This window comes from Dromiciops gliroides, chromosome 3 (assembly GCF_019393635.1).
Source record: "Dromiciops gliroides isolate mDroGli1 chromosome 3, mDroGli1.pri, whole genome shotgun sequence".
NCBI lineage: Eukaryota > Metazoa > Chordata > Mammalia > Microbiotheria > Microbiotheriidae > Dromiciops > Dromiciops gliroides.
Genome location: NC_057863.1, coordinates 512,214,570 through 512,336,958, shown reverse-complemented (window position 1 = coordinate 512,336,958; position 122,389 = coordinate 512,214,570). Strand labels below are relative to the sequence as shown.

Sequence of the window (122,389 nt, the reverse complement as noted above, 5' to 3'; positions counted from 1 at the left end):
AAAGTTACTGGCTTCCATTTGTTCAATCCTAATTCTTAGGCAATTATTTTCATCAGAGAGCTTTTACATTTGACTTTTCAAGCTGTTGACTTTTTTTCTCATGTCTTTCCTGCATCACCCTCATTTCTCTTTCCATTTTTTCCTCTACCTCTCTAACTTTATCTTCAAAGTCCTTTTTGAGCACCTCTGTGGCCTGAGACCAATTCATATTTTTCTTGGAAGCTTTAGATATAGGGGCCCTGACATTGACATCTTCCTCTGAGGGTGCACCTCGATCTTCCTTGTCACTAAAGAAACTTTCTATGGTCCTTACCTTTCTCTGTCTGCTCATCTTGCCTTTCTTTTACTTGACTTTTAGCTCCCTAAAGTGAGGCACTGTTTCCAGGCTGCACTATCCCAAGCTTCAAGAGGTCCCAGGTGGTATGATTTAAGGAAGAGCAGGTTCTTCACTCACCTGGCCTGTTTCCTGGTCCATAGATGACCCCAGACCAACTTGCTAATCAATCAGCTTTGTGTGTTGTGGTTGTCAGCTCCAATGAGCCTGCTCCCCTTTCCCCACCTGGGCCACTACTACTCAAGCCTATTTCCTGGTTCCCAGCAGGGGTGAAAAATCCAAGTTCCACCTCAGCACCAGCAGAGACCCCTGTAATCTCTCCCCTGCCAAGAGTTCAGCCCTCTTACCAGATTGTGAACTTAGTTCCAGATGACAGTGGTGCTGCAGCTGATTCAGAGGCTCTGGGAGTCTCTTTCTTTGCTGAGGCCTTCCTGGGACTGGATCTATGTCAGTGTGATTGTGGAGTTGGGTTCCACTCCTGTCTCAGGACAGCAGCTCCCTCCTTCTGACCTTCCAAGCCATTTATTTTTTTTTTTTTTTGTGGGGCAATGGGAGTTAAGTGACTTGCCCAGGGTCGCACAGCTAGTAAGTGTTAAGTTTCTGAGTCAAATTTGAACTCAGGTCCTCCTGAATCCAAGGACTGTGCTTTATCCATTGCGCCACCTAACTGCCCCCCAAGCCATTTTTGTTTGGAAAATGATCTCAGCACATTCTTCTGTGGATAATAATAGCACCCATTTCATGGGGTTGTGCTGAGGACAAAATTATATACATATATTCAAAGGGCTTTGCAGACCTTAGAGCACTGTGTGAATACTAGCTATTGTTTCTATTGGAGCTTTTAAAATGATTGTTGATTTGGATTTTTATTTAGTTTTTTTTTTGTTTGTTTGTTTTGTGTATGTCACAGTGGGCCCATATTGGTCTGGCCATATTGCTAGGTGCTATGTGACCCAGATCAGATCTGGTCACAATCTTTTTTTTTTTTTTTTTTTGCCCAGGGTCACACAGTTAGTAAGTGTCAAGCATCTGAGGCCAGATTTGAACTCAGGTCCTCCTGAATCCAGGGCCAGTACTCTATCCACTGCACCACCTAGCTGCCCCCACAATCTTTCAATACCCCTGGGAAGATTCTCTAATACTCTGAATTGGCATAAGGAATTTCCTCACTGGGAGCGTTCTATGCTAATGAAGTCACAGCTTCATCAAAACCAAAAAATAATTTTCTTGGTTATGTTAAAATAAATCCTTTTATTGAATTGTAAAGTTATACATTTTATAACCATGTAACTGTGGTGATCTTTCAAACCCCAAACTGGTTTATTGAAGGCACTTTTTAAAAAAAAACTAAAAGAAACGAATATCTTCTTGTTATAAAACATTTGCCCACCAGAGGGGGACAAAACCTGGCTCATTTTGTTGCAAAAAGTTCAGTTTTCAGTAGTTCATGACTCTTGGTGACCCCATTTGGGGTTTTCTGGGTAGAGATATCTGAGTGGTTTGCCATTTCCTTCTCAGCTCATTTTACAGACGAGGAACAGACACAGAGTTAAGTGATTTGTCCAGGGTCACACAGCTAGTGTCTGGGGCTACATTTGAACTCAAGTCTTCCTGGAGTCTTACTGACTCCAGGCCCAGCCTTCTATGGACTAAACCACCTAAAACTGAAAAATCCTCAAATGCAAAAATTTGAAAGGTGGAAAGATAAACTTGTTTAGTCACAGCTGTGTGTCGCTAACTAGATGTATGTACAAATCACACTGACCATAAGCAAGGTATCAACTTTAGGGGTGAGTAATTGTATCAGTGTGGCATAATCACTGGCAGGTGCTTACTAAAGACTTCTGGATGGATTTATTATACTTGTTCCTAAAGTTGATTGGCTTTGCTTAAGGCCAGAGTGATTTTAAATACAGATCATTAGGTGTTGCGGCAGCTGGGGTGTTTCTGTTCCTACAGTGGATCTGCAGCCAGAGCATATGGGTTTGAATCCTGACCACCACTTTATATCTCATTCAGTTTATCTAATCTCTGAATGGCTGAGTTTTCTCCCAAATGGGAGGCTGGACTGAATGAATTCTAAGATCTCTTCCAGCCCTAAGTTTTATAACCCAATTCTATTAATAGTCTATCATAGGGGCGGAGCCAAGATGGCAGAGGAAAGACATTAAACCCACAAGGCTCCTGATATAATCACCCCCAAAATAGCAATAAAAGAACCCTTGGGGGGCAGCTAGGTGGCGCAGTGGATAAAGCACCGGCCCTGGATTCAGGAGTACCTGAGTTCAAATCTGGCCTCAGACACTTGACACTTACTAGCTGAGTGACCCTGGGCAAGTCACTTAACCCCTACTGCCCTGCAAAAAAGAAAAAAAAAAGGAACCCTTGGGGCAGAAAAACACACAAAAATACAGGCTGAGAGTTTTCTCCAGCTATAGATAGATTTCAGGGGGCCATGCTGGGCCACGAATAAAGTCTAACCCTGCAGTCGGGCTGACACACCAGACACCCACCAGAGGGAATTTGCCCCAGTGCCTCTGAATAGGCTGCAGCACTGGCATCTTCTGGAACCGAGCACACGGTCAGACTGAATGGCTGGGTGGGTGGGGGGGGGTAAGTGCAGGGGTACCAGTGGACTGGGGGGAAGGATTCAACTGTCCCACCCCAGAGGGCAACCAGGAAGAAATCCTGAGCAACTGAAGGCCCAGGTTGGGGAGGGGAGCAGGGGAGCAGTCTCATCAGAAGCTGAGAACCACACCACAGAAAGCTTTGCTGGTTGGTTGCTTAGTAAAGTAGACCTGAGGTTATCTCCGGACCTGAAAACAGGCCAGGTGAGATTAAAGCCTGCCCCCTCTCAACCCAAAACACCTGGGACCCTCTGAAGCTGAGAACAGGAGTGGAGCTGAGAAGTAGCACTCCCCCCCCCCCCCCATGGAGAGCTTAAAATCAAATGAAAGTGAGGCCAGGCAGGCTGAGAAGAAGCCCAACCATAGCCCGGGGCCACACTGTAGCTTGAACAGTGTGTCCTGGAAGCAGCGCCACACTTTAAGAAGGAGTTAAAAGCCAAGAAATAGTAAGCCAGGATGAGTAGGCAGAGAAAACAGAAGACCATCGAAAACTTCTTTGGGGGTAAGGTAGACCACAATACAACCTCAGAAAAAGAAGAAAATAACAGGGTCAAAGCTCCAACATCCAAAGCTTCCAAGAAAAATATGAACTGGTCTCAGGCCATGGAAGCTCTCAAAAGGGACTTTGAAGAGAAAGTAGGAGAAATAGAAAGAAGATGTAGAGAAAAGGAGGAAAGAATGGAAAGGGAAATGAGAGCAATGCAGGAGAGTCATGAGAAAAAAGTCAATAGTTTGAAAAGCCAAATGGAAAAGGAGATTAAAAAACTGTCTGATGAAAATAACTGCCTAAGAATTAGGATTGAACAAATGGAAGCTAGTGACCTTATGAGAAACCAAGACACAGTAAAGCAAATCCAATTGAATGAAAGAGTAGAGGGCAATGTGAAATATCTCAGTGGAAAAACAGCTGACCTAGAAAATAAATCTAGGAGAGATAATTCGAAAATCACTGGACTACCTGAAAACCATGACCAAAACAAAAGCTTAGACACCATCCTCCAAGAGATTATGAGGGAAAATTGCCCTGATATTCTAAAAGCAGAAGCTAAAATAGAAATTGAAAGAATCTACCGATCACTTCCTGAAAGAGATCCCAAAAGGAAAACCTCCAGGAATATTATAGCCAAATTCCAGAACTCCCAGGTCAAGGAGAAAATACTGCAAGCAGCTAGAAAAAAGGAATTCAAATACTGTGGAGCTCCAATAAGGATAAAGCAAGATCTAGCAGCTTCTACATTTTTTTTTTTTTTGCGGGGCAATGGGGGTTAAGTGATTTGCCCAGGATTACACAGCTAGTAAGTGTCAAGTGTCTGAGGTTGGATTTGAACTCAGGTCCTCCTGAATCCAGGGCTGATGCTTTATCCACTGTACCACCTAGCTGCCCCAAGAAGCTTTTACATTAAAGGACAGAAGGGCATGGAATATGATATTCCAGAGGGCAAAGGAACTGGGACTTCAGCCAAAAATCACGTACCCAGCAAAACTGAGTATAATTTTTCAGAGGCAAAAATGGGATTTCAATGAGAAAGAGGTCTTTCAAGCATTTGTGATGAAAAGACCTGAACTGAATAGAAAATTTGACATTCAAATACAAGATCTTGGAGAAGCATAAAAAGGTAAACAGGAAAAAGACTTCATGAGGGATATTAAAAGATCAAACTGCTTACATTCCTACATGGGAAGATAATACTTTGAAATCATAAGAACTATCTCAATAAGAAATTCACAGAAGACAGGGCTGAACTGAATATGAAGGGATGATATCTGTAAAGCATTTATGTTTTGTTCCTTGTAGGGCAGACAGGGTGAGGTGTCTTATGTCTGGGGCTGGATTTGGGCTTGGGGCCTCCTGGGTCCAGGGCTGGTGCTTTGTCCACTGTGCCACCTAACAAATCCATGATGACATCATTAAAATAGGGTTGAGGTCGGGGGCAGCTAGATGGCGCAGTGGATAGAGCACCAGCCCTGGAGTCAGGAGTACCTGAGTTCAAATCTGGCCTCAGACACTTAACACTTACTAGCTGTGTGACCCTGGGCAAGTCACTTAACCCCAATTGCCTCACTAAAAAAAAATAGGGTTGAGGTGTAGGAGGAATAAACTGGGGGAGGGAGAAGGGTCTGGGGAGAGGTAGTTCACATGAAGGAAACAAGAAGAAAGCTTATGGAGGAGAGTAGAAGAGGGGGAAGGAGTTGAGGAATGAGTGAACCTTAATATCATCAGAATTGGCTCAAAGAAGGACTAACATACATACTCAAGTAGATATAATAATATATTTTTGCCCTGAGGGGGGGAGGGAGAAAAGGGGGTAGGGAGAAGGTAAGGAGGAAAGGGCAGATTGGGGGAGAGAGCAGTAAAAAGCAAAACACTTTCAAGGAAGATGAAGATATTCTGCATTACTGCACCAGTATGACATATTGAATTGCTTGATCTCATAGGGAGAGTTGAGGAGGGAGGGAGGAAGAAAAATTTAGAACACAGAATTAGCTCAGGGACCCTGATGTCATTGGAGTGGGCTCATGGAGGGAATAGCTTTCATACCCAATTGGGAGGAGCAATCTATTTAACCCTGCAGGAAAATAGGAGGGGAAAAGGATAAGGAAGGAAGGGTGAAAAAAGGGAGTGCAGAGCGAGGGAGAGGATAGTCAGAAGTAAAACACTTTTGAGGAGGAATAGGTAAAAAGAAGATAGAGTAAATGTCATGGGAAGGGAGTGGGATGGAGGGACATAGTTAATGATGATTGATTACAATGGCAAAACGCATGGTACCTACTTTTTGTTTTGCTTTGTTTTGTGAGGCGGTTGGGGTTGAGTGGCTTGCCTAGGGTTGTGCAGCTAGTGGGTGTTGAGTTTCTGAGGCCGGATTTGAGCTTGGGTCCTCCTGACTCCAGGGCTGGTGCTCTGTCCACTGTGCCACCTAGCTGCCCATATGGTACCTACTTTGTTGGGCTTTTATGAAGAAAATTCTTTGTCAAGCTTAAGGTACTATATAAAGGTTATGATGAACAGGATACTATCAGAAAAACCTGGAAAGACCCACATGAACTGAAGCAGAGTGAAATGTACAGTATACAAAATAACAGCGATAGTGGGGGATGATCTGCTGGGAAGCATGTGGTTATTTTCCGCAAGGCAATGATCCAGTATAACCCTGAAAGACTTATGAAGATTGCAGCTCATCTGCAGAGAAAGAACTGATAGTATCTGAAAACAGATGGAAACACATAAAAAATTGTTTTTTTCTTTTCCTCTTTGACAATTCCTTAATCTGAAGTTTTGGTGTTTTTTTGATTGTTTTCTCTCCCAACTAGCTAATATGGGAATTTTTCCATGACTACTCATGTATAACTTATTTTGAATTGCTTGAGTTTTTGTGGGTGGGGGGTGGGAATGGAGGGGGGAAGAGAAGTTGGAACACAAAGTTTTTAAAAAATTGATGTTAAAATTTTGTTTTTACATATATTTTGGAAACAAAAAGTAAAAATCTATTCACAAAAAATAGTCTATCATAATTTGGTATCTGTCATTTCATGTGAGTTAGTCTTGTTATATTAATTTATAGTTTAGATACAGAAGCCATTTTATATATTTAGTATATTATCTACTCTAACCCCTTTATTCTACAAATGAGGAAACAGGCCTAGAAAGGTAAAGAGACTTACAGAAGGTCACACAGACAGGTGGTTGTGGAACTGAGTGGATTGTAATGAATTTATAACATACGTGTGTTTGTGTGTGTATTTATGTGTTTATGTATAGTGTCTGAAGTTTTACAAAGAGCCTTCCTCCCAACAAGCCTGTGAGGTAGGGAATGAAGTATTATCTCTATTTTATAAGAGAGGAACCTGAGAGCTTTAGTTAATATGGGAAAGTACAGGGGATAAAACTGAGACCCGAGCTGAGACCCCCAAAACGAAAGTAGAACACACTGCTTTTCCCCTGAAGTCTGTGGTTTAGTACCAACTTCCTGACATATGCCTCTGTTTACTGAAATATGCTTTCCTGTCTGCCAAGTAGCTCACCACAACTGTACCTGTGAAACCTGCATGTATTTCACATCTAAGGGGTATATAACCGCAGCTTGGACACTTACTCAGGGCCCAAGGAACAAGAGGCTACTCTGCTTTGGGCCGGTGCCTCAATAAACTGCTCTTCCTTATTCCTGTGTGCCATTTGGGTTTCTCTGTTGAAATTCTCCACAACATAGTGACTTGTCCAGCCTCAGTCATTCTGTTAGTAAGTGTTTTATAGAACAGGGTATCAAACCCAGGGCTTCAGCACTAGACTATGCTGCCATCCTCTACCAGAGTTCACCAGGGCCTGACACAAGGTGCTCAATAAACACTTTTTGATTGATTAATTACTAAACTGAGAGGCAGGATGATGCAGTGGATAGAGAGCTGGCCTTGCAGTTCATCAGGTCCTACCTCTGACCCATAACAGCTTTGTAACCAAGGGGAAATAATTGAACCCTTCAATACTTTTGTCCACTGGAGAAGGAAATGGCAAACCACTCCAGTACCTCTGCCAAGAAAAATCTGGATGGGGTCATGGAAAGTTGGACGTGACTGAAATGACTGAACAAAACTTTGGTTAACTCTCTAAGACGACGACTACAACAATGATAGCCAGTATTTATATTGCTTTAAATTTTGCTAAGTGCTTCACAAATGAATAGTTGCTGTCTGTAATTCTAGCTAGACTCTAAAAATCTATAAATTAATAATAAATAAATTAGAATAATTAATTAGAAACTTTAGCAAGAGTTTAGACTTTTAAGCATTTATTAAGGAGTGTAAGAATTTGGTGAGGAGAGAGAAAGAGGCCAGGATGCCTTCATCTATCTAAGGGAGCCAGTGTCTCAGTTCCACTCCACATGAGGTCCCGGTGAAAAAGTGCCCCTTGCCCCTTCTTCGTCCCAGAATCTCCCACAAAAACGGAAACAGCCCATCCACAAACACACAGCTCCAAGCTAATTGGCTGGTAGCTTTGACCGACAGTACCCATGAGCAAATGTCACTTCCTTTCTGGGTTTTTTGTTTGTTTGTTTTTGAGAGGCAATGGGGGTTAAGTGACTTGCCCAGGGTCACACAGCTAGTAAGTGTTAAGTGTCTGAGGCCAGCTTGGAACTCTGGTCCTCCTGAATCCAGGGCCAGTGCTTTATCCACTGTACCACCTAGCTGCCCCTGCAAATGTCACTTCCTGATGCCAAGGAACTGACCTTCCAAGCCACATGGCTTGTCCTCAGACGCCTTCTCCTCATGGCGGAGCTTTCCTACAGTATCTCTCCAGCAGGGGGCATCACTCCAATTTTCACACAAATATTATTTCATTTGATTTTCACAACTTTGGGAAGTAGGTATTATTGTTACCTCCCTTTTTACAGATGAGGAAAGGAGAAGTCAAGTGACTTGCTCAGGGTCACATAGCAAATAAGTGCCTGAGGCAGATGTAGCCCTACCTAGATTTTCCCCTCCACTATCATATATGTAGACCTTTTACCTGGTAGACAAAATTTATGTTCTATAAATGTAAAGACCAGATGGATGGAATGCAGAACAAATAACCTTTTTGTTGCTGGTAGACAGGGGACCCCCTGTGTGTCCTTGGGAGGCAAGACAGGCACCAGTCAGTCTGTGCCAGGCTGGGAGACTGCTTGTGCAGCTGGAGTCCTTTGCAGATAAGCAGACCCTCCTATCTTCACAGTCTTGCAGTTCCCAAGGGAAAAGAATGAGGCTTTTGCCATCACCTTGCTCCTCCTCGTGGGGAGTAGTTTTGCCCTTCCCCCCCCTCCCCCGCCCCCGACCTTTGCTGTACCGTTTCCCCCTCCCACGTGCTGCCCCTCATGGTATACCCTCCTCCCTTTGTCCTGCTATTATAAAAAATGTAAACTTCTGTAAATATGGGGAACCCTTTGGGTTTCACATGCATGTTTATTTCTCTTGTAATAAATCTGATTTTCACATAAATCTCATGATGTTGACGCCTGTTGACACCAGTATGACACCTACCTGTTATTGAATTGTTGAATTGTTAAGTTGATGCTCAAGAAATGATTTCCCTAGACTTGGAATATGAAAATATTTTTTAAAAAAGGAATTTTCTGAACTAAAACTTGGGGCAGCTAGGTGGCACAGTGGATAAAGCACTGGCCCTGAATTCAGGAGGACCTGAGTTCAAATCTGACCTCAGACACTTAACACTAGCTGTGTGACCTTGGGCAAGTCACTTAACCCTCATTGCCCCACAAAAACAAACAAACAAACCCATACCTATCTGAACTAAAACTTGGATAGAAGACTGAGTGAGTCCAAAGGAACTGTGGTAGGCCTTTAAACAGACATTAAAAGATACTTAAGCGGGGGCAGCTAGGTGGCACAGTAGATAAAGCACTGACCCTGGATTCAGGAGGACCTAAGTTCAAATCTGGCCTTAGACACTTAACAATTACTAGCTGTATGACCCAGGGCAAGTCACTTAACCCTCGGTGCCCCACCAAAAAAACCCCTTAAGGGCTTCTTTGCTGGTTAGCTGATTCTATATAACCAAAGGCCTAGATAGCCTATCTTGGGAGAAGCCTCCTTCTCCCCCCAACCCACCCCCCCACCCCCCCACCCCCAGCAGCAGGTGTTAGCAAGGCAACAGAAACATTACATTCAGCAGAGAGCAGCTGAGGGTTCCATTAAAGCAATGTAAACAGCTTTATTGATATGTTATAGAGTTATACCTAAAAGGGGCCTTAGTGAAAATCTAGTAAAATCCCTTGTAACACATGGTGCACCTGAAAAACTGATTTAATTACAGATGCTTTTTAAAGGTGAAGGTATACTAATAAAATACATTCATCAATGTAAGCAATGAAACTTTATCGACTATCCAACAATACAAACATCTCCTCTATGAACAAACCACAAACCTGATTCCTAAAAGTCTTGCTCGGCAAGCATGTCTCCTGCCAGTGCCTCACAACAAGTTACCTTCTCTGCCCAGCCAGAGTATGTGTGTTTCCTTCCTAAGTGGCATTCTGGCATATCTTCATCAATCTCTTAAATAGAACATAAAGTTTTAAAATAGATGCCAAATGATTTCTCAATAGATGTGCAGTAATTTGAGGAATTTTTTCTAGGCTCTAATGTAGTTTGTTTAACATTTTTTAAAAAAGCCATTTAAGGGGGCAGTTAAGGTGGTACAGTGGATAAAGCACCAGCTCTGTTTTCAGGAGGACCTGAGTTTAAATTTGACCTTAGAAACTTGACACTTACTAGCTATGTGACCCTGGGCAAGTCACTTAACCCTCATTGCCACACAAAAACAAACAAATAAAAAGCCATTTAAAATGTTGTATTAAGCCTCATCACTGATATATCCAACTTTAAACTTATTCTTACTTCTAATTTTAAAACTTTATGTTCTATTCAAGTATTTAAAAAAAAACATAACAAGTCAATAACCTAGATACTAAGCTAGGATTGTTTCATTTTTATCTTGGTATTGGGGAAGTTGAGGAGCTAAGGACACCAAGTGGTTAATTGTGGGAATTGAGTGAACCACACTGACTCCATTATGTGACTCAGTTTTGGAGGTAGCTTAGTATCTATTCAATTATGGATCTAGTTCAGTATGAAAAATGGTGCTATAAATTTTTTTTTTTGTAATATACATCCTTTTTTTTTCTTTGATCTTTTTGGGATATAGGCCTAGTAGTGGTATACTACAAAATTTCTAGAGAGGGTAATCTATATCTGCTGCCTACATTTTCTCACCACTCACTTTTCAAACTCTTAGAAAATGGTTTCCATATTCACCACTCTTTATTACATGTGCCATCTCCCTCCCAGGGGTGTGTCAGGTAATATGTATAAACTAATTAATCAAGTTCAGTACACACTAACCTTAACCTTTGGCACACACAATGATAAATTGTGGAACAATGATGCATTGTTGGTGGAGTTATGAACTGATCCAACCATTCTGGAGAACAATCTGGAACTATGCCCAAAGGGCTATAAAACTGTGCATACCCTTTGACCCAGCAGTACAGTAGGTCTGTATCCCAAAGAGATCATAAAAAAGGGGAAAGGACCCACATGTACAAAAATATTTATAGCAGCTCTCTTTGTGGTGGCAAAGAATTGGAAATTGAGGGGATGCCCATCAATTGGGGAATAGCTGAACAAGTTGTGGTATATGAATGTGACAGAATACTATTGTGCAATAAGAAATGAACAGGCAGATTTTAGAAAAACCTGGAAAAACTTACATGAACTGATGCTAAGTGAAGTGAGCAGAACTAGGAGAACATTGTACACAGTAACAACAACATTGTGTGATGTTCAACTCTGAAAGACTTAGCTCTTCTCAGCAAAACAATGATCCAAGGCAATTCTAAGAGACTTATGATGGAAAATGCTCTCTCCACATCCAGAAAAAGCACTATGAAGTCTGAATGCAGATCAAAGTATACTATTTTCACTTTATTTTTTGTTGTTATTTTTTTCTTGTGGTTTTTCCCTTTTGTTCTGATTCTTCTTTTATAACATGACTAATATGGAAATATATATAACATGATATAACACACACACACATATCTATCTGACTGCTTTCCATCTTGGGGAGGGAAGGGAGGAAAGGAGAAAAATTTGGAACTCAAAATCTGACTAAATTGAATGTTGAAAACAATCTCTACATGTAACTGGAAAATAAAATAAAACACTACCAAGGAAAAAATAATAAATTTTATTAATTGTCATTTTTTCATTTTTAAAACTTTTAGCTAAGGATACCTCACAATATTTCTCAGTACAGAGAGAATTTGCTTGTACATTTATATGAAGGTGCCAGACAGTTTTATAGACCACAACTCTAAGGAGGGTGGGGGCACACTCAGTTTACAGTTGCTATAGAGTCCAAACATGTATGTGACTTACAAAAAATAATCTTTTATCTAATTTGTCCTAAGCAGAATATGACTTCATTAATATGAGATGATTTAATACTTATAAAAGCTCTCTGAATCAATCAGTGACTTTCTAATCCTAAATCAGTCCCTTGGTCACCAGAAAATATAGGCAAAACCAAACAGATTTAAGTTTCTAGGTATTATCTAGCTGGAGCAACTTTGAGTTATAAAAAGCTTGGTGTATGGGGTAAGGAATATCCTTCTGGAGTATTTAGTATTTGATTTTTCTTCAGCATTACAAAACTGTCCTAAGACTTAAGTGTCTGTATTCTGAACCTCCCTCCTTATCCTGTTCTAGTGATCATGCCAAATGTACTATTAACTAACATTAATTTATCACTTTATTTTGGTTTTTAAGTACAGTTAATGGCTGTATAGTAGGAAAGGAGGCAGAAAATGAAATAATATAAATCATGGTTCAGTTTTAGATTTTTAGAAGCTCTTGCTTTCATTATATTGACTTCTTTCTCTATTGACATCAAAAGATCATGTGGAGGGGGCAGCTAGGTGGCGCAGTAGATAAAGCACTGGCCCTGGATTCAGGAGGACCTGAGTTCAAATACAGCCTCAGACACTTAACACTTACTAGCTGTGTGACCCTGGGCAAGTCACTTAATCCCAATTGCCTCACCCCAAAACCCAACAAAAACAAAAAATCATGTGGAGGATATGGTTATGCTGATAAAGTCAAAGTAAGTATGATTAGATGCAGCAGAGAAATGATCCCAAAACAAACAGTGCAAGCAGTGCTGTTTATTTAGTATGAACTGACAGATCTTCTACTAGGATGAGTAGAATTTAACAGTTGACAAATATTAAGTAATCGAAGTTGTTATGTTGGGTCTATAAAATAAAGAGTTTGTGCACACTCTTTCAAAAAACAATTGTTTCGAATAATTCTCATTTTATTCACGCCTCATTCACTTCAGAGGAAGCTCTTTTCATGGAATGAACTTTACATTCTACAGGTTCTTTGACAATTTAGTGACCTATGGAGGGACACTAGGATGTGTCATTTTATGACAATTAGTTATATCTTGACAACTGAAAATCAGTAGGGAAGGCATAGGCCAGGTGTGGAAGGATATTAAAAACCTACTTTTTAGTTTTTCTAGAAATGTTAAGAAATAATATTTCTCTGCTTTAAAAAGCTTTTTCTGGAATTCTGGGAAAAACCCTTTGGAAAAGTGGATTAAATAGGTTGAGGACAAAAAGACTTTTCTTAGGGAAATGGTTTAAGAGCAGTACTCTACCTTTGAATAAAGTGTTAACTCTAGCCTCATACACCTAGAGCCCATTCTTCCCCACTGCAAAAGAATTAAGATACCCATGGAAAGGAGGAAGTTCCTTTGTTCGTGACGGGCATGAGAGGGCAAGTTGGTTTCTCATCTATTCTTTAATATTAACTCAGTGTATTTCTACATATTTTAACATATCTTTCCATTCCTTGTTCATATGTTACCTAAAATTACCTTACGGTAGAGGGCATGGGGGACCACACCGGTTTGGACATCTCTTTCTCCTAGCTGGAAACACATGGAATAGACTGCTGTTTAATTAAGTAAAATTGTTTCTGGCAGACTTATGCTGAAAAACGGAGTACAGTATCAGTATTAATTTTTCTTTCACAGTTTAATGGTACTGTTCTATTACTCAGATTCCTACACTTAATAGAAGCTAATATGGGCCTTGGACTGCTTCTCTTTAAAGGACTTCTATGGCCAACTAAGTAGAGGTGAGGAACCTTTTAAAACCATATAGGTTATTGGAGTAGAGCTGCCTCAGCCTTGCTCACTTGAGCTTTGCTGATGTAGGCTCATGGAATCTGGTCATTGGAAAGGCCAAGTTTGTGAGACACAGTCAGTATTTATGAATATCTGTTCATGTCTGTGTTGGTGGCCACCTTGTATATCATATATGATGTTTTTTATTATGTCAGAGTAAAATACTTCCTTTAGTAGCTTTAAATCACATATCTGCTTTGGGACTAAGACAATTTTGGCCTTACTAGAAGGCTAGAGTTCCTACAAGAGAAAGGGTCAGAGGATCCATTGTCTTGGATAGCAGAGGAGATTGGGCCTGGAAAAGGAAATGGTAAACCACCACAGTGTCTTTCCTAAGATAACCCCATGTACTGTATGGTCCATGGGATCACAAAGAGTCAGACTTGACTTAATGACCAAACAACAAAGTCAGGTTGGACATTTCTTTCTCCAAGCTAGAAATACTTGGATATGAGAGTACAATGTTAGTATTAATATATTTTTTTCTTTCTCAGAGGGCATACTTCATGCAAGAGCAGCTCTGAAAAACTCTGGAAGCATTGCTGGGAAAAGGGCTGGATCTGGGACTGGAGAGGCTGGATTTAAATCTTGCTGTGTTTTTTCTATCACGCAACTGAATGCAAGTAACTTCACTCATCTGGGCCTCAGTCCCCTATCTTTAAAATAAGGGCCATTAAGGTCTTTTCCAGTTCTAAATCTAGGATTCTATCATCCTTTTTTTTTTTTTAGTGAGTCAATTGTGGTTAAGTGACTTGCCCAGGGTCACACAGCTAGTAAGTGTTAAGTGTCTGAGGTGGATTTGAACTCAGGTACTCCTGACTCCAGGGCCGGTGCTCTATCCACTGCGCCATCTAGCTGCCCCCTTGGATTCTATCATCTTTATGCAAGGGAGGCATGAAGGAAGATTAAGGAGGCATATAGTATAGGAATTGGAACTGTCCTAGGAGGTTCAAATACTTTAAGGGGCAGCTAGGTGGCGCAGTGGATTAGAGCACTGGCCCTGGAGTCAGGAGGACCTGAGTTCAAATCCGGCCTCAGACACTTAACACTTACCAGCTGTGTGACCCTGCGCAAGTCACTTAACCCCAATTGCCTCACTAAAAAAAAAAAAAAAAGAACAAATACTTTAGAATAATTGTATGTTCTCTGGACTTTTAAAAAATAAATTTAACAGACATTTATGAAGTACCTCCTATATGCCAGGCACTATGTTAGGTGTTAAAGATTCAAAAACAGAAATTAAACAGTCACTGCTCTCAAGCAATTAACATTTTAATAGGAAGCAGAGGAATTAATAGGATATGTACAAAGACAAGGATACTACATGGTAGGGAGTGATGAATTAAAGGGGAAAGGGTACTTTCTCCTATTGGTGATAAGGGAAGACTACAAAGAGGAACTAGAACCCGAGTTGAGCCTCAAAGAAGATAGTGTCCTGAAGGTAGATCAAGAGGGCATGCATTTTTCCCCCCAAAGGAGATGGGAGATGGCATTGTCAAGTTTGGGGAGCAGCTAGAATAATTTGGCTGGAAAACATATTGCATTATGTAGGCTAATATGAAGTGAGTCTGGATCGAAGCTGGACTGAAGGCCTTAAATGTCTGGCTCAGGAAACTTTTATCCCAGTAGGGCACCCCTGAAGGTTTTTGACCAGGGAAGTTCAGATTTCACTTCTTCTGGGGAGACTTTTCTCCTTCTCAATTCTCAGTGTTCTCTCCCGGCTGAAATATTTCATATATAAATACATGTGTATATACTGCACATGCCCAGTAGATAAAATCCACTGAGATCAGTAACTGTTATTTTTGTTTTTGTATCTACTGTGCTTCAAACATGAAGAATGTTTGTTTAACTGAAGTCTAGTGCTTTTTCCGTGATACCACACTGCAATGATTTTATAACAACCATAGGATCTCACAAAGAAGAATTATTTCCAGTTTCATCTAGACAGAATTATGCTAACAGACTTTAAACAAAAAACTCAATATACTAAGAAGTAATCAAAGACCCAGTGATATGGGATGTTTAAAAAAGCATTTTATTTGGTTTAGCACTCAAAATGACACATTTTAATGACACTTGAGGTACAGAAAGTACAGGTAAGCTAGTTATGTTTGACCATATCACAAAAATCACCACATAGACATAAATAGTAGAAAAACCCTCAGAGCCCTTTCATAAATACACTTTGACAGTGAATCTGCCTAATCACCTGGAATAAATATTACTGAATGTTTTCAAAATATCTTCTTTGAATTAAAATTTCATATTCTGGAATGTTTCTGTATTTCATCCAAAGGAGTTGCAGCTCCTCAGAAACCGATTAAAGTTATCAGAGTGTTTAAGACTCCAGTTTTGAATTTGTGCAACCGTCTACAATTTCAAAGAGGTAGTGGTAGATACTAGTTCTCCTGGCAATGTCAAATGCTGTTTCTTCCAAGTTATTTTTTAGGCCTGGTTTGATGTAACGGTTCATTAGAAGGAGTTCTAGGGTGTCTTTGCCATCTCTATTTCCTGCAGCAAGATGCAAGGGGGTCAACAGGCCATTTGTTTGGGCATTGATATCTGCATCATGCTGAAGTAAGAAAGATGCCACCTTGGTATTGTTCCATTTACAGGCACTATGTAGGGGAGTCCAGCCATCTACTGTCACTGCATGAACGTCTGCCCCTTGGGCAATCAGCTCTCGGACAATATCTAAGTGTCCACTATATGATGCTCGATGGAGAGGTGTGTATTCATCTTCATCTCTGGTGTTTACTTGAGTGGCCTTTTCAGAAAGTAGCCTCCGTACTGTGGCAAGCTAGAAGGAAGTACAAGAACGCTTTAAAACAACTATTTCCTAATTTGTTAAAGGGTCTTTACTGTATTTTGTATACTGTTTGAAATTCAACCCAGAGCTTAAAAAAACCCCAACCTCTGGAAGATCCTGTCAACAACCATCCTTCAAAATGCAAATTAAGATATTTTACTTACAATGACTTAAGAATGAATATAAAACATATTTTAATTTTTCTAATTATGAGAGTATCCAAATAATAAACTGTGCACTTAATCCTATTCAATAAATGTATTACACCGAAAGCACAATTCCTGTTCTGTAAGCTATGCCAACAATCAGTATTTTATTTAACATGAGTTAAGCAATACATAATTTAATTGATTTTTTTGGGGGAGGTGGGGGGCAGGGCAATGAGGGTTAAGTGACTTGTCCATGTCACACAGCTAGTAAGTGTCAAGTGTCTGAGGCTGGATTTGAACTCAGGTCCTCCTGAATCCAGGGCCAGTGCTTTATCTACTCTGCCACCTAGCTGCTCAATTTAATTGATTTTTGTGCCTTCTACAGTCTTATTGTGTTAGAAGTGTTGTTTGATTCTTTAACATTTGCCAGAAAAGAATGGAAGCTCATTCAGTTTCCTCCTGAGGGAAAGGCTTTCAGTATAGACTCAGAAATGGACTGTATGTCTAGCAACCTAGGATCAGCTTACTTTGATGTGGAAAATCACATGTAGCCCCTGACCTTGTCTGTCTCAAACACACCCTGGTTTTGCTGTATCCCAACTGCAAAGGTAATCTGCTTTCGAACCTTGTCTGTCTCAGACAAGCTCTGGCCTTGAGGTACCCCAGCTGCAACAACAGGCCTCCTTTGTATGATAACTACTGACCTCATCCTTATGTATCTTGCTTTCCTGTAATGATGACTAAACCACTAGGTGCCACTAAGCATCCTTTGTTTGGTGACTACCGACCTCATCCTTATTTGATACTCCTGTTGATTATGCCACTATACCACACCTACTCTTTCTGTATATAACCAGGTGGGCTACAAGACTCAAGACTCGGGGCCCATTGTTGGAGGTTTGACCCCTCCCTTGGGCCGGCGTGTAATAAACTCTCTCTCTCCACCTCGAGTACCTGGCTGAGTATTTTCTGTGTCAATCGTGCCGTAACAACCTAAGTTCAGAGATGCTTGTATCAAACCGTTGGCCACTAGCTGATAGAATTTTTGGCTGTAGCAATTCATGAAATTGTTAACTAAAACAAAATTCTAGAATATACTATTAAAGAGATTGTTAGTGAATTAATGATCATAAAGAACCAACACTTCCTTAGCAAAACAAGAGGTCATTCCGGACTAACATCCTCTCCCTTTTTGAGAGTTGCAAAATGGTAGATCCCAGGAAATGGTATGAATATAGTTTCCCTAGATTTCAGCAAAGCATTTGATAAGGTACTTAGCACGTGCTTTTTGTAGAAAAGATGGAGAGACACAAGCAAGATGATAGAGTAATCAGATGATCTGGAAGTGGTTGGGTTATTATTAAATGACTCTCTGAGGCACTGGTTTGATGTCAACTTTGAATGAGACCTCTGTTGGAATGCCCTCGGGATCTCTGCTTAGTACTGTGCTATTTCATATTTTTATCAATAAACTGGTAAAGGCATTATAAAATCTGTACTTATAAAGAAAGCTAGGAGAGTTAGCAAACAGACCATATGACAGATCCAGGATCCACAATAATCCTGACAGATTTTAACACTTGGGCTGAATATAATAAAATTATATTTGTCCTTATTAAATTTCAAGTCTTTAGCTAAGGTTAAAAAAATAACTTAAGGGGCAGCTAGGTGGTGCAGTGGATAGAACACTGGCCCTGGAGTCAGGAGTACCCAAGTTCAAATCCGACCTCAGACACTTAAAACTTACTAGCTGTGTGACCCTGGGCAAGTCACTTAACCCCAACTGCCTCACTAAAAAACAAACAAACAAACAAACAAAAACTTAAGCACAAATTAGGAAAGGTATAATTAGATAGCAATTTGTCTGAAAATGAGCTGGTGGAGGGGTTTAGTGCATTATAAACTCAATGTGAGTCAAGATTATGATATGATGGAGGGAAAAAAAAACCCAATGTGATTTTGGGCTGCATTAAATTAGGCACAGTGTCCAAGATTAAAGAGATGATACTTTGTATCAGATGACAACTGGAGTATTGTCTTTAGTTCTGGGCACCACAGTTTAAGAAAGATATCGCTATTAGACAAACAAATCAAATCAAAGCTATCCATAGTCATATGAAAAAATGCTCTAAATCACTATTGATCAGAGAAATGCAAATTAAAACAACTCTGAGGTACTACCTCACACCTAAGAGAGTAACTAACATGACAAAAAAGGAAAATATTGGATGTTGGAGGGGATGTGGGAAATCTGGGACGCTAATCCACTGATAGTGGCGTTGTGAACAGATCCAACCATTCTGGAGAGCACTTTAAAAGTATGCCCAGGGGGCAGCTAGGTGGGGCAGTGGATAAAGCACTGGCCCTGGATTCAGGAGTACCTGAGTTCAAATCCGACCTCAGACACTTGACACTTACCAGCTGTGTGACCCTGGGCAAGTCACTTAACCCCCACTGGCCCGCAAAAAAAAAAAAAAAAAAAAAAAGTATGCCCAAAGGACTATCAAACTGTGCATACCCTTTGACCCAGCAATTCCATTGCTAGGTTTATATTCCAAAGACATCCCAAAAAAGAGCTCTTTGTACAAAAATATTTCTAGCAGCTTTTTGTGGTGGCTAAAAATTGGAATTCCCATCAATTGGGGAATGGCTAAACAAGCTGTGGTATATGATGGTGATGGAATATTATTGTGCTATAAGAAATGACAAGCAGGATGATTTCAAAAAGGCCTGGAAAGACTTATGTGAACTGATGTGAAGTGAACAGAACCAGGAGAACATTGTGCATAGTGACAACAGTGTTCTTTGATGAAGAACTGTGAATGACTTAATTATTTTCAACAATACAAGGATCCAAGACAATCTCAAAGGACTATTGATAAAACATACTATCCACCTCCAAAGAAAGAACTGAACACAGACTGAAGCCTTCTATTTTTCATTTTCATTTTTTCTTTTATTCAAGTTTTCTTATACAAAATGTTTTACACAATTGCACATGTATAACCTATTAACTGATTGCTTACCACCTCAGGGTGGGGGAGAGGAGGAGGGATAGAGTTTGGAACTCAAAACATTAAATAAAAATGTTTATTATTAATTTTTTGATATTTTATTTTTATTTAAAATTTTTCTCAATTATATGTAAAGATATTTCTTGAGTTCCATTTTTCTACCACCTTCCCTTCCTCCCCCTTCCAAAGCCAGTAAGCAATTTGATATAGGTTATACATTACAATCATGTTAAACATATTTCCACATTAATCAGAAAATGTTTATTATTATTAAAAAAAGAAAGACAGACATTGCTGAAGGGGCAGCTAGATGGCAGAGTGGCTATAACACCTGCTCTGGAGTCAGGAGGACCTAAGTTCAAATCTGGCCACAGACACTTAGTAGCTGGGTGACCCTTGGGCAAGTCACTTAACTTCGATTGCTCCAAAACAAAAGCAAAAACAAAACCATAAAAAAATAGAAAGACATTCCTGGAGAGTATTCCAAGTAAAGTAATGAGTAGGGTAATCAGGAAATTGAAATGCCTTTGATGTACTGTTCTCTGAAGACCTGCAGAAGGAAGTAGGAATGTTCAGCCTGGAGAAGACTTGGAGATTCATAATAGTTGTCTTCAAGTACTTGAAAGGTTGTCATTTGGAAGAGATATTGTATTTGTTATATCTGGTTCCAGAGAGCAAAACCAAGCTTACTGGGTAGAAGTTACAAAAGAAGCAAATTTGTTTGCTTTAAGGAAAAAAATTCCTTATAGTGAGAACTATCCAAAAGGGGGAATGGCCTATTTTGGGTGGTAGTGGGTTCTCCTTCAGTGGAAGTCTTCAAGCAAAGGGGGAATGACTTTTATCAGGTATATTGCAGTGAAGATTCTTTTTAGGGTATGGTTGGATTAGAATGCCCCCTAGTTCACACCTAACCCTGAAATTCTCTGATAGTAAGACATCGGGTTAGAGAGAGGAGGAAGAGTGGATTAGCACTGGTAGCAGCTTTCATGCCAATAAAATTGCAAATCTTAATTATGGAAATAAAATTTTAGTGTATTGGGGTTAACATATATTTTATTTTACACTGAGTTAAGAAAAAATTAATTTTTCCTGAAACTGTGCCATGCTAACAAGGAAAACAAAGTTTTAAATGTCTTCATTTTATTTTTCTAATCTACTAACAAGCATTCTCAGGAAGGAATAAGAATTTATCTCTGGCAGTAGAAGGATATATACAATTGAGTCATTTTTCTTGTTTAATTCCAAAATGAAATACAGAATAGCTGAACTACTCTACTATACAGTTCCTTCAGAAGTATATGAGTGGGGCAGCTAGGTGGTGCAGTGGATAGAGCACCAGCCCTGGAGTCAGGAGGACCTGAGTTCAAATCCAGCCTCAGACACTTAACACTTACTAGCTGTGTAACCCTGGGAAAGTCACTTAACCCCAACTGCCTAAAAAAAAAAAAAAATAAATATATGAACATGCCCTTCCAACCATGGCTGTTTATTACCATCTTTAAAAAAAATCTTTGCCATATTTTGTATGTATTTATATATACATATACATATATATACACACACACACACACACACACACACACGTACGTATATGTTGCTCCCCAGCCAGACTATGGTTCTTTCGATGACAGGGTGTTTTACTTTTGTCATTGTATTCTCAATACCTATCAGAGTACTTGGCACACAGTAGGTGCTTAATATCTGTTAAATGATTTCATTGTAGGGTGTGAGATGAAACTATGGTTGTTATAATTTATACTTAGTGATTTGGAACACATTTTCATGTGGTGATTCATAGTGTGCAAATTTTTGTGGGGAAACTTTGTATCTTTTGATTATTTATCTACTGAGTAGTTCAATGAGATAGGTTTATTAATCACCACTTCTCTAACCCACCATATAGGTTAGGCTAATTCTTTCCTTAAAAGGCAATCCCACAAGATGGCGGAGGAAAGACATTAGATAGAGGGCTCCTGATACAATCACCCCTTCAAAATCATAAGAACTATCTCAGTAAGAAACTCACAGAGGACACAGGTCTGAACTGAATATGAAGGGATGATATCTGTAAAGCATTTATGTTTTGTTCTTTGTGGGGCAGATAGGGTGGGGTGTCTTATGTCTGGGGCTGGATTTGGGCTTGGGACTTCCTGGGTCCAGGGCTGGTGCTTTGTCCACTGTGCCACCTAGCTAATCCATGATGACAGCATTAAAATAGGGTTGAGGTGTAGGAGGAATAAATTGGGGGAGGGAGAAGGGGAGAGATGGTCTGGGGAGAGGTAGTTCACATTAAGGAAACAAGAGAAAAGCTTATGGAGGAGAGTAGAAGAGGGGGAAGGAGTTGAGGAGTGAGTGAACCTTAATATCATCAGAATTGGCTCAAAGAAGGACTAACATACTTACTCAAGTAGGTATAGTAATATATTTTTGCCCTGAGGGAGGGGAGGGAGAAAAGGGGGGTGGAGAAAGGAAGGAGGAAAGGGCAGATTGGGGGAGAGAGCAGTAAAAAGCAAAACACTTTCAAGGAAGATGAAGATGTTCTGCATTATTGCACCAGTATGACATATTGAATTGCTTGATCTCATAGGAAGGTTGAGGAGGGAGGGAGGAAGAAAAATTTAGAACACAGAATTAGCTCAGGGACCCTGATCTCATTGGAGTGGGCTCATGGAGGGAATATATTTCATACCCAATTGGGAGGAGTAATCTATTTAACCCTGCAGGAAAGTAGGAGGGGAAGAGGATAAGGAAGGAAGGGTGAAAAAAGGGAGTGCAGAGCGAGGGAGAGGATAGTCAGGAGTAAAACACTTTTGAGGGGGAATAGGTAAAAAGAAGATAGAGTAAATGTCATGGGAAGGGAGTGGGATGGAGGGAAATAGTTATGATGATTGATTATAATGACAAAACGTATGGTACCTACTTTGCTGGGCTTTTATGAAGAAAATTCTCTGTCAAGCTTAAGGTACTATATACAGGTTACAATGAACAGGATACTATCAGAAAAACGAAAGACCTACATGAACTGAAGCAGAGTGAAATGTACTGTATACAAAATAACAGCAATAGTGGGGGATGATCTGCTGGGAAGCATGTGGTTATTTTCAGCAAGGCAATGATCCAATATAACCTTGAAGGACTTATGAAGATTGCAGCCCATCTGCAGAGAAAGAACTGATAGTATCTGAAAACAGATGGAAACACATTTTTAAAATTTGTTTTTTCTAGGGGCAGCTAGGTTGCGCAGTGGATAGGGCACCGGCCCTGGAGTCAGGAGTACCTGAGTTCAAATCCGACCTCAGACACTTAACACTTATTAGCTGTGTGACCCTGGGCAAGTCACTTAACCCCAACTGCCTCCCTTATAACAAACCAAACAAACAAACCCAAAAAACAAAATTTGTTTTTTCTTTTCCTCTTTGACAATTCCTTAATCTGAAGTTTTGGTGTTTTTTTGACTGTTTTCTTTCACAACTAGCTAATATGGGAATTTTTCCATGACTACTCATGTATAACTTATTTTGAATTGCTTGAGTTCTTGTGGGTGGGGGGTGGGAATGGAGGGGGGAAGAGAAATTATAACACAAAGTTTTAAAAACATTGATGTTAAAATTTTGTTTTTACATATATTTTGGAAAATAAAATTCTATTAAAAAAAAAAGGCAATCCCCAACACTTGAGAGGCCCTGGGAGCTAAGGCTCAAGCAGTATCTTTGTTGACAGAGCTTGATGGTGGCTCCTTGATGGAGCTGGGCCCCTCAGACTTGGTGGATGTTCCAAGGCTGTGCAAATCACTATACTCTGACTTGCTGACAAGATGTTTGTATTTATGCAAGAGAGGTTATATCTAGTTGCTACAGTGTTATTGATGCTAAGTAAAACTCCTTTTGTTAACTATTGAATGACCTACAAATGTCTCATTTAATGCTACTGTAAAATCTAAATTGACAGAGGGTAAAGCTTGAGGCAGGTATGCCCATTACACTCTTGGTGTTATATGTTTGTATTTGGTTACCAGACTTTATTAGTGATAACTGGTATAGGGATTCCTGCCTCTCTCCCCAGTTTCTTTTCTAATTCTGGCTCTGCTGCTTTTACATGTACAAAACCTTTTAAATTTTATGTAGTTCAGTTTCTCTTATGATTACTTCTGGCCCTTGGTTGTTAAGAATTCTTCCCTTAACCAAATCTGTGAAAGTCACCTGTTCTCGTTACCAGTTTCTTTTATGGGATGATTATTTAATACTCAGATTGAACAGCCATTTTTAGCTCATTGTGATATTGAGTATAAGATGCTTTTCTAATAGTACTTTTTACCTTAATTGCTTTCCAATTTTTCCAGTGGTTGTCAAAAAAAAAAGTTCTTCCATAAATAATTTACATTTTGGGATTTATAAAATACCAGGGTACTGTTTATGTTTGCTTTTGTTTCTTGCTTATTTAATCTTCACTGATTGACTTTTTTTGTTTTTTAACCAGTAACAAATAGTTTTGATGACTACTGTTTTATAATATAGGTTGAGGTCTGGTAATACTATACTCTCTTCAGTCATACTTTATCACAATTTCTCTTGCAATTCTAGGTCTTTTGTTCTTCCAAATGAATTATTTTGTCTAGTTCTAAAAAATATTCCATCAGCAATTTAATTGGTATAGCACTACATCTTTTCCTAGGCGGTGCAATGGACAGAACACTGGGCCAAAAGTCAGGAATTCCCAAGTTCAAATTTGGCCTTATATACCTATTAGCTGTGTGACCTTAGGTAAGTCACTTAAACTTTATATGCCTCAGTTTCCTCACTAAAAAATGGAGATAACAGCTACTTGATAGGGTTGAGGCTCAAATGAGATATTTATAAAGTACTTAACACTGTGTCTGGCATATAGTAGATATTTAATAAATATTTATTCCTTTCCTGCCAAATTAATTTAGTTTATTATGGTGGTATGACCCAACCACGAGCAGTTAATTTCTCTCTAGTTACATTTCCTTTGGTGTTTTGTAATCATATTTAAATAAATTTTGTGTCTCTTGGTAGATAAACTGAGTTATTTTATGCATTTTGTAGTTACTTTAAAGGGATTTTCTCTTGTTTTTTCTTAGAATTGTTGATGAATTTTGTCAATTTGAACCTAGGCCTCAGTGTAATTAGTACTTGTCTCAGTTAACTGGACTGAATTTCCTGGAATTTCTTAAATATACCATCATGTCAACTGAAAAGAGGAATAATTCTCTCTCCTCCTTGTTAATATTTATACCTTTGTGCTCTAGAACTGTGTCAAATAATGGGGACAGGGAGCATTCTTGCTTTCTTCTGGGTTGTACTGGGAAAGTGTCTAACATTTCTTCATTGCTTATAATGCTAGCTTTTGGCTTTAAATGAATGCTATTATTCATATTAAAGAAGGGCCCTTCCATGAATGTTATGTCTTGACAAATTTTTTTTTGCATATATTGAGATAATCATGTGGTTTTTGTTATATTCTTAGATCTCTCTCCCTTCCCCCATGTACTCTGCAAACCAGGGACACGTGGCGTCCTTTCTGTTCTTCCCATGAGACACTCCATTTTTGGAATCCAGACACTTTTACTGGCTATTTTCAATCCCGGAAATCTCTTTCCTCATCTCCACCTCAGAGCTTCCTTGAAGTTTCAGCTAAAGTCACACCTGCAAAAAACTTTCTCTAGCCCATAATCTTACTGCCTTTTTTGGGAGATTATTTCCAATTTATCCTGTACATATATATGTTGTTTGTAGATAGCTATTTGCATTTTGTCTCCCCAATTAGATCGTTTATTGAGTATGGATTTTTTTGGGGGGGTTTTCTTTGTATACTCATTGCTTAGTACAATCCTTGGTTATATATAGGTGGTAATTAATGTTTAACGTGACTTGATACAATTATGACAAATGTATTCCTAACATTGAAGTATCTTTGAATATTTGTTAAGCATTCTACTAGGTCATATAATAAATTATGACCAAGGATTTTATTTAAAAATTTTGTATCAATATTTATTAGTGAATTCATTAGTCTTCTTTCTCTGTATTTGTGTGGGTATCAGGAACTCATGAAGAGGGTTTTTGGTAGAGTGCCTTTTGTCTCCATTTTTGAGAATAATTTTTATAGCAGGTATTAATTATATTCCATTACATTCATATAACACAATTTCTCCAGCCATTCCCTAAATGATGGGCATTTTCCACTTCCTATCCTTCCTCTTAGTTTCAGGTTTTTACCTCTATGAAAAGAGATGTCATAAATATTTTTGTATATGTGGGTGCTTTTCTTCATTCTCTTATCTCTTTGGGGTATGGGTCTAGCAGTGGTATTGCTGGTTCAAAGGGTAAACAGTTCACTGATTTTTTTCTGCATAGTTTCAAATTATTTTCCAAAATAGCTAGACCAGTTTTCAGCTTCATCAGCAATGCATTTGTGTTCTTTTTTTACCAAAGGCTTTCCAACAAAATTATTTTCCTTTTAGTCATCTTTTCTAATCTGAAGGTATGAGGTTGAATCTCAAAGTTGTTTGCAAATTTGCATTTCTCATATTATCAGTGAACTGGAGCATTTGTTCATTTGGTCATTAATAGCTTAGATTTATTCCTTTTACTTGATATCCTTATTACTTGTTAATATTCATTAACTGGGGAATGGCTTTTGTTTATATATGTGAATTAGCTCCATACATATATTTTGGATATGGATTGCTAGTCTGAGACACTTGCAAAGATTTTCCCCAATCAGCAGTTTTTCCTTCTAATTTTAACTACATTAATTTTTTGTGTGTGCAAAAACTTCAATTTTATGCAATTAGGAATGTCAATTTTGTTTCCTGTGATCCTCTCTATTGCTTGCTTGGTCATGAACTCTTCTCTTATCCAAAAGTGTAATAGTATTTCCTTCCTTGTTCCTTTAATTTAGGATGTGACCTGGTTTCTCAAGGTTATTGACACATTTGAAACTTATCTTGGCATATAGTATAAGATATTGCTCTAAATAAAATTTCTTCCAGACAGCATTTTTTTCTTCAATTTTCCTAGTAATGCTTGTCAAATAGTGAGTTTTTGTCCCAGAAGTTAGAGGTCTTTTGAGTTTATCAGAAACTATGCTACCATGTTCATTTGTTTTGAGATCTTATAGACATAATCTGTTCTACTTATTAACATCTGTATTTTTAAATTAATACCAAATATTTTGATGATCACTTTTATATGTGATGTTTAAAATCTAATGTGGGTCCTAATCTGGCCCCCCAGTTTTGGGGGGGAAACTGGCTAAGATTTATTGATAAATTCAGCAAGAGTTTAGGCTTTTACGGATTTATTAAAGAGTAAAGACAACACATGGGATCCTGTAAAGCCAGAAAAGTCTATCTACTTTCCTCTCTTTCTCTGTCCGCCTTTTCTCTGTCTCCCACCAAGCCAAAGTCCTGGAAAAGAGGGACCCTCCTTTTCTCAGTCTCCTGCCACATGCCAGTTCCTGAACTTAACTTCCTAAATACCCTGTGTCTGATTTGAGTCTGTTTAACCAGACAAATGGGGGATAAGATCATGTCAATGCTTTGTTTTTGTGGATTTTCTATTTTTATTTTTGTTAGAAGAGCAAGCAAGGTGCTCACACAAGGGAATATAAATATCCCCCCTCTTCCAACCATGCCTTTTCAGAGAAACCTAGGATTCCTGCACTTTTTTCAAATTCTAACAATAAAGCATTTCCCTTCTTTTGCATGCCTGGAGGCAACAACCCAGCCTCCTCTAGAAGCCTATATCCCCCCAGCAGTGGGGGAAGGGAAATCCAAGCCTGAGTTCAAATCTAAGTCATCTTCACAGGCTAGAACCCCAAATTGCCCGATCCCTCTCCAGCTAAGCTGACATGTTTGAATGTTAGTGCTGCAGCTGTGCAGCACATGGGAGAGATGGTCTTGTCCCCTACTCTCGGGGCCCCACCTCCTCCCCCTCCCCAGATGCCACCTCCTACTTCTCTCATAGCCATGCCCCTTGATCCTCCTGCCAGGGAGGTCGGGAGATACAATCGACACTGGGAGCCACAGCACCTAAGTCCTGTGGTTTAGACTTTTCCTATAGTCCTTCTACATTACTCCCAACCTTAGAGGAAAACCTTTTAAATTCCAGAAATGTTCATTTCATTCTTAATTATTTTGTTAATCTGCTTTTGCCTTTAATTAATAACTTTATAAAGCATTTGTATTATGAAAGGAACAACAGAGAAAATAAAGGGGTTGAAGAAAAACAAGAGAAACTTTATCATCATATTTCAAGAGTCTGCTTCTACTGCCATAGATGGGGATGTATTTTGCAAAATGTAGAAGCAGACAGCAAGATATTAATATGAGAGCTGGGGATTTTAGATATCAGGATCAAAAATGTTCTAAATTCACTCAGAGAAATAATGTCAGTTCAAATGTTACATAAGGATTTTTATGCTATTATATCTACATTTTGAAATCAATAGTATGAATTTTTTTTCATAGAGATTTTCATTCTTTTTGGATTGTTTTAAGACAGTTTGAATTTCACTGTTTTTTATTCTTCCATGTGTATTTTGTTCTATTCATCTATCTATTTTTGAACTGATACAAGATGATCTTGATTTCATAATACAGTATCAAATCTGGAAGTATTATTCTCCCATATTCTAAACTGTTTGTTTTTCCAACTGATTATTTAATCAAATTATGTAAAGTACTTCCTTAGTAAATTGATTACCATGACAAGTATAAATTAATTCTAGAAATACTATTTTTACAAAAAAAAGGAAAAAAATATTATTTGGAATTATTGCACATTGTAACATATTCTGAATCAAAGCAAATTCTTCTTTCTATATGTCTAATGTCATGGACATCTCAACCCTATGCATCTGATTAAGCCTGACTCAGTTATTTCTCTGCTCTTTTATGATAACCCCCATAATTATCTCAGGTGTCATGATAAATACAATGTTGTATTTGGCCTTGATATCTGCCAATTATATTAGATTCTTTAATTTCTCATAATGGCATGAGGATAATTAGGCAGATGATGCAAATTCTCATTTTTTGTGATCATTATTATTCTCAATTTTTAAATCCATATGAGACGTGGATTATGGGAACTTACCACTTAAGACATTAATTGCCTTCACCCATGGGAGGACTATACATAAAAGAGCGGGCATTGGACTGTCATAGAAAGGGAGATACACATGAACTCCAGGTACTAAACTGCCTTGGGAAAGGCTGAGAGAATGGTCATTGGCAAGAGTCGAGGTTGGATTTTCTTGGTTTAATTTTCCCCCACATGGCACCGGGTGGCTGGGCTATGCCACCTCATTGGATACCTGACTGGAAAGGATGAAACAGGTCTGTTTTTTTTAGTTTCTTTTGTGTTTTTTTTTAATTTGTTTTTTTGTTTTTTTAGTGAGGCAATGGGGGTTAAGTGACTTGCCCAGGGTCACACAGCTAGTAAGTGTGAAGTGTCTGAGGCCGGATTTGAACTCAGGTCCTCCTGACTCCAGGGCCGGTGCTCTATCCACTGCGCCATCTAGCTGCCCCTAGGTCTGTTTTTTAAGGGCTTTAAGTGACAGACGTAATTTATTAAGGGGAGAGGGGACTGAGAGGGTGACATCAAGCTGTACATTAAGAAGATAAATTCGATAGCTGAGTTAAGGATGGACTAGAGTGGGTAAAGACTTGAAACAAGAGCACTCAGTAGGCTATTGCAACAGTCCAGGTGTGAAGTGATGAAGGTCTGCATGAGGGTGGTGGAAATTTCAGAGCAGAGAAGGGGGCAGATATGAAAGATGCTGAGAAAGAATTGACAGGACTTAGTGTCAGATTGGATACAGGGAAGTGAAAGACAGGAGTGAGCTGAGGATGGCATCTAGTTGTGAGCGTGGATGACTAGGAGAATGAGGATACTTTTGACACTAATAGGCTAGTTTGGAAGGAGAGGAAATAATGAGTCCACTTGTTTTGAGATATCTAGTTTGAGGTATCTAAGAGGCAGGTAGATATATGAGACTGGAGGTCAGCAGAGGTTAGGCTGGATAAATGGATTTGCAAACCATCAGCAAGGAAATGATAATTGAATCTGTGAGAGTTGATGAGATCACTAAGTGAAATAGTAGAGTGGGAAAATGGGGCCTAGGATAGGGCCCTGTGGAATATCCAAAATTAGGAGGTGTGGCTTGAAGATCCAGCAAAAGAGACTGAGGAGTAGTCAGAGAGACAGGATAAAGAACAAGAATAAAGTATCATGAAAACCTAGAGAGAAGGGAGTATTGAGAATAGGTTGACTGACTGTTCAAGGTTGAAGAGAGGTCAAGAAGTTATGAAGATCGAGAAAAGGCTAGTAGATTTGATCATTGATAATGGTAGAATAATGAATTTTGATGCCAGATTGTAGAGAGTTAGGGAGGAAAGGGCAGGGCAGTGGGGGTTAAGTGACTTGCCCAGGGTCACACAGCTAGTAAGTGTCAAGTATCAGAGGCTGAGTTTGAACTCGGGTCCTCCTGAATCCAGGGCCTGTGCTCTATCCACTGCGCTACTTAGCTGCCCCCTGTAGGTTGTCTTCTGAAGGAGTTTAACCAAAAGGAAAAGATAATAGAACAATAGCAAAGGGGAAAAAATGGATTAAGTCACTATTTTCTGAGTATTGGGAAAACAGGAAAATAAGAGACAAGGTTCTAATCTCAGAGATTTGGGGGAGGAAATGCCAGAGGAGACTTGAGGAAGAATAAAAAGGTTTGCAATAGCTGGTTTGGTGAATGAGACAGTAAATGAATTGAGGAGTTATAGATTAGGGAGGTGTATTGAGGCCCCAGATAAGATTATGTAACAGATTTGTACTGACCCTAGTCAGCAGGGTTTTATGATTTTCTATAGCTTTGTTCAGCAACACTCTCTCCTCATGTCCATTTCCTGTGCCATGTTGCTTCTTTCAAATTTCTAGCTACCTAAAATCATACATTCTGCAAGAAGCCTTTGTCAGTTCTTACTCTCAATGCCTCTGCTCTAAGACTTCTCCCAAGTTATTTTGTATATATCTTGTTTATACATAGTTGTTAGTCAGCTGTCTCTGCTACTGGACTAAGAACTTCCTAGGAGCAAAAGTCAGGTGGTTAAAATTCTAACAGCCACAGGATTTACAGGGCTATTAGTCCTGGAGTAGGGGAGAGAGTACTTGAAGGGATATGGTGGTAAACTGGTAATTTCAGGGTTTTTTTCCTACAAGAATTACATTTTGTTGGATACTTTTTCTTATTTTCTTGTCAATGGAAGGTTTTCTGCCCTTTTTTGGATCTCCAGTGTTTAGCCTGGTGCTTAGTACACATAGGAGGAGGCAGCATTTAATAAGTGCTAAATGTAGTTGCTAATAAATGACTGACTGGTTCACCAAGAGGTCAAGATGGGTAAGGAAGAGCATGTAGCCAGTTGTAGGGGTTATGGCCTGGTAAACTATGGGGTAGAGGGATTAGAGGGCACTAAAGTTAAAGAACAGGGTTAAATTTCAGAATGCAGGGTTTGGTAGAATAACAACAGATTATGATTAAAGGAATTTCAGTGTTCCTGAACCCAGAAGTGGAAGCTGTTTGTTTAAACTTGCTGTTCTGTTCCTTAAGATCTCTTATTTCTGTCCTTAATTCTTTAAATTGGTTTTTTGAACCATTCTAGAAGTTCCTGGAGTTAGTTGCTTTAATGTCTTAATTTCCACTGATTTCAGTCTTTTCTTTGAATCCATTTCTACTCCTTAGTTTTTGTCTGTCTTAATCATTCTGCTGATTTTTCTATAGTATCCTTTGCTAAAAATATCCTTTTTGTCAATCCTTTTCCTTTACTTGGTCCAGTGTTATTGTGCCTCCTTTCACCTCCTCCTTACAATCTATTCCCTCTTCTCTCAGATTTCCAGGGTTGAATGTGGCATATTTCATTCAAAAGGTGAGACTGGCAATTAGAACACTGATTCTGGGATATTCCAGTTTGTAGTAGAGAGGGAGAATAGTACCTGGAGAATAGTAGAGAATGCTGTCCAAATTTACAACATTCTCTGATCTGAGTTCCTCCGTTCTTTCTTCAGTCCCCAGATATGCCTTTGTTGGCTTGTGAAGTGTTTGGGGGAGGGTCCCCCATGTACTTTGAGAAACCTTGCAATTGGGTTTCTTAATCTTTCTTTTGTTCCTTCTATTGGCTGTTTCCTCATGCTAAATTAATTTTAATTAGAGGGATGTTCCTTGTTTGCTTCTTCCACCATTTTCCTGTCTCAGACTCCTTTCTGATTTATAGTCATCTTTCTTCTTGGCCTTGAGGCCGGTCTGTTTCACAGGCCTCAATTCCTAGTCAGAGTTCCTATTGAGACACTGACACAGGTTTACTTCAAAAGTTAGGTGCTTAAAATTCTACCAGCCACAGGGTTTACAGGGCTACTCCAGTCCTGCTGGTGGTTGGAGTAGGGGAGAGAGTACTTGAAGGGATATGGTGGTAAGCTGCTAATTTCAGGTTTTTTTCCCATAAGAATTATATTTTGTTGGGTACTTTTTCTTATCTTCTTGTCATTGGAAAGTTTTCTAAGTTTTTTCCATTGCGTTTTTAATGTGGGGGTGGAGGAGTTGCCTCCAGGAAAGCTCTTACTCTGCCAGCTACTCATTATTCTCCTATTAAATGAAAATGAGAAAGTTATGGTATCTACACCTTCAACCAAATCAGTAATAAAAATGGGGAATAATACAGGCCAATAACTGATTCCTAGTATACTTCTTTAGTGACCTCATTTAAGTTGACAAGAATCCATCAATGACTAAGTCCCTGGAATCTGGACATTTAGCCAGTTTTGAATTCATCTAAGCATATTTTCATCTGGTCCACAATTTTCCAAGTAAAAACAAACACCTTTCTTAGGGGGCAGCTAGGTGGCACAGTGGATAAAGCACTGGCCCTGGATTTAGGAGGATCTGAATTCAAATCTGGCCTCAGACACTTGACACTTACTAGCTGTGTGACCCTGGGCAAGTCACTTAACCCTCACTTCACCGCAACCCCCCCCCCCCAAACACAAAACCTTCCTTGAATCTTATACTATATCTGCACAATTCCCATGGTTTACCAATCTAATAATTGTCAAAAAAGAAAATTAGGTCAGTGTGGCATGACCTGTTTTTGATAAAGTCATGCTAGCTTTTAGTGACCATAATTTCTCTCTCTCTTTTAATTTCAAAAAGCATTTATTAAGCTTCTACTACTATGTGGTAGGCTCCCAAGGAAACATGAAAAAAAAGCACAGTTCTTATCCTCAAGTTGCTTACAATCTTTATTAAGAGAATATGACATGCAGAGAAATAGGTCTGATGCAAGATGACTATCACTTCTCTTTCTTAATGCTCAAAACCCATCCTTTTTGTTTTGTTCTTTTTTTGTGTGTGTGGGGCAATATGGGTTAAGCGACTTGCTAAGGGTCACACAGCTAGTAAGTACCAAGTGTCTGAGGCTGCATTTGAACTTAGGTCCTCCTAAATCCAGGGCTGGTGCTTTATCCACTGTACCACCTAGCTGCTCCCTCAAAAACCATCCTTTAATATGTTCTCTAATATCCTACTTATAAGGGATGCTATGCAGGAATTCTTGCTCAGGTACAGGTAAACTATTTAATTGCTATGATCTTATGAAAAGGTATTTAAAAGAAGTATCTAGTTATGAACAGTTGCCATCCCCTATTCTTGATCCATTTATTCCCTTTTGCTATTGTTCGTATTATCTTTTCCTTTTATGGCTAAACTCCTTCAGAAGGCAACCTACAGGGGGCGGCTAAGTAGCACAGTGGATAAAGCACTAGCCCTGGATTCAGGAGTACCTGAGTTCAAATCCAGCCTCAGACACTTGACACAATGACTAGCTGTGTGACCCTGGGCAAGTCACTTAACCCTCATTGCCCCGCAAAAAACAACAACAACAAAAAATCCCCACAGTGAGCTAAAGATACATGAGAGCAAGAGGCAAATAAAAAAGGAAAAGATGTAAATCTGGAATTTACTGAAAGAGGATAGGTTGAATTCTCACTTGAACAGAAGAGATATTTCTATTCTCTCTTAATTGTCATTGAAAAGGTTAAGGTAGAATTCTGAAAATGGAAAAAACTTTATTTAGTAATATTAAATTTTACTACTAAATTTAAAAAATAATATATAATCAACCCTCCTTCACTAACATCACAGTTTTAATATCTGACTTTGCATAGAGGTGATCCTAAGTTCTTTAATAGTGTTGGAGCAGAGCACTATCTTTGGCAGATCTTACCCAGATGCAACAACTTCAACTACAGATCCAAGGACATTTCTTTTCCAAGTAACAAACTAGTTAAGAATCTCATCAGCAGGGGGGTAGCTAGGTGGTACAGGGAATAAAGCACCAGCCCTGGATTCAGGAGGACCTGAGTTCAAATCCAGATTCAGACACTTGATATTCACTAGCTGTGTGACCTCTGGCAAGTCACTTAATCCCCAGTGCCCCACCAAAAAAAAAAAAAAAAAAGAATCTCAGCAGAAAATCGATCAAAACAAGAATTTTTTTTTTTTGTCAAAGCAGCTCACGAAGATAATCTATTAAGATAAGGATGGGCTAGCAGTTTTGTTGAGGAAATAATGCAATTCTACAATGGTTTTGTTATTTTATCAATGTGGCTAATTCCCTCAAAAAATGGAGACTATAACCCATCCATGACCACTTATACTGTGGAATTTTTTTTTATACTGACCTGAAAATCTGCATTCTGCTACAAAGTGTGTGTTCTAATGTGCTGGGGTCCTTCACTGCATTTCTCCTGCCATCCTGTGGAAACCAGGCTATCTCCTGGTTATTCCTTATGTTTTCTATTCAGCCTTTTTTTTTAAAGCTTTGTTTTTGTTTTTTTTTTTTGTGAGGCAATTGGGGTTAAGTGACTTGCCCAGGGTCACACAGCTAGTAAGCGTCAAGCGTCTGAGGCCGGATTTGAACTCAGGTCCTCCTGACTCCAGAGCCGGTGCTTTATTCCCTGCGCCACCTAGCTGCCCCTCCTTATGTTTTCTAGATGAACAGCCTATCTTTTTTTTGGTCATCCAGTTTTCTGATGACACCCTTTATACCAATTCTGCCATGTAATGGAATGTGTTACAGACTTTCATGTTTACCACACATAGGATAGACAATTCATTGAGCTTACCCATCACTATATAGGTCTTGGACAGATTTTGCAAATGAATTTGTCCCTGAATCAAGATAGAGGTATCAGGCTGGAATGGCTTCAGGGAATTACACAAATCTTTTAATGACCTTAGACTTCTTCTTGAAATAAAGGTCCATATTCTTCTGGTGATTTTGTTTATGAGTGATAAATACTATACTTGCTGAAAGGATTAATTAAAGGAGAAAGCAGCTATTCAGACTTTTTTTTTGGGGGGGGGGCAGGGCAATGGGGGTTAAGTGACTTGCCCAGGGTCACACAGCTAGTAAGTGTCAAGTGTCTGAGGCCGGATTTGAACTCAGGTCCTCCTGAATCCAGGGCCAGTGCTTTATTCACTGCACCACCTAGCTGCCTCCTATTCAGACTTTTTGAAGAATCACCCAGTCTTATTTTGTGGCAGATGAGTAAGATTTGTTCTCTGTTAAGAGCAAAATGCTTACCTATTGAAAATAAACTCTCTTTTGCATTTTGGATCATTTAATGTGAGGGAAGTACTAAAAAGGTAGGTAATACAGATGAGGAATCAGGATCTCAGAGAGGTAAAATGAGTCATCCATACTCATGAGGATTTAAACCCAGTCTCTCCTGACTTTAAGCCTAATTTCTTCACCATGTTGCCTCTTGCCTCTTTGCTTTTTTTTTTTTAAAGGAATTTGACTTGTAGAGCAAAAGACAACCCTAAAGGGTGTCTTCAAAGAAAGTATGCATATATCGAATCATTCAAAATTCTGCAACAGATGTATGTAGCCACAATTTTAAAGATATTCTGAATGTCATGTGAAGAATAAAACAAGAAGACATAAAAAGTGTGTATCCTGAGCAAAATCCAAAAGGAAGAGGAATTTCCTATAAAGGATTCTCTAGATGTTTATGTTTAAACAGAACACTGGGTGAATGTATCTAGTCATACAGAATTGTAGATTCTCACATAGCATGAGACACTATGGAGTTGAAAGGAGAGAGATACAGACATTGTCCCTTTTACAGGAAGATTTTCTTCTCAATTTCTGTGACAGCAGGTATAGCCTTAGGAGGAATACATACCTGTCAGCTGTTAAGGGCTAAGATTCTAGCTAAACTGTCTAAAATATCTAATGAGTGGTCACCAATAAATTATAAGCTTCAGCAAGAGTTAGGCTTTTAAGCATTTATTAAGGAGAATAAGAATTTGGTAAAGAGAGAGAGAAAGGCCTAGATTCCTATCTATTAAAGGGAGAGCACATTTCTAGCTCCCTTCTCCGCCCGAGTCCTCAGGAAAGAGCCTGAAACAGAGCCCCAGTCTCTTCCTTCTTCCTCCCACAAGCAAACTTCACTTCCTGATGCCAAAGAAAAGACTCCTGGTCTTGCCCTCAAAGACCTTCGCTTCATGGCGGAACTTTTCTACAGTAAGTCTCCAGCAGGTGGTGTCATTCCAATCATTACACAGCCTATGACAGATATTTAGGATCATCAAGAAATCTATTAAAGGGCTGGTGTATTTGGTGTATTTGGGTTAGTATGTAATTTTGGGGGGTGCTAGCTGGTTTGGGTTCTTGAGGTGCAGCATCACAAAAGGGTAAGTAGTGGCTGCAGTAAATGTGTGTTCAGAATGGCACCAATTGAATGTGGAACCTGAATTTGTTAGTGCATGAATTTGCTAGTGTATGTATAATCAGGATGCTATTTTTAAGAACATCCAACCTTTTAAGAGATGACTTTCCCTGTGGGATTGTAGGCTAATGGATCCTTGTTTTACTTCCCAGTTGTGAGATCTTGGACAAGTTACTTCATCTATGTGGGACTGATTCTCTTCATCCATTGTTCACTTAATCCTATATGACCTCTGAGTTCTTTTCCAGTTTTAAGATCCTATGAGCATCAATCAAACAGCATTTATTAAGTGCTTAATGTACCAGGCATTGTGCTAAGCACAGAGGATACAAAGAAAGGCAAAAAAGTCCATGCTCTCAAGGAGATTACATTCTAGCAATTAAAGGATTAAATGGACAATTTACTCTTCAGGGCAGCTGTACACATAGAATTACATTGTTTGGGGGTGGGGATGTCACACAAGTCCTGACAAGAGAATGTGGTCCTAATAAAATCATGCTAAGTAATGTGCAAAAATATATCAGTAATCATGTTAAATTGTTGCCTAGTGGGAAAGTGAAGAACAAATGTAGCCAAATAAACTTAATATAATTTTAGTCAGACCACTTGGTGGAGATTTGATTCATTCTATGATATTGTATACTGTACATATAATAACTTGGATCTTAATTTCAGGAAGCTTTTGTTTTAATGGAATAATAAGGAGCTTTGGCAGACTAGTTTTCTTTAAGACAGACCATTCAGCTACCAGTTCCACAGATTGAAAGCCTAATATTGCATATTAGCCAATCTTCCTTACAATCCTCAATACAAGCCTATTTATCTATGTTGGTCCTTGGATGAGGACCAACAGGTTTAACTGAAGACTTTTTAGCTTTAGGCCCTATTTATTTTCCAGAGCTTCATATAATGAAGGACTAGAATAGGGCACTAGTTAGGAGGTGGAAGAGATTAATTGATCTATAATATACATATTCTAGTCAATTTACTGTATTTTTGGATGCCTACACAGAGAATAAAATATATTGTGCATATAGTTAGTAAAGCACTATTTAATACTGTTCTCAGGATGCTATTAATGTCCTGAACTACAGTCTTGACATAAAAATGTACATGGTTTCTTACATCCTTTATATATAAAAATTTGAAGTTAATAAAAAATAGTAATTTTCTTCTTACCCGATTTTTTTCAGCAGCCCAAAGAAGCAATTTGTTAGGTTCCTTTTCCAGTTTTTGTTCTTGCATTTGATACCACTCCTCGGTTTCTTCATCCTGCTCTTCTTCTTCATCAGTATCATCAACCCAGAGGCTCTGAGTTCCAAGGGGAATTAGGTGTCGGTGTGTTTCCAGCAATTCCAGCTGGTTAAAGTATTCAGAAAAGTCTAGTGTCTTCTCTGGGTCCGATTTTCCATCATCATCTGATTTTTCTTTTTCATTCTCAATGTTTTCCATTTTTATTGTCAGTCTCTTAGAACATCCAGTGCTTGGGTCTATTTCTTTCTTTCTGTGATGAACTGTGTCGTTTTTATTTTATTCATCATTAGAACCTGACAACATAGGTGCAAAAATTATTAGTAAAAGATAATGGAGTCACTGTTGATACAATACTAGTAAAGTACTGGACAAAAATCCCTTGAGTACCATTCTTTCCATAATTAGACAGTAACATTTCAATTACCCTTACATGTGATGATTATTGATTCAACTACTGTATGATAGAATTTTTCTAATACATAGTCAATAGCTATATAGTATTTTAAAGCTATTGTGATAAGTTTTGATATATGGTAAGAATTAGAAATTTTGACAGTTGTAAAAGTGATAATACCAAGTAGGATAGGAAGGTGAATAGTAAAATTTTAAAGGAACTTTAAGGTAATGTAAACACCACTGTGCCACTATATTATTGGTCACATAATAACAGCTCACATTTATAAGGTACTTTAAGGTTTACAAAGCACTTTTCTACAATAACTATGCAATGTAGGTAGTACGCATATTATTATTTCCCTTTTAAAGATGAGGAAACTGAAGCTCAGAGAGGTTAAGTAACTAGTCCATGGCCACACAGATAGTATTGGAGCTGGGACTTGAACTAAAATTTTCTTACTCCAAGACTATTTCTTGTACTATGCTGTGTCTTAAGGCCACCATGAGTGGGAATCACCATCATTTTAATCATAGCTGTTACTTTTAAGATAATTCTTAGCTAAGGTTTTGTAAATCTAGGTTGGTTGTGTTGTTCTTCCTTCTTGAAGAGGACCAAAATGACATCACTATGTTGGGGTCAAGGTACGCTGTATCCAATTGTGGTTAATCAGAACAATAAAAATTCAGAAGGCTCTACCATAGGTCAGGCACAAATTGTCCATATGAACATTTAGAGTTGAGATGTTTCTCAATTTGTGCATCTTATGTTACACATCACCTGTATCTCCCTTGGTTTGATTATCTCACTTATGCAAATATAATTAGGTGGTTGGTAGCTTTGCCTGAAGAATCTGGCAACTGGATACTTGTGTAAATTAGACAAAGGGAAAATATAATTCAGATGCAAACACAAGCTAAACTATTTCCTAGAGTTTTTGAGAATCCTTTTTGCCACAATCTCAGCAGAGAGTAATATAATCTCTGTCTGAGTAATTTCAATGATGGTAAGCTAACCACTTCACTTAGTAGCACCACCACACTGCTTAACACCTTTAATTGTTAGAACTCTGCAAGATCTTCCAAAGTAAGTCATTTTATATATCCATCCTTGGAGCTGGACATGGCAAGTACAGTACAACATCACAAAAACTGAGACTTACTATTTAAGAAACAGGAAACAACTGATTTATGCTGTGGGAGTTATTCTTGTCTGTGTCAATCAAATCATGAACTAGTTAAATCAACATATAACTAGAAGAGAGATGAGAAGACCACACTGATGACAATTACAACTACTCCATAATATAAACTACCTGTAAAGTAGTAAATAAAGGAGAAGAAATTGTAGCTATTTACTTTTATTTTTAACATAACTGCAAAAAAAAACCTCTATAAACAGCCCAAAAGAACCTAGAAGCTGCCTATGCCAGCGAACAATTTCCTAGACAAGGGGGTCAGGGCAGCAAAAAGCAAAAAGCAAAACTAATTTACCATATAAATTCATATGCAAAATGTTATGGATAACAGTGGAAGATTAAAAATTATATTGCCTCAGAAAACAGGGAACAGTAGTGGGAAAAATGAGTCTTTGGAAAGCTTGGTAAGAGATCACAGCATGAAAATATGCCAGATCACTGCATGAAAATTTATAAATGAAACTGTAAGAATAGAAACAAACAAAAATCTGGCAGTGTTTCTGCATCATTCTGTTTTCATCTTCTAAGAGTGTACCCACACATTTAAACTCATAACATCTCTTTTCCTGATGTGCTTTATGAGAAAGTGGATATGGCACTTAAGAAAATGAAGTCAAGCGGAACAGTCAGCCTAGACGGAATCAACAAAAACATGTGGCATTAGATAGTAGTAGTGAGTCAGGTAGCTTTTATTAAAGAGCCTACTATTACCAGACACAGACTGTGCTGAGAGCTGGAGTATAAGTTGTATGGTGGAGTAGAAATATCACTGATCTTGAAGAGATCTGTTTCAGTTTCACCTCAGACATATATAGTGTCATCATGGGTTAAGTAACTTAAGCCCTGAGAGCTTGTGTCTTCATTTGTAAACTACGGATGATAATACTACCTTTAAGTATCTATTGTGTGAGGTTGTGAGGCTCTAAGGAAAGAAGGTATATAAAGGGCTTTGCAAACCTTTAAGTGTTATGTAAATATCAGCTGTAATAGTTATTACTAACCCACTTGGCAACTTTCTCTACTCTAGAGTTTTTATCAGAACACTCTCCATACATATAGAGGGTACTGTTGCAGAATGAGAAGGGAATAGGCAGGCTTCCATGAACAATCTTCTACAGCAAGCTGTATCCTCACTTATACAACTACAACTGATTGAAAGGTGATACAGAAGATAAGACCGTGTTTGTTGATTATGAAAAACTTAGGATAATATGTAGCCTTAAAGGTTTTTTTGCAACAAAGTGTCACATGCATACAATAATATCAGAGAAGATATCTAATTAGAAGATCTTGAGATACAACCACAGGGGTAATTTTTTCAATGATCTCCTATCACTATTAATGAAGTATAAAATAGGAGATATATGCTAACTAAAGCTGTTTTGCCTCTGACATGGACAAAACCCAAATGGAAGAGGTATTCTCTTAGATAGTGTGGTTTTCCAGATGCTCTCATTTGAAGATATCACAGCCCAGAATACTTTGACCCCCTCATTCAAATGACATTCAAAAGAGATCATTTCAATAATCTATTCAGGAAAAAAAATGGATAAAGAATGCCTATTGCTCAAACTATGATATACAGATCTATAGGCAAGCCATTCATTTAGATCAATATTAAGTGTTATCATGAATAGGTATGAAGATTAATGGTGAGCTGGTATAGAACTGAATAGGAGGGAAAGAACAGGCTGGACAGCATTTGGGAAATCACACAATGCCTTTCACGATTCATCTCAAGCCACCCCCGACAGAAACTTATCTTTTTTTTTTTTTAAGTGAGGCAATTGGGGTTAAGTGACTTGCCCAAGGTCACACAGCTAGTAAGTGTCAAGTGTCTGAGGCCAGATTTGAACTCAGGTCCTCCTGACTCCAGGGCCGGTGCTCTATCCACTGCGCCACCTAGCTGCCCCAGAAACTTATCTTTAACACTTTTGCAACCACTTAAAAGAATTTGGGGGGCAGCTAGGTGGCACAGTGGATAGAGCACCGGCCCTGGAGTCAGGAGGACCTGAGTTCAAATCTGGCCTCAGACACTTGACACTTACTAGCTGTGTGACCTTGGGCAAGTCACTTAACCCCAACTGCCTCACTAAAAAAAAAAAAAAAGAAAAGAAAAGAATTTGGTCTAATAATCCACACAGGAAAAACCAAGTGGATAAGTATGGATATAGTACCCAACTACCCATATTATAAGCAGTTAAACGGACAATTTATAGCACTTGTCCATCAGTATATATGTCTAGAACTGACAAATGAACTTTCTATAGCAACCCATATCTTCAGTTAATACAACCGATTAAAAAGTGATATAGAAAACAAGACCATTTGTTGATCATGAAAAACTTAGAATAATATGTAGACTTAAAGGTTTTCCTGCACCGAAGTGTTGGGCTGGGCTCAGGACTACACAGCAAAAAGAGGGCTGGATTGCTTTCAGCTTTAAAAAAACATCAATATTCTATTCATATTGTTGCATAGATATGTTCATGGAGTATTGTAATTTGCAAAGAATTCAAAATGAACATCACATAAAAGGCAAGGGAAAGTTGCATAGTTGATGTGAATAAGGTACTTTGTAGAGATGGAGTAAAGGACATTATCACACAAATGTGTGAGCCAAAGAGACCGGCTTGTCTGTGTGAAGGAAAACAGCTGGACTTCCCCAGGGCTTCATTGGAATCCTGTCCAAGAAAAAGTGAGGAAAGCCCCTACCATAGCATGGAATGCCTCTATGGTGATGTTATGGGCAACATGGACAAGAGTAGCACAGGAAAGGCAGGCATAGATGGATTGTAATTTGCACTGCTGGAAGAATATCTAAATTGATGAGGTCACAGATCTATATGGGTTATAAGAGAGATATAATTGCAAGTCATGAATACCACACTTTCTGAAAAACCAAAATTGCAGGTGACAAAAAAGCAACAGAGATGCATGGTGGGAATAAATAGGCTATAGTATGTTACTTATACTCACTAACACACAAGAAGTAACATAAAAGGCATACCTAGAAAAGTACAACCAGCTAATGAGGTAAGCCAGTCATATTGTAGGAAGGGAAAACAGATGAGCAGCCTGAATAACAGGTTGGTGTCCACTGAATCTTAAAAGACCAAGGAAAATATTTAGTAGATACTCTATGGAGAATTTATTGGAGGACATCAGCAAAATTTACCTAGGATAAAAAAGCATGGATGAACTTTGCTTTGCACTACTGGAGGGAGTAGCTACTGCTGAAATCTCAGATCCACTGAAATACATTTAGTTAAGTATAATGGCATATTTCTGAGACCTGGTCAGAACTGCTATATTAGTTTTCTAGTCTTCCACCCATATCAGGATCCCCCCTTTTCACCTCAAAGCCTCAATTGGACATATGACAGAAGTACATTCTTAATGGTCACATCCTTTTGTTTACACATTTAGCAAAAAACACTTAAAACATATATACAGAAAAATCATAGTTTTATCCAGGTATCTTACCACCTCCTTGGTTCATATTCTTCCTTTGGGCTGAGTGATGTTAAGGTCGTACAGTCATTTTGTTTATTATACTGTCCCCTCTTCAAAAGTTAGGAATTTGCAGGTCAGAAATCAACATGCTACATATATCCCTCATCTAAGGTTTACTTGAGCGGATTTTTTTTTCTTTTAAAAGGATAAATCGTGGTGTGTCTCCCTGTGTAATGCACTTCAATCCGTCAGTGCCCCAAGGTAATCTGAAGGAGAGGTGGTGGCCTTGGAATTAATTTAAAGAAACAGGTCAGGTTTGAGAGTTGGGTAAAAGGAGGCAAACGTCCGACTGCAAGCAGCTACAAGGACAACGAAGGCCTGGGTTCGAATTCCAGCTCTGCCCCCTACTACCTGGGTGGCCTGAGTCAAGGACCTTCCCTTCTCTAGGCCTCAGTTTCCTAATCTGTAAAATGAGGAGGGGTTGGACTAGATGATGCTTATAGGGTCCCTTCCAATTCTAAATCCTATGACACTAGGATAGGAAGGGAATGAGGGTTGATGACCTGGAGAGGTGGAATTCCCAAGACTTGGGGAGGCCATGACAAGGCCCTCCGGAGAGGGCCAGTCACCTCACAAGGCCGGCGTCGGGACCTTCCGTCCTCCAACAACAAACGGGCGGCTCTGCCAAGATCCCAGGTGGGAAGTGAGAAGGCGGAGAAGCTGATGCGCCGCGGCCCGGATCGATCTTGTCCTGTTGGGAGAGCGGACGGAGCCACGTCTGGATAACAAGCAAGTCCGTTAGGCGCAGAAGACGGGCTACGGGGGTGCTGTGGAGAGGGGGAGAGCGAACCCACCACTCCCTTCCACGTACTTCCGGGTCCTGTCACCGACTCTTCTCCAAAGCCGACCGGATTGGCTCTCGTTAAAGGGGCGGGGACTCGTTCCCAAGGCCCTAACCATGCGCCCTGTGCAGCAGCCAACGAGAGCTGAAGAATCCGGGAGGTTCTCGCGCAATCTCAGGAAGCATCGCGGGAGAAAGAGGTGGTTCGTTCTCGCTCTTTCCCCGCCCCTTCTCATCTTCTTCCCTTTCCCGCCTGTTCTGGTCTGTGGAATCGCTGGAGGCGACTGCGTCAGTCCTAGCTGCTCTCGCGTCCCTTTTCTCCTGCACCCCGGGTAAAAGGCCGCCTGGATTTGCCCCCGTTGCTCTGTCACCGGCTCATCGCGGCAGGGCAGTCTTTGGGGGGCGAGGAGGCCGTAGGACCAGCTTCCAGGCCGGATCCTGGACGGGAAGGATGGACTGCCCCCAGGGCTCCATTCCCTTCCCCTACCCGGCCGGCCCGGCTTGGGTTCCCGGACTCCTTGGGTGCCCAGCCAGGGGGATAAGTCCTGGGCCAGCGAGGCCCAGGCCACAGAGCGGGGAACTTGTGGTGATCTTTGCCAGCCCAGCCCCTGCCAATTCTCATTAGCATCCATTGCCTGTCCCGGATCTCACGGTTTTCTAGGATCTGCCTCTGGGCACCTGTTGTCTCTGTAGATCATGTGTGCTGGTATTTACTGAAACATTAAGCTTGAATCCATTTGTTTGTGTAGGGTGACTTTAATGTAGTCCTTGCCTTTCAAGAAAAAAGTCGGTTATATATTGTAGGAAGCCTTCCTCCTTCAGTATGCAAAGACAGATTCCCCTTCCTCTTCTCCCCAAGGAAATGGGAAATCTCTTTGGAAAAAGATCACCCGCTGTAAAGAGACCAACCCAATAAGGGGACTAGTGTGGCATTGAAAGGGTGCTTTTTGCTCTGTTTTTACAGTATATTAGGTTTTTTAAGTAGGTTATGTAAATATCTATTATATACATATAAATAAAGAGGCCACTGGTTTAGTGGGATAGATAACATTTTATGGATAAAATTATATATTTTAAATAATGTAATATAATTATGTGTTGTGCCATGTTCACATATGTATATATACAAAAGAAACTAATATGATATAATTATGTGTCATTCACATATGTACGTTTAGCATGCACACATGAGGTAGCTAATTTAGTGAGAGCAGTCAGGTTCCTGAATTAGAAAAGTCATGGGTTCAAATGACAATTCTGACACTTATTTTACTGGCCATGTGACTGAACAGGTCACTTAACTTTTAAGTGCTTCAGACACCTCTCTAAGAGTTGCAGAATTTAAGAAAAATGATAAATATGTCTAATGATAAATTTTCTGTTTATAAAATATTGTATAACTATATAAATGCTCTGTAAATGCATTTAAAAATAATAATTTTGTTTTTTAGAACTGGCTTGGAGAATTTGAAATCCACGATAAGTTTCCTGATCAGCAGGGCGATAGGCAATATTAGAAGTTACTTGCTGAGAGTGCTGGCCCCCAGCAGCTGGATTGAAGGTAGAAGAAATGAATTCTGCAGATACACTGTAAGCCCCAATGCCTTTCAGAATCTTTTTTTTTTTTTTTGCTCCCAACCCTATTGTCTTGCTTATGCAAGGAAAAATTCATTTAAGTGCACTGATTATATGTGTTTTGTTTATGAATTCAAAATTTAGGGCATTAACACATTTATTTCACTTTTCAAAAAGCTGATGGAGCCTTCATTTTCTAATGCATGCAAAAACTGGGGACAGGAAATGTGTAGTTGATTATTAAGTGTGAGGCAGCTTGGTGTAATGGCTCTCTAGCCAGCCTTGAAGCCAGAAAAACTTAAGATTATAAATTACAGAGTATATGCCAACCTACATTAATAGAGGAAATTTCTTTCCTAAATATTCCTTATACCATTGAAATTTCAGATCCTATCCCCCTACTGTACTATGTAAAAACTTCTCATCTTTTTCTGCATTTATGAATAGTATTGAGGTCAGTGAAAATTTAATTAAAATCTGAACGTGTGAGCACTGGTGTGAGTTCTGGGGAAGATATGAGTTTAGTAAGACATTGCCCCTGTCCTCATAGAGCCCCTTTCATAACTTAGTTCTGTAGCATTTTTTTTTTTAAGTGAGGCAATTGGGGTTAAGTGACTTGCCCAGGGTCACACAGCTAGTAAGTGTTAAGTGTCTGAGGCCGGATTTGAACTCAGGTATTCCTGACTCCAGGGCCGATGCTCTATCCACTGCACCACCTAGCTGCCCCCAGTTCTGTAGCATTTTAAAGTTTGCAAAGTGCTTTATAAGCATCTTCCATGATCCTCACAACAACTTTGTGATGTAAATACTGCAAGTATTGTTGCTCACATTTTACAAGTGAGAAAATTATAATACAAAATATTACATAAGTGAATAACAGAGTTATGTGAGGTGTAAGGTCTGTGGTGTTTTAAAGATCATTATCTTGGGGTGGGGAGCAGGATGGATCAGGGGGTGCTTTCTTGAAGTTGGTATTTAAATCAGGCTTTCTGTAGACTGAGGAGGTAGTGAAAAGGATATTCCAGATAAGGAAAAATGTGAACAAAGACAGTAGGAAATTATAGTATGTATACAGGGTTGGTGACTAGTCTTATTGGATTGGCATTTCAGGTGGATGAAAAGAATATGAATGAAAACTGAAAAGTTTGAGGAGGACCAGATCGTGGAGGGGTTTGAGTGCCAAACCAAAGAGCTAGAACTTGCTAGGAAATAGGATTTTGTTTGTTTGTTTGTTTGTTTGTTTGTTTGTTTTTTAGTGAGGCATTTGGGGTGAAGTGACTCGCCCAGGGTCACACAGCTAGTAAGTGTTAAGTGTCTGAGGCCGGATTTGAACTCAGGTCCTCCTGACTCCAGGGCCCGTACTCTATCCACTGTGCCACCTAGCTGCCCTGGAAATGAGATTTTGAGAGAGGGAGGGAGTGCTAGGACCAGATATATGCAGATCATAATAATCTGGCCGTTGTTTGAAGGCAGGATGAGAAGTGAACTTGACATTGTGAGGAGACTTTTTATAATTGAGGTTAATGGTAATGACAGTGATGAAACGGTGATATATGATGATATGTTATAGTGGTGGTGACATTAGGAAGAGGTGAAGGAAGATATGAGAGACTGAAGAGGAAGAATTGACAAGATTTAGCAATTGAACCAGTCAGAGATAAACTTAAAGTTTAGGGTATGAGATACTAGGTAAATAATGGTACCATTAACAGAAATAATGAAGTAAGGAAGTGCAATTTTGGGGGAAAGACAATAAGTTTGGCTTAATGCATAGATGCTGACAAGATATCCATAGAGATGTGTTTTATTTGTTTGTTTGTTTGTTTTTTGTCTGGGCAGTGAAGGTTAAGTGACTTGCCCAGGGTCATTCAGCTAGTATGTGTTAAGTGTCTAAGCTGGATTTGAACTCAGGTCCTACTGAATCCTGGGCCGGTGCTTTATCTACGGCACCACCTAGCTGCCCCGAGATGTGTTTTATAGGAAGTGTTGAAATACCATTTTTGAATGTTATTTTAAAACTGTTAGTAAGTCTGATAAAATGTAAACTTTTAGAGTGGCAAATAACTGTTGTGTTGAAAAATGGAGTTTAACTAATTTCATGAGGGTTTAACCACACCTACACATGTTACCAAGACCTACCTGTATACACAGTAAGCAAGCTACTTGGTCATCATTGTATAAATATTTCCGAAGAAAACCTGTTCTTGTGACTGCATATTTTATTTGGGACATTCCGTATATTCAGTTCAGTTCAACATGTATTAAGAGCATAATTTAATTCATAGCATCTACTATGTGCCAGAAGCTGTGCTAAGTGCTTTACAGCTATTAACTCATGGGGCAGCTAGGTGGCGCAGTAGATAAAGCACTGGCCCTGGAGTCAGGAGTACCTGAGTTCAAACCCAGCCTCAGACACTTGACACTTACTAGCTGTGTGACCCTGGGCAAGTCACTTAACCCCCATTGCCCCCCCCCCCAAAAAAAACCCCCAAAACCCAAACCAACAACTATTAACTCATTTGATAGGTACTAATGATCCAAGAGATTATTTTAAAGTATGGAAGTAATGTGCTAAAATTTATTGTTCTAAAATTTTATGAATTCTTTTTTATTAAATGGATTTTATTTCCAATACAGTGATGATGAAGATACTTTTAAAATATTGGTTGCAACAGACATTCATCTTGGATTTATGGAAAAAGATGCTGTCCGAGGAAATGATACATTTGTAACATTGGATGAAATTTTGAGACTTGCCCAGGAAAATGAAGTGAGTTAGCTTCTATCTTTGGTGGAAATTCTGCTCTACTGCCATTAACCAAAGGATTATTCCCTCTGCCTCCTGATAGAGTGTACTTATGTGCTTATTGGCCTGTTTTTTGTGATTGTCGTCAGTACAATTATGGAGATAATTTAGTTAAATACTTTAGCAATGGAGTTTTAAAGAGGGCTATGTACAAAGCAGAACTATATTTGCAGGTACTAGTGACAAAAAATACCTCTGTGTGTGTGTGTGTGTGTATATACACATACACATATTTTTATATGTGTATATGTCTTATCCACTATATATCTTATATATTATATATTGTATATATATAGTATATATTTTATCAAAGCTTAGTTAAAATCTCCCATTTCTTTGTGTTTTTATTTTCCCTTAATGATAGCTTTTCCTGGCTTCAGATACCCAGTTCTATCTTTGGTCTTCACTATTTCTACCTATTAAATTTGGAAAGGGGGCGGCTAGGTGGCGCAGTGGATAAAGCACCGGCCCTGAATTCAGGAGTACCTGAGTTCAAATCCGGCATCAGACACTGGACATTTACTAGCTGTGTGACCCTGGGCAAGTCGCTTAACCCCCATTGCCCTGCAAAAAAAAAAAAAAAATTGGAAAGAATCTGTTGTTGCCCACTTTTATTTTGGATTGATTATGCTTTAGGATGAATAATTTTCGCTAAATCAACATGTGCATTTTGCATCTTTTATTTATGATTGTGGAGGAAAAGGCTTTGTTTTTCTTAGAAATTTCAGGGTTCTGTCAGCAAGCAAGTGATATTTTGGGGGGGCAAGGGAGACCCTGAAATTACATAAAACTTAATTGTTAAATTGTCCTAAAGATAAACTTGACTCAGTCCTTGTAGTGGTCAGGGTTAAGGACAGTGGCAATGATATCTTGTAGGATTCTCCATTCCTTTGGAGAGGATGTCAGCTTCTGCTGTGGCTTTTCCTGGAAGCCCATTCTCTATTGAGAATAGAAGAGGTTAAAAAAAACATAAAAAAAAAGAAAAGGGAATAGAAGAGGTAGAGCCTACCTTAACCTAGTATAGAGCTGCAGACTAGACTTTCCCCCCCATAATTGTACTTTTCCACCCTGCCATACACACAGAAACAGTCCTGCCTGAGCATAGGTTAGTACCCGTTTACTTCAACCTTTTCCCATCTGTTCCATGATTCCTGGATACTTAATTTTATTTTGGGGGCATCCTTATCTTAGGCATCCTTAAGAGAAGCATGGTATTTAGAATGAGGGAAGTAATAATGCTACTATATTCTGATCTAGTCATCTCACATTTGGAGTCATGTGTTCAGTTCTGGGTACCATATTAGGAAGGACATTGACAAATTAGGGAGTCTCCAGGAGGGCATTTGAGTTAATAAGAGCAGTGGAGAGCTTGCCATATGAAGATAGGTTGGAAGAACTGAAATTGTTTAACCTGGAGAACAGAAGACAGCAGGGGTCAAGGAAGGCAGGTAACTGTTCTTGAATAACTGAAAAACCTTCATTTGAAAGAGGGATTAGACTGGTTCTCCTTGGCAGAACTGCAAACAATGTATGAAGTTACAGAGAGGCAGAATTTAGCTTGATATAAAGAAAAGCTAACAGTAAGGACTATCCAGAAGTAGAATGAGCAGCTTTGGGAGATTGTGGGTTCCCCATCACTGAAGCTTCTAAATGGATATTTCATATCCACTTATTTGGGATGTTGTACAGGAAGTTCATCTTCAGCTATTTATCGCACTAAATAGTTTCCAAGATTTTGTGATTCATTTATGTCAATAATACTCTTATGAATTTTTTGATTTTCTCAGTGTCATTACTTATCTGTTGACTTTTAATCAATTGTGATAACAGAAAAGTAGAATTGTTGATGCTCAATGTCTTTGGATGGTTAATTTGTACAAAGTGGAAAAGTTCTAGTAATTTTTAAAAAGCAAGTTCCTATATAGCTAATTACTATGTAAAAAAAGTTCCAGTCTATAAATTTCCATTCATATTGAAATTTTTAACTGAAAACTTAAGTTATAGTTAATAAATAACTCATTGTGGCAGTATGAAATATACTGACTCTAAGAATTATTTTTTAGGTGGATTTTATTTTGTTAGGTGGTGATCTTTTTCATGAAAACAAACCATCGAGAAAAACATTACATACTTGTCTGGAATTATTAAGAAAATACTGTATGGGTGATCGTCCAGTACAATTTGAAATTCTTAGTGATCAGTCAGTCAACTTTGGTTTTAGTAAGTAAGTATGTTAAAATGATTGAACTATCTAATTTAATTGTATGCAATAAACTCTAAAGTATACCTACACATGTTAATAGTTAATCATTTAAGTTTCATTGCAATCAAATTATATTTTTTGGGAAATGTTGACTTTTGATATTCTTATTCTATTAAGAATCTTCTATAGTTTCAGACCAAATGTATATATATTTTGGGTAAATTTTAGCAATTGTCCTTCAGTATTGCTTTGTTATTTTTATTATAATATTTTGAATTTAATTTTTTAGGCAGCTCTAGTACTGTGACCATATTTGAAAATGCTTTTATAAAGGATATAGTGTTCTGTTTGTTCTGAAATGTGAACACTGTCCAAAATGCCGTGCATAATATATACTATATGTAGTTAACTTTTTGTCACTATATCTTTATTTAACTTATCAAAGTCAAGTCTAGGCTTTTTTCCAAGAGATTAGGGGTAGACACTTAGCTTTCATGGCATTATTATTATTATTATTATTTTTTTTTTTTGAGGGGCAATGGGGGTTAAGTGACTTGCCCAGGGTCACAGAGCTAGTAAGTGTCAAGTGTCTGAGGCCGGATTTGAACTCAGGATTTGAACTCTGAATCCAGAGCCAGTGCTTTATCCACTGCGCCGCCTAGCTGCCCCCCTTGCATTATTATTTTTATTTGACTCATTTGTGGACATTTACTTGGGTTCTTGCTTTCTGTTCTCTCCCTTCAGTGCCCTCCTTTCCCCCCCAACTACATTGCTTTGCACATACTAGGCACTTAATAAGTATTGTTTGAATTTGAGAAATGTGCAGGAGGCTACAAGGGTAGAGGTTGAGGTTTTCTTTCCCCATGGTTATTACCAGGGAAGGACCTTGAAACCAACTCTTAACTCTTCTTGAGCTCACAGGAAAGGCATGAATTAGACTGACAGGAAATTTAGAGGAAACATATTGAGTTGAAGCTGAGAAAAATAAACCTGAGAAAAGAATAATCATATCTTTTTTTCAAAGGAGTGTGAAAAAAGAAAAGGAAATTTGAGAAGAATCTCTGCTTGTCCTATAGTATGGCTTTTTTGTTTAAAGGTTCATGAATTCTGAAAATACCAGATATATCTTAATATGCATAGCCTAATGCTAATCCCAAAGAGCATTTTAAAATTGAATATGAATGATTTTTTGATTATTCCTACTGATACTTCCTTTCATTAGCATATGTAGTAATTTTTAATCTATTCAGCTGCATCTTTTAGTTTGAAATCATAATTATTATCATTTAGTGATTACATAAATTTCCAATCTTTGTTCTTGTTGTTTGATAATTACATAAAATTCAATGGCTGGGGTTTGCAGACAATAGCTTTTTTTCCTCTAAGTTTTATTAACACCTTCTTTATATTTAGGTTTCCATGGGTGAACTACCAAGATGGCAATCTCAACATTTCTATTCCAGTTTTTAGTGTTCATGGCAATCATGATGATCCCACAGGGGTAATTATCATTTTCTATAGTTTGGGGTTGTAGAGATGGCCAGCTTTGTTTTTCCTTGGATTTAGTTTATTTAAAAAAAAAATCCATGCTATATTTAAGTGAAGTATTATAAGATGCAGAGGAAATTTCTGAGCATAGCTTCTTTGGCATCTTCTACTGACTTGTAAATGATTTATAGCTGGAATAAGAATTGGAAAACTGGGTTATTATTCCTTTTATGGTATTTAAAAAAAATTTTTTTTAAAGTGAGGCAATTGGGGCGGCTAGGTGGTGCAGTGGATAAAGCACTGGCCTTGGATTCAGGAGGACCTGAGTTCAAATCCAGCCTCAGACACTTGACACTTACTAGCTGTGTGACCTTGGGCAAGTCACTTAACCCTCACTGCCCTACCAAAAAAAAATAGTTAAAAAAAAAAGTGAAGCAATTGGGGTTAAGTGACTTGCCCAGGGTAACACAGCTACTAAGTGTCTGAGGCCAGATTTGAATTCAGCCCTGATTCCAGGGCTAGTGCACCACCTAGCTATCCCTACATATACTCTTAGTAAATGTTTGTTTACATGTAAGATACTTAATAAATGTTTGTTGAATGAAAGAAAAAAACATTGATTTATACCTTACCATTTTTATAGGCAGATGCGCTCTGTGCATTGGATATTTTGAGTTGTGCAGGATTGGTGAATCACTTTGGACGTTCAATGTCTGTAGAAAAGATAGACATTAGTCCTATTTTGCTTCGAAAAGGCAACACAAAAATTGCTCTCTATGGATTAGGTAAGGTTTTAAAATTTTATTGCTGATATACATTTTTTCATTTGTTCACTTGGTTAAGAATAATGTAAATGAATGGTTAAGTAAGTAACTGGAGATAAAAAAGGAGGTTGCCATATGAAAAAAAAAATCTGTTTTTCTTTATTATCAATCATAAAGTTGATGTTTTAATGAGGTGAACTTTTTTACTACTAGGGTTGTACCTTTATAGATGTTTTTGTGTGGGGGTGGGGTGGGGGGGACAATGGGGGTTAAGTGACTTGCTCAGGGTCACATGGCTAGTAAGTGTCAAGTGTCTGAGGTCAGATTTGAACTCAGGTACTCCTGAATCCAGGGCCAGTGCTTTATCCACTGTGCCGCCTAGCTGCCCCCAAGGCTACCTTTTTTTTTTTTTTTGGTGTGTGAGGCAATTGGGGTTAAGTGACTTGCCCAGGGTCACACAGCTAGTAAGTGTTAAGTGTCTGAGGCCGGATTTGAACTCAGGTCCTCCTGACTCCAGGGCCGGTGCTAAGGCTACCTTTTAAAAGGCAAGTCATTTAACACTCATCGCCCCACAAAAACAAAACAAAACAAAAAACAAACAAAAAGGTAGCCTTGATAAACATTTTTCCATCTATTTAGTGATTAACATTTAAGAGTTAATAAAATGTCCTAGTTTATGGAAAATACTTGGTAAATGGAAAATCTGCACAGATATTTAAAAAATTTATAATCGGGGCAGCTGGGTGGCGCAGTGGATAGAGCACTGGCCCTGGAGTCAGGAGGACCTGAGTTCAAATTTGGCCCCAGACATTTGACGCTTACTAGCTGTGTGACCTTAGGCTAGTCACTTAACCCCAACTGCTTCACACCCCCGCACCCACCCAAAAAAATTAGAATCAAGCTCACTTAAACAGTAGCACTTGGAAAACTTACTTTGATCACCTTCATTATCTTACACTTAATGACTGAAAATCATTTTACCGAGCTTTAGTGGGTATAAACAAAAGGTTGTGAAAGCTTCTAAAACCAAATATTAAAAGGTATGATTAGACTTATTTGTTAGTGGTTTTTTTTTAAATCTTTAAAGTACTCTTTTTTGGGGGGGGGTAAGGCAGTTGGGGTTAAGTCACTTGCTTAGGGTCACACAGCTAGTAAGTGTTAAGTGTCTGAGGCCGGATTTGAACTCAGGTCCTCCTGACTCCAGGGCTGGTGCTCTATCCACTGCACCACCTAGCTGCCCTGTAAAGTACTTTTTAGGTCAGGAATAATTCTCTAAATTCAAGAATTGGCCAGGGAACATTATAACTTATAACCAAAAATTTGAATTTTTGTTTTTCTTAGATGATACAAGTAATGTGTATACTATTGCTAGGTACTCTAGTTACTCAGAACATGTGGTATTCAGTAGTTTCTACTATATGAAATTAGCAACATTTGTTTCTGAAGTCAAATGTTTTGAAGATATGCTTAAATATTCTTTTCTATTAACTCATCCTTGTATAGATTAAATTCATTCTGATATTTTATTTATCATTTTTATGGCCTAATCTGTTTTTTTTATTATTATTATTATTATTATTATTATTATTATTATTATTATTATTATTATTTTTAGTGAGGCAATTGGGGTTAAGTGATTCGCCCAGGGTCACACAGCTAGTAAATGTTAAGTGTCTGAGGCCGGATTTGAACTCAGGTACTCCTGACTCCAGGGCCGGTGCTCTATCCACTGCACCACCTAGCTGCCCCCTAGTCTGTTTTTTTTTTTTTTTAGTGGGGCAATTGGGGTTAAGTGACTTGCCCAGGGTCACACAGCTAGTAAGTGTTAAGTGTCTGAGGCCGGATTTGAACTCAGGTATTCCTGACTCCGGGGCCGGTGCTCTATCCACTGCGCCACCTAGCTGCCCCCCCCAGTCTGTTTTTAAAAAAAATCTGAGCAGTTTATTTTAATAATAGTAAATACCTTATAATTCCTTGTTAACACTAATACTTTTTTACCACATATTTTACAAAAGACTTTTTGTGGCATTTATGTCATGACTTTTTCCAAGGAATTTAATGTCATTTACATTGATCAGTGCCTACAAACTGTTTTGAGAATTAATAATAACTTACATTTCTGTAGCAAATTTACAGTTTATAAAGGGATTTCCTTATAGCAGCCTTGTGAAGTAAGTAAAAGGGTAGGAGATGTTATACAAATGTGAAAGTAGGGCATAGATCATATAAGTGATTCTGTATTTTGTACAGTGGCATAGCTGGGAGGGAAATACACTTGTTTCATGAACATAATGTTCTTATTTACTAGATGTTTTTGTTGCTCTTCTATTTAAAATTGCCTTTAAATTATGTTAACCAATTTAAAAATCAAAGATAAATGTGTTTCTGATTTAGAATCATTTGACATAATTTAACAGGAATTTTAGGTACAAATGAGATTTTTATTCAAGTGTATGAAAGAACAGTGTCAGATGGCTTTTGGGGAGAATAGATAGGTTTTTGTCAGTGTAATTGTCCTGTTTAAGGAGTTCATCTTTGACTTTGGAGCTCCCACCATAGCTTGTAAACCAAAGGTAGCAAGAGGTCAAAGTTAGTAAAAAGTGTTATTTTTAATTTAATTATTGTCACAAGTGGGATAAAATGGTTTGTGAAATACATTTATTGTGTAAATATAGGAATGATGGCCTTTGTTACATAATAAGTAGTCTGGTTTTCAAATCTATCTATCTATCTATCTATATACATATATATGTATATTGTCCCTTTTAGGATCTATTCCAGATGAAAGGTTGTATCGAATGTTTGTCAATAAACAAGTAACAATGTTGAGACCAAGGGAAGAAGAGAATAGTTGGTTTAATTTGTTTGTGATTCATCAAAACAGGTAAAAAAGCATTTGACTGAATTTTGTTGTACATCAAGCATATAAATCCGCTATTTCCTCTTTCATGCCATCCTCTTCATTTTTAGGCTCACCTCTTGTTTCTCTAAAATTTCTTCATGTTAAGGGTTCTGTAAAGTTTAGAAATTTAAGCCTCTGTGTATTTTCTTGGGCAGGCCATTGAGGGTTAAGTGACTTGCCCAGGGTCACACAGCTAGTAAGTATCAAGTGTCTGAGGTCAGATATGAACTCAGGTCCTCCTGAATCTAGGGCCAGTGCTTTATCCACTGTGCCACCTAGCTGCCCACGCCTCTGTGTATTTAAAGCTTCCAGCATTATAGGATGATAGATTTAGAGATGAAAGATCTTTTTTTTTCCTATTCATCTAGTCCTACCCTCTCATTTTATACATGAGGAAACTGAGGCCCAGAGAAGTTAATTGCCCAAGGTTACACAGATAGTAAGAAGTAGAACTAGGATTGAAACCTCCTTCTCTGACTTCAGATCCAGTACTCTTGTCCTTACTATCCTTTCCTATCATTTCCCTATCACTGATTCAAATACGGATTTTAACTTTCTGAGGTGGGTAGGAGAGAGTATATTTTGAGTCATACTGTTGTCACAAAAATTTCTAAGTCCAATGAAGTAAAAGAAACAGCGAAGTCTCCAAGCTATAGAAAATAGGTTTATTGAGAGAGGGTACCTGCCTCACAAAGTCTCAAGTCTAGGACCCAAAGACCCTGAGTAGTGTCACTCAGCTACTTTTATACCCCTATGAGGCTTAAATGCTTATATATCTTACTATTTTTAGACAGACCCCTCCTAGAAACATCATTTACACTACACATTTCAAGTGATATATGTACAACAAATCCTCATTGAATATTGGAAACCTCAGTCTTATGCAAAATTATGTAATCCAACTAGTGTATCCACCATAGTGGATCTTACATAAAGTGCTAGAAACCACAGTTGAAAGAATGGGATGGTGAAATCCATCAATGCCATCTACCTCCAAAGGTAACTTTTCTCAAGTTCTGATTGGTCCAGAGTAACTATTTTTAGTAGTTGACTTTTAAGCTGATTGGTAGATACCTAGCCACAGTGCATTAAACTAATGGTTTCAATTTATGTGGTTTCTGCATCAATCTAACATATAGCATATACATAAACTCTACAAATACCTATCTTACTTATTTTGTTATTATCTGCATAAGCTATTGAAGAATATCACTAAAGAATACCTAAACATATTAAATCACAATTTATAGGCTAAGTACTGATTATTATCATAGTTAAATCTCTTATATCTAAGGGTTGGGTAAAATCTCACTCACACTCTTCATAGTTAAAACTGACTTCTTAAGTATTAGTAGAAGATATTTAACTTTTCAACAAATATTTAATGAAAATATACAATGTCTAGTACTGGACTCTTTCTGATCTCATTAGGGAGATAAAATATTCATACTTGAAACAAGATAAGAAGGCTTAGAAACCCTCTTTATCATGACTCTAGTGCTGTCAGCTATTTAAATGCTCATGTTCATTACTTCTAAGTCACTTTTTGCAGTCCCTGTTGTCCTTTCTTTCTGTGTTGTGACTGATAGGGGGTGCAAAAACTGTGTCATTTAGGTCTCTTATCTGCCAAGGTTTCATCTTCACAATTTCCAAAGTACTACTTTGTCTTTCAGCAGCAATTATTTGAATCAGACACTGATTCTCTATGTTCTGTGTATTTAAACTGTATTTTAAACTTATGACAAACACTCTGGCCAGTAACTAAGTAGCTATTACGAACATCAGGATTCTATCCTCCTATTCTCTTCTAATCTTGGGGTGGGAGAGACTGTAATCATTCATTACTAGCAAATTATACCTCAGCATATGGTTACCACCTCTTCCAAATCTATCACATTGTGCCAGTATTAACAGGAACAAAAATAAAATAACTGTTAGCTACATTCTATAAGTTCCCAAATCATGGTTCTTTTCAAATGCTCAAAAGGTCCAGTCCTGCATCTCGCTCAATGATATCTCAGTTGCCAAGTCTAATGGCCTTTTTTCCAATTCTCATCCTTTTTGATTTTGCTATAGCTTTTGACATTGCCATTCGCTCTCTTCTCTGTGATATTCCTTTCTCTAGGTTTTCAAGACACTGTTCTCTCCTGATTTTCCTTCTTTGTGTAGTCTGCCTACTCTTCAGTGTCCACTGGATATTCAACCTTGGGTGTTTCTCAAGACTCTATTATGGGCCCTCTTTTCTTCCACCTTTATATTATTTCACTTGGTAATCTCATTGACTCCCACAGATTCAGTTATTGTTTCTATGCTGATAATTCTTAGTCCCTTTTTTTTTCACTTAACCGTATTTTTTTCCAGTTACATGTAAAGATAGTTTTCAACATTCATATTTGTAAGATTTTGAGTTCCAAATCTTTCTCCTCTCCCTTTTCTTCCCCCTCCCCAAGATAGCAGCCAGTCTGATATAGATTATACATATTTTCACATTTAGTCATGTGAAAAAAAAATCAGAACAAAAAAGAAAAACCACAAGAAAGAAGAAGCAAACAAAGTGAAAATAGTATGCTTTGATCTGCATTTAGACTTCAGAGTTCTTTCACTGGATTTGGAGAGCATTTTCCATTAGGAGTCTTTTGGAACTCTCTTGGATTGTATTGCTGAGAAGAGCTGAGTCTGTCATAGTTGATCGTCATACAGTGTTGCTGATACTGTGTATAATGTTCTTGGTTCTTCTCATTTCATTCAGCATCAGTTCATGTAAGTCTAGATTATTCAGAAATCTACTTGCTTATCATTTCTATAGTATTCCATCACATTTATATACTTGTTCAGCCATTTCCCACTTGATGGACATCCCCTCAATTTCCGGTTCTTTGCCACCACAAAAAGAGCTGCTATAAATATTTTTATACACATGGGTCCTTTTCCCTTTTTTATGATCTCTTTGGGATACAGACCTAGTAGTGGTATTGCTGGTTCAAAGGATATGCACAGTTTTATAGCCCTTTGGACATAGTTCCAGATTGCTCTCCAAAATGGTTGGATCATTTCACAATTCCACCAACAAATGCATTAGTGTTCCAGTTTTCCCACATTAATTCTCTGTCCTCTTTATCTAGCCCTAATGTCTCTCTTGATAAACCCTCTCTTCTTCCTAACTTTCCTGTTATTGTTGAGGTTGCCACCAGTCTCCTAGTTAGCCAGGCTTGATAATAATTTGAGAAATTTTGCAAGATGATATTCGATTGTCATTTGAGTGGTACAGATGTAAGTGCTATGTGTTTATATAAGGGAAATCACTGTTTGAGTAGTCATGTATGAGATGGAACTTAATCTAGGTCTTAAAAGATGCTTGTTTTTGGTAAATTTTCTTGAAGCAAAATATTTGTTAAAGATTTTCAAAATGTAAAAAAAATTTATAAATATAAAAGCAACATTGAATGGTCAAGTATAACTCTCTTTGGTGTAAAATTGTTTGTTTTGGTTTGTTTTGGTTTTTTTTGTTTTTAGTGAGGCAGTTGGGGTTAAGTGACTTGCCCAGGGTCACACAGCTAGTAAGTGTTAAGTGTCTGAGGCCGGATTTGAACTCAGGTTCTCCTGACTCCAGGGCCGGTGCTCTATCCACTGTGCCACCTAGCTGCCCCGGTGTAAAATTGTTTAAAGACTGCTCTTTAGAGCTTTAAAAATATTCTAAAGATTTTTCCTATGAATGTGGTATTTCTTTAGTTTTCTGTCATCTGCTTTTCACAGTTTGGATCAACCAATATACTTATTGATTACTTGTATTCAACCCACTTTTCCAGCTTAATGTTACATAATTTTCCTTTGCTTTGTAAGGGGCTAAAATTCTAGCTAGTCTGTCTAAAATATCTAATGAGTGGTCGCCAATAAATTATAAGCTTTAGAAAGAGTTTAGACTTTTAAGTATTTATTAAGGAGAATAAGAATTTGGTGAAGAGAGAGAGAGAAAGAGGCCTAGATTCATCTATTTATCAAAGGGAGTACGCATTTTAGCTCCACTCTCCATGAGAGTCCTGGAGAGAGAGGGAGAGAGAGGGAGAGGGAGAGGGAGGGAGAGGGAGAGGGAGAGGGAGAGGGAGAGGGAGAGGGAGAGGGAGAGGGAGAGGGAGGGGGAGAGAGAGAGAGAGAGAGAGAGAGAGAGAGAGAGAGAGAGAGAGAGAGAGAGAGCGAGCGAGCGCACCACCCCTTTATTCCACAAGCCTCCTGTGAAACTGGGAACATCCTTGTCCACATGCACACAGAGCTCCAAGCTAATTGGCTGGTAGCTTTGATAGACAGTACCCATGAGCAAACATTGCTTCCTGATGCCAAAGAAAAGCCACATGGCTTGCCCTCAGATGCCTTCTCCTCATGGCTGAGCTTTACTACAGTAACTCTCCAGCAGGTGGTGTCACTCCAATCGTTACAACTTGATGTAGTAGTCAAACTTTGCATACTGTAGTATGCAAATGTAGTATGCACTATCTCCATTCTTGTCTTGCCTCTTTCTATCTCTGTGCCTTTAATAATTTCATCCCTGAAGCCTAGAATGGACATCCTCATTTCTTTTGCCTGTTGAAATTTCTCCTTCTAAGGCCCATTTCAGGTATCATTTCCTTCATAAACCTTTTTAATCCTCACTTGCTCCATTTCTTTTTCCTCAATTTTTTCTTAGCATTTTGAACCTTTCCTTAGTACTTTTCATAAGGTTACTTTGTATCATAGTTATTAGTATATATTTCTTGTCTTTTTTTGATTACAAACTTTTTGAAGACAAAATTTTGTTTGATTTCATCTTTGTAATGCCATGGTCCAGGAGTTTTTGCACATGGTAGGTACTTATTTCCTGAATTGAATTTAAGAACATCCTGAAGCCTAAATTAACTTTACTTGTGGGAAAGCTTTCTCATGATGAATTTTAATAACTTATTTTTTCATTGCTTCTCATCTCTTCAAACTTACCTTAGTTATTTCTTCATGTATGCTTGAGATATTTTATTTATTTTGTCATTCTGGTTACAGTCATAAATATGCCCAAGAAACACATGACAGATATCTGTTACTTGCATTGTTATATAATGACTTGTTCTAAATTTTGAATGCTCTCTAATGACACTGTTAAGTAGTCTCAAAATTCCTATCATGGTTGATGTGATATCATTGTATAGATGATAATGTTGAGACTACCTCTTCAAGTTAGTTCAGCGAAGAAACGGGTCCTCGCACCATGGATCTTTTTCACTGTTAGTAGACCAGTTTGTTTCCATTATTCAAAGAGTGTGTGTGTGTGTGTGTGTGTGTGTGTGTTTAAAGTTCTTTGTGGTTTTATATACTTATACTAATAATAGGGCTTTCAAAAGGAGTTGGAAAGAGTTTTAGCTTTGTGTATTATAAAGAGCAAATGCAAATTGTTTTAAACTAAAAATGACCTATGTTTTCTTTGATGTATATTCAGATAATCTATGTTTTTTTGTTACGAATTGAAAGTATTGCTCTAATTTTTTTGTGTTCCATTTGAATTTCTTCTCAGTCCCAGTAATCCATACTATGTTCATTTTTCCCTTTATCTTGGAACAGAAGTAAACACGGAGCCTCGAACTACATTCCAGAACAGTTTTTGGATGACTTCATTGATCTTGTTATTTGGGGTCATGAACATGAGTGTAAAATAGCACCAACCAAAAACGAGCAGCAGCTCTTCTATGTTTCACAGCCTGGAAGTTCAGTGGTTACTTCTCTTTCCCCAGGAGAGGCTATAAAAAAGTGAGTTCTTTTTAGTTTTTGGCAGTTTATCTAAATTTCTTTTTTTTTTTTTGCAGGGCAGTGGGGTTTAAGTGACTTACCCAGGGTCACACAGCTAGTAAGTGTCTGAGGCTGGGTTTGAACTCAGGTCCTCCTGAATCCAAGGCTAGTGCCTTATCCATTGTGTCACTTAGCTGCCCCTTTTTAAAATTTTTTTTTTTTGCAGGGCAATTGGGGTTAAGTGACTTGCCCAGGGTCACATAGCTAGTAAGTGTTAAGTATCTGAGGTCAGATTTGAACTCAGGTCCTCCTGAATCCAGGGCTGGTGCTCTATCCACTACGCCACCTAGCTGCCCCTAAACATGAATTTACATGCATTTGGAGTTGTGAGGAGGCACCACGCTTTTCTTTTTTTTTTTGCAGGGCAATGGGGGTTAAGTGACTTGCCCAGGGTCACACAGCTAGCAAGTATCAAGTGTCTGAGGCTGGATTTGAACTCAGGTACTCCTGAATCCAGGGCCAGTGCTTTATCCACTGCACCACCTAGCTGCCCCCTAAATTTCTTTTAAAATTATTTCATCGGTTTATAGACTAAAACGAAATTATTCCTTAACCTCAGATACAATCTTTTTATGAGTCAGTCTATCTTTTATCTGCTTTTGTTTGTTTGTTTTGGTGAGGCAATCTGGGTTAAGTGACTTGCCTAGGGTCACACAGCTAGTAAGTGTGAAGTGTCTGAGGCTGGATTTGAACTCAGGTCCTCCTGACTCCAGGGCCGGTGCTCTATCCACTGTGTCACCTAACTGCCCCTCTTTTATCTGTTTTTAAAGCACCATTCATATAGATTCTGATTACATATTATTGTGTTATAGGAGAGTATTATGAAGTTTAACTTTTCTACCTTCTCTAATTTTTTGTTTTAGAGTTTTTACTCATTATTACCTGAACAGGAAAGAGATCTAGTAGTGATAATATCTTATGATACTATTTATGTTAATATTTAAATCCTATTAACATTGGAATCCTTTACTATGTTTCATGTTAGTGTCACAAGAGAGAATTATCAATAATTTTGTTTCTAAATATGTACTTAGCAAAATGTAGTAGGTAGCATAACATCCATTAAATATGGTCACAATTAGAAAGATTACTTGAAGTTTTTCATGTTAGAAGGACATCCTATAGCATAGCAAAGTATAGCATACTTTAATTAATGTTTGGTTATAAAGTGAAGAGATCTTATTTTGTCCCAAGAAGTTTACCAATTCACTATGAAACTTTCTTGTTGGATTAGATGATGTGTCTTAAGTTTAGCGCTATATGTAAATATAAAATAGTTTTTGAAAATTTGAAATAATCAAGCAAGGTAATTTTTCTTCTTAACTCTACTCACTTATAATCATGGCAAATCATTTTAGCACTATACTTTTTCATCTAATTGATACTATCTTTGGAAAAATACAGTAAATTTTTTCCATAAGAAATTTTTGTTCTTGTTGTAAATAAAGTTGTAATTACCTTAGATTTAAATTGTACAATCATTCCTTTTTTTTTTTTTTTTTTTGGTGAGGTAATTGGGGTTAAGTGATTTGCCTAGGATCATACAGCTAGTACATGTTAAGTGTCTGAGGCCGGATTTGAACTCAGGTTCTCCTGGATCCAGGGCCGGTGCTCTATCCACTGCGCCTCCTAGCTGCCCTAGTCATTACTTTTTTAATAAGTAATTTTGTAAAGCTATTTAAGATATTTATAGAAAGTGTATTAGATATGCAACAGTTTATTTGTAAAAATTCAAAAGATTTTGCATGTTCAGATATGCCTTTTTTCTTCATTATTTTAGACATGTTGGCTTACTGCGCGTTAAGGGGAGAAAGATGAATATGCAAAAAATTCCTCTAAGGACAGTACGACAGTTTTTCATAGAGGATATTGTACTTGCTGATCATCCAAATATTTTTAATCCAAATAGTCTTAAAGTAACCCAAGCAATACAAAATTTTTGTTTGGAGAAGGTAAATATTTTAATTTTTAAAAATCACTGAGGAGGGTGGGAAAACCAGAATATTTTTGGTTTTGAAGTTATTTTATATGATTTAAATGAATTTTAATAATAATTTAAAACACAAAGCAAGTAGAATAAATTTAAAATTAGCAGAAATCTTTTTTTTTTTTTTAGTGAGGCAATTAGGGTTAAGTGACTTGCCCAGGGTTACACAGCTAGTAAGTGTTAAGTGTCTGAGGCCGGATTTGATCTCAGGTACTCCTGACTCCAGGGCTGGTGCTCTATCCACTGTGCCACCTAGCTGCCTCCACAGAAATCTTTTTTAAAAAGCAAGACAAAAGAACGTATTCAGATGTTTCCTTCTGTAGGTATGATTTGGGATATCGGGTGGTTATTTTATTAAGGCATTTGATGAAAGAGGTTAGAGATGGTACAGATCAGGGCTTCTTAAAACTTTTTTCCTCTTGTGACCCTTTTTTGTTTGAGAAATTTTTGTGGGACCCTGAGTATATAGATATACAAAATAGGTATATAAATAAAATTTTTACTGCCAAATTTTTTGGGACTCCCACATTCAATTATGAGACCTCATATAGGTTTGTGACCTACAGCTTAAGAAACTTTGGTATAGATGGTGGCAAATATTATAAGAGCTAATTTTGCCTATTGAAAGTATTGTCATCATGAAATGGGAAAAACATGAGGTTTGTTTTTTTTTTAATGGGGCAGTGAGGGTTAAGTGACTTGCCCAGGGTCATGTAGCTAGTAAGTGTCAATTGTCTGAGGCCGGATTTTAACTCAGATCCTCCTGAATCCAAGGCCAGTGCTTTATCCACTGCACCACCTAGCTGCCCATAAAACATGAGTTTTTAAATAATATGGGACTATGTACTTATAATAGGGAGGAGATAGTGCCAAAATAAAATTAGATGAAAGTAATTTCTAGTTGCTAATTTTTTTTTTTTAGGTTGAAGAAATGCTTGAAAATGCTGAAAGAGAACGTCTGGGAAATCCCCGGCAGCCAGAAAAACCTCTCATTAGATTAAGAGTATGACCTGTTTATATAAAATAAGCATTTTTTAAATATACTATTGGCAATTTTGTAATACAGATTTGAAACCCATTTGCTTTAATGTGTTATAATAATGTTTTATTGGTAAATGAAACCTCTTGAGTTAATTTTATTAGGTCCTTAAAATATTGTACAGGAAAGAGGTATTTCTAGCTGAGACTGGGAGCACATGCTTATAATCACTGTTACTGGGGGAAGCTGAGGTTGGTGGATTGCTTGAGCTGTGGAGTTCTGAGCTGTAGTAGGGCTAGAGTCAGTCAGGTATCCACACTAAGTCCAGCACCAGTATGGTGAGTGCTTGGCAGTATAGGACCCCTCTGCTGCCTTAAAAGAAATGAACCAGTCCAGGCTGGAAAATTGAAGCAGTTTAAAGCTTCCATAGCAATCAGCTTATGAACTGGGTCCATGAATATGCCCTGAATATCCAGCCTAGGTAAGATAAGGAAACTGAGTCTCGGGGGGGAAAAAAAAGGAAAGGAAAAAAAGGAAAGTAATGGAAAGAAGCGTTTTTAGTATTGTTGTTCATTTTACTACATTTATGACAATATAAGCAGCATCTTCATATGTTGAACATTTCCTAAGGTCCAGTAGTTAGGTGAAGCACTTGTATATAATAATAACAGAAATTTATATGATGCTTTAAAATTTGCTGTTTTTCTTCCTGTTCATCATCCCTATTGGTTTTTCTCCTATTCTTTATGTATAAATTCCCATACTTTCTGTATCCCAGCACCGAATATTTGATATGCTACTCTTTTTGCCTTTGGTTGACCCTTAATACCTTTATTCCTATGTTAATCTCTTTCAGCCCATTCAAATCAATGCCCACCTCTCATTTAATGCCCACCTCTCATTCCTTAAGAAAACTCTCAAATGATTATGGTAATCCTCTAAATCTTTCATTGATCTCTTTCAGCCTACTCAGATCTATGCCAACTCTGACTTCTTATACCTTTTTATACCTCATATACTTTATACTTCCTGTACCTCTCTGATGATTGAACTTTGTAACATTATTTTTTAAAAAGCTGTCTTAACCAAGGCACATAGAAAAGTACACATAGGTAAGCCTATCAGTAGAGACACTTAGATCTAGATGCATATTGTGAATAGGAAATAGCAGATTGTTACACATACAAACACTCGTGGGACAGGCACTTAGAGTTGAACCTAAAGCTGTTTTGTGGATATTGAGCAAAAAAGATGACTGGCTGGTGTAGACTTGTTGTGTATTGATTTTAATCTATCGTAGACTAGGTGAAAGCCAGTGGCTTCAGTAGCTAGCTTTTTCCATTTTTAATATGGCACTTAGCATTTATGCAATGATAATATTTTATGTTTGTATTGTGTTTTTCAATTTTCAAAGCACTTTCATATATATTACCTTGTTTTTAAAAGATGGCCTTTAGTGTATGAGTTACATATTAGTCTGATTGACTACTAGAAAGTAGATAGTGGGAGTGGGATTTTACCTCCTTTGGAGGAGAGAAGTGATTTAGAAACTTTCTTAGTTTTTTTTTTTTTTGGCAAGGCAATGAGGGTTAAGTGACTTGCCAAGGTCACACGGCTAGTAAGTGTCAAGTGTCTGAAATCAGATTTGAACTCAGGTCCTCCTGAATCTAGGGCCGGTGCTTTATCCACTGCGCCACCTAGCTGCCCCAAAACTTTCTTAGTTTTTAGATATCTTTAGCAGGGCAAAAGACTCTATGGAATCTTACCCCCTTTTTTGCTCATGAGTGTTCAAAATAATGCAACAGAATTAATGAGAATAATAGCATTGCTTTTGATGAAACACTAACAAGATCAGGCTGTAAGTGTGGAAGAAGCCCTTGGGATCAGATGCCATAAGCCTTGTGATCTTGGGGAACTGATCTTCAGATTACTCATTTGTAGAATGAACATAAAAATACTTGCACTACCTACCATTTAGGTTACGCATGCTTTGTATAATGTGAAGGTATCATTTATGAAATATTATAATGTGTAGTTAATTTTTGCCAGAAAAACAAAATAAATGCAGAAATGTTCATGCTGCAAATAATTCCATGGATCAGGAACCATGTGTAAAGAAAACTGTTTCTTTTGGATGTGATCCTTTATGAAAGACTTTTTTTGGGGGGGGGGAGGGCTAATGGGCCATAGGAGTTAGAGATGAATTCATAAGATCATCAAGGTTCTTTTACAGATGAAAAATTTGAGGTCCTGAGAAGTGTGGCCACTACGTTAGCCCTTTCTCCATGAACATCTTCAAGAGCTAGTCCATGGTTTGGTCTTTTGATTAGCATTGGCTCTTTTCTTCTTACACAGGATAACAACCTAGGAGAATGGTGGTCATTTTGGCTCAATGAAAGAGGCTGTTAGCTTTGATTATATATGTTTTGAAAGCAAAATTCTACTAGATTTGTCCTGTATTTTATTTTCTATTTAAAAATATACTTTGGGGAGCAGATAAGTGGTGAAGTGGATAAAGCACCGGCCCTGGATTCAGGAGGACCTAAATTCAAATCTGGCCTCAGACACTTGACAATTACTAGCTGTGTGACCTTGGGCAAGTCACTTAACCTTCATTGCCCTGCAATCCCCCCCCCCCAAAAAAAAACCCCCAACAACCAAAAAACCCAAACCAAAACAAAAAAAATACATACTTTGGAAAATGCTTACTTTGTTAAACCAGTTTTGACTAGAGCTGGTTATTTTGTTGTCTTATTTTAAATTTTAAAGAAAAATTTAGGGGGAGCTAGGTGGCACAGTGGATAAAGCACTGGCCCTGAATTCAGGAGGACCTGAGTTCAAATCTGGAATCAGACACTTGACACTTACTAGCTGTGTGACCCTGTGCAAGTCATTTAACCCTCATTGCCCTGCAAAAAAACAAAAAAGAAAAATTTTAATTTTACTTTTTAATTAGAAACTTGAAAATCACCAATATTTCAATAAAGAACTTAAAAGATTATATATAAAATTATGAACTGCATATTTTAAAAATGTTTCATTGATACATTCTTTCCTGTCTTCTTTTTTTTGCATTGTTTTCATTCATTGACTTCCCTTTTTTCCCCCTTTACCCTCCCACCTCCCCTTTTGAAGCCTTCCCTTGTGACTAGTAAGTGTAGTTGAGCAAAACAAATCAATTAGATTTGCTTCTAAAATTAAAATATTTTCTCAATTTTAGATCAAATATAAAAAGCTCTGTTTTTTTTATTTCCTTTGAAGTTAATGCTCAGCACATGTAACCATTATTATTTTTTCTTAGCCCTTATATTACTGATTTGACTGGCTAAATAGCTCTGTTCCAATCTTAAACCTTTTTAGCTTTAGTGTCTTTACAGGAAATGGTGCTATAATTATATTACATATTTTACAAAGATGGCATGAACATTACAAAAATCTTGTAGAAAAGGAACTAAATAAGTAATTTTTAATACTTTTTTACATAAGAAAAACTGTTGATCTTAGGGCTTTTAAAATGATTTGTTTTCTGTTCTTTATAGTATATCCTGTATTTATAGGTTGACTATACAGGAGGATTTGAACCTTTTAGTGTTCTCCGCTTCAGCCAGAAGTTTGTGGATCGGATAGCTAACCCAAAAGATGTTATTCATTTTTTCAGACAGAGAGAGCAAAAGGAAAAAACAGGTAATATAGACATTTTTACAAGTGAAGAAAATGAATATTTAATGTTCATATAAGTCAATCATTAGTGAAAGAGAGAATGACAATAAAGTTGTTACTGTCTTCTTTCTCCCCTGATATATAGGGAAATTAAGTACTAATTATAGTTATAAATAAATCATTTGCCTTCCAGAAAAAATAGATTAGTATTATAATTTTTATCATTTTTTAAAATTATTTTTTTTTTGCAGGGCAATGAGGGTTAAGTGACTTGCCCAGGGTCACACAGCTAGTGTTAACTGTCTGAGACCAGATTTGAACTTAGGTCTTCCTGAATCCAAGGCCGGTGCTTTATCCACTGCACTACCTAGCTGCCCCTATAATTTTTATTTTGATGAATGTTAAATGTTAAAGAAATGGAAGACTTCATCTATTGATATATGGGGTATACATGAATTTTTAAAATGCTACTGAGGGGCAGCTAGATGGCGCAGTGGATAAAGCACCGGCCCTGGATTCAGGAGTACCTGTGTTCAAATTTGGCCTCAGACACTGGGCAAAAAAAAATGCTACTGAATATTTTCTATGAAAGTTTTCTTTTTTTTTTCCATTGGGGAGGTAAGAGGAAAAGAAAATAGATTTATTTTTGCTAACAAAAAAATTAAATAAAAATACTGCTGATAATAGATTTGAATATTTGAATATTTTAGAAATTTGGCACTTTTGCATATAAAATTTTTATTAAATCTATGTAAATATTTCTTGCACAATTGATCTAAATTTTTGCATTGCTATTTTAAAATTTTATAATCTAAAACATTTTTAGAATGCTCAAATGCTTACAAAGAGGAAATTTCCTACATCTTCATATTTCAGTTATTCAGGTAATTAATTAGTTTTCATGTGTTTTAATCTTCATTAAATGATTTTGTTAATGTTTCCATGTAAGAAATATTTCTTTTGTTAAATATCTATGCACTTTTCAGCAGACTAATTAAAACAAAAAATTTTGATAGAACAAAGTGAAGAGCCTAGATTTTTATTACTGAAGAACCTATATGTAATGGATATATCGTTTATTATAAAACCAAGGTCAGAGGGGCAGCTAGGTGGCGCAGTGGATAGAGCATCGGCCCTGGAGTCAGGAGTACCAGAGTTCAAATCCGGCCTCAGACACTTAACACTTACTAGCTGTGTGACCCTGGGCAAGTTACTTAACCTCAATTGCCTCACTAAAAAAAAAAAACCCAAACCCCAAGGTCAGAACAACTTATGTTGTCTGAGTCCATTTACATTTCAAAATGTAACATTTCTTCTTATTAAAAAAACTTCCAGTTTTTGTGAATTTACTTTAAAAATTATCTTACATTTAATAACCTTTTTCAAACATTCAGGTAAGACAGTAATGAGAAATAATTTTACATGAAACCATAAGTTTGCCGTATTAACAGAATGAGAGTGTGTAGTAACTTTAATAAGATAATTAAATTTAACAAGATAATAACTAAATCATCTTGTTTACTTTAATACCTCCTTCTGAACTTTTTTTTCTCTGTGTTTCTTCTGGATTTGGTTGCTTTTATGTTGTTCAGTCATGTCTGACTCTTTTTTTGGTGAAGCAGTTGGGGTTAAGTGACTTGCCCAGGGTCATACAGCTAGTAAGTGTCAAGTGTCTGAGGCCAGATTTGAACTCAGGTCCTCCTGACTCCAGTGCCAGTGCTCTATCCACTGTGCCACCTAGCTGCCTCGTGTCTGACTCTTTATGTGGGGTTTTCTTGGCAAAGATACTGAATAGGTTTGCTATTTCCTTCTCCAGCTCATTTAATAGATGAGGAAATTGAGGCAAATTGGGTTAAGTGACTTGCCAAGGTCACACAACTTAGTAAGTATCTGAGGCCAGATTTGAGTTGAAGAAGATGAATCTTCCTGACTCCAGGCCTGGCACTCTATCCACTGTGCTACCTAGCTGCCAGATTGTATACTACTATTTTCATTTTACTTCAGTTTACATCCGTGTTTCTTTGTATTATTCATACTTGTGTTTTCTTATGGGGCAATAACATTCTATTTCTCAGTTTCTCCAGTTTTTCACATGAGTTATTTCCATTTTTTCCCATTAGGAATGCTGCTCTTAAATATTTCTATATATATGTCTTTATTCCCCAGTCAACACCATCCTTAGGAGGTGTAATTCTAATAGTGGAAACACTTGATCAAAGGATTTTTATCTCCTATTATACAATACCATTTTATTTCCCCAAAACATTGTAGCAATTCACAATTCTAGTAGTATTGTAATAGTTATCTCCATTAGCCCCACCAACATTTAGTGTTCTAACTACTGTTGCCAGTTTCATGGGTGTAAGGTTGTTTTAATTTGTGTGCCTGTAGTTAATCTTTCAGGTGACTGTTGTTGGTCAGAGAAAGTTTAATGTTCATTTCTAGAATTATTAGGAAATTTGTTCTTTCAGATGGTCATTGATCCTTTCTTTTTCTTCATCTAAAACTGCTAGTTGTATATATCCCTTAGCCATTTACGTTTTGGGATGTAGATTTTATAAACTTATGTCTGTTCCTTGTGGATTTTGAATGTCAGACTTTTTTGTCAGAAATGTTTATAGCAAAGATACCCTCCCCATCCTTCCCCAATCTTTTTCTTTCCCTTTTAATCTGTATACATTTCTTTTGGTTGTATAGAAGCCCTTTGTTTTATGTATCTCCATATATTTCATCATATAGACTGTCTTATGTTTGTTGAAGAATTTACTACTTCATGTTTGTGATAAATATCACAGTTAAAAAAATGAAAATAAAATAAAATTTAAGTAAAATTAATTATAATTTGAAAGAATATAGCTAGGTTCCCATCAATATGAAATGGTTGTATGCAGTTTCTGTTCAGAGTTATAATTATGCAAAATATGGTCATTGGTTCTCTCTTTTTTTTTTTTTTTAGTGAGGCAGTTGGGGTTAAGTGACTTGCCCAGGGTCACACAGCTAGTAAGTGTTAAGTGTCTAAGGCCAGATTTGAACTCAGGTACTCCTGACTCCAGGGCCGGTGCTCTATCCACTGTGCCACCTAGCTGTCCTGGTTCTTTTTTTTATTAAACATTTTTTATATAAAGTTTTGAGTTCCAAATTCTATCCCTTCCTCCTTTCTTCCCTCCTTCCCCACCCCCCCCTCTCCCTGAGGCAGTAAACAATCAGATATAGGTTATATATGTGCAATTATGTAAAACGTTTTCATATTAATCATTTTGTATAAGAGGACTGAAATAAAAATATGAAAGAAAGAAAGTAAAAAATGGCATTCTTCAGTCTATATTCAATCAATATTAGTTCTTTCTCTGGAGGTGGATATTGTTCTTCATCATTTGTCCTTTAGGAGTGGCTTAGATCATTGTATTGCTGAGAATAGCTAAGTCATTCACAGGTCTTCATTGTACAGTTTGCTGTTACTGTGTACAACATTCTTCTGGTTCTGTTCAGTTCGCTATACATCAGTTCATATAAGTTTTTTCAGATTTTTCTGAAATCATCTTGCGTATCATTTCTTATAGCAGGCTATATCAGAGGCTTTTATCAGTGATACTTGTTACAAAAGTTCTTTCCCAATTTTCTGCTTTTGGTGGCATTGGTTTTGTTTGTGCAAAAGCTTTTTAATTTTATATAAGCAAAATTATCTGTTTTACATTTTATAATTCTTTTGTTTCTCTTCTTTGGTCCTAAATTCTTCCCTTGTCCATAAATCTGACAGATAAACTTTTCCATGCTCTCTTCATTTGGTTATGGTGTCATTTTTTTATATGTAAATTATGTACTGATTTTGACCTTATCTTGGTACACAGTGTGAGATGTTGGTCTGTACCTAGTTTTCTACTGTTTTCTAGTTTTCCCAGTAGTTTTTGTTCCAAATGCTTGGATATTTGGGTTTATCATATCCTAGATTACTTTGGTCATTTACTATAGTGTAATTTATACCTAATCTGTTCTACTGATCCACCACTCAATTTCTTAGCCAGTATCAGCTTGTTTTCATGATTAATGTTTTATAGTATAGTTTGAGATCTGGTATGGCTGAACCCTTGAGCTTTTGTTCTTCCAGATGAATTTTGTTATTTTTTTCTAGATCTATAAAATATTTTTTTTGATAGTTAGATTTGTATGGCACTGAATAAATAGCTTAATTTAGGTAGGAATATAATTTTTATTATAATTGCACTGCCTACCTATGAACCATTAATATTTTCCCAATTGATTAGACCTGGCTTTATTTGTGGTCATTGGTTCTTATGACTACTTTTTTTTTTAAATTTGTTTTTTATTTTTTTGTGGGGTAGTGGGGGTTAAGTGACTTGCCCAGGGTCACACAGCTAGTAAGTGTCAAGTGTCTGAGGCTGGATTTGAACTCAGGTCCTCCTGAATCCAAGGCCAGTGCTTTATCCACTGCACCACCTAGCTGCCCCTCTTATGACTACTTTATGGAATTCATTATTTGCACCAGACTGGGCTGTAAGTTTTAATTTGAATGAAGAGAGTGTCCAGGGATGATTTAGGGAGCCCTTTAGTGACATTCTAATAACTGGGACCGGAAAGAATTAAATTTTCAATTCAATAAACATTTCTTAAGTGCTTACTCTGTGCCTGGCATTGTGCTAAGTGCTGGAATACAAATAGGAAAGACAGTTTTTCTGCTTTCAAGGAGCTTACTGTGTAATAGGAAGAATCAAGACACAAAAGGAAGCTGAAAAGGGGATGGGTTGGGGAAGCCAGGGTGTACCTGGCATGGAGGCATCTTGTTCCGTGGAGTTGAAATAAAACAGAGGGACAGATAGAAAGTAGCAAGGAAGCTGGAAAATCCAGGTCCTGACCTTTAATAAAAGAAATCAAAGGAGGAGTGTAGTGTTTCACTCCCTAGCCCTCCAGCCAGAGGGGAGAGAAGGCTGAGGGAAGTGGGAAGGGGTTGAGTGTCTAAGGCTGAGTTAGTAGCATTGGGATGAGATTTGAAGTGATCAGCTTCAAAGTAATCAAAGAGAGCTATCATGGGATTTAAAAGGGACTAGATACTTTTTGAGTCATGCAACCTCTTTATTTTTCCATTTTCTCCTATGCAAAATGAGAAGATTAGATTAGATGAACTGTAAAGTTTTTCCAAGGTCTACAGTTCTCTTAATATTTAAAAAAAGTTCTAATCTTTTTTCAGATTACAGCAGAGATGGGGGTTTGGTTTTTTTTTGGTCACTTCTAGTCACTTATCTGTTACTCTTCTCTTTTATTCTTAAGTTTGTGTGCTCCCCTTTTCTAAATATACATATTTGCTTGCTTTCAGATGGGTTTCCCTAAATCTTCTCATCCTCCCATTAAGTCATAGTTACTCCATAAAGCTTATAAGTATGGTGTTACTGGCATCATACCTTTACCTGTAAAATAGGTTGGTGACATTCTTTGTGGCTAGATACTTGTTTACTTTTTATTTATGTGGAAGATGTATTAGGTTTGTTTAATTTGACCACAGATAGCAGAATTTAGACCACAGGCTGATTTCAGTACAGTATAAGGAAAATTTCACAAACAGAAGTATCTAAAATTTAAATGGGTTTTTGGAATTTGGGATGTGGGAGTGGGGATTCTTCAAGCATAGTCTGTATAAATATTTTCCAGGGATTCATATTTCAGGAGACATTTATATTAATTACATTACATTATATTAAATGTCTTCCAAAGTCTCTTTGATAGTCTGATTCATGTAGATACAGGGAATTATTTCAGATAAGGGGAAACTATAGCTGGTGACAGTAAAGCTGCTGCTGCCACTAAATTTGTCTGTGCTACTAAGATAGCATTTAGTGGAGTTGCATTTCTCCTGCCCCTTAGTATATAAATTGTGATTAATGAACTATAGTTTTGCTTTATTATTTAACATTATATAAAGTACAAAGAGTGAGTAGTTTTTAATGGACATTTCTTTTCTAGGAGAAGAGATCAACTTTGGGGAGTTAATCACAAAACCTCCTTCAGAAGGACCTACTATAAGGGTAGAAGATCTTGTGAAACAGTATTTTCAGACTGCAGAGAAAGTAATTACTTATTTATTATAATTTTAAGTGACAAATTGTGAATTGTAAGACAATGAATTGAAATTGTCATGTTTTTATAAAGAAGAATTTTAATTTGGTCCATGTATAAAATGATTCATAGAGTTGAACAATGAATTCTCACAATTTCCTTGAGAAACAAATAGGGTATGTATAAATGCCTCCATTTCTAATTCAGTTGAATATTTAGTTGAGTAAACATTTTTTGAAAACCTGAGTATAATCCATCATGCTAGATGGTAAACCATGGTCCCAACATTCAGGGAACTTGTCATTGAGGGAAGGGACAAGTATAACACACACAAATACCTATAATGTATGAAAAATTCAGCTTCACAATTGAATAGTTCAGCTAATATTAATTAAGCATCTGCTGTCTTCAGATTCTTGTGGGGGGCACTTGTCTTCAAAGTGCTTTCAAGGATCTAGATATCTAGTAGGAATAGAGGGAGGTCCAAGCAAAAAGTTCAGAGATAAAAAAAGTTATTACCAATTTCGGATTAGGGAAAGCTCCAAAGATAAGGTGGTATTTAGGTTGGATTTTAAAAGGTATTTGGGTTGGAATTGGGAAGAGGAGGTAAGGGTATAATAGCCATCAAGAATAGCACGAGCAAGGATGGAAACATAGCAAGGTAGTGCATATATAGAGAATGGCCAGAACAGTTTGGGTAGAATGTAGAATACTTGAAGATGAGTAGTTTGAGATAAGCTGAAAAGTTAGGATGTCACTTGGTAAAGAAAGGGCTTTGAGTACTAGCCAATAATGAGCTATTAAATGATTTCTAGAAGAGGAATTACATAACCCTATATTTGTATCAGGAAGATGCCTTGGAGAGGTAGTTGGATTGGGGTAAGAGGGGAGAAGGGGGAGACCTGTCAGGAATCTGTTGAAATACTTCTGTACAAGGGTGGTGGCAGTGGGAATACAAAGGAAGGAAAGATAAGTAAGATATTTCAGAGATCCTGATGGGATGTGAAAAGAGAGGGAAGTACTAAGATTATAGTGAGGTTTCAAACATAGGATACAGAAGGAATGGTGGTGGCATTGATAGAAGTAGTTAATACCAGAAGAAGGTTTGGGTTTATGGGGGAAGACGATAAACTTATTTATAGATAAGTCTGTGAGATTGGCAGCACGTTTAATTATAGATATTCAGTATGCATTTGGGGATAAGCATCTCAAACTTGGGAGAGAGGACTGGAGTACATGTATACATTTGATAAAGCTATATTCATAAAGAAATTATTGAGGGAGAGTGTAGAGATAAAAAGAGAAGCTTAGGACAGAATCTTAGGGAAGCCTTAACTTATGGGGTTGAGAAAAGTTTGAGATCTAGGGAGGGAAACAAAGTTAAGAGGAGGACCAAGAGAGTGTAGTTTCACTGAAACCAAGGGAGGAAAGAGTATCCAGATGAGGAAGTGAATGTTCAACAGTATCAAATTCTGGAGAGAGGTTAAGGATGATAAGTATTGAAAAAATCTGTTGGATTTGGTGCCTGGGATTTTATGGGTCATCTTTGAGAAAGTGCTTTCTATAGAAAAGTGAAACCAGATTGTAAGGGGCTGAAGAGTGAGCGGGTACAGAGGCGTCAGCTATGAACAATTTAAATTTGACATTTAAGATGAGTGTGGTAATTGGTTGATGTTAGAAGGCTTTTTTAGAGCTTATTTATGAGCAGATGAGAAGATGCTGAAAGAGAGAGAGAAGAAATGATCAAGGTCCTAGAAAAGCACTATTACTCTGTTTATGAAGTCATTCCCCCAAATACTTAGTGTCTCCCTTTGATTCCCCAGTATTATTTTGCAATTCTTATCACTTGTGATTATTTATTTTGTTTGAATAGATTTTTTCTTCCTTACATTATGAGGTGTTTTTTTTTTTACCTCTACAGAAACTGCAACTTTCCCTTCTAACAGAGCGGGGGATGGGTGAAGCAGTACAAGAGTTTGTGGACAAAGAAGAGAAGGATGCCATAGAGGAACTGGTAAAATACCAGTTGGAAAAAACACAGAGATTTCTTAAAGAACGTCACATTGATGCAGCAGAAGATAAAATTGATGAAGAGGTTAGCAAGGAATTTGTTTGGGGCCCCACTTTGTCTCAAGAAGGCCTGTGACCCCAATGTTTTATAGCCTTACCTTGAGCGGGCATTGAGAATGAGAAGGGAAAGTATCTGGTCCTTTTAGCAAAATTTGGGTTTGAGGAGGGGGAAAAAGAGAAAAGGGAAAAAGACTAGGAAAATAGGTAGAAAAAATTTGAGGTAAAGGATAGGGCAAAAGTAGGCAGGAAGGGTATAGAGAAGAGGAAAGGATCAGGGAAATGTCTCCTGTTTGTGGGGAGCTCCCAGCCTGAGAGACATGTACTGTTGGAGCTTTCAGAGATCCCTGGGAGCCTCTCATAATGTCTGATCTCCAGGAGCTGTTGTTTTTCCCAGTTCCTCCTGGCCAGGGCTTCAAGAGGGCCATTGTGGGATGGTGACATCCCCCAGTGGGCTAGTGGCTGGGGCTGATGCTGTGTCATGTTGCTCAGGTACCTTATTCCTTTAGTTATTGATGATATCTTTGCCTGTTGTGTAATTTAGCAAAACAGTAGGGAATATAAGATGGTATGGTATAGTGGAAAATGCAAGGCACTGGGAATCAAGACCCTTACATTTGAGTTCTGGCTGTGTCATTAGTTGGCACTGTGGCTTTAGGTAAGTGATTTGGCCTCTATATGTTATATTTTAAAGCATTCTATAAACAAATTATGACTAATCATTTTATTTTGTGCACAGATTATACTTTTTTGATGAATAATTATATCTTACTGTATGTGTAATTTAATATAGGTACGTCATTTCAGAGAGAGAAGAAAAAAGAATACTACTGAGGAGGAAGAAGAGGTTCGAGAGGTAATTATTGTAATGCACATTTAGCGTAGATCTTCAACTGAATCATTTTACTTTAATGTAAAAAATGATTTAGATCACTTGTGTAAATATAATAAATAGTTTATCAGTTAAACCAAAATAGATCATTTCTAATGTTATGGGGCAGGAAATGGAGAGATGCTCTTTTATTTGACTGAATGGGTGTATGGGTTGCAGCTGTTCTATTTGCTGACTTTGTCTTGCCTTCCTGGCTTCACATATCATGTTAATAAAGCTTGAACCAAAGGTCAGACTTTAAGGGCTCTCTTCCTGTATTGTTTTGAGTACAAGAAACTCAGCCTTTGACTAGACTTCTTTAGAAAGCTTCACTCAAGGTACAGAATTAATTTTATAAGTAATCTATGATCCTGGCATGATTTATTTAATACTTGGGAGTTTCCCAGCTCTTTTAACTTTTTTTTTGTCATGAATACTTTTGGCAGTCAAATGTAACTTAATACCGTTGTGGTTTGTTGTCTACATTCATAATTGAAGGAAATGCTACTTTTAATCAGAGTTCAATGAAAATGAAGATATAATTCTTTTCCATCTAAGTCTAACTATGGACCAAAGTTCTGTGAGCTCCATTAAGAAGACCTGTTTTAAGTTCTTATTTAGTTTCTTTTTTTTTTTTGTCAACAAACATTTATTTTATTTTCCATTTACATGTAAGGGTAGTTTTCAACATTCATTTTCATAAGATTTAGAGTTCCAAATTTTTCTCCCTCCCTCCCTTCCTTTCCTCCCCCCTCCACAAGATCACAATCAGGTTATATATGTACAATCCACAAGTGTTCTTTTTATCAGTTCTTTCTATAGCAGTGCATACTATGTTTCCTCATTAGTTCCTTGGGATTGTCCTGGATCATTGTACTGCTGAGAGTAGCTAAGTCATTCATAATTACTCATTGAAGAATACTGCTGTCACTACCCACAATGTCCCCTCAGCTCTGCTCACTTCACCATACATCGATGTTCATTAGTCTTTCAAGGTTTTTTGGGGATCATTCTGTTTGTCATTTCCTGTAGCACAAGTCCATTCCACTACAATCATATAACACAGCTTTTTCCATCATTTCTCAATTGATGGATATTCCCTTGATTCTCAATTCTTAGCCTCCACCAAGAGTTGCTATAAATATTTTTTGTACAATTTTCCCCTCTTTTCTCTTTTTCATGATTACTATTGTTAACTGTTTCCCTTCCATCCTATTCCCTTCCCCATGATATTTATTCTATTATCCATCTTCTTTCATCCTATCACTCTTCAAAAGAGATTTGCTTCTGTCTGTCCCCTCCCCCACTCTGCTCTTCCTTCTTTTGCCCCTCTCTCTTTATCCCCTTCCCCTCCTATTTTCCTGCAGGGTTATAGAGATTACTTTACCCAATTGAGTGTGTCTATTAGTCCCTCCTTGAGGCAGCTCTGATGAGTTTAAGATCTTTGAGCCTTTTCTGATGAGTGTAAAATTCATTTACTGCCCTGCTCCTCTCCCATCTCTTCCCCCACTCCATAAGCCTTTTCCTGTTACTTTCATGTAGGATTTCACTTCTGCCCTTCCCCCTCCCCCAATGAATTCCCTTCACCCCTCAATTTAACCCTAAAGATGTTATCATCTAGCTAAGTGACACAGTGGAAAAATCATCACCCCTGGACCCAGGGGGATCCCGGCCAAAACCTGGCCTCAGACACAAGATGGTTGCCCACTGTATGACCCCAGGTATGCCCCCAGCTCCAATTTTTTTTTTATGGTTCTCTAGGATCTTGTATTTGAAAGTCAAATTTGCCATTCAGTTCAGGTCTTTTCATCACAGATATCTGAAAGTCTTCTTTTTCATTAAAGTCCCATTTTTTCTGCTGAAAGATAATTCTGAGTTTTGCTGGGTAGGTGATTCTTGGTTGTAATCCCATTTTCTTTGACCTTCGGAATATCGTATTCCATGCCTTCCGGTCCTTTAATGTAGAAGCTGCTAGATCTTGTGCTATCCTGACTGGGGATCCACAGTATTTGAATTCTTTCTTTGGCAGTTTGCAATATTTTCTCCTTGACCTGAGAGCTCTGGAATTTGGCTATATTATTCCTAGGAGTTTTCCTTTGGGGATCTCTTTCAGGAGGTGATTGGTGGATTCTTTCAATTTCTATTTTAGCTTCTTCTAGAATTTCAGGGCAATTTTCCCTGAGAATATCTTGGAAGATGGTGTCTAAGCTCTTTCCTTGATCATGGTTTTCAGGTAGACCAATAATTTTCAAATTACCTCTCCTGGACCTATTTTCCTGGTTGGCAGTTTTTTCCCAGAAGATATTTCACATTGCCCTCTATTTTTTTATTCATTTGAATTTGCTTTATTGTGTCTTGGTTTCTCATAAAGTCATTGGCTTCCATTTGTTCAATCCTGATTCTTAGGCAATTATTTTCATCAGAGAGCTTTTGTACCTCCTTTTCCATTTGACTTTTCAAGCTGTTGACTTTTTTCTCATGTCTTTCCTGCATCACCCTCATTTCTCTTTCCATTTTTTCCTCTACCTCTCTAATTTTATCTTTAAAGTCCTTTTTGAGCACCTCTATGGCCTGAGACCAATTTGTATTTTTCTTGGAAGCTTTAGATATAGGGGCCCCTGATGTTGACATCTTCCTCTGAGGGTGCCCCTTGGTCTTCCTTGTTACTGAAGAAACTTTCTATGGTCTTCACCTTTCTCTGTCAACTCATCTTGCCTTTCTTTTACTAGACTTTTAGCTCCTTAAAATGGGGCACTGTTTCCAGGCTGCAGTATCCCAAGCTTAAGAAGTCCCAGGTGGGGGCAGCTAGATGGCACAGTGGATAGAGCACCAGCCCTGGAGTCAGGAGTACCTGAGTTAAAATCCGGCCTCAGACACTTAACACTTATTAGCTGTGTGACCCTGGGCAAGTCACTTAACCCCAATTGCCTCACTAAAAAAAAAACACAAAAAACCAAACAAACAAACAAAAAAAGAAGTCCCAGGTGGTATGATTTAAGGAGAATCAGATTCTTCCCTTGCCCAGCCTGTTTCCAGGTCCTAGATGACCCCAGACCAATTTGCCAATCAACCAGCTTTGTGTATTGTGGTTGTTAGCTCTGATGAGCCTGTGCTCCTCCCTGACCTGGGCCACTTCTACTTGAGCCTACCACTTGGTTCTCAGTAGGGATGTAAAATCCAAGTTCTGCCTTAGCACCAGCATAGACTCCTGTAGTCTCTCCCCTGCCCAGGGCTCAGCCCACTCACCAGACTGTGAGTTTAGTTCCAGACGACACTGGTGCTTCAGCTGATTCAGAGGCTCTGGGGGTCACCTTCTCTGGTGAGGACTTCCTGAGACTGGATCTGTGTCAGGGTGACTGTGGGGTTGGGCTCAACTCCTGTATCAGCACAGCAGCTCCCTCCTTCTGACCTTCCAAGCTGTTCTTGGTTAGAAGATGATTTCAGCACATTCTTCTGTGAGTTTTGCTGCTCTGGGCATTTTCCTATGACCTTATTTGGATGTTTTTTAGAGTGATTGTGTCATGAGTTCGGGAGCTTACTTGAGGCTGGATTTGAACTCAGGTCCTCCTGAATCCAGGGCCAGTGCTTTATCTACTGTAGCACCTAGCTGCCCCCAAAATGGTCTTTTATTTAGGCACTTAGAGAAAGTAACCAAGAGGGAAGTCAAAGACTTTCCTTAAGGGGAGAAGATATCTTAGAGATATCTTGCTCTCTTATTTAGTTTCAATTGAATCTTTTTTGGATACCTGGCTAATAAAATAATATATGCTATATATCTACTCTTTAATCTAGGTCAGGAAAAAAGGCAAGGGAATAGCCAGACTAATCATTATCCTCTGCCCCCAAGCATCTTAAAATTTGTACATTCTTTAGTTTTGTCAAAAACAAAATAAATAATTCAGCAGCGATAAAAAAACTACTGGAGAAGCTTCAGACCAAAAAAATCAGTGAAGTCCTTAAGAAGAAGGATGCAGTTAGTCTATTCTCACTGATCTATCTCTCCAATGCCATGTTGTTCAAGAAGTTTAATACAATAAAAAATCAAGGTGGATCAGATTAATGACAGAAAGCTTGTACATGATTGCTGTAATGAACATCAGAACATCTGTGTCAAAGGACATGACTGAATTTCTCTGAAATATTGGAGAGTAGTGGGGATGTGAAATATAATTGGTAAATCAAATACTTTATAATAGCACCTAAATAATCATTATTTTTTAGCACATATATTATTAGAAAAACAGTTTATCAGATTCACTCAAAAACAAACCTGACTTCATCTTTCTTAGCTGAAGGCATCACATAACTTTTAACAAAAGAATAATAAGGAATACATTTATAGAATAATAGTGATAATTATAGTCATATAATAATAAGAAATAATAAGAATCATGACCCCCTCCTGATATAGGCTAAGTATATTTATGTACTTTGATATAAGGTATTCACAGATTACATCACTAAAAATATTTATAAATTATGATTAGAGGACATTATATTGGTTGCAGAGTAAAAAGGAACCATCAAAAAGGGCCAGGAATATAAAGAGCAACTCTTATTCACTGACCAATCTCTCCCTTAATTTGCCCTTCCTCTAATACCCCCTCTTCTTTTTTTGTATATATGTCTGCCTGTGTGTTCTGATGATGTAAGAAAATTTTTCCTAATTTTCCTTTCCCTTCTGATATTCCTGAGAATTTTCATTTTGGTGTTTATTTCAGAAGATATCCAGTGAGTTCTTTCTATTTTTACTTTGCTCTCTGGCTCATAGAGATAAAGGCAGTTTTCTTTTAAGATTTCTTCAGATGTAGTATCTAGGCTCTTTTTTTCATGTTTTTTAGTACTTCAGTGATTCTTAAATGTTCTTTCCTTGATCCACTTTACAGGTCAGTTGTTTTTTTCTTTGAGATATTTTCACATTTTGTATTTTTTCAAACTTCTGATTTTGTTTTATTATTTCTTGATATCTTATGGAGTTATTAGTTTTCATTTGGCCATTTCATTTTTAAAAAATCTTTTGGGCAGCTAGGTGGCACAGTGGATAAGGCACCAGCCTTGGATTCAGGAGGACTTGAGTTCAAACCCAGCCTCAGATACTTACTAGCTGTGTGACTCTGGGCAAGTCACTTAACCCCCATTGCCCTGCCAAAAAAAAAATATATTTTTTTTTTCATTGAATATTTCCCAATTACACGCAATTTTTTTCTAACAATAATTTTTAAAAATTGCATTTCAAATTCTCTTCTTTCTGCACTGCAATCCCTTCCTCCCCCCCCCCCCCGAGGCAAGCACTTTGATTTTGATTATATGTGTGAGGTTGTGCCAAACATATTTCAATTTTAGCCATGTTGCAAAAGAGAATTCAAACAAAATAAAATAATAAAAATAAAGCAAAAAAAGTGTATTTTAATCTGCATTCAGAATTCATTATTTCTCTGTGGAGTAGATGGCATTTTTCATCACGAGTCCTTTGGAATTGTCTTGGATTATTGTCTTGATCAGAGTAGCTAAGTCTTTTATAGTTGATCATCCTTACACTCTTGTTGTTATTGTGTACAATATTCTCCTGGTTCTGCTTATTTCACCTTGCGTGAGTTCAATAAGTCTTTCCAAGTATTTCTGAAACCATCCTGCCTATCATTTTCTTTTTTTTTTTTTTTTTGCGAGGCAATTGGAGTTAAGTGACTTGCCTAGGGTCACACAGCTAGTAAGTGTTAAGTGTCTGAGGCCAGATTTGAACTCAGGTCCTCCTGACTCCAGGACTGGTGCTCTATCCACTGTGCCACCTAGCTGCCCCTGCCTATCATTTCTTTAACTTTTTTTTTTTTTTTTGCAGGGCAATGGGGGTTAAGTGACTTGCCCAGGGTCACACAGCTAGTAAGTGTCAAGTGTCTGAGCCCAGATTTGAACTCAGGTACTCCTGACTCCAGGGCTGGTGCTTTATCCACTGCGCCACCTAGCCGCCCCTCTGCCTATCATTTCTTATAGCACCATAGTATTTCATCACAGTCATATACCATAACTTGTTCAGGCATTCTCCAAGTGATGGGCATCCCCTTTATTTCAAATACTTTGCTACCACAAAAAAATCTGTATAAATATCTTTGTAATAAATAGGTCTTTTTCCCTATTCTTTGACCTCTTTGGGATACTGACCTAGTAGTGATATTGCTAGGTCACAGTTTCATAGCCCTTTGGACATAGTTCCAAGTTGTTCTCCAGTATGGTTGGACTAGTTCAGAACTCCACCAACAGTGCATAATTGTCACATTTTTTCTATATCCTCTCCCACATTTGTCATTTTCTTTTCCTGTCATGTTAGCCAAATCTAATAGGTGTGAGTCAGTAACTCAGAGTTGTTTTGATTTGTATTTCTCTAATCAGTAGCTATTTAGAGCATTTTTTCATGTGACTTGATAGTTTTGATTTCTTCTGAAAACTTACTGTTTATATCCTTTGATCATTTATCAACGGGGGAATCACTTATTTTTATAAATTTGGCTCAGTTTCCTACATATTTGAGAAATGAGTCTTTTATCAGATAAACTTGATGCAATTTACCCCCCGGTTTCTTGTTTTCTTTCTAATTTTGGCTACATTTGTTTTGTTTGTGAAAAAGCCTTTTAATTTCATGTAAATCAAAATTATCTTTTTTACTTCCTGTAATGTCCTTTATCTCTTTTTTGGTCATAAACCCTTCCCTTGTTCATAGATCTGACAGGTACATTTTTTCATGCTCCTCTAATTTACTTATCATCCTTTATGTCTAAATAATTTATCCATTTTGACCTTATCTAAGCATATGGTGTGAGATGTTGGTCTATGCCTAGTTTCTGGCCAAACTGCTTTCTAGTTTTCCCAGCAGTTTTTGTCAAATGTTTATTTTTCACTTCCAAAGCAAATCTTTGGGCTTATTAAACACTAGAGTACTTTATAAAATAGATTTGGCCTAATGGAAAAAGAGGTACAAAATTCACTGATGAAAATAACTCCTTAAAAAGCAGAATTGGCCAAATGGAAAAAGGTACAAAAGCTCACTGAAGAAAATAATTCCTTAAAAATTAGAATTGGGCAACTGGGAGCCAATTACTCCACAACATATCAAAAAATGATCAAAGTCAGAAGAATGAAAATATAAAAGAAAATGTGAAATATCCCATTGGAAAAACAACTGATCTGGGAAATAGATTGAGGAGAGATAATTTAAGAATAATTGGACTACCTAAGAGTCATGATCATAGAAAGAATCTAGACACCATATTTTAAGATATGGTCAGGTTCTTTTTTTGTTTGCTCATTTGTTTACCCTACTTCTTGATTTGGAATTTTAATATTAGTCTCTGTTCCCTGTGTGGGGGTTTGAGGGAGATTCTCAAGCTTCAGGCTTTTTTTGTACTGCTGTTTTCAGAGATACTTCTGGGATTTTGGAAATTTTGATTCTTCCAAAGTAGTGTGGTCTGGGCAGAAGTGTTGTCATTGCTCTGTTTTATAAATTAAGTTATAACTGTGTTTTTAAAATTAATTTCTATTGCACCAATTTTGGCAGTTAGCATTTATTATTTAATTAATATTATATACCAGTAAAGGATTAACTGCATGTCTGCCTAGCTTCTCATGGTCTCAGGCTGTCAGACTTACGCTGTCCTTAGAGGGAGGGCCAAGCGAAGAACACATGCCAAGAGAGAGATCCAAGTGCCAGCCAAGAGAGAGCCAAGAGTGAGCTCTTGGCATGGCTAGGGGTGTTATTCTCTTTTGATAGAGACAGGTCATTATACATTGATCAAAGTTAATTGATTAGTATCATTCAATTACACTGGTTGACATGACTTGGGGGTGGTCTAAATTAAAATGAACTCTACAGATGATATTAGGGAGAAGACCCTCACTCAAGTTGCCCAAGACAAAGACCTTTTTCTAGGCGTGGTTCGATTCCATTATTCCCTCACTGAGCTAGACAAAAGAGTCCGTCTCCATTTCTTTTGTTACCTTGGATTTGTCCCAGACCAGGAGAACAGGACTTTCTGGTGGGAAGAAAGGACTGATTTCTGGGTCTCCCAAGAAATCCATTATTAGTAATTATTTTTTCACATCTCTGTCTGCTCTTTGGTCCTTAACCAGAAAGGCCCTCTGATCCTTTGGGATTGCCATCAATACTGCTCCTAAGGGCCCCTCTTAGGTCCAGACATGATACTCTTCCTTGGGATTACTGATCCTTTGGAGCCAGAAGTGATAAAAGTGTTCTCCCACCCTTGAGCTATGACTCAGAAATGGGTATAGGCAGTGAAGTTGCCAAAAAGTGTATGGTCCTAAATTCAGTGCTAGCATAGGGATACCCTGTAATCTCTTTCTGACCAGTTGCCAGGTCCCCTTGCTATTCTCTGGTTTGAGAAGTCCTGAAGTTGCTGTTCCTTCTGTTATCACCTCCTGTTCCCACCACTGCTGTTTCAAATACATGGGCTCCAGGCCATCCACCACCCCTGTGTCACAAATCTCTCTGATCTCCTAAGTTGTCTTGGACTGAAAAAATGTTTCACTCTGATCGTTTGTTAGCTCTGCTACTCCAGAATTCTATATAAGGCATTATTTTAAAGTTGTTTAGGGAGAAGTGTTGGGAGAGCTCAGCCAACTGCTTTTTCTACTCTACTATCTTGGTTCCCATGTGGCCAATTCTAATTTTCAAGGAGTTTTCTTCCATAAAGTTTTGTACCTCTTTTTAAAAATGTTAATCCTCCTTTTAAATCTTTATTCCCTTGCTTCTTTTCCAAAGTTTTTCTCTCATTTGTTTTGAAATATTTTTTTAGTTCATTTTTCTTTGAGACTTTGCTTGTATAAATGTTTTCAAGTTATCATTTTCTTCTGTGTTTGTATCTCTTTGCTGTTCTACATACCAACTCTGAGTTTTTTCCACTGGCTTTCCCACATGCTAGGATTCTTCTTCATACTTACCTCTGCCACCTAGTTTTATTGGCTTGCAAGTCTCAGCTAACGTCCCACCTTCTGCTAGAATCCCATTCTAGTAGCCCTTCTTAGTTTTAGTGCCCTCTCTTTGAGACAGCCTCTAATTTATTCTACCTATATCTTGTTTGTAGTTAGTTGTTTACATGTTGTCTCCCCCAGTAGACCACCAGCTTCTTGAGATCAGGTGCCTTTCTTTGTATCCAGGGTACTTACCACACAGTGCCTGTCATGTAATAGGTACTTAATAAATGCTAGTTGAAAGACTGACTTTTTTCATCTCTTTAAAATTACTGAAATATACATTGTTCACATAATTATATGAGCATGCATTTTCTATCATTGGAGTTAATCACATTTAGACTAAATGAACTCTTTCGAAAATTTTGTCTAGAAATTTTTTTTTCTGGTGAATTTTATGAAAAGGCTGAAAACCAAAGATAAAATTGAGCAGACTAATTAAGGATATTGACTTTGTTTTTTCTTTTCCCTGACATCAAAAGTATGGAACAAAAATAATATTTGGTTTAAAATTATATTGTGGGTAGTATAATTATAATATTACTTGTCTGAGTATCTCAGTGCATTTCTTTATAGAATTTTATTTTCCAAAATATATGTAAAAACAAATTTTGACATCAATTTTTAAAAACTTTGTGTTCCAACTTCTCTTCCATTCCCACCCCCCACCCACAAGAACTCAAGCAATTCAAAATAAGTTATACATGAGTAGTCATGGAAAACATTCCCACACCCAAAACTTCAGATTAAGGAATTGTCAAAAACAAAAAAATAATTAAAAAAATTTGTTTCCATCTGTTTCCAGATATTATCAGTTCTTTCTCTGTAGATGGATTGCAATTTTCATAAGTCCTTCAGGGTTATATTGGATCATTGCCTTGCTGAAAATAACCACATGCTTCCCAGTAGATTATTTTACACTGTTGCTGTTTTTTTGTATACAGTACATTTCACTCTGCTTCAGTTTATTTAGGTCTTTCCAGGTTTTTCTGGTAGTATCCTGTTCATCATAACCTGTATATAGTACCTTAAATTTGACAAAGAATTTTCTTCATATTAGTCCAGCAAAGCAGGTACCATACGTTTTGCCATTATAATCAATCAGCATAACTATTTCACTTCATCCTATTCCCTTCCAATGATATTTACTCTATTTTCTATCTTCTTTTACCCTATTCCTCCTCAAAAGTGATTTACTTCTGACTCTCCCCTCCCCCACTCTTTTTTTTCCACCCTTCTCTTCTTATCCTCTTCCCCTCCTACTTTCCTGTAGTGTTAAATAGATTATTCCTTCCAATTGGGTGTGGATGTTATTCCCTCCTTGAGCCCACTCTGATGAGATTAAGGTCTTTGAGCTAATTCTGTGTTGTAAATTTGTCTTCCTCCCTCCCTCCCTCTTCAACCCACTCTATGAAATCAAGCAATTCAATATGTCATATTTGTGCAGTAATGCAGAATAGCTTCACCTTACTCAAAAGTGTTTTGCTTTTTACTGCTCTCTCCCCCAATATGCCCTTCCCTCCTCCCCCTCTTCTCTCCCCTTCCTCTTATCTCCCTCCCCTCCCTCAGGGCAAAAGTATATTACTATAACTAGTTGAGTATGTATATTATTCCCTCTTTGAGCCAATTCTGATGATATTAAGGTTCACTCACTCCCCCACTCCTTCCCCCTCTTCCCCTCCCCTCTATAAGCTTTTTTTTTTGTTTCCTTCATGTGAACTACCTCTCCCCAGACTATCTCTCCCTTTCCTCTTTCCCCAGTCTATTCCTCCTACACTGTAACCCTATTTTAAAAATGTCATCATGGATTAGCTAGATGGCACAGTGGACAAAGCACCAGCCCTGGATATCTCAGTGCATTTCAACCATGTATTTTTAGGTTGTTGAATTTTATGGTCAATAGTAACTGCTTTATGTCATTTCTCCAAGGCAATGAACAGGGCCAGAGCCCACAGAGCCCAGTCAGAAGATTTATCTTCAGAATTTAGTGTCGATGACCTTGCAAGCATAGATATGGCAGAACAAATGGCCAATGATTCAGATGAAAGCATTTCAGCAACATCCAATAAAGGAAGAGGCCGAGGGAGAGGTCGAAGAGGTGGAAGAGGACAGAATTCAGCAGCAAGAGGGGGTGCTCGCAGAGGAAGAGGTTAGTACCTTATATGATTTTTTTTCACAAAATAGGTAGTGGTTGTTGACAGACTGGGAAATATAGTGTACATTATTGCAATAGATAAAGTTCAGTTCAGAACTTTATTATTAACGTAAAATCTTTTATAAAGTTCTTTTCAAATCTGTTGGAACCTTAATGGTGCTTACTGGACACAGAAGAATTTTGACAAAAGAATCAGACAGAAAAGCAAGGGACCTTTTATGAAGGGACATTTTAACTAACAAGGGCTTGCTCATAGATTAAAATGAAAAGCCAAGGGGTGGGAGTGAGTTTAGGAAGATAGGAGGGGTAAATAGTGTCAAATGCAGATAGGTGATGATTCCCTTTGTGTAAGTGAGGGTCTACTTGAGGTTATAACATAAATTTGTAGTTGACCCAGTCAGTGTGATTTCACGGTATTCTTTTTTTGTTGGTTTTTTGGTTTTTTTAAATGCAGGGCAGTGAGGGTTAAGTGACTTGCCCAGGGTCATACAGCTAGTAAGTGTCAAGTGTCTGAGGCCGGATTTGAACTCAGGTACTCCCGAATCCAGGACCGGTGCTTTATCCACTGCGCCACCTAGCTTCCCCATGATATTCTTTAGGTTCATTCAGCAGCACATGTTTGGAGTGAAGGCAGGGGATAGAGGGAATAATCCAGTTCTTAGAAGGGTGAGATTAACAAAATGATAAGGGGACTTGAGAAAAGGACATTGTCGAGTTGAACTGGTTCATCAAGGGGTTGAGATGGGAAAGGGAGAAGAATGTAACTAGTTCAAGGGTGGTGGTTTGGGGAAAAATTGAGCAGTTGAAGGGATGTAGGATTGTGATGTGGATAAAGAGCAGCCCATTCCTTTTAGATAGCTGCAATTGTTAGGCAGTTTTTCCTTATGCAAATCTCTAGTCAAATGTCTCTAGAATTTTGACTCATTGTTCAAAGCAGAATAACTTATACTTCTTCTGCCATATGATAGCCTTTCAGATGCTTGACAACTGGTATGTCATACCTAACTCTACTCCATGTTAAAATCAGTCATTTGGCATGTTCTCAGAAATAGCACTTATCTTCCTCCCCAAACCCATGCCTTTTCTAAATTTCCCTATTTCTTTTTTCATTTGTTTATTTGTTTTTTATCATGGCAATGAGGGTTAAGTGACTTGCCCAGGATCACACAGCTAGTAAGTGTCAAGTGTCTGAGGCTGGATTTGAACTTAGGTCCTCCTGAATCTAGGGCCGGTGCTTTATCCACTGTGCCACCTAGCTGCCCTCAATTTCCCTATTTCTGTTGTACACCATCCTTCTGGTCATCCAAGTTCAAAACCTCAGAATCATACTCAACTCATCTTTTCCTCTCACCTTCCATATTTAATCAGTTGTAAAAAAAAGTCTTATCAGTTCTCCTTCCATAGCCTCTCTTCCTTCCATTGCCTTTTTTTTTTTTTAGTGAGGCAATTGGGGTTAAGTGACTTGCCCAGGGTCACACAGCTAGTAAGTGTTAAGTGTCTGAGATTGGATTTGAACTCAGGTACTCCTGACTCCAGGGCTGGTGCTCTATTCACTACACCATCTAGCTGCCCCCTTCCATTGCCTTTTCTCCACTCAAATGACTACCATTCTTGTTCAGGCCTTCATCATTTCTTATCTGGACCATTGTAATAACTTCCTATTAGGAAATCTCTATTTTTTCTAATCTTTCCTTTACAAAGATGCCAAAGTGGTTTTCTAAAGTACAGGTATGACTGTCATATACTCCCTTACTCAGTAAATTCCAGTAGCTCACTGTTGTTTCTAGAGTCAATTATTAGCTCCTCTGCTTTGCTTTTTTTATTCTGTATAGCCTCTTATAGTCTGGCTTCAACTTAATTTTTTAATTTATTACCCATTACTCAGTTTCCCATAGGGCAGCTAGGTGGTGCGGAGGGCTTGCTTCCTGAGTTCATGTATGGCCTTAGACATTTACTAGTTGTGTGACCTTGGGCAAGTAATTTAATCCTGTTTGCCTTAGTTCCTTATCTGTAAAATGAGCAGGAGAAGGAAATGGCAAAATCACTCCAGTATCTTTGCCAAGAAAACCCCAAATGGGATCATGAAGAGTCAGACATGACTGAAACAACTCAACCATAGCAACAACAGCTCCCCAAACTCCGTAATATATATGGCTCTTGTGCTTTTCTGTGCACATGACATTAACCTTTCTCATTTCCATCCTTTTGTTTGATCCTGATTTTGCTATCTCTCACAACCGGAAAAGGTACTGAACACCAACTGTGCTTTTTTTTATAGGAAGCACTCAGGAGACATCTGTTCGAAGCCGGGGTTCTAAAGCCTTTTCATCTTCACCAACAAAAAACATGTCTATCATTGATGGTATGTATAGAATGCAAATGTTTATCTGTCAATTAGGTGATGATTGAAGGGAGACAAACTGGAGATCCCTGTTAGAGAAAAAAAAATACGTTTGTAGCCTTTACTTCTTTTTTTTTTAATCCTTTTCTTGAGTGCTTTAGTCAGTGCTGGGATTTTGGAGCATGAGAACTCTTTATGGTTGTCTCTTGCTCTTGTTATGTAACTAGTCTTATCTTTCCCCCCAGTTTTATTGTTCTTTGATGGCATTCTTCATACCATTTCCCCTACATAATTCTACATTTCTACTTATTTTGCAGGCTGCTTGTACCAACCATGTGTCTCTCTGTCATTTTTCCACAAACTGTAGTATTGCATGACTCATTGGCATTTAATGTCGCTGGAAGGATATTGGTGTTAAAAAGATGTGCTTTTATTTTTAAAAATATATTACTTAGGGGCAGCTAGGTGGCACAGTGGATAGAGCACTGGCCCTGGATTCAGGAGGACCTGAGTTCAAATCCAGCTTCAGACACTTGACACTTACTAGCTGTGTGACCCTGGACAAGTCACTTAACCCCAATTGTCTCACCAAAAAAACCGAAAAAACAAAAATATATTACTTAAAAGTATGTTTTATTTTGTCTTTTTATTACAGTCATTTCACCACAATTGAACTCTTCCTTGTGATTAGCAAAAATAACTGTTATAGTGATAATAAGTATGTTTACAGTGTTTTGTCCTATAATCTCTCTCTGTTGTGAGGTAAGGGATGTATGATTTCTGTTCTCTGGGACCTTTATTTGTTTTTGTTATTCAATTTGACTTTATTTTAGTTAGTTTTTCATTTTCATCATTATAGTTATTAGGTATATTTTTCTCTTCATTCTGCTTATGTTGCTTTACATCACTGTCACCCAAGTCTTTGGATGTTTCTGTGAATTCCTCATACTTGACATTTCTAATTGCACAAAATTATTTCATTACTTTCAAATATCATAGTTTTTTTCAATCATTCCACAGTCAGTGGGTATCTCTTTTCTTTCTAGTTCTTTGCTACCACAAAGAATATGAGTATTTTGGTGTATATTAGACTGTTGTTTCTGTCTTTGACTTTGTGAGAATATTTTTAACTGACTTGGGCCATAATCTAACTGGGGGGCCTAATCTGTGGATGGCTATCTGACTGCTATTAATTTAATATGGGCTGTTTATAAAATTCCCCCATACTTGCTCCTCCCAAATTGATAAGCAAAAGAGGATTAAAATGCTTTTTTAAATGAAAGCAAATATGGGGTTTATTTAGGTGAATAAATTTAGAGTTAAATGTAGAAACAAAAATAAGATACAACCTGTCAGCCTTTAAACTTTCTGCCACCTCTAGCCTAAGGGTATGCTGGCCGCTATGGCTTGCAGTCATGCCTCCTTAAAACGACCCCCAAGCGCTTCTTCTCTCCCCTCTCCTTCCTCTGTCTTTCTACCTCCCTTAGTGTCTCTACCTTCTTGCTAGCTCTTTCTCAGTTTCTGTCAGCCATAGCGTTCTCTTCCTCCATCCTCCAGTGACTTCTTTCTATCCATCTTGTTGAGAAACCCCCTGTATCTCTTCTCTCACTGATCTCCTTTGCTTCTCCTAGTCCTGGTGTCCCCCCTTGAAAAGCCTCCACTGAATAGCCCCCTGCTTCACTCTTTAACTTCTCTCACTACCATAGCTATGAACCCCTAAGTGCTTTACTTCATCCCTCCTTCCTCTGTCTATCTGCTCCCCTCCCAAAGCATCTCTAGCATCCCTTTTTATTAACTTTCTTTCTCAGGTGAAACTTGGGGCAGGCCGCCCCCAGGGCCAGCTGAACCCTGTACTCCCTGTGCGGAGCTGGGGGCTGGGCAAAGCAAACCCTGGCGTCCCTGACGGTTTTCATGGGCCTTTCTGCACCACATCTGTGGCTTGGGGTTTTTGGTCTGCACAGTTTAGCCTAGCTCAGAGGGCCCCCCACCTCCGCTTCAGCTGCAGGGGAGGGGAAGCTCCGCTTGGGGAGCCCAAGGCTAATTTTAATGCCTACAACTTACTTGGGACATATGCCCAGTCAGATCATGCGAAATTGACATCCAGAGCAGGTAGATGAACTCTCCAGTCTGCCATCAGTGTATTAGTGTTTTTGTATTCCTCTAATATTAACCACTCTCATTTTTTATAATCTTTGCCAGTTTACTTGGTGGGAGGTGAAACTTAAATGTAGCTTAAATGTAGCTTAATTTTAATCATTCTTACTATTAGTATTGTAGAACATATTTTTATGTGGTTATTTACAATTTGCATTTCTTTTGAGAACTTCTTTCATATTTTTTGACCACTCATTTCTTGGATAATGGAACTTGGTGATATATATTCCACTGATTCATTTTTCTGTTTTTTAATCAGTACCAAATAGTTTTGGTAACTATTACTTTTATGATTTTAAGTCTGGTAATACTATGGCTCATGTATTCATTCTTTTTTTCTCATTATTTTCCTTGAGATTCTAGACCTTTTATTCTTCTAGAAGAATTTTATTATTTTGTCTAGTCCTAAAAAGTTTCTCTTGGGTAATTCAATTGCTGTATCATGAAATATAAAAATTAATTTAAGTAGTATTATTTTGGTTATATTGTCATGGCCCACTTCTGAACAGTGAATTTGTTTCCCTTATTTCTGAAATGCAAAAGAAAACTAGATGTTTTAAGATATGGGAATGAGGAGGTAGGAATTTCAGGCATGGGTAGCAGCTAGTGCAAAGTCATGGAAAATAGAAAAATAGAGTATTTTGTGAGGAAAATTAAAGTGACTAGTTTATCTAGACTATAGAGTTTGTGGAGGAGAGTAATGTGCAGTAAGTTTGGAAAGATCAGATGGCTTCTCATAGGTTGGTGTTGTTTATTGTTTTTGTATTCCTAAGATTTAGCACAGTGCTGATGTGTAAGATGCTTAATAAATGATTATGTATTGATTGACCAAGCTGCAAAGAACTTTTTTTTTGTAATAAATATTTATTTTATTTTTTCCAGTTACATGTGAATGTAGTTTTCAACATTCATTTTCATAAGATTTAGAGTTTCAAATTTTTCTCCCTCCCTTTCCTCCCCCCTCCACAAAACAGCAACAAATCTGACATAGGTTATATATGTACAATCTACAAGTGCTCTTTTTTTTTTTTTTAAGTCTGTTCAGTCAATATCCGTTCTTTCTCTGGGAGTGGATAGTATGCTTCATCATTAGTCCTTTGGGATTGTCTTGGATTATTGTATTACTGAGAGTAGTTAAATCATTCATAATTGCTCATAGAACAATACTGCTGTCACTGTGTACAATGTCCTCCCGGTTCTGCTCACTTCACATATGAGTCTTTCCAGGTTTTTCTGAATTCATCATGGTTGTCATTTCTTATAGCACAATAATATTCTATTACAATCATATACCACAGCTTCTTCAGTCATTCCCAATTGATGGACATTCCTTTGATTTCCAGTTCTTAGCCAGCACAAAGAGTTGCTATAAATATTTTTTGTACAATTTTTCCTCCTTTTCACAATTACTGTTGTTAACTGTTTCCCTCCATCCTATTCCTTTCCCCACAATATTTACTCTATTATCTATCTTCTTCACCCTATCCCTCTTCAAAAGGGATTTGCTTCTGACTGCCCCCTCTCCCAGTCTGCCTTCACTTCTTTTGCCCCTCCTTCTTTATCCCCTTCCCTTCCTATTTTCCTGCAGGGTTAGAGAGATTGCTCCACCCAATTGGGTATGTGTGTGTGTGTGTGTGTGTGTGTGTGTTAATCACTCCTTGAGTCAACTCTGATGAGATTAAGGTCTTTGAGCCTATTCTGATGAATGTAAAATTCATTTAATGCCCTGTTCTTCCCCTATCTCTTACCCCACTCCATAAGCCCTTTCCTGTTTCTTTCATGTGGGATTTCACCCCATGCTGCCTCTCCTCTTTCCCCTCCCCCAGTATATTCCTCTCACCTCTCAATTTTACCCTAAAGATGTCATCATGGGGCAGCTAGGTGACAACAGCAGACAAAGCACCCACCTAGACCCAGGAGGATCCCAGCCTCAATCTGACCTCAGACACAAGACACTCACCCAATGTACGACTCCAGGCATGTCACCCAACTCCAACTATCCCACAAAGAGAGATAAAAAATAATTTGCAGATATCATCCCTTCAGAATCAATTCCCACCTGTACCCTCTGTCTAAATTTATTTCTATCATCTGCCCTAATATAGTGAGAAAGTTCTTATGAGTTAGATGTATCATCTTCCCATGTAGGAATGTAAACAGTTTAACCTTTTAACATCCCTCTTAATTTCTTTTTCCTGTTTACCTTTTTATGGTTCTCTAGGGTCTTGTATTTGAAAGTCAAATTTGCCAGTCAGTTCAGGTCTTTTCATCATGAATACCTGAAAGTCCTCTTTTTCATTAAAGTCCCATTTTTTCCTCTGAAAGATTATGATCACTTTTTCTGGGTATGTGATTCTTGGTTGTGTAATCCAAATTCCTTTGCCTTCTGGAATATCATATTCCATGTCCTTTAATCCTTTAATGTAGAAGCTACTAGATTTTGTGCTATCCTGACTGTGGCTCTACAGTACTTGAATTCTTTCTTTTTTGGCAGCTTTCAATATTTTCTCTTTGACCTGGGAGCTCTGGAATTTGGCCATAATCCTGGGAGTTTTTCTTTTGGGAATTCTTTCAGGAGGTGATTAGTGGATTATTTCAATTTCTTGTGTGTGTGTGTATGTGTGTGTGTGTGTGTGTGTGTGTGTGTGTGTGTGTATGTGTGTGGCAATTGGGGTTAAGTGACTTGCCCAGGGTCACACAGCTAGTAAGTGTCAAGTATCTGAGGCTGGATTTGAACTCAGGTCCTCCTGACTCCAGGGCCGGTGCTCTATTCACTGCGCCCCCTAACTGCCCTGATTATTTCAATTTCTATTTTACCTTCTGCTTCTAGAATATCAGGACAATTTTCCCTGACAATGTCTTGGAAGATGATGTCTAAGTTCTTTCCTTGATCATGGTTTTCAGGTAGTCCAATAATTTTCAAATTATCTCTCCTGGATCTATTTTCCATGTCAGCAGTTTTTCCAAGAAGATATTTCACATTGCCCTCTTTTTTAAAAAAATTCATTTGGATTTGCTTTATTGTGTCTTGGTTTCTCATAAAGCTTCTCACTAGCTTCCATTTGTTCAATGCTAATTCTTAGGCAATTATTTTTGTCAAAGAACTTTTCCATTTGGCTTTTTGAGCTTTTGACTTTTTTCTCATGTCTTTCCTGCATTATCCCCATTTCTCTTTCTATTTTTTCCTCTACCTCTCTGACTTTACCTTCAAAGTCCTTTTTGAGTGTCTCTATGGCCTGAGACCAATCCATATTTTTCTTGGAAGCTTTGGATGTAGGAGCCTTGATGTTGCTATCCTCTTCTGAGGGTGCACCTCGATCTTCCTTGTCACTAAAGAAACTTTCTATGAGCCTCACCTTTCTCTGTCTTCTCATTTTGCCTTTCTTTTACTTGACTTTTAGCTCCTTAAAGTGGGGCACTGTTTCCAGGCTGCACTGTCCCAAGCTTTAGGGGGTCCCAAGTGGTATGATTTAAGGAGGGGCAGGTTCTTCACTTGCCTGGTCTGTTGTCTGGTCCATAGATAGGCCAACTTGCTAATTAACCAGACAGCAAAACTTTGTGTGCTGTGGTTGTTAGTTCCAATGAGCCTGCTCCCCTCCCCCACCTGGGCCACCACCACTCAAGCCTATCTCCTGGTTCCCAGCAGGGGTGAAAAACCCAAGTTCTGCCTCAGTACAAGCAGAGACCCCAGCAGTCCCCCCCCCCCCCCCGCTAATCACTCAGACCTCTCACCAGATAATGAGCTTAGTTCCAGATGATACTGGCTCTGCAGCTGATTCAGAGGCTCTGGGGGTCTTTTTCTCTGGTGAGGCCTTCCTGGGACTGGATTTGTATCAGCATGACTGTGCGGTTAGGCTCCATTCCTGTCTCAGCACAGCAGCTCCCTCATTCTGACCTAATCCGTCTTTAGTTGGAAAATGATCTTAGTATGTTCTTCTGTGGATTTTGCTGCTCCAGGAATTGTCCTATGGCATTTTTCGGAGGTTTTTTGGAGTGATCGTGTTGTGAGTTTGAGAGCTTACTGCTTTTCCACTGCAAAGAACTTTAAATGCTAAATAAAGGGGCTTATATTTAATCATAGATATAATAGGGGAGTGATCAATGGCTTTTTGAGTAGTAGGTGACATATTCAGACCACTATTTAAGGGAAATCACTTTTGTAGCTTTGCATTGGAATGATTGGAGTGGGGAGAGACTTGAAGTAGTAAGGCCAGTAAGGAGGCTCTTGCCACAGTCCAGGCAGGAAATTTTGAGAGCCTCAACCTGAATAGTGACTATGTGGGTGGAAAGAACAGAAAAGATGTAAAAGGTGTTGTGGGAGTAGAACTGACAAGATCTATCAGTTGTTTGGATATGTGAGGTGAATGAGAGTGAGGAGTTAAGGATGGCATTAAGGTTGTGAACCTGGATGACTGGAAGGATGATGGTATCCTTTACAGAAATGGGAAAGTATGCAAAAGGGGGAGATTTTTGGGAAAGAATAATGAATTTTGTTTTGGACGTTATTAATTTAAGGCATCTGTGGTATATCTAGTTAAAAATGGCAACTAAGCAGTCTAATAACCATATGAGGTAGAGCTTAGGAAAGAGGGTGAACAAAGCTGTGTCTTAAGGGGAATAAGCATTTATATAGCAGATGCTATTTGCTTGGTAGGTACAGTGCTAAGCACTTTTACAAATATTCTCATTTCATCCTTATAACAACCCTACAAGGTAGGGGCTGTTATGAACCTCATTTTACAGTTGAGGAAACTGAGGCAAACAGGTTAAGTGACTGGCCCAGGGTCATACAGTTAGTAAGTATCTGGGACTGGATTTGGACTCAGGGCTTCCTGACTTCAGACCCAGTACTTTTATCTGCTGTACCACTTAGCTGCCTCTCTCTTCAAGTTTGAGAAGCATATGCATAGATTCAGTAATCAAAGCCATGGAAACTAACAAGGTTACCAAGTGAGCTTAGAGAGCAAAATTAAGGCTGATGATAGAGCTTGGGTATATACCCATAGTTAGGGGCTATGAGATGGATAATAACCCAGAAAAGGAGATGGAGGAGTGACAAAGACGAGGAAAACTGAAAGAGATTAGTGCCACAAAAATTGGAGAGAAGAAGATATTTAGGAGGAGATGGTCACCATTGTTAGATGCCACAGAGAGGATGAGGAGGACGAAGATTGAGGAAATGGCCCTTTGGATTTGGCAATCAAGAGGTCATTGGTGACTGGAGACAATGGTTATAGTTGCACAATCATTTGGGAAGCCATTCCGTGTTATTGGCAAGCCTCAGCATTTTCTTTTCAAGGAGAAAAAAGAAAAGAAAGGGCTGGGGAGTAGGTAGTAAAAAGAGGTCCACTGAGTCAAGGTTAGGATGTGGGTTTGGATCCATACTCTGTCAATTCTTTACCTGTGGGATCTTGAGCAGTCTAATTCCACTCCCTGGGCATGTGTTTCCTCAATTATAAAAGGAAGGAATCAGACTAGATCATCTCTAGCATGCCTTAAGCTCTAAATTCTTCAATACTATAATAGACTCGTTAGACTCTGTGCTATAAATTGTCCGTCTCTGCTGTAGTTATTTTCTTTGTGTTTTTAGTTCTTAGTTGTTTCTTTTATGTAGGTAATTTTAAGTATCACATAATTATTTTACGTCACAGAGCCTGACCTTAACCTGCAGTATATCAAATAAGCATATAGACAGATGTGTTCAGGGTATTGTACTTGTTCAGTAAGGTCCAAGCCAATTGATTGCAGTGGTGTTTGCCCCATTTTACAAATGAGGAAACTAAATTTCAAAGAGATTAAGTCACACGTATGAGGGCTGGCGGCTAATTAGTATAGTAATTTTTTGGGGAGAGTAGAAGGCCCTGGACAAGTTAGTGTTAATGGCTCATTATAATTCATAACCATTACTGAAAGTGCCTATGGATTGTGAGCTCCTTGAAGTCAGGAATCATGTGTCATATTTTGATTTCCCCCTCATACTTTGCCTATGAAAGTGAAGTTTTTCATGCTATCAACTCTACTTTTAGGTTTGATATTAGGAAACACATGCTAACAATAAGAATTGTCCAAAAGTGGAATGAGCTATGGTTCCCCCTCATCAGAGATCTTCAAGGAGAGAGGCTGGATGACCACTTATTTATTATGTTTTAGTAAGGACCTTTTAAAAATGTGGACTACTTGGTCACTGAAGTCCCTTTCAATTATGATTCTGTGATTTGTTGTCAGATTGAATAAATAGAATAGTAATAACATTGTTTATTAAAGATACTATGCAACATGAAATTCATTTGATACCATTAATTTGTTCAGCCTCATTAAAATGTAAATTAGTAGGATAGGTTGGTATTTTTAACAATAGGTGAAAATATATTTGCAATTAACATTATTGATAATGATTGATATTTCCTGAATTTGGAAACTCACCCATGGTGAATTGCATTAGGAATTTTTTTTTTTTTTGGTGTGAGGCAGTTGGGGTTAAGTGTCTTGCCCAGGGTCACACAGCTAGTAAGTGTTAAGTGTCCCAGGCTGGATTTGAACTCAGGTCCTCCTGAATCCAGGGCCAGTGCTCTATCTACTGTGCCACCCAGCTGCCCCTGCATTAGGAATTAGGTGGCCCAGATTCTAATCGCAATTCTGTTACTAACTCATTTGTGTGATCTTGGTCAAGTCATTTAACTTAATCTTGGCCTCAGTTTTCTAAATCTTAAAATGAACACAACCCTACATGATCTCTGATTTTTACATTTGTAATTTTGCCATGTCCTTTGTACCTTTTAAGATATTAACAGTATTGCTCATATTCTCTTGTTGAATCATTTCAGATTCTGACTAGTATGCCAATGAAATTTTCAGAGAAACTCCTTAGTGAATATAGCCATGTCACCAAGTTATAATGTAAACTAGGGTTGTATTTATCATAGATAATATACAGAGCCAAGAGACTAATTACAGTGTCACAAAAAGTGTCACAAATTGGCACAGCTAATCATTAAAAAGAAAAGCAACATTCTTTTGGGAAGAGGCTATGTAGCTAAAGCAACTTAATATGGAATTTGATCTTCATTGAGTTCAATATCAGGCAAAATGTTTTAGGTTTGTTGATAGTTTTTGTGGTAATTATGAAAATTAATGTTTCATTAATTTTTAGCTTTTGTCTTTTCCTTTTCATCCATATGATTAAATTTAGTGGTATTGATAATTTAACTTATTCCCTTTGATACTAGATGATAGCTCTTTGAAAAATGAGTTTTAATTAGATAAGCATTCATTTCAGAATTAAGTTTAGTGAATTTTAGATTTCTTTGCAACTATAGCTGTGGTATGCTAAGTGCATTCTTGCCTTAAGCAAAGGATAAACCAACTTTAAAAGCATAACTTCTGAAATTTGTGCTCTAAGTGAGGAAATAAGTGGTATGGGTCAAATAAGGAAATTTTTAGTAAATTGCTATTTTTCTATTGAAGCTACCCTGAAGGGGATAGTGAGTTAGCAAACAAAAAAGAAGTGTTCTTAGAACTGTGGAAAGGAAAAGAGAAAACTCCTGAAGCAAATTGTCTTGCATTTTCATGGAAATGGTCTTTTGTGTTAGTAATGCAGAATTATACTTTTACCAATTTCCTTTCTTTTTTTCAGCCTACTCTGCTCTTTTCTTCTCTGACTCTCTTTTGTTACCTTTGCTTTTTTGCCTTTGTCAAAAGAAGTAGAAGATTGGCTTTTAATTTAGGTGAAGGGGCAAATCATATTTGTATGAAACTGCTAGAAAATGATTTTAAAGTAGTACTTAAAAAAATTTTTTTTTAATTAACAAAAATTTGTTTTTTCATTTTCCCATACACCCCTTTGTCCCTGAGCGGGGGAAAACCTCTTGTAACAAATATGCAGTAGTCAACCAAAAAAACCCACGGTGGCCCTGTGTGAAAATCTTTCATCATCGGTGCTCTGTAGTCATAGTTGGTCATTGCAAAGTTGTTCATTTTTACATTGTTGTTGTTTTAGTATAAATTGTTTTCCTGGTTCTGCTCAATTCATTCTTCTTTAGTGCCTACAAGTTTTCCCAGGTTTCTTTGAAATTGCCCATTTTGTTACTTCTTACAGCCTAGTAATATTTTATTTTGATCATTACCCTAATTTTCTAGTTGGTTGCCATCATAAAATGTGTTCATATGTGTGTATGTACATGTGTATATGTGTATGTGCATATGTGTGTGTGTATTGTGATGATTAAAAGTTGGGAGACAAAGTTTCTGGGTAACTTAATTTTATTAATAAGGCCACTAGTTTATTAATAAAAGAATGATCATTTGGCCATCTCTCTTAGATCAAAGACCCCTAATGGCTGTGGGATCACAGTTTATATGTCCTTCAAAGAGGATTTGTTCCTGAGGGGTGCCTACTCAACTCTGTTTGGTTAATAAAATGCAAGGTGAATTATGTTAGAGGTGATGTAGGTTCCTCAAATCTTGGTCCAAGAGATATCAGTACACATACACACACATATATTCTCTGACACTCATGCTGCTTCCTTATTTTTCTAGTTCCAGAATTTAAAACTAGCTTTTATCCTCCAGCTTTCAAGATTATATCTTAAATCAGTTTGATCTTTTTTTTAGACCAATATGTGATGAGATTAGCAAGTGTTTGAGAAGAGACAAAGATATACATGCTAGCAATGTAATTAGATATGTGCTATGAAGTTTTGAAAATCCCTTTTTAAAAATAACGTTAACTTGCCAGTATATTCCTACAAACTTCTTTACCCCCTTCTTTTTCAAGTTTGTAAGGTTGAATTTAGCCCAGTTGTTCATGATGTACTCTAAAGGGGAATCCTTCAGAACACTCCCTCTTTAACTTATGGGCATAAGGCTGTTTAAACCTTTACCCAAATATCAGCCTGTCCAAGGAGATATCAGATCTGAGGGTCTGAGTGTGGTTCACATGTTAGGCAGATTTTTTTGTGAGGGAGATGCTACTGCCCATCCTTTGGAAAAGCTGGCCACCACCTCTACCTCTCTGCGAATGCTGGCAAGGGATAGATAGATTCAGGCAGGAGAGAGATAATAAAGAAAAAGGAGTTCTTGTCTCAGGGTGCTGTGGTGAGAAGGAAAGAGGAAGATCTCATGCTCCACGTTGGGCGCCAGAAATGTCATGGGGAGAAAAGGTAGTGTGGGTCCTTAGGTATTCCTCTGTAAAGAATTACACTCATGCACACAGTCCAGTAGGATTTAAATGGTCTTTTATTTGGCCGTAGAGAGAGTGACTGAGGGCTAAGTCAAAGACTTTACCCCTGGGGAGGAGGGCTCAAAAATTTTCCTCCCATAACAGAAGGAAGGCAAAAGCTTTTATGGAACATAGATGGGGTGAGCAACTGAAAATGGAAAGTTACTTTTGGGGGTAGGGTGGGGAAATCTTGAATGCTTGTCATTCCTGAGAGTTCAGGAGGATTATTTTTTAGGAATGATGATCCTGACCTCTGGAGTTATCTCTGTCTCTTGGCTCCAGTTATTTAGTAGCCACACCTAATTGACTTTCCTGCTATAGATTTTTATCTACTCTTACTTCTTAGGTGTGTCTGTCCTGTTATCTGGTCGTCTTTGGTTTTGTTTCTCACAGGAGAAACTTCTTCTGATATCTAGTTGGCCAAGCTAAACTTTAATAGTCCCGTAATTCCTTGATATATCTGTCCTGTTATCTGGTCACCTTTGGTTTTTCTTCTCAAAGGAGAAACTTCTTCTGAGTTATTCTAAGCCCACATCATTCTTAACAAAGAAAAAGTTAAGCCACTGACATAGTAATGTAGCTCACCATCTATCTACCAAGAAGAAGGAAATGTGTTTCATTACATGTCCACTGGTACCAGAATTGGTCATTAAAGTTAATTTGGATACTGCTGGCTTAAATTGTTATTTTCATTTGCATTATTGTAGTTATTATGTATCTAGTTCTCTTGGTTTTGCTTTTTTCATTCTGTATTAATTCATATAAATCTTCTCATGTGTTTTTCCAAATTCCTCATATTTATCATTTCTTATAGTGCAATATTACATTCGTATTATTACATTCATATTACTATTACATTCATATATCACAGTTTGTTCAGCCATGCTTTAGTCAATGGGCATTTGCTTTACTTCCAGTTTTTTGTTAGTGCAAGGGGTGTTGCTTTACATATATAAGACCTTTTTTCCATCATTAATTTCCTAAATTGAGATCATTATATGATCAAAAGGTAAGAACAGTTTAGTGACTTCTTTTGCATAATTTCAAATTGTTTTCCAGGACAGTTGGGCCAACTTCACAGCTTCAATAGTGGTGTATTAATGCATTTTTCTGTTACAAGGGAGGATTCATATTGGGGCAGTGCCAGATATGGAAGAGATATGACTATGGCATAAAAATAAAAGGAACCAATACAATTTTATTTTAAAGCAAAACAAAATTTTATCAGTGTACCTGTTTTCCCATAGCTTGCCAAGTACTGGTTAGAATTGAAATCTAAGTTGTTTTGTTTTGTATTTGCTATTATTAGTGATTTGGGAAATTTTTCATATTGTTATTAATAATATGCAATTCTTTTGCAAGCTGTTCACATCCTTTGGCCACTTACCTATTGGGAAGGTAGTTCTAGTCTTATATACTTGTTTCAGTTCCTTGTGTATCTTGGACATTAGTTTGTCTCAGATATGCTTGATCTAAAGATTTTCTAATCTAAATAGTTTTTTCATATGTTAGCTGCACTAATTTTGTTTATGCAAAAGGTTTTTAATTTTGTGTAATTCAAATTGTCTTTCATTTTTTGTAGTCTGTTCCTTGTTTTGTTATGAATTCTCCCCCAACAAAGATCCAAGCATTCACTTGCATTCTTTTAAACAAAAGATAAATATGTGATATCTTTGAAAGCTCCTAGGAGTACTATATTTTTTTAAACAACAAAGATTTTATTTTTTTTGCATGTGCTATTAATGTAGATTCTCATATAATACCCTACTTGCCTGTTTTTTTGCCCAAACCCAAGGGCATTTGATTTATGGGCATCCATCAAATTAGAAGTTGACCAGAAGTGTCAAATCAAAATGGTTTGATCATCATTACAAAACTGTTAGGGGATATATCATGCTAATATATATTATATTATATATATATATATGTGTGTGTGTGTGTGTTCTCTAAAATAGCCACAGAATTCTTTGGCAGCATCATTATTTTCTTGATTATTTTCACTAATTCTTTCTTTCTTTCTTTCTTTCTTTTTTGCTACTGCCATTTTTCTAGCATCATAGATTTAGAGATGGAAGGATCATATAATCTAACTCCCCAATTTAATAGATGAGGACATTGAGACCTAGATAAGTTAAAAGATTTTCCCAATATCTTATAGGGAGTAAGTGGCAGAGCTGGGTTTCATAGACATGTCAATTCACTCCATATTTAGCATTCTTTCCACTGTACCACATAGCTCTTTCATTATAGGAAAATCAGAATATATATTTAGGATAGGTGCAGTTTTAGTGAAAGTTATTGTACTCTGTATAATGGCTTACATCTCACCAGTGATGCTTTATGGACTAATATTGAGACCCAGGTTGCTGTGTCCCCCACTGCTGCAGTTTTTACAAAGCTCACTTGTTTTTCTTCACTATAAGGGCACCTTGTTTCATATCCTCATGCTGACATCCAGTGGCTACCCTATCTTTCTCACTTTCTTTCACATTTTCTACCTTGTAATTGATTCTGTTTTCTATAGTTTCTCAATTTTCTTTTGAAAAAACTGCCCTTTTGTAGGTGTTGTTAGTCAATAGAACACTTCTTTCCTTCTGCCTTATAAATCAACCACTGTGTCAGCATGTTGGGTATAACGTTCTTGGCAGTATTGTTTAGGGATTAACTCTTTACCATCAAAGAGGGTTGTACTTTCCCTTGCACTTTTCTTATCCTACCAGTCACCTCTCATTCCCACCCTAAATCCCTGGAGATATTTTTGGGGCGGGGCAATGAGGGTTAAGTGACTTGCCCAGGGTCACACAGCTAGTAAGTGTCAAGTGTCTGAGACTGGATTTGAACTCAGGTCCTCCTAAATCCAGAGCCGGTGCTTTATCCACTGTGCCACCTGGCTGCCCCGCCAGTACTTCTCCCCCCCCCCCCCCCCCAGATCTTTGAACAAAGGTGTGAAGGATTCTGTGAGGCAGAGTCAAGGAAGAAGTGTATTCCAGGTGGGATGGACAGTGTAAAGTCATGGAGACAAGAGATGGAGTACCTTATATGAGCAACAGAGAGGTCAGTTTGGCTGGACAGATTGTGGAGTAATGTATAATTGAGGCTAGGTTGGAGCCAGGTTGTGAAGGCTTTAAAAGCCAGAGGAGTTTATATTTTATCATAGATGCAATGGGGAGCAGGATCATTCTAGGTCAGAATATATATCAAAAAGAAGGCATTTTTCTGTTGGGCCGTATTTTTTAATATTTTCCAGAAAAATCAGTGTTAATTTAATGAAGAGAGGAATATAGAGACTGACAGCATCTCTACTACCTTGTGTTTGTTGAGCCAAGAGGATGAATAGAAACACCTGTACCAAGCCTGTTTTTAGGCTTCTCCAGCTGGATCTTTCATGGTTTTTCTAGTCATACTTTTATTAGGTGATCAGGTTCAGTTTTAAGTGTCTTACAATTATCGGATAGAACAATTCATAAAAACTGCTACTGTTATATCTGAATAAACTATGGATTGATTGTACATGAGAACATCAGTTAGGGATTTAACTCTTCAGATTAAAAGACAAATTCAGATGCAAATGTTTTTGAAATTAGTCATAATGGATACTTGCAAACGAAACTTGGAAAATCACCAAGCATAGAAATGTGCAAACTCAAGTTTTGTTATTTTCAGAAAAAACATACATTGTGTTTCATCCTTTTTCATTTTAGCCTTTAAATCTGCACGACAACAACCTACCCGTAGTGCCACCAGTAAGAATTATTCAGAGGTAAGAAATGTTCCCTTTTTCCTATGCAATTTATGTACTCTACATTGTGATCTACTAAATCTCAGCTCTGCAAATAGATTAAAAAGTAACAGGGGCAGCTAGGTGGCGCAGTGGATAGAGCACCGGCCCTGGAGTCAGGAGTACCTGAGTTCAAATCCGGCCTCAGACACTTAACACTTACTAGCTGTGTGACCCTGGGCAAGTCATTTAACCCCAACTGCCTCACTTTAAAAAAAAAAAAAAGTAACAAAGAGACTCCATAACATAAACATGTTCATCTTGTACTTTCTATATTGCCTGTTTGGTTACTATTAAATAACATGTATTCTGTCTTCATGTGTATTGTTTATAATCTATGCATTTAGTATAAAGTAAAGTAAACATGTGGTGATTCCTCTCCTTTATAAATCATAAAACTCAGCATAGGCAAGCTGGATCAATGAAGGTATTATGGGGACTTGGACTGTTTAGTTAGAAGGATATATGTCTTTTATAATGGGGACACTGATTGGCTTATACAAATGTGATCTATACTGAGAGGATTTAAAAAATTATATTCCAGTCATGGTAATGGATTTATACCCAACTCATACTTTCAGGCTGTTTCCTTTATAGTCAAATGTATGTATTTGTGAAATGGTAATAAAGTAGCTTAGGGCTATATGGTGCACTGCCTTTACTAAATAAATTCTCAAGTGGCCCTCTGAAGTAAGTAATGTTAAATATTTTACAGATAAAGGAATGGAAACTCAGAGAGGTTAAGAATCTTGCTTCAAGTTAGACAAGCTAGTAAATGATGGGACTGGACTTGAACTAAGAGCTAGTGTTTATATAATAGAAAAATCCTAGATTAGGAGCCAGAAGAACTAGTGGTTGATCCTGGCTCTTACACTTACCATATGACCTTGTATAGTGTTTTCTGATCTGTAAAATGAAGAGGTTGAACAAGATGATCTACAAGGAACCTTCCTGTTCTGAGTTCTGATTCCATGATTCTTACTCCATCTCTTCATTTTTCTGCTGTACTAAGTTCTCTCCTGTTGGCTGGGGTTAGGATGCAGTCAGTAGCCTTCTCTTATAGAAACTGAAACTTTGAGCTTGCTTCATTAGCACCAAGTTTTAACTATTGGCAATAGTTGACCATAGTTGCTCCTTCTAAAGATAGACTCTAAAGAGACTCCAGGTATATCGAAGAGAGAAACCAGCCTTCGGGCTAGTAAGATGTGGGTTAAAGTTTCGCCTTTGCTATACTAGCTGTGTGGCTCTGGGTAAGTATCAACCTCCCAGTATCCCAGGCAACTCCTATAAGCTGCATTGGTGGAGGGAGTTTTCATATTAAGAGTTCCCTACATTGGTGAAATTTCACAGGTCTAGACCTCAGACAAGAAGGAATTTTGTATCTCACTTTCAGTTATTAGGTGGGGGATTACTCATTGATTGATTGTCAAACTCCCAAGGAAGTGACATACAGGGTAAACACTCACACATACCTACCCCAACCAGTACTTTTTAGATATTTATGTGCCTTGATTGCGTAGATCAGAGTTTCTTAACCTTTTTCCACTTGTGACCCCTTTTTGCCAGAGAAATTACTCTGTGACCCCAGGTATATAGGTATGTAAAATAAGTATATATAACCTTTTACTGTTGCCAAATTTTTTGCAACCCCTGCATTCATTTATGTGACCCCATATGGGGTTGCAACCCAGTTTAAGAAGCTAGGGTGTAGGTTGACACCTTTTAGGTCAGTAGGGAAGTAGTGTGGGTGACTATTTTTTTCATTGCAGAATGGCCTTGGAGGAGGATCAGAAGTCAAGATTTTTTTAAAAAGTATTTTATTATTTTCCAGTTACATATAAAGATAGTTTTCAACATTTGTTTTCACAGGATTTTTAGTTCCAATTTTTTTTTTCCCATCCTCCCTTCCCTCCCTCCTCCCCAAGATAGAAAGCAGTCTGATATGAAGTCAGATGGTTCTTATGAACATCCTGCAGCTGGCATAGCTCTACTAGTGGCTCACAAGCAATATGTTTTTTTTTTGTTTGTTTGTTTGTTTTTAGTGAGGCAATTGGGGTTAAGTGACTTGCCCAGGGTCACACAGCTAGTAAGTGTTAAGTGTCTGAGGCCAGATTTGAACTCAAGTACTCCTGACTCCAAGGCCAGTGCTCTATCCACCGCGCCACCTAGCTGCCCCTCAATATGTTTTTATTTAGAAAAAAAATCTAAAATTCAGGGTAAGGGTAAGGGGTTGAAGGGGTAGTTAGTATTTCTTCAAGCAGTCAGGTTTTTGGGAGTCTGATGTTTTTTTCCTTACTTCAGGTTATCGAAGATGATGATTCTGACATGGAAGATGACTTTTTTCCCACTACTTCCAAAGTAGATAAAAAGTAAGTGCTATGACATTTTTGAATAAGAGATGGTTGAAAACCTAAAAAAAAAATGAGAAACTTTCATCTATATCTTTTCTCTGCCATAGACTCTTCACTTTTAGATTATTTTAATCATATCATATAGAGACATAAATAGTAAAAATAGATTCTAATGCTATTTCAATTGGTTATTGAGTAAAGTAAGTCTATACTAAACTTTTTCCAATGCCCCATCATGATATGAAGGTGTAACCCAGGGAGTTTGCAAAAGCATCCAATACAGGCCCAGTGATAGACTGTATGTATGTTGTTCATGTTCCAGGAATCCTCTCTGACGGTCTACAACCCCATAACAGTTGCTTTTATTCTGTGGACAATCTCCCCACCACCCTCCACCTCACTACTCTCCAATTTCACACAACTGTCTGATGCTCTGGCACAATCCAAAACCTATGGCTAATGATGACATACCTGACCTCATTCCTAAATGATTTACATGCCCCTCCCCGGTCACACCATCCCTATCCCATTGATTCTGACCGCCTAAGCTGCTGGTTTTTCAGACTGTATTCTTCATCCCATTGACTGCTCCCTTATTAACATTTCCCTCAAATCAATTTCCCCAACATCCACTTTAAAGTTACCTACTCCTGCTGGTGTGAGCTCTGGAAAGATTGCTCTTTAGATAACAAACTAGCTTTTATCTTAAGCCTTTTGCTTTCTCACTCCCTCTATCGTCTTGTATTCACTGAGACTTGGCTTCCTTTAGCTTCCATGGCTACACTTGAAGCTCTGATTCATAGTCTTCAAGTCATTCTTGTGGTGTAGGAGTAGAGATACTTCTTGCTTCCCATTGCTACTTCCAGGCTCTGCCTCTACCATCATCACTCTGTAAGCTTTCTTCCTTTGAGGTTCATTTGATCCGTATCTTCCACTCAGTCGAGATTCTGGTAGCTGCTGTCTACTCGCCTCCAGGACACTCACCTTCATTCCTCATCGAGTTCAGTACCTGGCTTACAATCTTTCTCTCCTCCCCAACTCCTGACATCATTCTAGGGAACTTGTATATTCATTTTGATACTCCCTCAAGCACTGTAATGTACTTACTCTACAGAGTGTTTCTTATGACTCTACTCTTTAACCTCACTGTAGCCACATTTTATCATCACCGCACTTATTCTACTTCCATAATCATGAACTCAGAAATTCATTTATCTTGTCATAAATCTGTTGCTATTCCACATCTCTGTCTGCCTTGCATTTCCCAACCCAGTTTTTCATCCATGACATCACTCCTGCACTGGCTATACTTTCCTCCCTTTCTTGACCCCTTGGTGAACTAGTTCAGCTTGTTCTTTCCTTATGTCTTTTAACCCCTTACCCTGTCAAAGATATGCCATGCCAAACTCAGCATTGTTTTACTCCCACTATCTGCTGCTTTCACTCAAATCACAAAGCCATGCTGACTGGATCTACCACAAATCTATATTACATAATCTCAACTGGGCTCTCACCACTATAATGCAATCCTTTCCCTAATAGATTCACTATCCTACTCACTACAGTGACTTTTCCAAACCTTTTCATCTCTCTTTAAACCTCTCACAGATCCCCTCATGCCACCTTTTCAGCTGAGAACCTTGCTTCATATTTCACTGAAAAAGATCGAGGCCGTTTACTCCCTCTTTGCTCTTCTCCAGCTTTATTTTGCATTACTTTCTCCTCTCAACATTCCATTCAGAGGAGACCACTGTTTCCCAATCTTGTCTTATATTCCCCTGCCTCTGTGCTATTTCCAAAAGTCATATCCCTTGTGTGGATACACTCTCTCCACTTTGTTGTTTCTTCCTTCATGGCTCATGTGATTTGTGTCATCCCCTCAGTGAAACTTTGTTTGATCAGCCCCCGCCAACCACGCATCTTTGTGTGCCCAGAACTCAGCATAGTGCCTTTCATGTTATGAATTTAGTTAATGTTTGTTTAATTTAATTAAGTGTGGTATCTGATCAGCAATCATGGGTGAAGAGAATTGTACTGAGTCCTTTTACTTCAATATACTTTAAAGGCTCTCTGATGACATCCATGTAGGTATTCCTTCCAATGATGCAGATTGCAACCTCTTTATGCCTGCTCATCCTCTGTAACTCCTATCCATATCCTCCCCTAAATCTAACCAGTGTGCTGGGGGTCTTCCTCAAGATCCCCTAACATTATAAGGATACCAGTGGAATATCTGTTTGTCCGTTGTTTATACCTCACTTTCACCTTTTAACCAGCTCATCTTTTCCTTTTTCTTTTTCATTTCTTTGAGAACGTTCTTTATAGTGCTTCTCCTTTGTTTTGTGTTGCAACCTGTTCATGCCTACCATGTACCTCTCCATTTCCCTTTGGCAATTTCACATCTTTGGAGATTGTAGTGTCCCATGGTTCATAGGTATATAGCATCACCAGAAAAATATTGGTATTAAAAGTATGGGATTTTATTTCATGGAAAAGTTGGAATATTAAAATAAATTTAGAGTCTCCAAAAGTTAGTCTAGCTTTTTTTCCTTTTCCTGTTCAATTTTGAGAACAGTCCATTTATCTAATTGCAGTGTTTATTGAAGAAATATACTCATGGCCAGTTCTATTAGTTATTCACAAAATTATATATTTTAGAATGGACAACAGTCATTCTTTTTTTTTCCCATATAAATATTTTATTATTTTCCAGTTACATTTAGAGATAGTTTTCAACATTTGTTTTTTTATTTTATTTGCGGGGCAATGGGGGTTAAGCGACTTGCCCAGGGTCACACAGCTAGTAAGTGTCAAGTGTCTGAGGCCAGATTTGAACTTAGGTACTCCTGAATCCAGGACCTGTGCTTTATCCACTGCGCCACCTAGCCGCCCCCCAACATTTGTTTTTATAAGATTTCTAGTTTCAAATTTTTCTCCCTCCCTCCCCTCTCTGCCCCCTCCCCAAGAAAGCAAGTAATCTGATATAGGTTATATATGTACAATCGCATTAAACATATTTTTGCATTAGTCATGTTATGAGAGAAGAATCAGAGCAAAAAGGAAAAACAACAACAAAAACAATAGAAATAGTATGGTTTGATCTGCATCCAGATTCAGCAGTTCTTTTTTTTTTCTGGATTTGGAGAGCATATTCCATCATGAGTCCTTTGGAACTATCTTGGGCCATTGACAACAATTATTCTTTATCCGTTTGGTTTTTCTTGTGTAAAACATAAGGTCAAATTCCTTTAAGTGATTGTGGAACTCATTTAGGAGGCTGTGTTCCAGTGCAGCACAATTCATTTAGCCTGATGTCTGAAGAACCTCACTGACCATAAGGAAATATTTCTGCCATTTCATGATAAGTAACCAGATAACCATGACAGTGGCATACTCCTTTTAGGAGCATATGTCTCTCCAGTTGATGTTTTGCTTGATATTAAAGATTCAAGGGCCACTGAACAATGCTGTCTCTGTTGTTAAATCTGTTGCAGAGGGGCAGCTAGGTGGCGCAGTGGATAGAGCACCGGCCCTGGATTCAGGAGGACCTGAGTTTAAATCCTCAGACACTTGACAATTACTAGCTGTGTGACCTTGGGCAAATCACTTAACCCTCATTGCCCCACCAAAAGCCCAACAAACAAACAAAAAAATCTGTTGCGGAATCTTGCCATATGCATAGGAGGCACCTTATATTGAAGGAGAGCCTTTAAGGCAGTGTTTTGCTCTACTGAATCAAATATTTTTTATACTCAACAGACAGTAAGCACAGTGAGTTCTTTTATTCTTAGCATCTTTCAGGCAGTTATGATAGTAAAGATGTGATCTATAAATATTCTTTGCAAAAGCAACCCCATCAAAATTGAATATTGCCATTTAAATTTTTTTTGTCAATTTGTAGGTTGTAAAACAACCTGCAGATGGGGCAGCTAGGTGGCACAGTGGATAGAGTACCAGCCCTGGAGTCAGTAGTACCTGAGTTCAAATCCGGCCTCAGACACAACACTTACCAGCTGTGTGACCCTGGGCAAGTCACTTAACTCCAATTGCCTCACCAAAAAACAAAACCAAAAAAATCCCCAACCCTCAGGGTTGTTTTGATTTTGCATTTATTGTGACTTGGAGCATGTTTTGATGTGGTTGTAAATACTTTGCAATTCTTTGTTCATATCTTTTGATGACTTAGCGGATGGGGAATGGCTATTAGCCTTACACGTTATTTAACAAAATTTTATTTATTTATTGTTTATATATATTGGATACCAACCCTCTAATATAGAGAAATTTGATGCAAAGATTTTGCCCACTTGACCTTATCCTATGTCCATTCCCAGTTACCTTTAAAACCCAGCTCAAATGCCACATCCTTGAGTCCTTTCCTGATCCCTCACCTGCTAGTTTCCCCTTTCTCCTTACTTTGTATTTCTATTCTGCTTAATTTTATATATGTGCATTTTCTTCCCTCCCCCAATAGAATATGTTAAGAAAATAATATAACTACAAAATTGTTTTGGAAAATTCTTCAGTGATTCTTTTGATGAATTCCATTTCTTCTAATGTTTAAGGTTCTCAAGCATTTCATCTAGCAGACAAAGTTCCCAGAGCCAGATAGCTAAAGGAGTTGAATTTGAATCAGATGAGGTAAGTTACTATTCTTGCAGCTTTGATTCTGTTTGTACAATTAACAAATTTCAAATACATTTCTGTAGAGCTTCACTAAAAGAAATGAACAAATAATTTTTATTCCTCCAACATTATTCATGAGTTTGTGTTTAAAGTATATGAGCAATTTCCTTCCTTCCTTCCTTCCTTCCTTCCTTCCTTCCTTCCTTCCTTCCTTCCTTCCTTCCTTCCTTCCTTCCTTCCTTCCTTCCTTCCTTCCTTCCTTCCTTCCTTCCTTCCTTCCTTCCTTCCTTCCTTCCTTCCTTCCTTCCTTCCTTCCTTCCTTCCTTCCTTCCTTCCCCTCACTCCCTCCCTTTCTTCCTCTCTTTCTCTCCTTCCCTCATTTCCTCCATCCTTTTGCCTTATTTGTCTAGTGCATAGTAAATTAGAAGAGTCAGGAGTGTGGACCTCAGAAAAGAAGTAACTGTTATGTGGGAGGATGGTCACGTCAACATGCATTGTTGACTACGTGCTAGGCCCTGTGCTAGGCATATAGAGAAAAGCAGAAAACAGCCCCGTCTCCCAATGCAGTGGACAAGACAACATGTAAACTACTATGTACAAATCACATACACACAGCATCTGTTGGAGACAGTCACAAAGAGAAGAAACTAGCATTATAGGACGTTGGGAAAAGCTTGTAGAGGTGGGATTTTAGGTAGGCTTTGGAAGTAGCTCTGGTTCACACTTACTTCCAGCCTACAACTGATTCCATGTGGTTAGCACCAGACTGTGTTCTTCTTGCCCCTTTTATCTTGGGCACTTATCTTTAGGTCTTATGATGGTGGGCTTTCTGATTTTAATCACATGGGAGTAATCAGCATTTGTCTTATACCTGTTACCAATTACATATTTTGTTTCTCCTGCTAGCTAGCCTCCTTTTCCCTATGCCATAATTTTGGCTTTGAAGCAGGGCAGCTTATTTAGTAAACTAGAAGAAAACTTATGGAAAAAACTAAAACCTGCATCCTCTCAGGAACTTAGGCTGCCTCTTCTTTAGGTGACTAGCTGCTGGTTCAGCTGTGTTTCTTTTTAAAATTATTTTATTTTATTTTTTATTTTATTTTATTTTCAGGGCAATGAGGATTAAGTGACTTGCCCAGGGTCACACAGCTAGTGTCAAGTATCTGAGGTCAGATTTGCACTCAGGTCATCCTGAATTCAAGGCCAGTGCTTTAACCACTGAGCCACCTAAGTACCCCTCAGCTGTCTTTCCTAAACATTCAGGACCATAGTCAGTCAGGTACAGTGGAAGGGGCCCTCAGCTTTATATGAGAAGACTTGAAGTAGTCTCCTAGTTCCACCTGTGTAGTAGCTTTGGGCAAACCACTTCACCTTAATGTACCCCTCTGTAAAATCCTCCTCTGCAAAAAATCACATGGGATCATAGATATGTAACTATTTAGTAAAATGCTATGTTGTAACTATATAGTGGTAATAATAATACTATTATAGGGTAGATTGTATATATTTCATAGTTAAAAATTGACTTTTGGCTAAAGTTCACAGAAAGGGAAGAACAATTAGCAACTTAATTCCATTTTGGGTTAGACAATCTTTGTTAATCGTAACTGAAAGTTTGCATTTTCATATTTCAAGGAGCCATGATTTCTTGAGTGTGAGTATTCCATCTGTTGATGTAGATTGCAACTCCTCTAGACCTTAGTAGACAATCTTTATTAATTACTGAAGCTGAAAAAAATTAATTCTATTGACATGCCTTTCCAGAAGTTACTAGGCTCATTCTTAGATAACAAATACTCATCCACCTCATGGATCCTTATTGTACATTCATGAGCCAAATCATTTAATATAGAGTTAGACTTAGCCATTGCTTTTATCTTCTAGAAACACTTCAGAATGAAAAAGTCTTTCCATAAATAATTTGACTGAATTAAAAGAAAAAGAAATAATGAATTATGGAATTTTATAATTGCATTTTCACCTGTTGTGACCCTTAGCCATATTATACATTTTAGATTTCTCCAGTCTGTATTGGACTTATCTAAAAAACATCTTTTAGGTTTATTGACAGTTATTTAATTATCTTACTTAGATGATGTCTAGTACTTGTCTTCTCTTTATTTGCTTTTAACCGTATTGCTCCAAAGGAAAAACTTTTGGATTTCAAATGCCATAGCAATATCCCCTGTTCCAGAAATTAAGGAAGGTAGATTCACTGGCTTGTTTCTTTTCTGTAGTCTAAGAGATTAGCTGTTTTATTTCCAGCATAGATTGTGTTACAAGGAGATCATGGATCATAGAATTGTATGGAGCAAACTGCCTCAGTTTACCCAAATAACTCGAGGAGACCACCAAGTCAAGCAGAGACAGATTTATTACATCCTCATGAGGACGGGCAAAACCCAATTACACATTGAAGTCTTGCAAAGATATGCCCAATCCTCTAGGTTTTTATAGTAATCTTGAAAAGGACTGTCCCCACGTACACCTAGGGTGGATGAGCTCACAATCTAACATCCAATCCTGTCTCACCCAGGGTGCGTATGGAGACATGCATACGTGTTCCAGGGACAAGGGGGAAAAGGGGGAGGGGGAACAAGGTCAAACCAAAGGAAAAGGAAACAGGGGAGTGAGAGTCAGATGTTTCACATCTCACAGTTCCCACTGACTCCCCTCTCCAGGCCCCTGTCTCTAAAGATAAGGATGACAGGGTTAAAATTTATCTTCGGCTATGTTGGGAAGAAAAGAATAATCCATTGTTGGGACCCCAGGGCCAAGGGGATTCTGCTCTGAGAAAAAGAGACAATGTTACTTAACATCTGGTCTCAACTCAATGGCTGCATCCTGTGCCGAGTCCCGTCCTTTCTTCTTGAGTCCCGAGTATTGAATTGGTGGGCTAACTCCCTGACCCACTGACTGGGGTTCTGACACATGATAGATTGCAGACAAAACTAATATGTAGCTGACAAGTGGGGAGACTGAGCAGAAGTAAAAATACTGTTAATTGGCAATAAAACTTAAAGGAGACAGTGAGAATTTTGACAAGCAATAAACTTCTAAACAAACTATACTGGGGCAGGGCTGGGTACCTTCCAGACCCCATGGTCAGAGTTTAATCTGACTCAAATCCATAATCATATCATACAGAATCATAGAGCTGAAAAGAACCCTCAAGATATTGATCATGAGGGTAAGATAAGGAAACTGAACAACATCATAATTCCTGAGTTAGGTCTTCTGTAATGTAATTATTTTATTGAATGTGGATTCTCAGAACAGTTATATCTTTATTTGACTATAAGGTCACAAAACCAATATATTGCAAAACCCAAAACATGGGATTTAAGGATTCTCTACTCTTTTGGGTAATCCACAATTGTCCATTTGATTAGTTTGATTAATGGTATATTAACATATTACTAGATATAGCTTTTTAGGTGTATGCATATATATGTAAAATATTCATGTGTGTGTACATATATATACATATATATGTGTATATATATATATATATACACGTATATAGAGACTTTTAACGTCCTGAAACTAATTTTATCCCTATATATGGATAGAAAGCAGTCTAGTTACCTTATGAATCTCTCACTGCATATGTTTTATGTAAATTGTATTGGTCTATGTAGTCTCAGATTAAAAAAACAAAACAAGCAAAGTTAGTCTTTTAAAAAGAATTATAAAAAGGTAATTTATTTTTATCATCTGAATATTTCTTGCTGTAGCATATTCCTTTTTTTTGAGAGGAGGAATTAAAAATAAAGGCCGCATTCCTCTGTGATTCTGAAGAGCCTGAGAGCTAGAAGAATGAGACTGTATGTAACCTACAGGAGAAAAGAACATGAGAGAATCCTGATGCTTTGTTCCTTGTAAACCATTCTGCCTCTTTATTTAAATGAAGTATGAACAGCTTTCCAATACAATAACACTTGTGTGTCATTTCAGGATGATGATGATCCCTTTATGAACATGAATGCATCAAGAAGAAATAGAAGATAATTTCTGTTAGCTTTTTGAATTTAATGACACGTTGAAATGCACAGGATTCATGAAACAGTCAGAAAACACTGCAGAGATTTACAGTTGAATATATTTCTTAAGAACAACTTGTTTTGTTAAATACTTTCTTTTAAAATTGCCTGTGCTTCAGTTGGCAGCAATGGAATATCTTGAAGTAAAAGGATGATTATTAATTAAAGAGACTAGGCTGTAAGAGTCTACATTTTTGAGTGCTTCCTGATTATGGTTCAAAGATTTTAATTTATCAGACTTTGCAAACCTTTCCTTGCAGCTCCAGTATAGTTAACAGCATTGTTCTTTAATGTTGTTATCAGGATTTTACCACTCTCTGGGAATGCAGTAACTCATAAAATATATGACAACATTACCATATATATGTATATGGATTGATGTGTTTGAGAATAGCCTTACTTCTTGGAATGTTGATTGAGAGAAGGAAGAATAAAAATATCTATCAATCAGCATTGCTTTTCTGTGAAGCAATAAAAAAAATATGTTACAACCACCAGATGTAACTATAGTCTGGGGAAACTAGTTTATAAGATTTGTTTTCATAATCCACTTTAAATTAGTTTATCAGTATCTTGCTAGTAAAATCAAATAGGCCAACAAACAATAAAAACCAGAGTCCAGGTTCCAGCTCTTTTTTGGATTGTCTTTATTTTCTTTTTTGTTGTTGTTACACTCTGTCACCACTTAGTGTTAATTAATGTTTTTCACATAATTTCAGTTCAATTCAACCAACATTTATTTAGCATCTACTTTGCACAGCACTGTATAAGCTGCTAGAACACAAACAATTTTGTTTTGTTTTGTTTTTTTCGTGAGGCAATTGGGGTTAAGTGACTTGCCCAGGGTCACACAGCTAGTAAGTGTCAAGGGTCTGAGGTTGGATTTGAACTCAGGTCCTCCTGAATCCAGGGCCGGTGCTTTAACCACTGCGCCATCTAGCTGCCCCGAACACAAACAATTTTAACAGTCTCTTCCTTCATGAAATTTACATGTGGGGCGGGTGCCACAAGTAACACTTAAAAGATCAATGGTTCCATCAGAATAGGTACCTCTTTATTTGTTTTTGTTCTTGTTTTATTTTTGGTGAGGCAATTGGAGTTAAGTGACTTGCCTAGGGTCACACAGCTAGTAAGTGTTAAGTGTCTGAGGCCAGATTTGAACTCAGGTCCTCCTGACTCCAGGACCGGTGCTCTATCCACTGTGCCACCTAGCTGCCCCGTACCTCTTTACTTTAATGCAAATTGTCATCCCTCCAAACCTCAGCCAATGGCCTTAATAAGTAGCTGTGATCAGTATTCATCACTTGGTCCCCAGACATCTGGTGATGAACCTCTCTGATATACAGTCAATAACTAGACTCATAATTGAAGCCTTTTCAGCTTGCTAGAAGCTTTCAGAGTTTGTGCTCCATTGATAGAACATGACATTACTTCCACAATATAATGGAATAGGACTTTAGTGGAAACCACATAACTATGATGCAAAATAATATGTATGTCCATCATAGAGATGCAAACTTAGTGAAGATGGAGAGAGGAAAGATGAAAGATTAAATCTAAATGCTGACACTAGAATATGCAACAAACTTATTTTGTCACAATTATGCAGGGAATTTGATATCTGCTTCAGTAGGAAAAAATCTTAAAAATACCGACTGAGTATTAATAATTATTTACATTTTCCCCTATCCTAATTTCTAATACTTTCTTTTTTTGATGTATCATGCATTTGCTGTATATTTCTAGGAGAAAAAGATTAAAAATTTTTAAGAAAATAAAAAATGTACAGGTCAAAATATTCTGTTTGTCAGACAATTACAGTTCAGTTGAGCTATTTGTATCATATTGAAATATTAAAGTATAACTTGTGTTTCATAAAGTGTCTTTTTTTCCTTAAAATTGGTTTATATTTGACTTTTATTTGAATGGAAATTGCCTGTGACTTGTATTGAAGTGGCCTGGTTTTTTACTTTTTACATTTTTCTCTTCATATTGCAGAGATAGATATATGATCTCATTTAGTATGTTATGAAATCTCATTCTCCTTCTTAAGACTTAGTGAAAGGCTATGTGTTTCTAAGATAGAACTGCTGGATATCTATCTTCATATCATGTAAGTTTAACAAAGCTGAAATTTCTTACATTTCTACTTTGTCTATTGAAGTAAAATATCATCTATTTTGCTCAAGGAAGAGTTACGAGATTATTTTTTAGCTCAGTCTATTGTAAGGCAATCATTTTCATGATTGTTTAGGAAATCTGTTATTTTTAATTTTATTTTAATTTCATGAAAATGATTGCCTTACAATAGATTGCAATTCAATATATGTCATACATGTGTTATGTCGAACATCTTCACCTTCCTCTAAAGTGTTTTGCTTTTTACAGCTCTCTCCCCCAAACTTCCCTTCCTTCCTTCCCCTTTTCTCTCCCCGCCCCTGCCATCTCCTTCTCCCACTTTTTCTCAGGGCAAAAATATATTACTATACCCTCTTGAGCATGTATGTTAGTCCCTCTTTGAACCAATTCTAATGATAGTGAAGTTCACTTACTCCCCCTCTTCCCCTCACCTCCATAGGCTTTTTTCTTGTTTCCTTCATGTGAGCTACCTCTCCCCCTTCCGCCTCTCCCCTCCCCCCTCCCCAGTCTATTCCTCCTACCCCTCACCCCTATTTTAAAGATTTCATCATGGGTTAGCTAGGTGGCACAGTGGACAAAACACCAGCCCTGAGCCCAGGAGGCCCAGAGTCCAAATCCAGCTCTAGACACCAGACAACCCACCTTGTTTGCTCCACAACGAACAAGGATATACAAAAAATAAGTGCTTTACAAATACCATATCTTCATATTCATTACAGACCTGTGTCCTCTGTGTATTCCTTGCTGAAAAAGTTCTTATGAGTTAGAAGTATTATTTTCTCATGTATGACTGTAAACAGTTTAACCTTTTGATGTCCCTTGTGATTTCTTTTTCCTGTTTATCTTTTTATGATTCTCTAGGGTCTTGTATTTGAAAGTCAAATTTTCTATTCAGTTCAGGTCTTTTCATCACAAATGCCTGAAAGTCCTCTTTTTCATTGAAGTCCCATTTTTTCCTCTGAAAGATTATGTTTAGTTTTGCTGGGTACATGATTCTTGCCTGTAGTCCCAGTTCCTTTGCCCCCTGGAATATGATATTCCATGCCCTCTGGTCCTTTAATGTAGAAGCTGCTAGATCTTGTTTTATCCTTATTGGAGCTCCACAGTATTTGAATTCCATTTTTCTAGCTGTTTGCAATATTTTCTCCTTGACCTGGGAGTTCTGGAATTTGGCTATAACATTCCTGGAGGTATTCCTTTGGGGATCTCTTTCAGGAGGTGATTGGTGGATTCTTTTCAATTTCTATTTTAGCTTCTGCTTCTAGAATTTCAGGGCAATTTTCCCTCACAATCTCTTGGAGGATGGCTCTTGTTTTGGTCATGGTTTTCAAGTAGTCCAATGATTTTCAAATTATCTCCTAGATTTATTTTCCAGGTCAGCTGTTTTTCCAAGGAGATATTTCCCATTGCCCCCTATTTTTTCATTCAATTGAATTTGCTTTACTGTGTCTTGGTTTCTCATAAGGTCACTAGCTTCCATTTGTTCAATCCTCATTCTTAGGCAATTATTTTCATCAGAAAGTTTTTCAATCTCCTTTTCCATTTGGCTTTTCTGACTGTTGACTTTTTTCTCATGACTCTGCTGCATAGCTCTCATTTCTCTTTCCATTCTTCCCTCTCTCAACATCTTCCTTCTATCTCTCCTACTTTCTCTTTATAGTCCCTTTTGAGGGCTTCCATGACCTGGGACCAGTTCCTATTTTTCTTGGAAGCTTTGGATGTAGGGGCCCTGTGGCTGATTTCCTCATCTGAAGGTGCACCTTGATCTTCCTTGTTGCTGAAGAAGCTTTCTATAATTATGAACTTTCTTTGCTCATCTTTTACTTGATTTTAATCTCTCTGCTGTGGGGGCAGGGGCCTGCTTCTTGGCTCCACTCTTGTTCCCAGCTTCAGAGGGTCCCAGGTGTTTTGGTTTGAGGGAGGGCAGCTTTTGCTCTCACCTGGCCTGTTCTCTGCTCCAGAGATAACCTCAAGCCTACTTACTAAACAACCAACCAGAAAAGCTTTCTGTGGTGTGGTTCTTAGCTTCGATGAGCTTGTGCCCCTCCCCGACCTGAGCCTCCAGCCACTCAGGATTTCTTCCTGGTTCCCTGCTGGGGTGGGACAGCTGGATTCTGGTACCCCTGCACTTCCTTCCCGTCCCCCCCCCCCCCAGCTGATCAGCCCTCTCACCCGACCACACGCTCCATTCTAGAAGATGCTTGTGTTGTAGCTGATTCAGAGGCTCTGGGGTAAATTCCCCTGGTGGCATGTTTGGCGTGTCTGTCAGTGTGATCACGGGCTTCGACTTTACTCGTGGTCCAGCACAGCCCCCTGAAACCTATCTGTAGCTGGAGAATAATCTCAGTCCATATTTTTGTGTGTTTTTCTGCTCCAGGGGTTCTTTTATTGCTGTTTTTGGGGTGATTGTATCAGGAGCTCTGTGTGTTTAATGTCTTTCCTCTGCCATCTTGGCTCTGCCCCCCTTGGAAATCTGTTATTGTTATTTTTAGGATTGTAGATTGAAATATACAATAAATAGTAAGTGAACACTTGCTATAATATCTCTTGAAAAACTCCTATGTTGAAAATGCCTATGTGAGAAATAATTCATTTGGACCCATCTCTATTCCAATCAGTATTAATCGGTTTGATATTTTACATAAATCATATAGGGTTAATTAGATAAGATAGGTTCTTATAGTAGGCCTTTATAATGGGTATCAAACTGTGAGATTTAAAATTGGATATTAGATTATAAATCTCCCCTACTTAACCTTTCCCTTAATTTAGCTCCCAGACTAGTAAATGGAAGAAGCCTTTGGTTTTCTAGATAGACCTTTTATTGTTATGGTAGTCACAAGGTGATGTTGATTAGAAGGATAGGAAAGTAGAAACACAATACAAATCGTCTTAAGTCTAAGCTTAGTCTATATTCCTTATAAAAACTCACCAAAACCGAAGGCCACCTTTGGAGAGAGAGAGAGAGAGAGAGACCGTCTGTGCAGCGCAGTCAGGAGACCAGCAGAGCAGGAAAAAGCCCCACTTCCGTTCTCTCCTTGCCTTTTCAGCTCGCACCCCGGAAGTTGAGTGCATAGCAGGCAGTCTGACATGCGCAGCAGGCGCACTGTCATGCGTAGCTCATGCCATTGGTCTCCTCCCCGAAAGGGTGGTCCTTCAAAAAACTGGCGTCTTTCAGTTATCCTAACCGACTGTTAAAAAAACTTTCATATTTTTTTTTTACCACAAAACTTTACATATTAATATTGACTACTTGTTTACCAAGTTATGAGGCTTACTTATGCAGCCATAAGAATGCTGAGAAAGGTATCTCTGTTGTGTTTCGCTTAAATTCCATGTCCAAATCAAGCATGGGTGGGATGTCTTGATTCTTTGAAAAGTTCCTCAACTTATTTTTGTGCCTATGGACCACTCTTCTCCAGCATCAGCAGGGGACCTTCTTATGATCGCTTAGTGGAGATGCCCTATCCCTCTCCCAACATATGACCGCCCCCTGCTGATAATTTTTTGACCCATAAAAGCAATGTCTATCAGCCAATGAGATTCTGTCTTTTACCATGCCTCTTTTGTATATTTGGGTATCACACCCTATAAAAACAGGGTCCTGGATCAAATGTGTACAAAAATGTTTATAACATTTTTTTTTCTGTGGTGGCTAAGAATTGGAAATCAAAGGAATGCCCATCAATTGTAGAATGGGTGAACAAGCTGTGGTATATGATGGTGGTGAAATATTATTGTGCTATAAGAAATGACAAGCAGGATGACTTCAGAAAGGCCTGGAAAGACTTGTATAAACTGATGTAAAGTGAAG

General features: G+C 37.9%; 2 protein-coding genes across 7 annotated transcripts; one reads left to right on the top strand and one right to left on the bottom strand.

Annotated features, from left to right (window-relative positions):
• Window positions 1–15,717: 15,717 nt before the first annotated feature.
• On the bottom strand, window positions 15,718–43,653 carry ANKRD49 (ankyrin repeat domain 49). 5 transcript variants are annotated; one of them, XM_043998082.1, is made up of 4 exons: window positions 42,812–43,653; window positions 42,336–42,431; window positions 37,659–38,026; window positions 15,718–16,505 (listed from the first exon to the last, which is right to left on the bottom strand). In XM_043998082.1, the coding sequence occupies exons 3-4, from the start codon at window positions 37,929–37,931 to the stop codon at window positions 16,044–16,046; spliced, it is 735 nt and encodes a 244-aa protein (XP_043854017.1). In that variant the 5' UTR covers window positions 37,932–38,026; window positions 42,336–42,431; window positions 42,812–43,653; the 3' UTR covers window positions 15,718–16,043. The 5 variants fall into 5 exon arrangements, with proteins under 5 accessions (XP_043854017.1, XP_043854018.1, XP_043854016.1 ...); XM_043998083.1 differs by having other exon boundaries at window positions 43,345–43,653; XM_043998081.1 differs by lacking the exon at window positions 42,336–42,431.
• Window positions 43,654–43,838: 185 nt separating this feature from the next.
• On the top strand, window positions 43,839–118,262 carry MRE11 (MRE11 homolog, double strand break repair nuclease). Of its 2 annotated transcripts, none has more exons than XM_043990645.1 (20): window positions 43,839–43,954; window positions 45,074–45,212; window positions 47,835–47,967; window positions 50,067–50,227; window positions 51,620–51,707; window positions 52,338–52,479; window positions 55,228–55,342; window positions 60,941–61,126; window positions 62,946–63,117; window positions 64,075–64,155; window positions 67,689–67,815; window positions 73,765–73,868; window positions 75,779–75,952; window positions 76,718–76,780; window positions 87,701–87,920; window positions 90,205–90,288; window positions 105,340–105,398; window positions 107,718–107,785; window positions 112,333–112,408; window positions 116,351–118,262. In XM_043990645.1, exons 2-20 carry the CDS (start codon window positions 45,193–45,195, stop codon window positions 116,402–116,404), a joined length of 2,127 nt encoding a protein of 708 aa, XP_043846580.1. In that variant the 5' UTR covers window positions 43,839–43,954; window positions 45,074–45,192; the 3' UTR covers window positions 116,405–118,262. The 2 variants fall into 2 exon arrangements, with proteins under 2 accessions (XP_043846580.1, XP_043846579.1); XM_043990644.1 differs by lacking the exon at window positions 43,839–43,954 and adding an exon at window positions 44,209–44,328.
• The last annotated feature ends 4,127 nt before the right edge of the window (window positions 118,263–122,389 follow it).

Excerpts from the sequence above, each read along its gene's own strand:
- ANKRD49 (XM_043998082.1), bottom strand. The coding sequence starts at position 37,931 with ATGGAAAACATTGAGAATGAAAAAGAAAAATCAGATGATGATGGAAAA. Across the intron at positions 16,506-37,658 it reads GGGCTGCTGAAAAAAATCGG|CTTGCCACAGTACGGAGGCT; the intron begins GTAAGAAGAAAA and ends ACTTCCTTCTAG.
- MRE11 (XM_043990645.1), top strand. The coding sequence starts at position 45,193 with ATGAATTCTGCAGATACACT. Across the intron at positions 73,869-75,778 it reads ATTTTCAGACTGCAGAGAAA|AAACTGCAACTTTCCCTTCT; the intron begins GTAATTACTTAT and ends TTACCTCTACAG. Across the intron at positions 107,786-112,332 it reads ACTTCCAAAGTAGATAAAAA|GTTCTCAAGCATTTCATCTA; the intron begins GTAAGTGCTATG and ends CTAATGTTTAAG.